General features: G+C 44.5%; 1 protein-coding gene across 2 annotated transcripts; it reads right to left on the bottom strand.

Moving 5' to 3' along the window:
- Nucleotides 1-24,500: 24,500 nt before the first annotated feature.
- On the bottom strand, nucleotides 24,501-131,971 carry WASL (WASP like actin nucleation promoting factor). 2 transcript variants are annotated; one of them, XM_082255655.1, is made up of 12 exons: nucleotides 131,679-131,971; nucleotides 73,636-73,770; nucleotides 72,698-72,784; nucleotides 64,574-64,670; nucleotides 48,097-48,120; nucleotides 45,495-45,657; nucleotides 42,798-42,840; nucleotides 42,274-42,427; nucleotides 40,256-40,273; nucleotides 36,167-36,708; nucleotides 35,753-35,864; nucleotides 24,501-25,694 (listed from the first exon to the last, which is right to left on the bottom strand). In XM_082255655.1, the coding sequence occupies exons 1-12, from the start codon at nucleotides 131,802-131,804 to the stop codon at nucleotides 25,633-25,635; spliced, it is 1,563 nt and encodes a 520-aa protein (XP_082111781.1). In that variant the 5' UTR covers nucleotides 131,805-131,971; the 3' UTR covers nucleotides 24,501-25,632. The 2 variants fall into 2 exon arrangements, with proteins under 2 accessions (XP_082111781.1, XP_082111782.1); XM_082255656.1 differs by lacking the exon at nucleotides 40,256-40,273 and having other exon boundaries at nucleotides 131,679-131,970.
- Between the last annotated feature and the right edge of the window lie 12,208 nt (nucleotides 131,972-144,179).

The raw sequence follows: 144,179 nt of genomic DNA, 5'->3' as shown, positions 1-144,179 counted from the left end.
ACAGACAATACACGTGGCTTTTTTGTCAAGAGATACAATTTAACAATTGTAGGGAATGCTGGAAGAAATTAGCAAATGTTTCCAGTAGTGATAATTCCCATTAGTATTCTCTGGAATTCGTACATTATACCTTTTTAGTGTCCACATTGAACAACTATTTAGTCAGAATATAAAATACTTAGAGAAGATTTGTTTTAGCCCCATGTTTAAAAAAGAAAAACTTATTAGAAGAAAAAGAGAGCCTGAAGATATAGAAGGAAAAAAATCCTGGCTTTTGACAAGGAAACTAAGTTAAGATTTGCTAAAGAATGTTTTTGTGGGAACATTTGTAAAAACTTTTGTGAATAAAAAAATGATCTTGGCCATATTTGCCCTAGATCTCAATGTGTTTCAGAGATGAACCAAGCTTTTGCATTGTGGTTACGTGTACAGTTCTCCAATGCACATTTATGCCTTAAACATGTACTAGTACAGTGTTTCTCAACCTTTTTCCAGTCAAGGCACCCTTTAAACATTATGGACAGTATCAAGGCACCCTTTAAAAAATTCTGACAGTCTCGAGGCACCCCATTCTAAAATTATTCTAGTCATTTTACATAACGCAGCAACAACCACACAAGTAGGACACCAAACATTAGAGGTGATGTATTCTTCCAAAACAAATACACTTTTGAAAACTGGTACTGACTAGTATTCCAATGTTTCTCTTCTCCGTCAGTTTTTATCCATCACTCAGCTGTTGTGACCCCAACGCTGATGGAGAGAGGCAGGGGAGGGTAAAGCAAGAATGCTATTGTCACGGGGTAGCGTGGCAGAGCCTGACGTAAGAAGAGTGGCTTACCGGGTAACTGGCGTGGCACAGGTTCACCAGAGGCGCGGAGTCTAAGTGTTAGCCAGTTTTCACCAGGGGCCCCAGATGGTGGGGATGGATTTGGCTGCTTGCTAACACCAGGTCGCGACCCCCCGGATTCCCTGGGAGAGCCAGGAACAGGTCCAGGACCAATAGCCGGTAGCAGGTAAACAGATCAGGACGAGACAGAATGATAGTCAGGACAAGCCAAGGTCAGGGCGGGCAGCAGGTAATCAGAATCCAAAGACAAGCCGGGTCAGGTAAACAGGAACAGCGGATATAACAGGCACTGGATACAGGAGAGCTGAAGACAACACAGCAATCACCTAGAGTGACAGCTGTGTTTAAATAGGCCGTTTTGGTGCCAATTTGGTAGCCTCGAACTCTACTGAGGTAGCCTCGAACTTCCACCAAGGTAGCCTCGAACTCTACAAAAGGTAGCCTCAGTGCATGCGCATAGGCGTTCGCCGGTTAGCGACGCCAGTGCACCTGCCAGCTATGCAGGTGACTGACATCCTCCCTATTAACGGATGATGCCAGGTCGTTATGTCGCTGGCAGCTAGAAGGTTGTATAGGTGCACAATGAGAACCTGTGTCTGTGTAATTAAAAGGCAGGCTTCATCCTCAGGCTGGCTTGTATACAATTTTTTAGGCAAATTTTAAGGAATTTTGCCAAGGCACCCCTGAAGAAACCTCAAGGCACACCAGTGTGCCTGGGCACCCTGGTTGAAAAAGGCTGTACTAGTACGTTGTAGTGCTCTTCATTTAGAATTGCACCTCAGTGCAGTAAGGCAAGATAGTTACAATGCACAACTACTACAGACAATATTCTATAGGGTTATCTATCTATAGTAAATTAAAACTCAATATATGTATATGTATGACATATCAGATTGTAGATGTGAGAGTCAAGGGCTCATTCCCTTTGGTCCAAGCAGCAGCGACTGAGATAATCTGCCTTCCAGACATTTACGCCCAGATGTAAACAGCAGAGAACACTGGACAGTGTTTCTAAATTCATTAGATGATCAGGCTTTCTTCCTTTTAGGCTGCTTGACCTCTGGTACCCCGTTGTCATTTATATAGGCCACAACTGTGGCATGTTTCCACTCAGTTCAGGTGTTAAAAAAGCTCCGGAAGGTTTACCCCCTTAATGACCAGGCAATCTTTTGCGATTTGGCACTGCGGTAATTTAACAATTGTGCGGTACACTGTACCTAAATACAATTGATGTCCTTTTTTTCCCCCACAAATAAAGCTTTCTTTTGGTGGTGTTTGATCACCTCTGCAGTTTTTAGATTTTGCGTTCTAAACAACAAAAATAGAGACAATTTTGAAAAAACCACCATGTTTTTTACTTTTTGTGCAAAAGTTATAGCGTTTACAAGCTACGGGATAGATTTATGGACTTTTTTTTGTTTTTATTAGTAATGGCGGCAATCTGAAACTTTTAGCGGAATTGCGACGGACAGATCGGACCCCTAACTGACATTTTTGACACTTTTGGGAACCAGTGACATTAATACAGTATTCAGTGCTAAATAATATGCACTGTTACTGTATAAATGGCACTGGCAGGAAAGGGGTTAATACTGGGGGTGATCAAGGGGTTAAATGTATGCCTAAAGTGCTTGCTAACTGCTTAGCTGAAACACACGATCTCTCTCTGCCTGTCTGACAGAAGAGCCGCCTGCTTTGTTTACATAGGCAGGCGGCTCTCCTGTTAGTGTCCTCGAAAATCGCAGGAAGCCGGCGGCGATCGTGCTCACTCCTCCAGCGGTCTGGCTCCTGCTGTGTCTAATCACAGCGGGAGCACGGCTCCGGCGGCGCATGCCACATGCACATAAACACGTAGATCTACGTGATTATGCGCAGCCAAGCCACCCTGCCGCAGTAAATCAGCGTGGGGGGGGGGGGGGGGTCGGCAAGTGGTTAAAGGTGCTATTTTGGTTCCTTACTGGAGGATGCTTACAGAGCGATTAGGCCCATTTCTTACCTTAGTTTCTCTTGGTTCTTGCTGGTTTATATATTTTCAGTGGACCATGTTTAGGGCTAAGAGGCATTGGACATCTATACAGTGCATCTGAAAAGTATTTGCAGCGCTTCACTTTTTCCACATTTTGTTGTTACAGCCTTATTCCAAAATTTACTAAATTCATTATTTTCCTCTAAATTCTACAAACCATACCCTATAATGAAGATGTGAAAGACGTTTGTTTGAAATCTTTGCAAATTTGTTAAAAATAAAAAAACGAAAAAAAAAAAAAAAACACATGTACATAAGTATTCACAGCCTTTGCCATGACACTCAAAATTGAGCTCAGGTGCATCCTGTTTCCACTGATCATCCTTGAGATGTTTCTAAAACTTGACTGGAATCCACCTGTGGTAAATTCAGTTGATTGGACATGATTTGGATAGGCGCACACCTGTCTATATAAGGTCCCACAGTTAACAGAGCATGTCAAAGCACAAACCAAGTCATGAAGTCTAAAGAATTGTCTGTAGCCCTCTGAGACAGGATTGTGTCGAGGCACAGATCTGGGGAAGGGTACAGAAAAGTTTCTGCAGCATTAAAGGTCCCAATGAGCACAGTGGCCTCCAACATCTGTAAATGGAAGAAGTTTGGAACCACCAGGACCCTTCCTAGAGTGGGCCGTCTGGCCAAACTAAGCGATCGGGGGGAAAGGGCTTAGTCAGGGAGGTGACCATGAACCAGATAGTCACTCTGACAGGGCTCCAGCGTTTCTCTGTGGAAAGAGGAGAACCTTCCAAAAGAACAAACAACTCTGCAGCACTCCACCAATCAGGGCTGTATGGTAAGAGTGGCCAGACGGAAGCCACTCCTTAGTAAAAGACACATGACAGCCCGCCTGGAGTTTGCCCAAAGGCACCTGAAAGACTCTCAGACCACGAGAAACTAAATTTTCTGGTCTGATTAAACAAAGATTGAATTCTTTGGCCTGAATGGCAAGCATCGTTGTCCGGAGGAAACCAGGCACCCCTCATTCCCTGCCCAATACCATCCCTACACTAAAGCATGGTGGTGGCAGCATCATGCTGTGGGGATGTTTTTCAGTGGCAGGAACTGGGAGACAAGTCAGGATCGAGGGAAAGATGAATGCAGAAAAGTGCAGAGACATCCTTGGTGCTCTGGACCACAGACTGGGGCAAAGGTTCATCTTTCAACAGGACAACAACCCTAAGCACACAGCCAAGATAACAAAGGAGTGGCTACAGAACAACTCTGTAAATGTCCTTAAATGTCCCAACCAGAGCCCAGACTCAATGCAGAAAAGTGCAGAGACATCCTTGGTGCTCTGGACCACAGACTGGGGCAAAGGTTCATCTTTCAACAGGACAACAACCCTAAGCACACAGCCAAGATAACAAAGGAGTGGCTACAGAACAACTCTGTAAATGTCCTTAAATGTCCCAACCAGAGCCCAGACTCAATGCAGAAAAGTGCAGAGACATCCTTGGTGCTCTGGACCACAGACTGGGGCAAAGGTTCATCTTTCAACAGGACAACAACCCTAAGCACACAGCCAAGATAACAAAGGAGTGGCTACAGAACAACTCTGTAAATGTCCTTAAATGTCCCAACCAGAGCCCAGACTCAATGCAGAAAAGTGCAGAGACATCCTTGGTGCTCTGGACCACAGACTGGGGCAAAGGTTCATCTTTCAACAGGACAACAACCCTAAACACACAGCCAAGATAACAAAGGAGCGGCTACAGAACAACTCTGTAAATGTCCTTAAATGTCCCAACCAGAGCCCAGACTTGAACCCAACTGAACATCTCTGGAGAGATCTGAAAATGGCTGTGCAATGACGTTCCCCATCCAACCTGATGGAGCTTGAGAGGTCCTGCAAAGAATAATGGGAGAAACTGCCCAAAAATAGGTGTGCCAAGCTTGTAGCATTGTACTCAAAAAGACTTGAGGCTGTAATTGGTGCCTCAACAAAAAGGTGCTTCAACAAAGTATTGAGCAAAGGCTGCGAATACTTGTGTAATAAATTTGCAAAGATCTCAAACAAACTTCTTTCACGTTGTCATTATGGGGTATTGTTATACCATTGTTATATTGTTGTATTGCCCACTTTGTGAAAAAATTCAAAACTACAAAACATAAATCATTTCAGGAACGGGAGGCCAAGCTCAAGCACCATCTTGAGCTATATAACAAAAATATCCTTACTAACAAACAAAAGGATCTCAATCGTGACAAAAATGCATTTCAGCAGGGCAAGACCTACAACTGGACACAAAGCAAACAAGGTACCAACCTGTTTGCTAAAAAAGAGTACTCTGCAAATTCTGCACATACCTCTTCCCAAAGTCTGTCTCAATCTAAGACTAAGAAACTCATAAATACAGAGCGTCCTAAAAGACCCTTTTATGACGAATCAACATTAGAACAAACATAAAAAAAATCGAATCTTAAAGCAAACCCTAAGGGGACTCTCTCCCTTTTAAAACCCCCCAATCCCCAACAACAGGTAGATATGACACCACAGTCCCCCCATTCCTCCCACAACGCCAACACAGCCCCCACAGGGCCATCATCCACACTATCCTCCACCATTGATCTACATGATCCCTCTTTTTTAGAGATATTACACCAGCAAGCCCTGAAACTCACTCCCACCCTTTAACCCACACCCCAAACGCCACTAGTCCCGATCCTCCACAGCCACAGGACACCAATTCCACTGACCATTTGATTATAAATTTGTCCAATACTCTCGGAGGAGGAATCTGCCATACTTCAGAAAGGCCTTAGTTTTTGTCTAAGCACCAAACTTGACAAGTTTGAGTTTGTTAAGGACCTCCATTTATTTGCTCGTAAGCTTAATTTCAAAACCTTTTTTCATAAGCACCAATAAACCACAGGAGGTTTCCAAAGATCCCATCTTGGACACATTGATCTCACTTTTGGAGGAGAACGACGACTTAATTGACCAAGTGGATTTACCCTCCTTATTGGCAGGGGTCCACTCGGACCAGCCGTCGTCTTCCACTCAATCCTCCAATTTTGAGAAAGAAATCAAACAAATACCCTCCAATCCAGAACTCCAACATTAATGCGTTCTTAAAATTAGTATCCAAAGAACTTGATAAACTCAAAATTCAGCCATCTCATGATTCCAACATCACGTTGGAACAGTGACAGGCAATTAACACTCTGGCCAACAATCATTCCATCGTGATAAAACCAGCAGACAAGGGGGACAATGTTGTCCTTATGGACAACACTCAATATGTCGACATGTGCTTGAAAATCCTGAAAAATTTCAAATGGTATAGACGAATCACCACAGATATTATTTTAACCACTTTACCACTAGAGCATTTTGCTGTCTTACGTCTGGGCCACTTTTTGCGATTTGGCGCTGTGCGACTTTAACTGACAATTGCGCGGTCGTGCAAAGCCGTACACAAACGAAATTTACGTCCTTTTTTTTCCCACAAACAGAGCTTTCTTTTGGTGGTATTTGATCACCTGTGTGATTTTTACTTTTTGCGCTATAAACAAAAAAAGAGCGTAAATTTTGAAAAAACAACAATATTTTTCACATTTTTTTTATATGAAATTCCTCCCAAAAAAGATGTAAAAATCAAAATTTTTTTAAATTTTTGGCCAATTTGTTTTCTGCTACCTATGTTTGGTAAAAAAATTCACAATAAGCGTATTTTGATTGGTTTGCGCAAAAGTTATTGCGTTTACTAACAAAGGGAAAGATTTCTGTCATTTTTGGTGTTTTTTTTTAACGCGTAATGGTGGCGATCTGCGATTTTTTTTGCGGGACTGCGACATTGCGGCGGACAGATCGGACCCTTGACTGACATTTTTGACACTTTTGGGGGTACCAGTGACATTACTGCAGTAATCAGTGCTATATATATGCACTGTTACTGTAAAAAATGAAACTGGCAGGGAAGGGGTTAATTTTATTGGAGAGGGAGGGGTTAATGTATGCCTGGTGCTTACTGACGTGTGGGGGGGGGGGAGGTGACTGTGTGAGCCAGGGACAGATCGGAGTGTTCAGCTATGCTGAACACTCCGATCTGTCACTTGGGAGATCCGCCCGCTTGTGTTTACACAGGTGGGCGGATCTCCACACTAGATCCCCGACGATCGGGGAAGAGCGGCGGCGATCGCCGCTGCTCCTCCCCTGGCCCGACTCCCGCTGTGACTGAATACAGCGGGAGCGCGCCTCCGGCGGCGCGCGAGCGCCGCCCACAAGGGGGAGTGTCTGACGACGTAGGTCTACGTCGTCAGACGATAACGAGCCACTTTGCCCCAGTAGTACTACGGTACTCAGTGGCAAAGTGGTTAAAATACCACCAAGAATTTTATGAACTTGTGGATCTTGCATATCGTAACAACACTATACTTAAAAATACCTGGGAATACATCCGTACGGCCTTCCCCATCACGCCGACATTTTATGCACTTCCCAAAGTTCATAAAGATCCGTTACATCCACCCGGCAGACCTATCATATCTGGCTGGGGTTCTATTTCTGATAATGCCAGTAAATTAATTGATTCTTTTTTGAAACCGTTTGTCACACGTCTACCCTCCTATAACCGTGATACTATTCATTTTTTGGAGAGAATAAATGATCTGATCATCTTGCAGGAGTCTTTTTTAGTGGCCATTGATGTTGAGGCGTTGTACAGCTCGATCCCCCATGATAGGGGGATTGCGGCTGTGCGTCACATCATCACCTGCCAAGGGGGATTGGATGCCTATGGCGAATTTATCCTGTCCCTACTCAATTACATTTTGACTCACGTTTTCACATTTCTTGGCTCCCACTACCTCCAGGTGCAGGGCGTAGCGATGGGGACATGTTGTGCCCCATCCTATGCCAATCTGTACCTGGGGGAGTGGGAGCAATTTTTCTTGTCAGATGAGTCTATGGCTATGTATACTGACCATATTCTAACATGGGTCCGTTACATAGATATCTTTCTCATTTGGGATGGCCCTCTGGAACTCCTACACAATTTCCTCAACAGGATGAATAAAAATGAATTTAATCTTACATTTACCATGAGTGTGGATCCCAGCAAGATCACATTTCTCGATGTGGAGATATCCAAGGGTGAGGATGGTGTTCTCCGCAGTGGTCTTTTTCGTAAGCCCACTGCGGGCAACACCATCCTCCATGCCTCCAGCTTCCATCCGGAACCTTTGGCATGCTCAATGGATCTACACGTTGAGAGCCACTGAGCCCCCAGGCCTCAACGATGCTATCTCCTTCAAACCCTTCCTGGAGGGTTTTAATTCGGGAGGCATGGGAAAATAGAGATCCCTATGGTTGGATTCTTTCTTTCTCTCTTTTCCTATTACATTTGGTTTTTGGATCTGTTTTTCATCTTATAAATGCTATCTGTATATTTTTCTCTGCAGGTATTGGAATCCTGACTGATGCTTAGCTGGTTTTCTATATAACAATACACTTAGACACTTATCTTTTGATATTATTGTCTTTAATTTTGTCCACATATTCTGTTGGGCATTAACATGAATTTTTTGATCAATGAACATACTGTATGTATCCAAATTTCTTGTATCATGTAGGAATCATCCTTTAATTTAAGCTCCATGTTTCACAGACATGGATCTGTACATGCGTTTCCCCTTTATATTTTTGGTCAGCCCGGCACGGTAAGAGGCGCCTTCTATTGGACGCCTTACATGGAACAAGGGTCTTTTTCCTGCTGACACCTCGTATCCATTGTTAGCTCCACCTGCACTCTTGCGCCGACGGAGCACTTCCCGTGTCGGTGGAACGAAGGAGCCGGTCGCACTTTCATGACGTCACACGCCGCACGTGCGTGTGTCCTCAGTGGGGGCGCGCCCCACCCCTGTGATCCAGGGAGCCCGCGGCAAACACCAGCTGAGAGCCATCCATATAATTTAATCCACCTGAACAGGTAATATTTAACCAAGTCCCCATCGGCAGCCTTCTGTGCAGTCTGCCATTCGGGAGCTTGGTGCCTCATATATCCTCTATTTTGGCTATTACCAGGTAAGCGTTCCTCCGCTCAACCTTTACATATCTTCCATTTTGCTTTTGATAAGATGAAGCGCTTGACTCCTTTCTGGTGGTGCTAACTTACTAGACATTTTGAATTTATCATCATTTTTTTCATTACTTAGAAGCAGTATATCATTGAGGATTATCCTCCCCCCCCCCATTTCAATAAGGAAACGCCCTCTGTCTTTTTCAGTCAAGCTTCCTCACAAGCAACATATATATCCCTTGCACTATGATATGCTAAAGTGACATTTAGAATTATAACCGTTTGGAGTCTTGCAGGGAGTTTAATCCTAACCTGCTTTTTATCAATGCTCATAAGGCTCATTATATGAGCGGCATTAAAATAATAGAACCACTCACATTGTACTTTCTGAAGTCCAGAATTTTTAATTTAAATCTTTGGATATATTTTTTCCAGATAAAAACATGTCTCTATTCCCTTTTTTTCATTTTATTTTCTTTATCCTAGTGTTACATGGGTTCATCTTGACAGGCTGTTCAGCCATTTGGACTCCCAGCTGCTCCAAATCTAGGGAACGCTAAACCAACGAATTAAGCACCTGAGGAACACTTACCTCCATTGAGCTTGTTTTGAGGCCCCACAGCATCGGTCAGACTCCAACCTATCCTGCTTTATTTTTATTGGAGCAAGCATTTAGTTTTCTTGTGCAGTCAACCATGTAAGTTATCTCTTGACTTGTAATGTAATTCATAACAATATTTTGTTATAATCTGCGAATCTGTGACAACTGTATGCAAAATTTCATTGTTGTATTTAATACCAACAGAAAACCACCCAAAGTCCCCCCCTGATGAAGAAGCAGTGTCTTTGAAACACGTCGGGCATCGACTTTGGACTGGGTGGTTGGTTCTGACACTATGTTTACATTATATGCTTGCACATGTTTTTAATGAATATTATGTATTTTTCATAGGTTTAATAAAATTCATAAATTTTTTCAAAACTTTTTTGACAACAGTTTTTTGTACACTTGTGCCTAAAAAATCCCAACCCAAGGGGAAAACCACACATTTTTTGTTTATGGGGTATTGTTTGTAGAATTTTGAGGTAAATAATGAATTTAATCAATTTTGGAATAAGGCTGTAACATAAAATGGGGAAAAGTGAAGCTCTGTGAATACTTTCCGAATGCACTGTATGACCTGTTAACACCCTTATTGCGCTATAAGTGGAGCGCATCTTTTAACTGATGCAGGCTAATATCTGTGAGGTTGCCACACTTAATCGCCTATCATACATATTGAGGTAAATACTTAAAAGCAAGACCCATAAAGCTTTACAGCAGTATAGAGTCCATTTATCATTTCTGTTTTAAATATTGGGATTCTGAGTAACGGGACAATTGGTGCCTCAGGCTCCACATATAGCACTCTTCAATGCCCCGGTGCCTGGGTTACCTAAATGCCTACAATGTTTGATAAAATATTTATTTTGTTGGGGGCTAAAATGACTCTTGCCAAATCCTGGAAACAACCTACAGTGTCCCTGGCACAGGCTAAGAAAAAAGTCACCTGGAAAATGTTGAATGAGAATATTGTTAGCATCTTGCAGGACACTGTCGAAAAATTTGAACAGATCTGGGAACCGTGGGCTACATATATGCATATTTCTCTGGTGCGTGAACTTATTTCTTTTTGGTTTCAGGGAATATTTTACTTCCTTCGACTCTGGCCCAGACCTCTTTTCTTTGCGCTTTGCTTTTTCTTACTTAGTTATTTATTTTTTCTTCCACTTTTCTTTTTAATATATGTTTACCTACTCAGGAGTTTCTATTCTAGTATCTTACTTGTTCAGCATTTTGATTTTGGGGTAGTATTCATTGAGCATGCACTCATCCTTTAGATCAGGGATATGCAAACTGTGGCCCTCCAGCTGTTGCAAAACTACAAGTCCCATCATGCCTCTGGGTGTCATGCTTGTGGCTGTCAAGAGTCTTGTTATGCTTCATGGGACCTGTAGTTCTGCAACATCTGGAGGGCCACAGTTTGCATATCCCTGCTTTAGATGCATCGGGTAACAAGACACTGACCCCTATGTAGACTGCTGATACTTTTACTCTTTTATCCTGTGCATTTGTTCGCTCTATTTGTCCCGCTTATGGCTCTTTTTCTTTGTACTGACCCTTGTTTTACTCTTTGTAAAATTTTCAATAAATATTTTAAAGTAAATATTGGGATTATTTTGCTTATGTTTTTAAGTGTTGAAAATCGTCAGAAATTGGAGTATAGCATTCATAACGGTATAGCAGCATGCAGCGTTGTACTAGCTGCTTCTGCGCTTAGAAAAACCCTATATATGTAAGTGTGTTAGTTTTATGAAGGTGTGATTGTTTTTAAAATCAGTATAAAAACAGTGCTCAGCATAAATGAGTACACCCCTTTTGAAAAGTAAGATTTTTAACCACTTGCTTACTTGGCTCTTAAACCCCATTTCTGGCCAGGCCAATTTTCAGCTTTCAGCACTGTCACACTTTCAATGACAATTGCGCGGTCATACAACTCTGTACCCAAACAAAATGTTTATAATTTTTTTCACACAAATAGAGCTTTCTTTTGGTGGTTTTTAATCAACACTGGATATTTCTTATTTTGTTAACAGGTAATTTTTCTCCTTCACTGATGTGCGCTGAGAAGGCTGCACTGATAGGCATTTATAGGTGGCACTGATTAGTAGCACTGGTGGGCACAGATTGGGACTGATGTCCCTGTAAAGGAAGCCGGTTACCGGCTTTCTTCTTTTCTCCTCACGCTGATCGTGGGATGTGAAAGCTTTTATAAATAACAGTTAAAGTGGTTGTAAACTCTCCAGCAAAACTAGGCTATTAATCGCTGCCTTTTACACTTTACTTACTTTTGTAATCTTCTCCTGAAAAGTTTCAATAAGTCACAGGCGCATGCGCAGTTTGTCATTAAATTCACGGCACACTACGTGTGCCGTTTCCCTAACGTCAACGTGCCGGGTATGTGAAAAACAGCACAGCCAAGGAGGCTCGCGATACTGTTCCTTCCCCCTCAGCTTCATGGTTCTCCCCTTGAGACAGAGAGACATCACACAGGGGGAGTGAACCAGGGCATCTCATAGAAATCCATATGGGCAAGCATTGTAAAGGCGGATTAAGAAAGACACTTAGATAGCGGGCAATCACGCATGTGCGAGATTTCGGCAGGGGAAACAAGGAAGGGCGGAAATTACGTCCACAGGGGAGACATATCAATATTAAAGATGGTGCAGCTGATTCCCGGAAGACAATTTTATTGATAAAATTAAAAAAAGGTAATTGAGAAGCGTTTTTTTACTAACATTACAATGTGCACTGAATGGTAATACTTTTAGAAAAAGAAAGCAGGGTTTACTTCATCTTTAAGAACTTCTCTTCTAGTTTTTTATTATGAATTTCTTCTTCAAGAAATGGCTTTTGTATTATCTGTAAATATATTGTTTTTTTTTCATTTATAAAAGGTTTCACATGCAGAAAGTTTTTATTTAGTAATGAATCTTTCCAACCACAAGATGGCAACATCCCTTTATATCAGCATCAACAAATATTTTTTATACATTTTGATTCTATTATTCAAAGTTTAATATGCAATTTTTATTTAATCCAAATTAGGTTTTCGTAACACATTTCTGGCCTTTGGCGCACAATTAGGATCACACCCATCCTCCATCCCCCTATATAGTGTTGTGCGTAGCAGTGACCGTGTCCCTGATGTCTTGGTATGACAAAACGCGTTCGCTGGAGTCTGGTCACATGACTTCGCCACACACGGAAGTCAGCCATTTTGTTGGTTGAAAACCTGATGCTTACTAATGAATGGTATGCATTTTATGCTGTGCTATTTGTATTTTAAATAAATTGAACCCGTTTTTAATACTGCGCAATGAGGCTTTGTTTTATCCGCTTGAGCTCAATCACTGGTTGAGTATTCTGGTTTTAGGGATTTTAGTATATCAGGAAGCTACTCTGGATGTATTAATTGAGTCTGATGCTTAAATTTAGCAGTGCTAACCATTCTACTTGGGTGGCCCACAACAGAGGGTAAGGGGCTTGGAGTGCTGTGATACTGGTGGACACCTTTAGCTCATTCTGTCTGTTAATAGTACACTTGCGCTGTGTCTATCAATTCTTGGATCTTAACGGGACTTTGTTTTTTGTGTAAAAGTGCTGCATATGTATCCCTTTATATTTGTCACCATCAATAAAATGCAGCCACAGCACTCATTCAGCCCTATGGCAGAACAACACTGCCACCACCATGTTTTACTGTAGGCACCACGCATTTTTCTTTGTACTCCTCACCTTTACGACGCCATACAGTTTTGAAGCCATCAGTTCCAAAAACATTCATCTTGGTCTTTGTGCATGGGCTGTAGAAGAGGCTTCCTTTGTGGACGACACCCACGCATGCCATTCCTCTGTACACCGTATTGTGCCATGGGGAACATAAACCCCACTTTGGCTTTCTACTTCTTTAGCTAACTGCAGTGAACTTGCATGTCGATTTTCGGTTTTCTTCAACCCTTCTCAAGACACTCCTGTCAAGGTGTTAACTTCCTCATACGGCCTGGACCGCTTTGTGAGATGGTCGGAGTTCCACCTTTGTTAAATTTTCGTATCACTTTTGTTCAGTATTCTGACCAATAAGTAACGCTTTGCTGATCTTCTTATAGCCTTCACCTTTCTTGAGTAAAGAAAATATTTTCTTGCTCAGGCCTTGTGACGTTTCTTTTCCATGTAATGCCATTACTGACAGGATGAAATGGGAAGGGGTGTTCTTTGATGAAACCCCTCCAGATGAAGGGACCACTCCCCATGGTCCAAGGCCTGCCAACTGAGGTAATCCGCCTGCCAATTTTACACCGGGGGAATGTGTACAACAGAGAGGGCTGGAACAAACCGTTCTGCCCACCTTAGAATACCGGCTACCTCCAGAGCCACCAGGACACTTCTTGTGCCCCCTTCATGATAGACCTAAGCCACGGGCATGGCATTGTTCGATTGAATGCGCACTGGACAACCCTGAAGACGATCCATTCAATGATCCAGACACAGTCTGATCGCTCGGAGTTCCAAGACGTTGAACGGGAGTCTGGACTCTTCCAGCATCCAGATCCCCTGAGCTGAATACTTGCTGAGGACCCCTCCCCAGCCAGACAGGCTGGGATCCGTGGTGGCCACTGTACAATACAAGGGGAGGAAGGAATTTCCCAACGGAAGCACCAAGGAATGAAGCCACCATATCAGGCACTCCTTCGTGCCCCGACTCTGGATCTGATCGTTCAGAGACTGCAGATTCTTGTTCCATTTGGCCAGAATCTCCCTTGCAGGGACCTCGTATGGAACTGTGCAAACTGAACCACCTCAAAAAAGGTAGACACCATCGGGCCCAGCACCCACATGCAGGTCCAGAGGGATGACCATCTGCTGGACAGCAGGAGACTAATTGCAGCCTGCAGATAGTGGAGTTTGTCTAGAGGAAGGAGCACTCTGGCTAAGGCAGAGTCAGGCCCAGAAAATCCAGCTTTGTGGACGGAACCAGAGCAGACTTCTGAAAATTCAGAATCCAGCCAAACTCCTGCAGGTGATCTCCAGGTACTCAATCAGAGAAGAGGGAGACTCTGCTCGCAGAAGGAGATCATCCAAGTAGCCAGTACCGCAATCCCCTGTTGGCGTAGCAAAGCTAGCACCGGGGCTAACTTTTGTGAAGACCCGAGGAGCAGATGCGAGACCGAAGGGGGGAACGCCACAAACTGATAATGCTCCTCTCCCACAGCAAAGCAGAGAAAATGCTGGTGACTACCACATATCAAGAATGCTTACCTTCACATTCCAATATCGATAGAGAGAGGAAATACCCCTGACGCAGGGATGCCACCACCGTTTGAATATACTCCATTGTGAACTTCTGTACCCGCACAAAGCCGTTAAGCTCCTTGAGGTCCAGGATTGAACGCACTTTGCCTTCCCTTCCTGGGAACTGTGAACAGGTTTGAGTAAAAACCCTGAAAATGTTCCGAGCTGAGAACAGGACAATCACCTCTTGAAGAAACCGGTCTTGTACGGCCCCAAACAGGCCCTGTAAGCGGTCTAGGGACAGGCGCAAGTTGGAAGGAAAAAACCTTGCTGGGGGACAAGAGTGGAACTCGAACTTGTAGCAGGACCGAATGACTTTGTGAACCCACCCGGGAAGTCCACGGGTCCAGAAACCAGCAAAGATGTCCCCCACCCCCGATATGGGTGAGGGCACACATTCATGCAAAGGAGCTTTGTCCACGGGGTCTGAAGAAGCCCGATCTTTGCTTGCCAGACCAGGTTTCTTTTGGATTCTCCAGAAGAGGCCCTGAAAGGCTTGAGCCCTTGTTAGTCAACCCTAAGGGACAAAAAAAAAGGTATGAGCTGAGAAGGAAGGTCCACGTCTATGACGAGGTTCCTTGCCCTTAGTAGCCTGCGGAAGTACTCTTCCCCCCCTGTGAGACCTTTTAAAAGGTTATCCAGGGTAGCTCCAAACAGGCGATCTCCTTGAAAAAGGAAGCTCAGTCAAGGTGTTTTTTTTTTTAAGTCTGATCTGCAGATCAGCACTTGAGCCAAAAAACATGCCACTGACCAGCACTTGAGCCAAAAAAAATGGATTTTTGTAAAATCTTACCGTAAAATCCTTTTCTCTTAGCTCATTGACAGACGTAGTCCTTGGTGATACAGCACCTTCGGGTTATGTTGCCTCCACAGGAGCAGGACTAGACCGGAAATAAAAATGCTCTGGCCACACCCCAGGGGCAGTCCCCGAGGGTATATCCTCTCTCTCTCCGCCACAGCAAATCAGTTATGTCACAAAAGCAGTGCTTAGCGAATTTAACCCAACCCAACTCAAAAACAGAGGGGCGGGGACTACGTCTGTCAATGAGCTAAGAGAAAAGGATTTTACGGTAAGATTTTACAAAAATCCATTTTTCTCTATCGCTCATTGACAGACGTAGTCCTCGGTGATACAGCACCTTCGGGAAGTCCCAGAGCAGTATCACAAATGAGGGGTGGGAAAATGGAAATCAAATCCCAATCTAGAAGGCCCAACCGGTGCCAACTAGAAGTTTACAATGCTCATCCTTAATGATGAGACTCAACAAAAAGAAATTTTTCAAACAGAAAAAAACCCTCGAGGTAGACCACCGGTCTCCTCAAATTGCGGCCTGCAAAACCTTGCGGCCAAATGAGGCATCTGCCGATGCCATCACATCAATTTTATAGAATTTTGTAAAGGTATGTACCGGCGACCAGGTGGCCGCCTTACATACCTGGACCACTGACGCCTGATGGCGAAAGGCCCAGGAAGTACTGAGCGCTCGAGTGGAGTGCGCCCTAACAGGGAACGGAGGACTCTGACCCTTAATAGAATAAGCCTGTACCACCGTCTGTCTAATCCATTTGGCAATGGTCGGGGCAGATGCAGGCAACCCCTTTCTGGGGCCATCCGTGATCACAAAAAGTGAATCCGTCTTACGGAATGATTCCGTAGCTTTCAGGTATACCCTGATTGCCCGAACCACATCCAAGGAATGCAACGCATGTTCCCGATGATGATTGGGCTGAGGACACAAGGAAGGTAGTACAATATCTTCATTCAGATGAAAATCTGAAACCACCTTAGGAAGAAAGGATGGCTTAGGATGAAGAACTACCTTATCCCTATGAATCACTAGGTATGGGGACTGGCATGATAATGCAGCCAGTACTGACACCCTGCGAGCAGAAGTGATAGCCACCAAGAAGGCCACCTTCTGGGATAAAGTAAGCAAGGGAATCTCCCTGATGTTTTCAAAGGGAGGTTTCTGTAGAACCGACAAAACTAAATTAAGATCCCAGGGCGGTAAGGGCGCGCGGACTGGTGGAGCCAGGTGCCGCACCCCCTGGATGAAATTCCGCACCAAGGACTTGGTAGCTAAAGGTTTCTGAAAGAAGATTGCTAATGCTGAAACTTGACCCTTGATGGTGCTCAAGGCTAGTTTCTGCTCAACCCCTTTTTGCAAAAAAGCCAATATTCGAGTCACCGAATAGGTAAGTGGAGGAAATCCTAAAGATTCGCACCACGCAATATAAGTCTTCCATGTGTGATAATAGACCTTGCTGGAAGTCGCTTTCCTTGCTTTAATAAGGGTAGGAATGACTGAAGCCGACAACCCTCTGTCCTTCAGTACTTGGGTCTCAATGGCCAGGCCATTAAAACCAGCGACTGTAAAGCACGATGGTAAATTGGTCCTTGAGACCACAGACATTCCCTGAGATGAAGTTCCCACGGAACGTCTGCGACTAGCATGTCCAAGTCGGCCAGGCCGGCTTGACGAGGCCAGCCTAGAATTTCTAGGACCACTGGCGCTGACTGGATCTGAACCAGGCATCCCTAGAGCTATCTGGCCCCGACCATCCGAGAAAGTCTGGTCGTTTTCTGTTCCCACACATTTATCAGATATCTGATTCCTATCAGGAAGGGTGATCTTTTCTGGTTGAACCTCAGGGACCGAAGTCACCCGGCTAGAGGCTTCTTGGTCTGTCTGGTCAACCAGATCCGATTCCTGTGGGGAATAGAGACTAATCTTAGGAAAAGGAAAAGATCTATTCAGGGAACGGTGACTACCGCTCTCTGTAGTACTTAAATGTTGGAAGGGAAGAATCGCACCGGTAGTAGTCGATGCTCGATCTAATGTCCTGAATACCGGTGAAAACGTCCCCCCACCCTCAACCCGGGTGGGGGCGCACCTTCAGGCTGTGTAATCCTTTGCCTCGGGTTTGGCTGAGTCGGTCCTCTGTTTGTCCGACCAGCCTTTCTTGAACCCTCCTGGAGGAGTCTTGCCTTTCCCGCTTGTTCCAGCCGGGCGTACGAACCCTTTATGGGCGGTAAAGAAAGGTCCTCGCTTGTTGCGAGGTCCCTTAGCTTTAGCAGCCTGTGGCAAGAAAGTGCTCTTGCCCCCAGTGGCATCCTTAATAATTTCATCTAGGGTGGCCCCAAATAGACGATTCCCCTGAAAGGGGAGATTCGTCTAGGTCTTTTTGGAACCTAGGTCAGCTGACCAGCATTTTAACCACAGCACACGTCTGAGGATTACCGCTGACATAGATGCATGCCCTAATAGGGGAGTAGTGTCCAAGGCTGCGTCACAGATAAACTGTAGCCCTTGTATAATCTGTTCCATCAAATCAGATGTTTCCTGGGGAATATCTTTTCCCCTAAGGTCTTGGCGTACCAATCTTGCCCATTCCGTAAGTGTCTGGGAAACTAGACCAATAACAATTACTGGTCTAAATGCTGACCCTATCAGAGAGAAGATAGTGCGGGACTCTGCTTCCATCTTCCGATCCACCGGATCCTTAAAGGACGAAGTGTCCTCCACTGGGATAACCGTGGCTTTATTCAGCCTGAAAATAGGTGGATCCACCACTGGTGGTACCGTCCATTTCTTAATGAAGGATTCCTCAAATGGATAGCGTCTAGCAATACGCTTGGAAATCGTAAAGGTACGCTTAGAATGCTCCCATTCTCCTTTAATTTTATTACCAAAACACTTGGGTACAGGAAAAACCTTCACCGTTTTGATGGGCTTGTTAGTACCAAAGGGAATCTCTGTTTCAGTTGCCTCTGCCGGTAAAACCTCAAGTCTTAAGGTTTCCCGCACTTCCACAACTAGTGCGTCCACCAATGCTTCTTCCTGAATTATAGCGGGAGAAGGAACGTCCTCACTGTCTGAGGGAGCTTTACCTGAGGTAACAGCCCTTGCAGAGGGACCTGCAGCTGCAGTGACCATCTCTGAATCTGAGTCAGAGGTGTCAGATAATATAGGGGTAGGCGGGGGTCGCTTCCTTGACCCCCGTCCCTGACAGGCTGCCTCCACCCGAGCCACCAAAGACTCCAAAACTGCTGTAAATGCATCCATACTCTGTGCACCGGCGGGCCCCGTGGCCCCCTCGAGGAAAACAGGTGGGGGAATTTGTGTGGCAGGGTCCATGATTATTCCAGTAACTTCCCGGATAATACTATTCAATTAAATAAAAAAAAAACTTTTTTTTTTTTTTTTTTTTCAGACCCCCAGCGCCACAAAAGCCCCTTAGTGTTACCTGCTAGGGATCCCTATCGATCGAGAGAGAGAGAGAGAGATAGACCCCCAGGCTCACCACTTGATGCTCAGAGTTTAACTGCAACAGGTTACAGCGCTGTCTTCACAAACAGGAAGTCTTTTGGCTGGCTGCCCAGGAAGAAAGGAGGCGGCTCCGCCCCTCTGCACGCCTTCCGGCGCCTCCCCTAGCTCCACGAGGTGTTTGGATCACCTCAAACATGGCCGCCCCCATGCTGGAGACACGAGGCTACGCCAAAATGGCGGCTCGTGCGATCCAGCAAAAAAAAAAAATGGCGGCGGCCTGTCCCGAATAGCGGTGTGCTGCAGAGCACACAACACCTTCTCTGCATGGGGATTTGGCGTGGTTGGCGGTACCGGCCCTGGCGGACCGCATGGCCGTTCGGAAGGCCTGCTATAGCTGGAGATTTGACTAGGAAGGCAGTCTACATGTCCGTGGCTTCTGACTGGTAGGTACTTTATTGCCACTGATTACAATCTTTTTAACATGTATACAATTAGATTGTTAGCTCCCAAACCAAGCCTCCTGGCTTTTTGCACATAAAATCACACTCAAAGTAGGGGGATCTGTGCAATGTTATAGGATAGAGGGGGACTCTATCTTACCATACAGAGAGGGGCCCGCGTTCACCACAAGACCCGTCAGGGGAAAAGGGGGAACATACTACTCACCATACCGGAACCAGGCGGGCACCAACTCCTGACAGTACCCCTCTCCACCGGGGCGGGAGGGCTGTCGACCAATACGGACGCCGTGACTCATGGTCCTTGGCGTTTCAGCGAGACGTTTAACTCGCGGGGTCAGTCCCCCAGTGGGACTATGTCGCGGCCGACCCAGCGCGGAGCTATGGCCTGCACGCGCTCGTAGGCTGAACTGGGGTGACCACCAGATCTCAACATCCAGCCCGTCGCCCAGTTCAGCTTTCTTGCTTGAAGATCTCACAGGAACACTGGAGAAAAAAAGCTGTCTAAAAAATCTTTTTAAGAAAAAAATCTTGCCAGGACCGAAGATCCCAGCAAGGTATCTAGGTCCTTACTCCTGACTAGACAGAAAAAAACTGATTTGCTGTGGCGGAGAGAGAGAGGATATACCCTTGGAGACTGCCCCTGGGGTGTGGCCAGAGCATTTTTATTTCCTGTCTAGTCCTGCTCCTGTGGAGGCAACATAACCCGAAGGTGCTGTATCACCGAGGACTACGTCTGTCAATGAGCGATAGAGAAAACAGGACCACTGTCAAAAACAGAGAGGCAAGCCATCAGGGGAGCTGCATCCAAAGAGGCATCACAGATAAACTGCAGCCCCTGGACCAGCTGGTCCAACAGCTCAGCAAAGGTATGGGGGAGCTGCTCTCCCTCTAGGTCACGGTGTAGGAGCTTAGACCATTCGGTCCGAGTTTGTGACACTAGGGCAATAGTGAATACTGGCCTTATTGCCTAGCCAGCAAGAGTGTACACCTTTCGGTCAGCCGAATCCTTAAAGGCCGGGGACTCTTCAACCGGAATTATGGTTGCCTTGTTTAATCTGGACACTGGAGGGTCCACCACCGGTGACACAGTCCACTTCTTAAGAAGAGACTCCATATAGGGTTAAAGTGCTTAGGGACCCCATGGGGACGCTTTGGTCGTCCCCACTCATAAGCGACAATTCTGTCAAAATAAGCAGGGAAAGGAAACACTTTTATGCCGCTTTGGATGGCTTGTGAGTGCCAAAGGGCACCTGCGCCTCCGTCGCAGCTTCAGCTGCGTCCATCTTCAGGGTCTCACGCACAGATACAATCAGCGCATGCACCAGCGCCTTCTCGTGTGTGGTCGCAGATGTGGAGGAATCATCCTCACTATCAGAGGATTCCAGACACGTAGTTGCAGACCCAGCAGGGTGACCCACATCCGCGGCATCGGATCTGATGAGACAGATGAGGGCGGTGGGTGCTTTTTGCTAGCCCATTGCCCACAAGCCACCTCAACCTGGGACACAAGGGACTCCAGGACCGCCGCCAGTGCATGGATGGATTGGTTGGGACCCGGAGGGCCAGGCAGCCTCAGAGAGGGGATTAGGTGGGGAAATGTGCTCCAAAGACTCCATGAGTCACCAGGGGGACCCCCAAAAAAAGTGTAAAACACTAAGGGAAACCCCCCCCCCCACCACACTGGCAGCACCACCCGGTCATCAGGCACAAAGCACCAAGTGATTCTCAGCAGAAAGGGAGAGGACCCCACCAGACTCACCACCCACAGAAAGAGGCACCTGCAGCCACCAGGAGAATCTGCACTACAAGTGCGGTGATCAGGAAGTAAAATAATCCAGGAGTCAGCACCAGGGGATGAGGGGCTCCCTCCACTGACAAGGCCACCGCTATTTTCAATGGCAAATCACTACACAAACATGGCCGCTGTGCAATGAGCACACAGGCCACAATAAAATGGCAGCACCGTGTGGCACCACGAGGCTTACAGGGACCCAGGAGGGAGACAAGGCCTCAAGGACAGATCCAGGCAGGAAGGGGGGGCCCCTTCAGGAGCCCCCACCAGGTACAACCCCCTCCTGCGCCCAATCGATCATCCGGTTGCCGGCGACGCACACCCCCCTGGCCCCATTCGCCAGTTAGCGCCCTGCCCCCAACCCAGGAAAGTGGCCAGACTACCCAAATAGCCTCAGCATGGAGGGGGGGGGCAGGATGAGGGACTTAGCAAGAGTTGGGGGGAGTGCTTGCGAGGAGGGGAACCCTGATGTCAGACCGTCCCAAGGAGGGGCCCACATCACATCAAAAACTCCCCAGGGGGAGGGGGGGACAGCTACTCACCATACCAGGAACCAGACTGGCCCTGCTCCAGACAGAGCCACTCTCCATCAAACTGGGGGGGGCTGTCGGCCAGGAGGAATGCTGCGCCTCGGGCCGAGACCTAGTCGTATGCGACCTCACGAGGCGTTTAACTCGCAGGCCAGCCCCCGTCCAGTGGGGCCATGTCCTAGCACAGAGCTAAGGTCTGTGCGCACTTGCTGGCCAGACTGGGGTGACCACTGGATCTAGATTATTCAGCACGTCGCCCGGTCCGGCAGTTGATTGTAGATCTCACAGGAAATAATCAGGAGAAAAAAAATATATATCTTAAAAGAAAAAATTGCCAGGACCAGAAATCCAAGCAAGGAAATAGGTCCTTACTTATGACTAGGCAGAGTGGCTATGGCAGAGAGATGGAGTATACCCCCCTGGGACTGCCCATGGGTGTAGCCAGAATTATTTTCTGCCTGGTGTCCTACTCCTGTAGGGGGCAGTATGACCCAAAGGTTATGAATATCAGAAGCTGTGTGAGTCAATCAACGAAAGAGAAAAAGTGTAGTTACAAAGTTTCTGCTCATGAAAGTGGAACTAAACCCACCGATTTACCCATTACCCAAAACCGTTACATTCAAGGCATACCCTGAATGGTAAAGTTAGTAGCTGCTAGTGCTCTCAACCGAACTGTGAAGTCATCAATTGGCTAGTGTCATAACTGGTCACGTGCAATGGAAAGAGCCGATCAGAGGCTAGGATGACAGCTTCCTTGGCTGTAAAGGATATGAGAATTTAGTTCCGCTTTACAAAAGGGGAACTGCAGGGACAAAAAAAAAAAAAAAAACATTTTACAGTTCTAAACGGCAGAGCCCTTTAGATCCATCATAACCTTAAAAAAAAAAAAAAAGAATTTCTGAAGCTATAAGGGCTTCTAATATACAAATTAGCTTATCACCTAAATAGAAACCCAGAATAATGTGACGAAAACACTCATGCCCCTTTAAAATCACAGTGGAAGGCTTTATTTTTTAATTCTTCAAGATATGTATGACCATTGGTAAATGTGAAATGTATTTATGAAACTGCACTATAGTTATATGGCCAGTTTAGATGCATAAAATGCTAGTGTTTATTGTCAAGGCGTCATCAATTATGTAATTTTACTACTTTTTTTTATTCTTCTACTATACATGCTATTGCTTTTAAAGTGGAAGTCCGGGCTCTTAGCCGAAAACGGCCCTGAAGCCCCCCCCCCCCTCCTTCTAACCCCTATTCTAGCTACCCTGAAGGAAGGGGTGCTTATACTTACCTTTTCCCAGGGTGCTCTGGTCAGGTCACGTTAACTCCCGGCAGCTGGCTTCAGGGGAGGGGAGGGGAGGGGAGAGAGTGCCAGCGCCTGCTAAAATGCCTCTGAAACAGGGAGCCAATCACGTGAACAGACCAGATGCCCTGAGAATAGACAAGTATAAGCATTTTCCTTCTACTGAGTTAGAAGGTGGGTGGGAGCCAGTTAGAGCTTAGTTAGTTAGAGCCTGGACTTGCACTTCAGGGATGCCTGCAGTGCTGTTAAACAGCCACTCTGAACACAGCAACCTACAAATATAAATTTTTCTAGAGTGCCCCAAGTTCAAAAAACCAGGTGCAATATTTTGTAATGTTAGTCTTCATGAAAAATGATAATGATGCTTTAACACCACTTCTCAAAGGCCTCACATTACTGGTAAACTATGATCGATAGTCCCACTGACCAACAGCAACGTGTGGGAAGCAGTTATAAGTGCCAACCTACCAGCTAAAGTGCATTTGCATTATCTTGCACCCTGGGTTTCAAAGCTTCTCTGAAAATCTAGAATAAAGTTGTAACTACATACACCTATCTAAGTGAAAAAGCAGTTAAACTGACATTCTGTCTGGTTTCAACTTACCAAAAGGAGAAAACATGCTCAAGTGGCATGAAGTTTGGTTGTGTCCGAGGCACTGGAAACATTACAGAAATGTTGTTCTTCATGATGATGCAGAAAATATGAACACACTGAAACAGTTTGCACCAGTTCCCCAATATTTTCAATAGCAATAATAAACACACTGCTCAATATGCACCAAGTACACTATAAGGTTTACATGATCACTTTAATTGCATGATTAAGAGTCCATTATTTAGTAGGATTTCAAGAATATAAAATTACACAGGGCCAGCCTGCAAGTATAACCTCATAAGTCATAAACAGCCAGTTAACATTTACAATAAGAGCTAAACTAACAAGCAAAGCAATAGCAATGTTTTCTTTTGTTATAGCTCAGCTAGAGAAGATGTTAGATTCCACACAGGCTTAGATACATAAAAAACTGCTCCTAAATCCCAGAAACCATGCAGTCAATGAGCCTAAAACAGTTACAGTTGGCAGCTAGCTATGAGCCTTTTCTAGTGTCAATAGAAGCCCATGTACGCCGACTAATACAAAGTGCCTGTGGAGTCACAGATTGGAATGATTGGCTCATAAGCCTACACTGTGTCCATCTCTTGCATAATGTGATACACAAAGACCATGTGAAGACTGAGAAGTAAAATATCAGCTATGTATACAATTTGTGTGAACTTTCTTTATTTGTCATTCATTCCATTTTCTTCTCCAGAGCTATACATTAGATAACAGAATATTGCAATAGGCAGGTTCATTACATATTAGTGTTTATTTTACCATATAGACTAATATTCATATGCCATTCAAGATAGATTTTTTTTTCTTGTATGATTTTGTTTTAGTGTTTTGCTATTTGATACAGCAGAATGCAGCACAAGAAAACGGCACTGAATGTATTTTGCAGCTTCTGCAATGCGACTTGCACGCAATTCTGGAACTTAACCCAAAACATTAAAGAAGCAAGCATCAAGCGGTTCTGTCAAAGTGGATACAATAAAAGTGCAAAAACAGGCTACATTACAGCGCCCGGTGTTCTGAGTGTTATCTTGGGCAGTTTACTAACCCAGCAGTAGTGTTTGATTTTTTTTTTTTTTACAATGATGAGTTGTCTTGTACATTAGAGTTATGTAGAATCACTGTGTCAGTCATTTCTTCTCACCCCTTATATCACATTCATAGACGTTATTAGAGTATTGAGCGGATTTTGTGGATACAGAGTAGAAAAAAAATCCAAAGTCAAGTAATATTGCTGAAAAACAGCAGATGCTATTGCTTGCTTCTTCCTGTTCCTATAGCAGATGCATTATCTGTAGTGGCTGCAAGAATACAAACTGATGTTTTTGTAGTGTAAAGAATTGTGCCAAAAAAAAAAAAAAACACAAACATACTCATATTTAACATTCATTTCGCTTGGCATTCGAAATGATGGGGGCCTAATTAGCAAAGATCAGCATCACTTAAAAAAGAATGTAGTGCTATACTAGATTTCCTTAAGAAATTTAGATACAGAAAAATCAGGGTAAGAAAATAGTATTTTTTTTTTTTAATTATAACAATTGCATTAAAGGTTTTCTGTCACTGCCTCACTTATCTCCCCTAGAGCTTGTCAGTTGGATGTTATGTGTTCACTAATGTCAATATCTAAGTCACATGAGTTTGCACACAGAGGGAGGAAGATGTGTGTGCAGTGTTATGACAAACTTTTGCATCTCCAATGAGGTATTGCACAGATTATTAAAAAAGCAAAAAGGCAACAAAAATATACAGCAAATTGGTAGACCATTTACATGATAATTTTACAGAATTCATAGACAGAAAGTAGTGTTTAGTATCCATTCACCTTAAAAAAAATATATATTATATATATTATATAATGTGTAGATCAATCCTCCCATTCATCATCATCCTCAAATTCTTCATCATCGTCCTCATCTTCATCAGAGTCTATCAGGGAACAGAAAAACACAAAAAGCACATTATTACAGATATTGATGCATTAGACTCTTCTTTCCATATTTCAGAGACCATGACAGCCACAAGTGGAGATCACAGTAGTAGCTGTGTCTAATACAACCATTTTCAGTCTTCAAGGGGATCCAACAGGTATGATATATGTATTGTTTCTGCCTAAACTGCACCAAAATAATAACTATGTAAAAATACCCATACCTGGAATTAACCTTTAAACTTTATAAAAAGTAAACGTTTAAAAAAGATCTGAATGTGCAAACAAAATTAGCAACTCTTAGCCATATATAATAAGTAATATTGTAACGAGTTATCGTTGCTCCTTAGGACATTATGGCATGTTTGCACACAGCACAGAAATCCCAACCAATTACACAGCACTTCACTGACTGGGGGGTGGGAGAGAGTCAAAAGGCAGAGGAAAATAAAAAAGAAATGTTCAAAAGTCTGTAAAAACGGAAAAAAAAAAAAAAGGGATATTTGACTTACCGTAAAATCCATTTACTCGGATGTTCACCGACGGACAGGTCCTGATCTTAACCATTGGGCTTTACTGCACCCTACGGGAGTAGGACAATAGGCAGAAAAAAAATATCTGGCTACGCCTACGGGCAGTCCCATGGGGTATACTCCCTCTCTCTGCTATAGGTATTCCGTTTTGTTACAAGCAGTGTCAGAAGAATTACAACTCGACAGAGGGGTGGGTGCTGTGTCCATTAAACATCAGAGAATTGGATTTTACGGTAAGTCAAAAATCCCATTTTCTCTTTCGTTCATTGACAGACACAGCTCCTGATCTTCTTAACCATTGGGACATCCCAAAGCAGTGTTAAACATGTGGGGTGGGAACAGCAAAAAATAAACTCCCAAGGCTGACTATAGCCAACAAGGTAAACAGGAGCTCAACCAAGACAACTGGAGCTCACCTGAAAAAAAAAAAAAAAAATACACCCTCAGAGGACCAGGTCCCTCTAACAGCAGCCTGCAAAAACCTTGTGGCCAAAAGAAGCATCTGTAGAAGCCAACACATCCACTTTATAGAACGTTGTAAAAGTGTGCACCAGCGACCAGGAGGCCTCCTTGCAAAGCTGCATCACCGATGCCTGACGACGGAAGGCCCAGGAGGCACTGAGCGCCTGAGTAGAATGCGCCTTGACAGGGAAAGGAGGAACTTGATCCTGGATGGAATAAATCAACCACCGTCTGTCTAATTCATCTGGAAATGGTCGCAGAGGAGGCAGACAATGCTTTCCGAGGCCCATCCGTGAGCAAAAATAGTGAGTCTGACTTCCTAAAAGACTTCGTAGCTACCAGGTATACCCCAATTGCCCAGACCACATAAGGCGTGTGCAAAGCAATTTAATTCGGATGTTTTGGCCCGAGACACAGGAAAGGCAACACAAATGAAGATCAGACAACCTGAGGAAGGGACGACAGAGGCAAAAAACCACCTAATCTCTGTCAACCACCAAGTAAGGTGAATGACCGGATAACGCCGCCAATTCCAACACCCTGCGCACAGAGGTGATGGCAATCAAAAAAGGGCACATTCCGGGACAGCGTATGCAGGGGAATCTCCTGAAGATTCTCAAAATTAGGCTTCTGGAGGACAGAGCACCAAACTGAGGTCCCAAGGCATCAACAGAGACCGCACTGGAGAGGTCAAGTGCCCAACTCCCTGAAAAAAAAAAAAAAAGTATGCACCAGGGAGTATGTGGCCAAGGGCAGTAGAAAGAAGACTACTAAGGCCGATACCTGACCCTTGATAATACTCAAGGCCAGTTTCTGCTCAACCTCCAGTTGAAGGAAGGTCAAGATATGAGCCACCGAAAGAGCGAGGATGAACCCCCAAGAGACTCACAGCATGCAATGTACATCTTCCATGTATGATGGTAGATCTTCCTAGAAGTAGATTTCCTAGCTTTTAAAAGCGTTGAAATCACCGACTGAAACAAAAACTCTATCCATCCGCACCTGGCGTTCAACAGTCAAGCCGTCAAAGCCAGCGACTAAAGCAGGATGGAAGATTGGCCCTTGGGACAGCAGATCCTCCCCGAGAAGAAGCTTCCAAGTAACGCCAGCGACCAGCCGCACCAGATCAGCGTACAAAGCCCGGCGAGGCCAGTCTGGGGCCACTAAGATGACCAGAATCCCTTCTGCCACCAGCACATCTGTGGCATCCGCTAGAGCAGTGGTTCTCAACTCCTGTCCTCAGGACCCACTAACAGGCCAGATTTGCAAGATAACTTAAAAACATCACATTTGCTGCTCAGTGATTGCAGTATTCTCGTCTGCATCTCCCCAAGGTAATACTTAAAACCTGGCCTGTTAGGGGGTCCTGAGAACCACTGCGCTAGAAGATCCCGTGACCGAGCCACAAACCTCTGAAACTTTCTGTTGAGACGAGACACCAACAGATCCACCTTGGGGGTGCCCTACCGGAAACACAGCTGATGAAACACCCCTGGATGAAGGGACCACTCCCCGTGGTCCAAGGCTTGCCAACTGAGGTAATCTGCCTGCAAATTTTCCACCCAGGGAATGTGTAGGACGGAGAGGGCTGGAACAAACCGTTCTGTCCACCTTAGAATGCCGACTACCTCCAGAGCCGCCAGGACACTTCGTGTGCCCCCCTGTTGATTGACATAAGCCACGGCCGTGGCATTGTCTGATTGAATGTGCACAGGACATCCCTGAAGACGATCCGTCCTAAATTCCAGGCACAGTCTGAATTTTTGCCAAGGACGCCTCCCCAGCCAGACAAGCTAGCAATGGCATCTGTGGTGACCACTGCTCAATACAATGGGAGGAAGGATTTTGCCCACCTAAAGCGCCAGAGAATGAAGCCACCATATCAGGGACTCTCTCGTTCACCAGCTCAGCCGGATCTCATTGTCCAGAGACTGATTCTTGTCCCATTTGGCCAGAATCTTCCTTTGCAGGGACCTTGTATGGAACTGTGCAAACAGAACCAAATCAAAAAGGTAGACACCATCAAGCCCAGCACCCGCATTTAAGTCCGGAGGGAGGACCATCCGCTGGACAGCAGGAGACAAATTGCAGCCTGCAGTTTCTGGAGTTTGTCTAGAGGAAGGAAGGAGCACTCTGGCTAAGGCCAAGTCAAGTGTCAGACCCAGATAGTCCATCTTTGTGGATGAAACCTGAGAAGAATTCTGAAAATTCAGAATCCAGCCAAACTTCCTCAAAGGTCGTATGGTGATTTCCACCAGAGCAGTAGAAGACTCAGTTCGCAAGAGGTTGTCCAAGTAGCCCAGTCCTGCGATCCCACATTGGTGTAACAATGCAAGCACCGGGGGGCCAACACTTTTGTGAAGACCCAAGGAGCGAAGACAAGACCAAAAGGTAACGCCACAAACTGATAATGCTCCCCCACCATGGCAAAGCAGAGGAAGCGGTGACCTACACATATTGGAATGTAAAGGTAAGAGTCCTTGAGTTGAATGAGAAAATCCCTCTGAGACCGGGAAACCACCACCGTGCGAATAGACTCCATTCTGAACTTCTGCACCCAAACAAAGCAGTTCAGCGCCTTGACGCCCAGAATTGGATGCACTTTGCCTTCCTTCCTGGGGACTGTAAACAAGTTTGAGTAAAAACCCCTGAAAATGTTCCAATGTCAGAACCGAGACAATCACCCTTTGAAGTAAAAGGTCTGGCACCGCCTCAAAAAGAGCCTGAAAGCGGACCGGGGACAGTCGCACGTTGTAAGGAAGAACCTTACCGGAGGGTAAAAATGAAACGCGATCTTGTAGCCGGACCATATGACCTCGTGGATCCACCTGTCTTGTACCAGGGAAGTCCATGGGTCCAGGAACCAGCGAAGACATGCCTCTACCCCAGAAACGGGTGAGGGCGCCCGTTCCTGCTGAAGAGGCCTTGTACGCGGGTCTGGAGAAGCCCGCACTCGACTTGCCAGACCAAGCTTGGATCCCCTAGAAGAGGCCGAAGGGCTTCGATCCCTTGTCAGTCGAATCTGAAGGACAAAAAAACGTTTGATCTGAGAAGGAGGGCCCACGTCTACAACGAGGGTCCTTGCCCTTAGTAGCCTGCAGAAGAAAGGTACTCTTCTCCCCTGTGAGACAGTTGGTGCTACCCTGGATGACATCATTAAACAGGCGATCTCCTTGAAAGGGAAGATCAGTCAGGCATTTTTAGAAGTCTGGTCCACAGACCAGTATTTGAGCCAAAAGAAACGCCGGAGAACCACTACCGAAATGGAGAGCCGAGCCACTAGGGGAGCTGCATCCAAAGAGGCATCACAGATAAACTGCAGCCTCTGGCAAAGGCAGGACCCTCCAGGTCACAGCGCAAAAGCTTAGCCCATTCAGTCAGAGTCTGCGACACCAGGGCAATGGTAAATACCGGCCTCAGTGCCGAACCAGTCAGGGTGTACAAATTGCAGGCCACAACCTCTGCCTTCCTGTCAGCCGGGTCCTTAAAGGCCAGGGATTCTTCAACCAGAATCATGGTTGCCCAATTTAATCTGGAAATAGGAGGGTCCACGACGAGTGAAACAGTCCACTTCTTAAGGGACTTCTCATAGGGGTATCGCCTAGCAACTAGCCTAGGGACCCCAAGGGGACATTTTTTCAAAATAGGAGGGGAAAGGGAACACCTTTACCATCCTCGATGGCTTGCGAGTGCCATAGGGAACCTGCTTTTCCATCGCAGACGCGTCCTTCAACTTTAAGATCTCAAGATCAGATACAATCAGTGCGTCCACCAGCGTCTTTTCGTGCACGGTTGCATAAGCGAAGGAATCACTATCTGAGGATTTTGGGTGCATGGTCGCAGACCCAGCAGGGTGACCCACGTCCGTAGCAGCCAAATCAGATTCAGGCTCTGAGGAGACAGGCAGGGGAAGGCGATGGATGGATGGGACCGAGAGGGCCCCGCAGCCCGAGAGAGGGGATCAGGTGGGGAGATGTTCTCCAAAGACCCCATGAGTCACCAGAGGGACCCCACAAAAAAAAGTGTGAAACACTGCTAAAGGGACAACTCCCACCGCACTGGCAGCACCCCCAGGTTGCCAGTCACAGAGCACCAATCGATCCTCAGAGGGAGAGGACCCCACCAGACTCACTACCCCGCAGAAATCAGGAACCGCAGCCACCAGGAAAATCTGCCCCAGAAGGCTCCACTGTCATGGCCACTGCTATTTTCAACGGCAAACCACTGCAAAATGGCACACAGGCTACAAGAAAATGAGTAGGAATCCCTAGGCCTCAAGGACAGGCCAAAGCAGGATGGGGGGCCCTGGCAGGAGCCCCCACCAGGTACAGCCCTCCCTCCCCCGCACATTCGGTTGTCGGGTCGTCGGCGGTGCACGCCCCCATCATCATAGCGCCCTGCCCCACCCCAGGAGGTGGACCAGGCCACCCACATAGCCCCAGCATAAGTGGAGGTAGGATGGGGGCGATAGATGAAAGGGGTTGCCTGACGGGAAAGAGGGGAACCTGGGGGTCCGACTGTCCCATTAAGGGGCCCATGTCCACCCCAAAACCCTCCAGTGGGAGAGGGGGCACAGCTACTCCCCATACCAGGAACCAGGCGGGCACCGCTTCAGACAGAACCCCTCGCCATCGAAATGTGAGCTGTCGGCCAGGAGGAATGTTGCGACTCGGGCTGAGAACTGGTTGTATGCGACCTCGTGAGGCCAGCCCCATCCGGTGGGGCTATGTCACAGCCGACCTAGCGCGGAGCTAAGGTCTGCACACGCGCTTGCTGGCCAGACTGGGCTGACCACTGGATCTAGATTATCCAGCCCGTCGCCCAGTCTGGCAGTTGATTGTAGACCTCAAAGGAAAAAAACAGGAGAAAAAAAAAAAAAAAATCACCAGAAATCCCAGCAAGGAAATCGGTCCTTACTCCTGACTAAGCAGAAAAAAAAAAAAAAAACTGAGTACCTATAGCAGAGAGAGTTCGTATACCCCCTGGGACTGCCCATAGGCGTAGCCAGACTTTTTTTCTGCCTAGTGTCCTACTCCTGCAGGGGGCAGTATAACCCAATGGTTAAGATGATCAGGAGCTGTGTCCATCAATGAACGAAAGAGAAACCACGTTTTTACAATCAAGTGTGCATGAGGTATTACTGCATTTAGGCTTTCACCATTCTGGTAGATACAAACTGGTGCATTGGGAATATAATCAGATTTTACAGTGCTCATTTACAATATGCTCAGTGACAAAGTAAATCAATAAATACATCATGCAAATCATCACTATACCATCATTTTGTTTGCTCGGCTGGGCTGTGATTTTTTATTTTTTTTATAAAGCTATGGCTGGCGTGACTTGGACACTATTTGCCATCTACAAAGAGTCCTTTCATTCACAGTATATCAAAGCATCTCTTTGGTCAAAGGTTTCTGGCAGATGCAATTGCCAAACGTATGGATCTTTAACATTGCAGAAAGATACTGGAACATTTGATGATATACAGCTATCCTCTTCCTTTACTGCAAATTTACACCGATGCTCAGCAAGACTTTAAAGTAGATGATATACGCAACAGTGGCTGGCATACAACTGTTTTCAATATAATGTTCATAAGACAGGGAAGGTTAGGACAAATGTTGACATACAACAGAAAGATACCTGTTTGACTAGTTACATCCTCATGCACACTATTATGCACATAAAAGAGTCTGGCGGATCTTAAAATGGTTTTAAAATTAGGTGATATTCAGTGTCCATTAAGCTTTTTTTTCCTTAGGATTCTTAAACACTTGCCGACCAGATCCCACACATACTGAGGCAGGTGGGCTCTTTTGCGTGAAACGGCGTACCTGTACATCCTTTCGTGCAACAGCCAGTAGGGGCATGTGCCTCTGGCCAATCAGTGGGTCCAGTGGACGTGATGTCCGCCAGCCACCTGCGATCGCTCCCCATAGAGACAGAACGGCAGTCTATGTAAACAAGACAGACCGCCGTTCTGTCATAGCTGAGCACAGGAAACCTGTGTTCTGGCTATTCAGGAGCACAGATCTCTGTGTTCATTTAGTGAGCCTATCTCCCTCATTGTAAGCACTCCCTTGGGACACACTTAACCCTTTGATCGCCCCTGGTGTTAACCCCTTCTCTGCCAGTGTCAGTACAGTAACCATGCATATTTTTAGCACTGATTACTATAGTAATGTCACTGGTCCCCTCAAAAGTGTCAGGTGTCCAATCCGTCTGCCGCAATGTCCTGATTGCCGCCGTCACTAGTAAAAAAATAAATAAAATAAAAATGCCATAAATCTATTACCTAGTTTGTAGACACGATAACGTTTGCGCAAACCAATCAAAATACACTTCTCGGGATTTTTTTTTTTTCTAAAAATATGTGGCAGAATACATATAGGCCTAAAATGATGAAAAAATTTGATTTTTTAACATTTCTTTTTACTGGCTGTGTTTTATAGCAGAAAGTAGAATATATTTTTTTTTTTTTTGCGCTATAAACAAAAAAAGGCAGTCAATTCTGGAAAAAAAAAAAAAAAAAAAAAAAAAAACAACAACAACGCAGAGGTGATCAAATACCACCAAACGAAAGCTCTATTTGTGGGACAAAAAAGACATCAATTTCTTTTTGGGTACAATGTCGCACGACAATTGTCAGTAAGAGTAACACAGTGCTGTATTGCAAAAAATGGCCTGGTCATTAACCACTTCTGGACCAGAAGATTTTCCCCCTTAATGACCAGGCTATTTTTTGTGATTCGGCACTGTTGTTACTTTAACTGACAATTGCGCAGTTGTGCGACACCGTACCCAAATAACATTTATGTGCTTTTTTCCCCACAAATAGAGCTTTCTTTTGGTGGTACTTGATGACCTCTGCGATTTTTATTTTTTGCGCTATAAACAAAAAAAAAAAAAAAAAATGTTTCACTTTCTGCTATACAACATTCCCCCCCCAAAAATGTAAAAAATCTAATTTTTTCACCATTTAAGGCCAATTTATGTTCTGCTACATAGTTTTGGTAAAAAAAAATCCCAATAAGCGTATTTTGATTGGTTTGCGCAAAGGTTATCGCGTCTACAAACTAAGGGAAAGATTTATGTCATTTTTATTTATTTTTTTACTAGCAATGGCGACGATCAGCGATTTATAGCAGGGCTGCAACATTGTGGCGGACAGATCGGATCCCTGACATTTTTGGGGGGACCAGTGACATTACTACAGTAATCAGTGCTAAAAATTTGCACGGCTACTGTAAAAATGAAAATGGCAAGGAAGGGGTTAACCCAGAGGTGCTTAAATGGTTAACTGTGAGCCTAGGGGGTGTTTTCTAACTGTGAGGGGTGGGGGGGGGGGATGGATTTGTAAAATCAACAGAGGCCTGTGTTCCTAAATAGGAGGAACACAGGAGCTCTGCGTTGATAGCTGAGAGAACAACGGTCTGCTGTGTTTAGAACAGCAGACTACCGTTCCCTCTTCACAGGGAGCGATCACGGATGCCCGCTGGCAATCGCAGCTGCCAGCCTCATGGATCGGCTTCCCCGCTGGAGAGAGGGCGCGCACGCCCCCCCCCCAGGAACGCACCCGCGAACCACTGTACACGTACAGCAATTCGTGGGAACCTGCCGCCGTATAACTGTTATACAGCAGCTGGTCGGCAAGTGATTAAGGGGGTAAAACCTTCTGGTCCAGAAGTGGTTAAAGTGTAATCAGTAGACTCAGGGCCCCTATTTATGGTGTAGGACCTTAAAGCAAGAAAGAGTTTTCCATTTTTTTTTTTTTTTTTTTTTCATTACTTTCACCATTCTTGCATTTAGCTGCAGTAGAAAGGCTAAAAGGACAAACCCTTAGGGTCATGCACACTGCATCTCAAAGAAGCTCAAAAAAGCTGCCCCTTTAGGCTTTTGAGCTAATTTTTTACTGCCTGGAAACTCCCCTCAACGTTAGCCAATGTGTCCATGCATGTCCATGGTTTTTCTAGGAGTTTACAGGCAGAAAAAAATCCCAACCTCGCATTTTTGAGAGGAGCCTTAGAGTGAAGACACGCCCAAGCACACACAAAACGTGTGAAAAAGCGCAACACAGATGGAAAATGAGCTGAGTGGAGGATTTGTAAAAAAAAAAAAAAACAGCTTATGCTCACAAAAGCGCAATTAAAACACGTGAAAGAGCACAAAAAAGCACAGGTTTCTTCAAGCTTTTAGGCAGAGAAATAAAAGTTCAAATGCCTATAAAAACAGCTTTTTTTTAGCTGCAGTGTGCATGAGCCCTTAATATTAATGCTTACAGAAAGAACAGTAACCCACGTTGCATTTTTCAACTATAGCAAACTCAAGTACTTTGGAAACACAGGAGAATATTAATAAAGTATATAACATTCCCTGAAAGAAATTCTTCTACGTAAATGTGTTTCAAATAACAGCGATTCATTCACGACCAAAGAATGAATGTTCCATGAAAGTCACCTTCACTTATATGTTCTAAATTGAGGTCTGTTTATAGTAAAGCATTGTGTTATATCAGATTTACAGAATTCTGCAAAATGTATTTATGTGTATATTATCCTTCTATAAAAACACATAGGTGGTTTAAATATCTTTCCTGTGTTATGCAATTTCACAGTGCAACACAGCTCAACCAAAAACCTATAATTTTGGAGACAATAAACCATAAGGGGAGTTTCTATTTAAAGTGAATACGTGTTACATAATAGCAACCCTGGTGCATGAGTCAGAGTTATTTCAAAAAACAATCACAAATTAATAAATAACCCCCATCCATCATGTGTGCAACTTAGGATGCAGATTTCCAGTTTGTAATGCAATCTCATCAGTTGAACACTTCTATGTTGATGATGCATTTAATTTTGTAACCATGTAATTTAGAGGTGTCAAACTGCGCAGAACTACAAGTCCAATCATGTCTCTGTCCATGTGAGCCATGCTTCTAATGGTCAGCCTTGCAATGCATCATGGGACTTGTAGATCTGCAACAGCTGGAGGGCAGCCAGTTTGACACCGGTAGACCACGTGTAATTGAAAAGGGAAAAAAAAAACCCCCTCAGTACCTGAAGAATGAATGGCCTTACTCCTCTTCTGCATCACTTCCATCAGAGCGCCCACTATTCCTGTAGGGGCTGTGGGAGTTGAAGGTGCTGCAGCATCAGCTTCCTCTTGTCTCTGGAAAATGTTCATAGAAAATCAGCAAATAATGCAAAAGATAATCAAGTTAAAATACCGGTTTGATTTGCAGACAAACTGCAATACAAGCAGGTACCGGTTGTAGTACATGTATAGAGAAACATACAACTCTATTTGCTGATTCCAAATAGGAATGAAAAATATTAATATGCATCTCATTCTTTTAAGTCTTAAAAAAAGAAAGACTGCCACTATACGTTCCCTTTAGGAAGGGATTGCTTAAAACATAAGTCTACCTCTACTTTTTGCCATTTACTGAATCATTCACAGTGGATACTTACAGACTTTAACGCAATACCCTGTCGTATTTGGTCTAGAAGAGCGTCTCGTCCAGTGGAAGACACAGGTCGATTTTCTTTATTGTCTACTTTCTTTAGTTGTGCTCCTCCCCTAATTTGCTCTAGTAGAGCTGATTTGCCGCCACTAGGAGTTGCAATCTGTTGGTCACTGTCTGCAGCAGATCCAGGTAGAGGTGGAGGACCAGGAGGAGGTGGAGGACCTGGTGGGGGTGGGGGAGGAGGTGGGGCAGGTGCCCCGAATCCTGGCACTGGAGGAGGAGGAGGGGGTGGAGGACTAGAAGGTGCAGATGAAGAGTGACCTGGGAGTGACGGAGGATGCACTCTGTTAGGTGGAGGAGGTGGCGGTCCTGCTGTCCCAGGTCGAAGAGGTGGAGGAGGTGGGGGTGCAGCTGTAGGAGCTCTGGAAGGAGGTGGTGGTGGTTTACCGATGCCCCCTCTTGCTGGTGGAGGGGGTGGTGGAGGCCCTGAGCTATGTAATGGAGGAGGTGGGGGGCCGCCCCTTGAAGGTGGTGGTGGAGGTGGAGCTAAAAAAAAAAAAAAAATAAAAAGCATTATTTATTAATATAGTAAATATTTTCCTATTACAGATGTAGGAATGTTCTTTATTTCTCAGACACAACAAAAACACACAACACTTTTATTTGACATATCTATACTGAGCAAATTATTTAAACGATCGTTAACCCATTATAAAAATGTATGGAAACCACTGGAACAATTTTATTTGTCAAAGTGTAATCTAATTAGGTAATAACACAGGTTTATTTTCTGCTGGAATTGGTACACTTGCTTTGCTATATTTTTTAAAAAAACCCTCTAAAATTCTGGTTATCTGCTTTTCAAAATGGAATTCCATTTTAGTGAATTATGACCTAAACAAAAGGATTAACCTCCTCCCACCCGGCCACTGCACACATACGGCCGGGTGGGCGCTTCCTCCTGAGTGGACGTTCCTGAACGTCCTTCAGAAGGAGGGAGATCGCACAACTGCACGATCCCGGAGTGCCTGTGTCCCCCAGACACAGCGCAACCCCACTCAGCAGGAGGGCTCTGTGATTGGCCCTCCTGATCACATGACAGAAGTGTGTAAATGTAAACCTAGCCATTGTAGCAGCGAATGGCTCTGCTTCTCCTCACACAGAGCCGGTCAGTAAGCAGAAGGAGAGAGGATCTGTGCTGCCAGCCGGGGATCAGTGAGTTTACCGCACTTTTACTGCTTTTTACTCACTGATCACCCAGCTAGTGTCCCCAAAAAAGTGTCCCCAACAGTGAAAACACCGGTCACATCTGTCCCAGTGATCATCTGTCACACATCTGTCCCAAGAATCATCAGCGCACATCTGTTCACATGGCTAAAAAATTATCCAGGGCCTTCAAAAATGCAGGTACTCGGAAAATGAAATGTGAAATTTATGCTCCTAGAATGCCTGAAGGTGCTACCTGGATGTTGGGCCTCTGTATGTGGCCAGGCTGTGGAAAACTCTCACACGTGGTATCGCCATACTCCAGGCAAGTAGCAGAATGTATTTTGGAGTGTAATTTTTGCTATGTACATGCTATGGGTTAGAAATATCTTATAAATTGACAACTTTGAGTAGAAAAAAAAAAAATAATAATTTAATGTCCGAAAATATCGGCCGATACCAATATCCGATGACTAAAATATCGGTATCGGTGGTAAAAAATTGATACCGGTCAATCAATAATTTCCAGTCCGTTGCCCAGTCCAGCAGTTGATTGTAGTTCTCACAGGAACAGAATTGATTGTAGTTCTCACATAAACAGAAAATAATAAAAATAAATAATTGTTTAAAAAGGAAAAAATGCTAGGAGCAGAGATCCCAGCAAGGAACTAGGTCCTTACTCCTAACTTGACAAAAAAAAAAAAAAATAAGTCCAATAGCAGGAAGTGGGAGTATACCCCCTGGGACTGCCCAATAGGCTTGGTCAAATTTTTTTCCCGCCTAGTGTCCTCCTCCTGTGTAAAGCAGCACAACCCTATCGGTCAAGAAGATATAGAGCTGTGTCCATCAATGAACGAAAGAGGAATATTGCTTTTTTTTTTTTTTCAAAATTCCCGCTATTTCTTCGCTTATATCACAAAAAAAAAAATAAACACAGTGGTGAATAAATGCCACCAAAAAAAAAAAAAAAGCTCCATTTGTGTGAACAAAATGATTAAAAGTTAATTTGCATGACTGGGTAATTGTCCTTCAAAGTGCGAGAGCACTGAAAGCTAAAAATTGGTTTGGGAAGGAAGGGGTGAGAATGCCCAAAAAGACGACCATTTTTAGATCGAAATTCAAAAAACGGAAGTGACTCCTTTGAAGTTCACAACACAGAGTTTGCATTGAGACTAGATTACTGAGGTGGCAAATAATCTGTAGTAAATTTGAACACTGTATATCTGTGACATAAGGGGTGAGCTTGTTTATTATATTGGTTCCTCTTTGTAAGCACAGTATACAATGTCACATATACTACCAATATTATACTGCTCCCTCAGATAGATTTATTCATTTCAGGTTTAATGACCAGCAAAACCTGCAATTTGGTTACAAATCGGCTACAAAAAATTGTTAAGTACCCCAGGTTGCTCCCAAAAATCAAAGAGCTAACAGACACACCAAATCTACAGTCAACACATGCTAGTAACTGAAAATCAACTCCTTATTGTTCAACTTCGCAATGTGTTCATAATTTTGATTTTGCTACTTGAAATGTAAATTCTTTTTTCATGTGGTGTTTTAACCCTGGTAGTGAATAAGTAAAAGAAATGTAACACGTGTTACTCAACACAGGAGTGAAACTCTTACCACAAGGGGGAGCTGTACATTATTTTACATTATTTTAGCAGTGCTTATAAAACCTTTGCCATTATTGTTGGCCGACTTAAGCAGGTTTTACATTTTTGTACAAGGACTTGTGGTTAGAAAGAACATGCAAGAAGTCACAAAGTACATGCTAGAAGTCACAATGATGGACACTAAACATATCTTGGCAACGTAGCTCAATTTGATAGGATGACCTACAGAATACATTTTTAACCACTTGACCTCTGGAAGCTTTACTCCCCCCTTCATGACCAGGCAATTTTTTTATGATACTTTACAGACAATTGCACGGTCATGCAATGCTGTACCCAAATAAAATGTATGCCATTTTTTTCCCCACAAATAGCGCTTTTTTTTTTGTATATATATCTCTATCTATCTATATATATATATATATATATATATATATATTTTGTTTTTACTTTCGGCTATATAAATATATCCAAGTTAAAAAAAAAAATCTAATTCCTTCATAAATTTAGGCCAATATGTGTTCGGTTACAGGTTTTGGGTGAAAAAAAAACCCCCCAGTAAGTGTATATTTATTGCTTTACGCAAACACTAAAGCTTCTACAAACTATGGCACGTATAACAGACATGTTTATTTTATTTATTTACTAGTATTGGCAGCAATCAGCGTCCTATAGTGGGACTGCAATATTACAACTGACAATAGGACACTGACACTTGTGGGAACCAGTGACACTAATACAGTGATCGGTGCAAAAAATATGCACTCTTACTGTACTAATGACACTGGCTGGAGAGGGGTTAAACATCTAGGGCAATCAAAGTGTTAACTGTGTGTCTAGCCAGTGTTTGTGTGTGCTGTTTTTACCAAGGAAAGAGATAGATTTTATTCCCTAATACACAAAATCCATCCCTTCCCCCATCAGCACAGAGATCTGCCTTGTTTACATAGGCAGAGATCTCTGTTGTGTGTGTCTTACTGACGATCGGCGGATGCTGGTGGACATCCAGTGTCCGGCACCTGCAGATTGGCTTCTGCTGTAATAAACCCACAGCAAAAGCCACCCCCCCTCCCCTATAGGCGAATGTACAGAATACCGTATATAAACGCATTACTCTGCACAGGAGGGCCACTCTGTAGCAGTAAATCTGCTACAGGGCGGGCCAGAACTGGTTAAACCTATTTAGACTAAAAAAAAAAAAAAAAAATCACAACACAAACCATGCATTTAACTTTCTCACACTTTATGCAAAGTCCCATACATACCAATCCAGCGTGGAGGACCTATAGAACAAATGTGAGCACTCCATACATTAGTCTATTTATATTAGAACTTGGTTCATGAAAGCAAAGTCAAATAGTTCCAAGTGCAAAAATAGAAAGCATGTGACTTAACCTTCCTAGCGGTATTCCCGAGTGTGACTCGGGGTAAGATTTTAGAAAAAAAAGCGGTAACCCCGAGTCACACTCGGGGTAGCACTAGGAAGATCGCTGGATGCTGGAAAAGGTTTTACTTACCTTTTCTCCGGGATCCAGCGAAGACTGCGAGCGGAATGCGGCGGCGGAGCTTCCTCCCAATCGTCTGCGAGCCCCGGCTTCCGTCTCCGGCGACGTGACGTCCGCCAGGGGGTGGAACCGGCGGCAAATTCGAATGTAAAACACACCAAACACACTGATACCGTTCAAAATAAAATCACATTACATTGCCCCCCAGTGCCCTTTCCTGCAGTTTTACTGTACTTTTTATGTAAATATATATATATATATATATATATATATATTTCTTGTGAACGCGCAGACCAACTGTATACACATATATATATATATGTATACATACACACACACACACATATACATATATATATATATATATATATATATATATATGTGTGTGTATGTATGTATACACACATATATATATATATATATATAATAAATGTATACAGTTGGTTTGGGCTGCTCATTCACAAGAATTACATGCAAAATAATGGTACTGCTTTCAGCACCTAAAATCCAAAAGAATCATACCGCCAGGGAGGTTAAAAAAAAAAAGAAAAAAAGAAAGAAATCCTAAAAAAATTAGGCCAAAAGTAATGAATTTTGCTCAGTTCCAATACCTGCAAAAGCCACTAGAATGAAAGAAATCCGAGTGCTTTTGCTATGGAAGTTCTTGGTATGAAAGAATTCAAAATATGTATAATATAACATATATACACAGTATTGCCAAACGAATTGTGACGCCTGCCTTTACACGCACATGAACTTTAATGACATCCCAGTCTTAGTCTGTAGAGTTCAATATTAAGTTGGCCCACCCTTTGCAGCCGTAACAGCATCAACTCTTCTGGGAAGGCTGTCCACAAGGTTTAGGAGTGTGTCTATGGGAATGTTTGACCATTCTTCCAGAAGCGCGTTTGTGAGGTCAGGCACTGATGTGGACAAAAAGGTCTAGCTTGCAATCTGCACTCCAGTTTATCCCAAAGGTGTTCTATTAGGCTGAGGTCAGGACTCTGTGCAGACTAGACAAGTTCTTCCACCCCAAACATGCTTATCTATGTCTTTATGGACCTTGCTTTGTGCACTGGTACACAGTTATGTTGTAGCAGGAAGGACCAACCCCAAACTGTTCCCACAAAGTTGGGAGCATGAAATCGTCCAAAATATCTTGGTATGCTGACGCCTTAAGAGTTCCCTTCCCTGGAACTAAGGGGCCAAGCCCAACCCCTGAAAAACAACCCCACACCATATCCCCCTTCAACAAATGATTTGGACCCGTGCACAAAGCAAGGTCCATAAAGACATGGATGAGCGAGTTTGGGGTGGAGGAACTTGACTGGCCTGCACAGAGTCCTGACCTCAATCCGAATGAACACCTTTGGGATGAATTAGAGCGCAGATTGTGAGCCAGGCATTCTCTCCAACATCAGAGCCTGACCTCACAAATGCGGATGGGGAAGAATGGTCAAACATTCCCACAGACGCACTCCCAAACCTTGTGGACAGCCTTGCCAGCAGAGTTGAAGCGGTTAATGCTAAGAAAGATGGGCCAACTAAATATTGAACCCTGCGGACTAAGACTGGGATACACACACAATATATATATATATATATACACACACATACATAAATACATACACATACATACACACAAACACCCAATGTGAAAAAGTATAAGCTGAAGTAAATTTGTATTTCAATCTTTCAGGTGACTTAATGCTCACAACCCGTTTAGAAGTAGCAATTCATTCAATTATAAGATGAGGGCAATTCCAGATGAAACTTACCCTGTCTGCGCAGCTCATTTTTTACAGCTTCAACGCCTCCTGTTTTTTCAATGAAGTCATAAATGACCTTTGAAGTTTCCTTATCCTTAAGTTGAGCTTCAGAGATACCACACAAGTCAAACAGTTTTTTCAATTCTGGATCCAAATTGTTTACCTTTAAATAAAAAAAAAAAATATTAAATGTTGAAATACAATATAGATGTTCAATAAACTTGTCAAATACACAAATCTGAATAAAGGCCATAGTGCCTAAACATTGTACTGAATTTAATTTGCCACAAGGAAAACGATGCTTCTGCTTTTTAAAGTGCAAAGGAACAGACAGAAAACGATTTCCATGTCCATGTGGCTTCATTGAAATGTTTTACTCTTGACCACAAGGTGGCACTTAAATACAGCAATATAGAACATAAAGATAGAAAATTAAATAGTTTAATAGTTCAATCACGTATTTTACACAACAAAACAGTTCAGCATATGTATTACTGAAAAACATTTGAATTCAGATTCCCATTGAAACTTACATCAAACCCAGTGTTTGGATCCCAGCCCACATGTCCAATGTGCCTAAAGAGATAAAAAATAACCATATGAAGTAAAATCTAAAAACATAACAAGCATGCAGTATACACTACTATTTAAATGTCGGGGAGGGGTAGATTTAGGCTTCATTCACACGTTAGTTTGGGGAGCACAATTTCACGCTGCCAGCGGAAATCCTCATTCAAAGCAAGAACAGGAATGGCATTGTCGGCAGCCATTCGTGGTCATTTATATGTAATCATAAATGCAGCAATTACCTGTAGATGATCGGCCCTGGACGCAGACTCTGTCTAAAGGCCCGTACACACGTAGCGATTGTCGGCCGTAAATATTCGGCCACTGACCGATCGGCTGATTTTCGGCTTGTTAGTACGATGCTTCCGACAACCGACTGCGACTTTTTGGCCAAACAGAATCTGGTGTGCATGCTATAAAATTTTTGTTGGCCAACACCAGAACAGCCGATTGTTCCTCAGTCAGTACAGAATTCGGCCGACAAACAGCAGATGAGCAAGACTGGGCATGCTCAGAGAAGAAAAAACACACGGAAAGTTAACCATCACATGACATCACTTCTGCAGTCGGCTGTTGTTGGCCGACAAAATTCGTGTGCAGTCTTTAGCTCTTTTCAACCGACAGGACAGCACCGGACAAAAGACGGCCGATCGTTCGGCCGACAATCGGTACGTGTGTACGGGGCTTAAGACAGATCATACACAAGTAATCACTGCATGTCTGATTACATGCCAACAGCTGCTGGCACTGTCAGCTGCTCACTGCTTTGAATGGGACAGGGAAATTTTGTCAGCCCCAAATGCACATGTAAATGAGGCCTACTAAAAAGATGCACGGCTTTTTTTCTTTAGCGATAATGGATTACAATCTCAATAATACACCTCTTTCTAGCTGAATTTAAACAACTGCATGACCATTTTTAATCCATGCATAATGAATCAAAATTGGGTATATTTTGTGAATTGCCCGCTGTAAGAACCATGTTACACAAGGAACTTTTTATCATATTTGCAGCAGCTACAATTGTCTGTGATGGGATGATCAGCATCTGCTATGAAAAACATGAATTGCTGCTGAATTCTGTGCCTCCAGAATCTGATCAAACTCAAAAAGGGTCTAAACACATGTAAACTGGTCTAAACCTGCTCTAACCGCTTGCTGACCATATAAACACATCTATATGGTTTGCAAGGCGCTTCGGCTGCACCAGATCACATACCTAGTACGGGATCTGACACTTCCAGGTAGGGGGAGCCATGCTGTGATTAAACACAGCAAAATTTGATTACCGCGTTCCGCTGATTGTCATGAATTTACACAGGACAGAGGTCTACTTATGTAAACAAGAAAGAGCACTGTCCTGTCATCGGGGAAGTAATAGATTTTCTATCCCCACAAAGCAGGGAATAAAATCCATTGCTTCCTCTAGTAAAAGCATCTAACAATACAGCCGTGGCCAAAAATTGAGAATGACACAAATATAAATTTTCACAAAATCTGCTGCTTCAGTGTTTTTAGATCTTTTTGTCAGATGCTACTATAGTATACTAAAATACAAGCATCTCATAAGTGTCAAAGGCTTTTATTGACAATTACATTAAGTTTATGCAAAGAGCCAATATTTGCAGTTGATATTCCATGGGACACAGCTGGTGACAGATCGCGCGAGCAGTGCTTTCTGAGTGGATGCCATGACGTCCACTCAGACTGGTAAAGCCACCGCCCGGCTGTCATTCTGCTAAAGGCCAGGTGGGAAGGTGTTCTGTTGAAAAATAACAGACTTGCTTGGTTGGATCACCAGATGAAAATAAAGGAAAGAAAACCAAAAGAGAAAAAAAATGCAGCCGCCACATCTAAAAATTGGTAAGCTGCAATAGAATAAAAGGTTTGCTTTGGGGTTTAATTCCACTTAAATTGTCTGGTACATTAGTTATTTTGATTTAATTTCACATTTCTGATCAATATTAGCAGCACCTGCTGAACCATTAGTGGCTTTTCTGTGCAAATCAGGTGACACTTACCTTGTACACACAGTAAACTTAGTGTTTCAGTTTTTAAGGAGAGAAAGCAACAGCCTAGATTTGTTTATTAAGGTTCAGCATGAATGTTTCTGGTTAGCGGATTCCCATACCAATATGTTAGAGCGGGGGAATTTTCCCTTAATTACCAGAGCTAATTTCAGAAAATAAACTTTAAAGTGGTGTTAACCCCAAAGGCAAATATTTATTATATTGCAGCTTACCAATTCTTAGATGGAATGGTTGCATTAGCTTTTTTTTTTTACTATGCGATCTGACCAGTAAGTATTTTTTAAAAAGAATAAGCTGCCTTGCAGATGCAGCAGTTGCAAGGTTACTATAGCCATTTACTACCGTATGGGTGCTTACAAAGATCACTTTTTATGTAATACTTTTATTATGGAAAAAAAACCCTATTTGTCGTAACTGCTTAGAAAGGGTTACCTGGAGTTCAACGTCAATTTGTTAGTACATCTAAATCCCCTAGTATATCTAACATTCCCCCCTTCTGAGATTGACAATGTTGTCCTTGTTCTAGAGTGGGGGCACTAATACAGATGGTGTTACTGGCCAGATCACCAGGTGACAAAGGAGGAAAAAAAAAAATCCAATGCAGCCACTACATCTATATTTGCATTTACTTACTGGAAATTGCTGGGTGTTCCAATGTCTGCTTTAGTGAGCCTCTTCTTCTTAGGTTTCCCTTTTTTCTTCTCCTTAGTATAGGGAATGTTATTCATTTGTACGCTGTATCTGTTCGTAATTTCAGGGTTTTTGATATCAACAGTTGCCATAGGCAGACTTGGCCCTAAAAATGTAAAATTGCCAAAATATAAAATACTTTGCAAAGCAACACAATTACAATAAAATCATTTAAAAGGAGAAGTGTGGTCTTTGAAAAAGGACTAACTTACCTCCATCTGCAGCATCAGTGTCCATGTGCAGCTGTCCCATGCCAGCTCTAGGACCAAGGACTGAGTGATCACATCTGCTGATTCCTGAAGCTGGCCATACATTATACAATTTTCCTATTCAATTTCCCTTCAGATTTACCAAAACAATATAATATGAGGTCAGACCTAAACACTTTCAATTTGTATGCAATCAGGGAGGCCCTTGTACTACATAGTTAAAATTAAAGTGATTGTAGAATGCATTAAGATAAAAAAAAATAAATAACCTTCTGACTTTAAAACCATTTTAAATATTAAGGAAATTAAACAAGAGAATCGTATAATGTATGGCCAGGTTTAGTTGGTTCTCTCACTGGAGCACTGGGCTGGAGAGGGTAGGCATGACTGGCTCTGTCCCTCAACTACATCCTGAAAGGCAGAGCCAGCTGTCAGCCAGGTAGTGGGGTGTGTTCCGACAATATTGACGGGATTCTTTCAGAGTGTGGCATGGCTCTTCCCCTTCAGCTTATAGCAGGCAACTACTATCGGCTAACACACTGGGGGAGATTTACTAAAACTGGAGAACCCAGAAACTGGTGCAGTTGTCCATTGTCGCCAATCAGCTTCTAACTTTTGCTTGTTCAATTAAACTTTGGCAATAAATCCTATAAGCTGAGTGTTTTTGTGTCTTTTAGCCCTCGTCCACACTGGTGAGATTTGTCATGCAATTTTTTTCCAAATGCAACAGTTCCAAATCGCATGACAAGTCGCACCCCGTTGCCAGTAATGGAACAGTTTTACATTGCCGCGATTCATGTCGCAGTAACTTTGGAAAAGGTCCCTGCACTACTTTTTCCCTGATTTCATTGGGACTTGCAAGATCTTCTGTTAAACCAAGTGTCAAGCCACAATGAAATCGGAGGTGCAAATCACACTGATCTGTGGCTTTGAAATCGCTGTGAAGTAGTGCAATTTCAAAGCCGCACTTGTGTGAACCAGGGCTCATAGTTAGGTTTAAACACTTTTTTAATTTTGTTCAATTACTGTTTTGTGCAAAGGGAGAAACATTCAGAAAAAACAAACGTTCTAACAGTTTCAGATCTCTGCAGAGAGATTGCTGCTTTCACACAGAGGTAAGGTCCTTCCCTGCAGCATGCCGGCTAGGGACTTTCTGTATAGTCAGGCTGGGACTGATTTTTAGGCCTTGTTCACACTGGCATTAAGCAGGGGATTGAGGTGAATTTTTAAGTATGCAATTAATATGGACAGCACACAGCAGTTTACATTATCAAAACATGAAGCGTTTGTGTCGCTGCGCTTAACAAAATGAAGCTACATGTTGAGCTTGCAAGGAGTTCAAGCATCTCGGCTCCTTCCATTCAAATCTATGGTAACACGCCATCAACCTGCTAGTACACATTTGCAAGGTGTTAACTCTTGCGAACAGAAAGAAAACCAGGCCTGTAGGATGAGTTTTTAACATGCTTTTAGTGCACGCCAAACGCATATAGGGTGTTTGAGGCATGTTTTTTAAACGCGTTAAAATGCTTGTCAAAAGGAGAGGCGTGCACTGGGTGGTAAGGGAAGCCTGGCGATTTGCTTTGCTGACTTTTCTTCTGAACAAGTACTTACTGTAGTAAACATACTTTCACCATAATATCCACCCGCTCGTTTCTGGGAGTGTGGAGGCCTAAGTCTGTATATTATGTACGACTGCTTGGTTTCCTCTGTTTGTACTTTTTGAGTGTAATTGTTTCATCCTGCTGTACCCCTCTCTGTGCATCAATAAAGTTATATTTGAAAAAAAAAAAAATGGTTGTCAAATGTGCTGAACAACGTGCATTAAGGTTATATGCATGTCTTTTCAGCGTCAGAATTTTGAACAAGTGTGAACAAGGCCTTAAGCAGGCCATACACGGTTCAAATTTCTTTGAAGAAGTTTGCACGATTCACCCATCAACACAGAGTGCTGACAGGTGAATTCCTCCTTCCAGGCAATTATTTGCTCCCGACAGGGGGGAGCCGTCCCCACTAGGAGAGGGCTGATTATTTCTAGCAGATATAGTAGCTGCTAGCAATAAGCGTAAGAAAATCCAGCGGGCTGATTGTTACCCAAGTTGCTCGATTAACTTGGTACATTCAGCCTGCCGCAGCATTACCAGTACGAATCTCTGTCCATTCCTGTCAAACCAGCCGAGACTCGAACGGTGTATGGCTGGTCTTAGACTCAGCATACTCCAGGTTTATATGCATCTAGAATGTATTTATAGTTGATTAAATCTGAAAATTTCATTGGGCTTTAAAGCACATACTGGTTTAAAAAAAAAAAAAAAGTGTACATTATTGTAGCTTACCATTTGGAGGATCTCGCTTTTTATCTGCAAAAATAAAAAAAATATAAAAAAAAAAAAATTCATCTTTACTGTGATTATTAAGAAACTACATTAAAGTAAAACACAAACTATTTTAATTAAAAATCAATTTTTTTTTTTTTTTTTTACACAATTTACTTTATGATGGGACAAAGTACACCCTTGGCGCACAGCCGACTGACACTGCAGCTAGTAAGGAGAGGGCTACCTTGATAGCAAGCGCCTGTCTCCAGCTCCAAAAAGGTAAAAACCTTCTGGATGCAGCTCCCCCACAGCCCTCTTATACTTACCTGAACCCCATCTCGATCCAGCAATATGCAAGAGAGCAGCGGCTCTCCCAGATCTTTTGCTTCATGGGCTCACACAGCAGCGGGAGGCACTGGCTCCTGCCATTGTCATTTACAGCCAGTGAGCCGATGAGGAAGGAGAGAGAGAGAGAGAGAGAGAGAGAGAGAGAGAGAGGGGGAGAGAGGGGAGCTGCAGGGCCAAGCCACGCTCTGTGTGGAAAAGGACAAAGAGCGCAGCTTGGGAACAAGCCTGCTTGACATCACAGTGTAGGCTTATACTTCCATCTTGCTAGGCATCATCTGGAGTCAACATCCACTTGCTGGACTAAAATGCTGGATCAGAGATAATACAACAAATATCTGCGCCTGTGCAGTCAAACAAATGCCTGACACAGATCAGCCACAAGATTAAGGCCCCTTTCACACAGGCGGACCGTTCAGATCCACCTGTCCGTTTTTTTGGCGGATCTGAACGGTCCCCCCATGCATTCCTATGGGGCATCGGATGGCCAGCGGTCAAATCTGGACGGATGGAAACCCTATTTTCCATCCGTCCAGCGGATTGGATGGAATCAGATTTCCCCCATGCGATTTCCCCCAAAGAGATGCACACAGTCGCACACAGCTGTCATCCTCCTGCTCAGCGGGGGATCGGCGGCTCGATCCCCCGCTGAAAAAAACGGAATCCGTCCGACGGACGGAGTGTGTGAAATGGGCCTAATAGATTGCAGTCTGATCACTGTGGAAATGACCGCATCTTCCTAGGCAAAGACATCGGACAAAAAAAAAATTGAAATCCTTGTTCATCAAAAATAATTTATATGCATGCACTACTTAATGGCCCTGTAATCAATTTTTCATGAAACTGTTTACTACCGTTTTTCTGCCTCCCTGTTATGTTCTTCGCGATCTCCCGAACCTCTCCTTCACTTAAAGGTAAACTCCAGTAAAAAATTACATTTTTCTTATTTATAGTATGTAAAATATCTTTATCTTTGATAGAATTCATTTTCTGGCTAGCTGCTTGTGTAGCTTAGAAAGTCTTCTCTAAACTAGACAAACAGCTTCTTTCTGTTCTTCGCCGACAACGCTATCTCCCTTTATCTGAATTTGCTAAGCTGTCTTACACTTCCTGAAAAGGTTGTTCTTTCTTAGGGCTCTTTCACACGGTCCGCCTCCGTAGGCGGATCCGTGCTGCTCAGCGGGGATAGATCCGCCGATCCCCACTGAGCCGGCGGATGACATTTCCGTCTCCGCTTGCAGTGCGGAGAGGGAGGTGTCACAGCTCCGGCTGCTTGCTATGGGGAATCGGATGAGAGCGGACCGCTTGTCCGATCCCATCCAATCCCCTGGACGGATGGAAAAACGGAATTTTTGTAAAATTCCTTTCTCTGAGTCCTCCGACAGTCGCCGCCTCTTCATATTCGTCACATATGGGGTATTAGACTTTTCTCCGAAGGAGTAGCTAGGCAACAGAATATGTTAACAATAAAGCTTTAACATATCCCACCCTCAAGGGGTGGTCCCCTCAGTCAATACCCTCCTACTTCCTGCAACCATATCTCAGTTTTAGTGGAATAGCAGTAGAGTATACAATCAAACCCCAAAAGAGGGGCGGGGGCAGCGACTGTCGGAGGACTCAGAGAAAGGAATTTTACAGGTAAGATTTTACAAAAATTCCGTTTTCTCTTACGTCCTCCGACAGTCGCCGCCTCTTCATATTCGTCACATATGGGGACGTCCCAAAGCAGTGCAAACATGAGGGGTGGGAAACGCATCCGCGCCGAAAGGCAACGCAGTCTCCGCATCAAAGAAGGAACCTTACCAAAGGAAGGAAACCAGCTGGGCAACAGCAAAAAACAAGTGCTCAACAGGAGCAACAACCCAGGAAAAGAAAAAAAACCAGGGGATACAAAACTTATCCCAACAGCCAGGAGTCCCCAACAAGGGACCCTAGGGAACAGCCGCACTAAGAACCTTGCGGCCAAAGGAAGCATCCGCCGATGCCTGAACATCTACTTTGTAGAATTTTGTGAAAGTGTGCACGGTCGACCAAGTCGCCGCCTTACACACCTGGGCTACAGAAGCCCCATGACGACAGGCCCAAGACGTACTCAGAGATCTAGTAGAGTGCGCCTTCACAGGCACAGGGGGAACCTTCCCCTGCAAAGCATAGGCCTGTTCAATGGTCTGCCTGATCCATTTGGCGATGGTAGAGGCCGAAGCCGCCATGCCCTTCCGAGGACCCTCTGGAAGAACAAACAAGGAGTCCGTCTTTCAAAAAGACTCAGTCAATTTAAGGTAAACCCTTATCGCCCGAACAACATCCAGAGAGTGCAATCTCACCTCCTTTGGATGTTTAGGCTTCGTGCACAACGAAGGCAAGACAATATCCTCATTAAGATGGAATTCCGAAACTCGTTTCGGCAGAAAAGAAGGATTAGGTCGCAAGACCACCTTATCCAAATGAATAACCAGGTACGGAGACTTGCAGGACAAAGCCGCCAGCTCCGACACTCTGCGAGCCGAAGTGATCGCCACCAAAAAGGCGACCTTTTTGGACAACATAGACAACGAGATCTCCCTGATCTGTTCAAAAGGAGCACGTTGTAACACAGATAGAACGAGATTCAAGTCCCAAGGGGGCAGAGGATCCCGCCTCGGGGGAACCAGATGCCGCACACCCTGAACAAAGGTGCCAACCAATGGGTTGGAAGCCACGGGACGTTGAAACAGAACGGCCAGAGCAGACACCTGACCCTTTATCGTAGCCAGCGCCAAACGCTGATCAACACCCGTTTGAAGGAAAGACAGCACACGGGACACCGAGTACGTGCGGGGTGAAAACCCCCTGGACTCACACCAGGCAAAATAGGCCTTCCAAGTACGGTAATAAACCTTCCCCGAGGAAGACTTCCTCGCGTTGATTAAAGTATGAACGACCTCCGGAGAGAGACCCCTCTCCTTCAGGACCTCGGTCTCAACAGCCAGGCCGTCAAAGCCAGCGACTGTAAAGCAGGATGGTATAATCGGTCCTTGAGACAGTAGATCGTCTCGAAGAGGCAGACGCCACGGGGCGTCGACCGCCAGATTCACGAGGTCTGCGTACCAGGACCGGCGAGGCCAGTCCGGTGCCACAAGAATCACCGTGTTGCGTTCCGAGTGTAACCTGCGAAGGAACCTGGACAGCAACTGAATCGGTGGAAACGCGTACATCAGCCTGTACTGATGCCACGGGGCCACTAACGCGTCCGACGCGTCTGCCCGAGGGTCGCGCGTCCTTGCCACGAACCTCTTCACCTTGTTGTTGAGGCGAGACGCGAACAGGTCCACATCTGGAAGACCCCACTTCGCGCACAACGTCTGGAAGACAGCCGGATGGAGAGACCATTCCCCCTGATCCAGGGTCTGGCGACTCAGATAGTCCGCCTGCCAGTTCTCCACTCCCGGAATGTGAACCGCCGTTATCGCCGGGACATGAGTCTCGGCCCAAGACAGAATGTCGGCCACTTCTCGAGCCGCTCGGGCACTCCTGGTGCCCCCTTGGTGGTTGATGTAGGCCACCGCCGTGGCATTGTCCGTCTGCACCCGAACCGGGCAACCCTGCAGCCGGTCCGTCCAGCGATTACGACAGAGACTTATCGCACGCAATTCCAGAATGTTGATCGGAAGGGAAGACTCCCCCTCCGACCAAGTCCCCTGAGCGGACAGAACGCCCAGAACTCCACCCCAGCCCGACAGGCTGGCATCCGTGGTGATTACCGTCCACGAGATCGGACGAAACGACTTGCCCCCGGACACCAACGGGGACTGGAGCCACCACAGAAGGTTTTCCCTGGTGCGAAGACTCAACGAGATTTGAAGATCCAGAGATTGAGGTCGCCCGTCCCACCTGGACAGGATCTCCGCTTGGAGACCCCGCGTGTGAAACTGTGCGAAAGGAATCGCCTCGAAGGCCGAGACCATCAATCCCAGACATCTCATACACGTCCGCAGAGACGAGTTCAGAACGTCCCTGAGGGACCTGACTTCCTCCCGGAGAGTCCTGAGTTTGTCTTCCGGCAGGAAGACCTTCGCCTGCACCGAGTCCAGTATCATTCCCAGATAGGGGAGACGAACCGACGGACTCAGTGTCGACTTTGGAAAATTTATCGTCCAACCAAACTCCTGCAGAGTTTGCATTGTGACAGACAGGTCCTCCTCCAGACCCTGGCTGGTCGCAGACCGAACCAGAATGTCGTCCAGATACCCCAGGACAGAAACGCCCTGGGCCCTCAATAATGCCAGAACCGGTGCAAGCACCTTGGTGAAGACCCGCGGAGCCGAGGCGAGACCAAAGGGCAACGCCACGAACTGGTAGTGATCCTCCGCAATGGCAAATCGAAGGTACCTCTGATGACCCTCGAATATGGGGATGTGAAGGTACGCATCCTTCAAATCGATGGAGGCCATGAATTCCCCCGGAACCAGGGCAGCCACCACCGACCGCAGGGATTCCATGCGGAACTTGCGAACCCGCACAGAGCGGTTCAGAGCCTTCAAGTCCAGAATCGGACGAACCTTGCCCTCCTTTCTGGGCACGGTGAACAGGTTGGAATAAAACCCCCGAAACCTGTCCCGATGAGGCACCGGAACCACCACTCCCTGAGCCCTCAGGTCCCGCACCGCCAGGTGCAGGTCCCGCAAGCGCTCTGGAGACAGTTGAAGATTTGAGGGAAAAAATCTGCTCTCCGGCCGAGAGAGAAACTCGATCTTGTAACCAGATCGAACGATTTCCAGAACCCATCTGTCCCGCACACGGGCCAACCAGGGCTGAAGAAAACCGAGCAAGCGTCCCCCCACCCCAAAACTGGGTGAGGGCGCCCCTTCAGGCCGAACTGTTATGGGCTGTAGGTCCGGATTGGCCGGACTTCTGTTTCCCAGACCAGGGCTTCTTCTGAGAGCCTTGACCTTTGAACGGTTTGCCCTTGTAGTGCGGCCGAAAGGCACGAAAGGACCCCTGAGGGGGCCGAAAATTAGCATGCTTCTTCCCAGAAGCCCCCTTAGCCTTGGGGAAATGGGGCAAGAGAGTGCTCTTACCCCCGGTGATCCCCTTAATCAACACATCCAGGGACTCCCCAAAAAGGCGAGACCCATCATAAGGCAGATTGGCTAAGGTCTTACGTGAAGATTGGTCCACCGACCAACATTTTAACCAAACCAGGCGGCGAGACAACACCGCCACGCTGTGCACACGTGCAGCCAACGGAATCAGGTCCAGGTCCGCATCACACAGATACATGACACCCTGGTGGATCTGATCCACCATATCCAGGGTCGCCGGCGAGGCCGAGTCGGCCACTAGGACGCGCCTAAGCATCTGCGTCCAACTTGCGATCGCCTGGGCCGCCATGAGAGAAGCAAACAGAGCCTTAAGCATAGAACCCGTAACAGAATAAGTATGACGGGCAAGAGACTCCAGTCTCCTATCCGTGGCATCACGGAAAACAGGGGAACCCTCTGCAGGAATCGCAGTGGCTTTGTTCAAACCGCAATTGCATGATCCACTGGTGGAGGCACACACCACCTTTCATCAGTGGCAGGCGAAAAAGGATAACGCAGCTTGAATTTACTTGGTACCGCAAAAGGTTTGCGCAGATCGCGCCATTGATCCTTAACAGCGCGCTGAAAATCAGCATTGCAGGGAAAAACCTGCGGCGTCCTGCGTTTTCTCTGCGTCCCATAAGCCGCCAAGGCAGCGGGGGGACACACTTCGTCCTGCAAACGCAGCGTTTGCTTAATGGAAGCAATCAACTCATCCATGATTGCAAGCTCTTCAGGCGAGCCAGGGGGAGAATTATCAACCCCCTCAACTTCAGCCTCCACCTCAGACCCCACTAGATCAAGAGAGGAGCGGGACCCCGATAAGGAGGCCCCTGCCAGGACAGCCCCATCACCTTCACCCTCAGAATCAGAGGAAAGAGCAACTCTGGGCCTTTTAGTAGATTGAGCAGCCACCAGCATTTGCACCTGAGCAGCAAGGCCAGCCACAATAGTGGCTAAATCCCCCCCTGGGGGGGAAACAGCGGTCCCCTGGCTTTCCACCAATACTGTAGGAAATTTGCCCTCCTGAGAATCCATTGCCCCTGCAATGCCAGACAACCAAGGGTTAACTGCCCCTTTTAAGCAAGCGCGGCAAGCGCAGCCCACCGCACCACACTCAAGCACAATGAGACCCCCACAGGGAATATGCAAACTGAACACAGGCAATGGATAGCAAGAACAGAAGGATAAAACCTGAGGAGACCCTCGCCGCTGCTGCTGCCTCGATCGGTGTTCCTGGAAAGAGGAAGTGATGCTGCCAGGGCGCTCTATGTAAGCCTATGGAGGCTACAAGAAAATGGCCGCCATGCATGTAAACCATGCGGCCGGAGCGGGTGTAGGCAAAATGGCGTCGTTTGGCACCGAAACCGCCGCTCCACAGTGCATTAAAACACACATTACATTCCAATATAAGAATACATGTCAGATCGCCGCAGCGATCGCTGTATATGCCCAAACATGCCAAAAAAAACATGCCCCACAGCACACAGCTTCTCACACTGACCAGTCTGACACACACAGTGTCATACAGCTCCCCCCCCCCCCCCCCCTTGCAGCCCACAGCATGCAGCCGAGAGATAGGGAGACAAGCAGTGTGAATAGAGGCAGGTTACACAGTCCCAGACTGACACCCCCCCAGACAGACAGGTCCCCACATAAATACACTTACCTCACATGGCGTGGGGGACCCGCACAGGCGAACAAGCCGCTGCACATGAGGCAGGGAGAGTCGCAATTCAAGACGCACAAAATGGGGGTTAAGAAACCGCACAGCGTCCAGTGAGGTAGCCACCTCACCAATCATCCCTGCACCGAACAGGGATGGGTCGTTCACTATGCCAGGAGCGTTACCTGGCTGAACGCTCGATGGCAGACTGGGAAGCCACTGACCCACGACCTGCGACCAGGGGGATCAGCCCGAGACCCAGTCCGCATGATCCTCTTTGTCCGAAGAACTAACTAACGCTGACAAAATAACAGCTAATTAAAGGTAGAGAGAAAAACTCAAACAAAATATTAAAAAGAAGAAAGAGTCTGGGACAGAAAGTCCCAGCACAGAGAGAGCCAGCCACTCCTGACAAGCTAGACATTAAAACTGAGATATGGTTGCAGGAAGTAGGAGGGTATTGACTGAGGGGACCACCCCTTGAGGGTGGGATATGTTAAAGCTTTATTGTTAACATATTCTGTTGCCTAGCTACTCCTTCGGAGCAAAGTCTAATACCCCATATGTGACGAATATGAAGAGGCGGCGACTGTCGGAGGACGTAAGAGAAATAGGGTTTCCATCGGTCCGGATTTCACGGACAGGATCGGATGCGGATGGCATCGGGTGTCAGCGGACATGACTCCGCTGACATCCGCTGCTCCATAGGCCTGAATGGGGCATTCGATCAGATCCGCTTAAAAAACTGACAGGCGGATCTGATCGGAACGCCCGTGTGAAAGAGCCCTTAGACAGGCATGCCTAGACCTGCCCAGCCCCACCCCTTCCTATCCTTCACCATAATCTCCTCCTGTCTTCATTGCCATTCATTGAGAGAGAGAGAAAGAGCAAGAGAGAGAGTACGACTGTGGACACAAAGTCGCATGAGAAGTCACAGCCCATTGATTTCAATGGCACCCGTTACCATCTATGCCACTTTGAAAATCAGCGGCTTTGAAAAGGTGCCTGCACTACTTTGATTCACCTTTGATCCAGAGAGTGTAAAGTTGGATCAAAGCTGCACTCAAATTTATACTCTAAATTGCATAACTTAAGAGTCGCACTAGTGGAAACGTGTCCACTAGAGTGTCACTTTGGAGTGCAGCTTTGATCCAACTTTACACTCTCTGGATCAAAGTTGCATCAAAGTAGTGGAGGTAACTTTTCAAAGTCGCTGATTTTCAAAGTTGCATATATGGGAACGGGTGCCACTGAAATCAACGGGCTGTGACTTGTCATACGACTTTGTGTGTCCAAAGTCACATAAGTCACTACCTTTAGGGGTGTCCAAACTATGGCCCTCCAGCTGTTCAGGAACTACAATTCCCATGAGGCATTGTAAATGTTTGACATTCACAGACAACTAGGCATGATGGGAATTGTAGTTCCTGAACAGCTGGAGGGCCATAGTTTGGACACCCCTGCATGGAACCAGAGCTTTAGTCTACTTTTCCACTATTGTGATTTAGGGTGCGACTTTGATCCAACTTTACTCTCTGGAACAAAGTTGCATCAAAGCAGTGCAGGTACCTTTTCAAGGTCGCTGATTTTCAAAGCCGCATAAATGGGAACAGGTGCCATTGATTAGTCGCACTAGTTGAAACGTAGACTTCGTGTGGTTGCCTGTACTATGATCATTGTAGGACTGTGAGCTGAGACCCCAGAGCACTTCTAGCTACACTGACTATACCCCCCGTGTCCAGCTTCCTTCTATGGTAGTCTTCACTCAAAGCCCAGCACAGCTATACTGTATATGTGCCCCCCCACCCCCGTGTGGATGTATCTTTTTTTATTTCTTAATTTTCCCATGAATTAGGATGTGCAATGACCCTTACCGACGATAGAACACTGGGCGGGAACCTATGATCAGCTCCTCCTGTATATGCCCACTGGCTACACCGGAACAGTGACCCTGCCTGAAGTGATGTCACTGGCTTTCAGTAACCACACCCACTTGCTGCTCTTGACACACAAGGCTGAACTCAGCTTACATTATTGCAGGGGAAAATTTAAGGTATTAGGCTGTACTTCCGCTTTAACTTCTGTACATTTGGAGTCAGCAGTGCCCATTAGTTCTCATCATGTGCCCTGCTATATGCACACTACAAGTCCCATAGTTTATCTTGGGAGCTATATTCCTACACACAGCAGGACCATGGGGAATTAATGTAGCCACCCTCTACTGCCTGCAAGCTTATTCCAAACATGCATACTCTTGACAATTGTTATGGACAAAGCATTTTTAGGGGATCATTTTTATATAAAAATAAAAGTAATAGGAAGCTGGAAGCGAATGACATCAGGTCATGAATCTTTGTCAGGGACCATAGCTTTTGGTTACAGCATGTGAGTACTGGTACACTATATGTAATGCATACAATATACTTATGCATGTTTAAATTTTATGATAAAAAGCAGAAATTATAAGGTGCACATAGTTAATGAGAAAATCTACTCGCAGTCCTGAAAGGGCTAAAGGTTTCTAACTGAGTGGGTGTAGAAAAGAATCACTACCCTTTAAAATAGTGAAATTTCATTGCTTTGCAGCCTGAAATGAAGAGACGCAGTTTTTGTTTTATCCAGCTGTGCAGCTTATAACATCCAAGTGAAAGATATAACACCATGTCACAAAAAAATATAAAAAAGTATCAAAAACAGAATTACTGAGTTGGAAAAAAGGATCCCCCCCTTGTGTTAGTATTTTGTTGAACAACCTTTTGCTTTAATTACAGCCTTTAGTCTGTTGGAATATGTCTCTACTATACACATCAATATTTGCCCACTTTTCTTTGCAGAACTGCTCAAGTTCAGTTAAATTTGATGGTAAATCGCTGGTGGACTGCAGTCTTCAAGTCATTCCACACATTTTCAATTGAGTCTGGGCACTGACTAGGCCATGCAAGGACATTCACCTTTTTCGCCATCAACCATTGTGCGGTAATTTTTGCTGTGCTTTGGCTCATTGTTATGTTGGAAAGTAAAGTTTCTTCCCATTGAAAAATTTCTGGCAGAGGGCAGTAGATTGCCCTCAAAAATTTGATGGTATTTTGTCCTATCCATTTTCCCTTCTATCCTGACAAGTGCTCCAGTCCCCGCAACAGAGAAACAAACCCATAACAGGATATAACCACCGCCATGCTTTACTGTAGGAATGGTGTTATTTGGATGGTGAGCTGTATTGATTCAAGCCAGACATAATTTAATGTTGATGTCAAATAATTCAATTTTAGTCTCATCTGACCATAACACCTTTTTCTATGTGGTCTTAAGAGTCTTCAAGGTGCATTTTGGCAAAGCTCAGTCGTGATTGCATGTAGCCTTTCTTGAGGAGTGGCTTTTTTTCTTGCAACCCTCCCATACAAGCCACATTTGCAGAGAACATGTGGTATTGTTGTCACATGCACACAATGACCACTGTCATAAATTCCTGCAACTGCTTCAGAGTAGCTGTGGGCCTCTTAGTAGCCTCTCTGACCAGTTTCCTCCTGGCTCTTTTATCCAGTTTAGAGCGACCTCCTTATCAAGGCAGGATCTGTGTTGTACCAAATACCTTCCACTTATTAATTATAGATTTCACTGTTCTTCTAGGCATTGATAAAGCCTAGGAAAAAAAAAAAAAAACTTACCAGGGAAAGGTTAAAGGACCTTAACATGTATAGCTTGGAAGAAAGAAGAGACGGAGGGGATATGATAGAAACTTTTAAATACAAAAAGGGAATCAACTCCGTAAAGGAGGAGAGCATATTTAAAAGAAGAAAAACGACCACAAGAGGACACAGTTTTAAATTAGAGGGGCAAAGGTTTAAAAGTAATATGAGGAAGTATTACTTTACTGAGAGAGTAGTGGATGCATGGAATAACCTTCCTGCAGAAGTGGTAGCTGCAAATACAGTGAAGGAGTTTAAGCATGCATGGGATAGGCATAAGGCTATCCTTCATATAAGATAGGGCCAGGGACTATTCATAGGATTCAGATATATTGGGCAGACTAAATGGGCCAAATGGTTCTTATCTGCTGACACATTCTATGTTTCTATGCCTTTGAAATTTTTTTGTATCCATCGCCTGACTTGTGCCTGCCCACAAATTTATCCCAGAGATCTTTTTACAGTGCCTTGCCACCTATAGTTTATTGTTTCCTTCAGTTGCACTATCAGGGACTGAAATACTCCAGGAAAGCACTCTTCATGCTGTGCTAATCAAAATGATCACAGCTGAAAGTCAAATGACTGTGTGCCATTGAGAAGGTGATTAGCTACACCTGATTGAGTTCACAAGGAGGGGGGTGATCCTTTTTCCAACTCATGGATTCGGTTTTTGAATTGTATTTTCTTCTGACATGATGGTGTTCTATCTTTCACTTGGATTTTATAAATTGCAAGTAAATACAGCTGGATAAAAGAAAAACTGTGTGTCATAATTTTGGGCTGCAAGGCAACAAAACTGATCTTAAAAGGGGGGTGATTTTCAATTCCCACTGTACAGGACCCCAATAAAGTTGATGAAAATCTTTCCGGATACAAGTCCCTCGTGTTGGTGGGGGTGCTCAAAAGAGTAATCTTTTATGCATCTCTGGTGGTCTTGCACTAAGATGCATCAATTCTGCAGAGCAATATCACTGCGGAATTAAAAAAAAAAAAAAAAAAAACTACCCTCAGATATATACAATTTACACCCCAGCACTGTCCATTTCATATCCCCCTCAGTGCTACAAAAATAGCGTTACCCCACACCTTCTAAATGCTGAAAATAGCCTGATACCCCAGTTCTGGAGGCAGGACAGCTACCCTACCACCCAAAGCTAGAAGAGGGAAGAAGACAGAATACTGTAATAGAATCAGAGAGATGGGCGTATAAGATTAGAGATAATTGAGATAAATTCCAAGACATCTGGTCTGCTTGGATCTATTGAAAAGTATAGGTAAACCAGCGCTTTAATATTAACTCAATAATACAGTCCCTTTTCATCAGCCCCAAGTTCTTTTAAATTTAAAATCAAGTCTTGTAACCTTTAGGGCCAGTTTATATAACATGCATTACAGTGCATTTTTAAGCTGTATCAAAAAGTACGGACAGCAGTTTACATTCCAATGGCATAGTTCACGCTAGCATAGTGCATTCCAGTGCAAAAGTAGAACATGCTGCATTTTTTCTAGGGATCGACCGATTATCGGCAAGGCCGATATATTGAAGGCCGATACTGACTTTTGTCGATATTTCTGTATCGGCCCCGGAACTGGCCGATATTCCAAATATTGCTCTTTTGAGGGTAAAATGATGTCACATAGCATAATTCTGTTTACAAATGTTATTGAATATCCCACTCACATTTGTACAAATTAAAGATATAAGCAATGAAGTGATGTCATGACATCGCTTCCGGGTACTGGCGCCAGATAAAAAAAAAAAAAAAAAAAAGACAGCATTCAAAACAGCCAAACTTGGGGTTTTGAATGCTTTTACGTGCAGAAGAGGGGTCTAGGGTCTTTCCACAAGAGTACCTGTCAAGTGATAAAATAAAAAATGTTTAAATGTACGAAAACATCGGCTAATACCGATATGCAATGGCCAAAATATCGATATCGGTCGATCACTAATTTTTTCTGCATGGAACACATTTGACCACCGCAAAACATACCGGAATGCAACAAAAATGCACCAGAACACTTTAAAGCAAGGGTAAAAAAAAACAAAACAAAAAAAACCAACACTCACTTGAAAGCATTGAAAACACATCAAAAATACACATGTAGAAACGCATCCAGATCGCAACATTGTGGTGTGAACCGGCCCTTAATGTATGTGTGGGTTAAATAAAGTTAAATAATCCAGGTTTTTTTTTCCCTTTCACAGTGCTCTTCTCCTATATCAGAAAAATGGGGGAAAAAAATACATATAGTGTAAAACGTTCTACAGCAAGCCACATTGTACTGATACTTGATCCCTTTCATCCAATTCCCTACCAACTCAATATGGTTTACAGCATCCCCATATGCAAAAGATATAGCAAAGCAGAAAACATAATGCAGCATCAGTCTACTGCATTAAAAAAATAAAAATAAATAAAAAGGTGCTTACATGTTAAAAGCCATGTACAATAGCTAAAACCTGAATCCAAGATGGCTGTCTGAGATCACGTTGAGGAGTTTCGTCATGTGACTTTATTGGATAAAGTCACAAGAATGAAATGCATCAGCAGCGTCGTCAGACCGGAAGTAACGTCAGCCAGGAACTGGAAGTGTCCATTCCGCCTTCCTGGATATATGTTTCAGCTTTTTTACATCGCTTTATACAGGTTAGCAAGTTTTTCTTTAAAAAAAAAAAAATTATTTGTTTTTGAATCTGCTGAACTATAGTCTTTGGCTTTGATATATACTTTGCATATGGGGATGCTGTAAACCATACCGTGGACACTGTTTTTTGTAGGAAAGATAGGATTAGTTTTAAAAAAGCTTTTTAGCCCTGGCAAGCGAGGGTAAATATTGGTAACAGTATATTGACATGTGGGAAACAGTACATGGTGAGAAAAACACATGATGTTTGTTGCACTTGAAGATCACAAGTGTGAGCACACTTGTTTATTTATATAGTTTTCATTTAGTGTACTAAATGTAATATTTTTGTTGGGGTAATAACTGTGGAAAAAAATGGAAGTGATGAATACCAGAGTCCAAGGAGGAGATCTGAGAGAGAACTGGAAAGGTGTGATTTTTGCCCAGGACTTTAGGGGCAACCAAATTTGATAAGAGTATATTGGCTTGTGGGATAAGGCACTTAGTGGAGAAACCACATGGTGAAGAATAATTGTTGCACTGTATTGGCACAATAAATGTGAGCACAGTCATGTATCAGTACATTGTGGTTTGCTTTAAAACATTTCGTTTTTTCTCTGGTGTTCGAATATAACCTCTGGAGATGAAGAGCGCATTGTGAAATGAAGGAAAACACACCTGGATTATGGCAAAAAGCTTTATTTGACCCTCGCATGCATTAAGGGTAACAAGATTAATGGAAAATTTAAGAGAACTTTCTAAAGAAAAAATAGGACTGTGGAATTAGGACTGCATTTTCGAATATTAAAACGCTGGTTCACCTATAATTACAATACATCCAACCAGAACAGATGTCTTGGAATTTCTGAAATTGTCTGCCCTGTTTGCTCATACTGTGAAACGGATTTGTACAACACTGGAATAATTGACAAATCTTCTTACTCTGTAAAACTCCCTTTATTCTATATGTATGTCAAATATACATTGTATATAATAAAAACGGGGAAAAAAAAAAAAAAAAAAAGTACTGCTCGTGATACTTTATTTGCACTAGCATTATGTTTTCAGAAAAATTTTTTGTGGTTGTTTACTTCTTCTCAGTCTAAGCACTGATTATTGGAGGCAGGCATTACAGCTATTTTACAGAGATACTAAATCTAAAAATGTTTTTTTACCTTAATGCATTCCTTTCGTTAAAGGTAAAAAACATGATATTTCTCTGTCCTCCCCCTTCCATGTGTGAAAGGGAAAAGAGATCTTCTTCCCACAGGAACTCAATCAAATGCAGTGAGGGAGCAGGTGTTAGGGCCAAGCCTTGCAGTGTGTGTCTATGGAGCGCGACTCCATAGACACACAAGTCAGAAGCGAGCAGGCACCGTGTGCTCCCATAGCAAACGGCATGATATGGGGGGAGGGACACAAAGAAGAGGAGGAGCCAAGATCGCCAGTGGGGGAGCCGAGGATCAGGACCGCTCTGCTCTGTGTAATACTATTGCACAGTGCAAGTTAGTGGAACACATTTGCTAATTTTAAAAAATGAAACACTTAGTAACACTTTTAAGGAGCTTGACAGACACAAAATTAATAAACCAAAATGACCTCTCAGGACCAAAACAAATGGTGTTTGCACATACCTTTATTGCTTTAAAGAATTTCCTTCAGTTCACTTAGTATATCTGTAAAATAGGGTCATACTCTGCACTGTAAACAGAGCTCTGGCACCACCCTCGACACCCCATCATTTAATTTGAGAGCTTCTCCATTAGCCCCTGGGTTGACTGCTTGGACTGTTGAATTCGGGGTGAATGGTTGTCAGAGCTCCAACTGTGCCCCTTGGTTCAGGAGCTGGAGAAATAGAATGATCTTTGCACACTGACTTTTGATGCCTGTTGCTACCAAGTTTAATACATTAGTTTGTTAGTTTTGTGTCAATGCCAGGTTTACGTTAATGGCTAAACCAGTCCTTTTATCAGCAGAATACAATTGACATAGAAAATACATTTTACCAGTGAAGAGGAGAGTTCAGATGCACAGGTAGCTTGCTTGTCTTGAAAAACAAGTTGCCAGGGATAATAACTTCTGTCCTGACCAATCATCCAATTCAAAGCAGACACTGCATATTAACTTTATGAGTTTTGGAGAGCCACACCTAAACACCAGGCAGCAGCACCAGGATGGAGGTGGGTCAATCGCCCTAGTGACACCAGATTTTTTTGCATATATTCAAAGAATGTTGACCTCAAACCACTACTTTGTAATCGATAACAGGATACTTTTTCTGATTTAAAGTTTATGTATTGACAACATTTTTATTTTTTCAAGTAGGGGAGGTTTAAATCAACTAAGTTAAATTCAATGCTGTATAGAGAAATTTACCTTTACTTACCGAGCCAGAGGCACAACAGGACAAGAGGGAAATCTCACAAAGTGAGAGGAATTACCCGCATAAGGCCGCTTTCACAAGGGGCGGATCTGTTTGGACAGACTCCACGTGCACAGCAGGGATTGCTCTGTTGATCCCCGCTGAGCAGGCAGATGACAGGTCCAGCTCCACGAACTGTGCAGAGACAAGCCTGTCAGAGTTTCCCTCTCCTCTATGGGAGAATGAGGTGAAAAGCTGTCAGTTTTCATCCAATAAGACCTGCTGGATGGGTGGCAAACGTATTGCCATCCTCCTGTTTTCAGTCTTGTTCTTCAGCCATCCTTCAGTTTTGTCTTAGTCGGATCGGATGCCAGGCAGGTATCAGCGGACACGTCCGCTCACATCTGCCTTCCCATAGAGGTCAATGGTTGGTCCGATTGGGTCTGCCTGAAAAACAGACAGGCAGACCCAATCAGGCAAATTGCGTGAAAGGGGCCTAAGACAGGTGTTCCTATAGGAAGATTTCCCCTTGACTTTTGTCCTGAGAAAAACTATAACATTTTCAATTTCCCATTATTTTTTGATTCATTGACAGATCTCAGGACAAACCGTGTTGAATCTCCCCAAAGAGGATACAGACAGCAACAAAAAAAACCTTGAAAGAGGGTCTCATTCTTGCCCCTTCTATCCAAAGTTGAGAGAAAAAAAAAAAAAGATCTTGCAAAGAGACACTTAAAACTTTCACACTTACCAGGCTTCTTAGGTCTTCTCCCAAGTAATTCAGTTACTGCTTTTCTGAATTTTCTTGCTTCTTCTTCACTTGCAAAATTAAGACCGACTTGACATGTCTGTAATATAAAAAAAAAAAAAAAAAACACACAATTTTGCTTATATTGATTATACAAGAAAAACAAATACCTAGATCTCTCCCTTATTTACAATGCATTCATAAAGTTTTCAGACTTCCTTCACTTTTTTCAATTTTGTTATGTTGCAACCAGTTGTTTAAATTAATTCATTTTTTTTCTCATTAATCTACTCCTTCCCCCATAACAACAAATTGAAAACAGAATTTTAGAAAGGTTTGCAAATGTATTAACGCAAAAACTGAAATCTCACATAGGCATAAGTATTCAGACCCTTAGCAACAGCAGTTAAAATTTAGCTCAGGTGCCTCCCATTTCTCTTGATTGTTGCGGAGATGTTTGTACATCTTGACTGGAGTCCACCTGTGTTACCTTAAATAAATGAATTGGACAGGATTTCGAAAGGCACACACCTCTCTATCCACTTGCTGACCGCCCCATGCAGATATACTGCGGCAGGGCGGCTGATCTGGATTACATATCCGATAAGTGATCCAGCACTTCCGTGTCACAGCAAAAGCTGATCAGCGTGTGCGGGCCAACGAATGATTGCGGGCACCCACTAATCGACTGTCACTTCAGGGAAGGGAGCTCTGTGATGTACACACAGAGCTACGAACACTGACAGGCGATTTTGTCAGGGAAAAAAACAGCAAGATTGCTTAGTAAAAGCGCCACTTAACACACACACACACACACATTACAGATAGCTAGGCACACACTTAACACCTTGATTGCTCCTATTCATGTCAGTGTCGGTTAGCGTACCCCCCCCAGCCAGGGTCAGTTACTGTCAGACTGCCCGCCATACTAGCACAGTCCCACTATAAGCCACTGAGCACTGCCATTACTAGTATAAGGAAAACAAACAAAAAATACAGTATCTATACCAGATGCTATATCTTTCACACAAACCAAATACTATACACTTATTGGGATTTATTTATTTTTTTTATACCAAAGACGTAGCGAAATCCCTTTTGGTCTGACCTCCTGAAGAAATTTGATTTTTTTTTTTTTAATTTTTATTAGATATACGTTTTATAGCAGAAAATGTTTATTTTTTTTTTCTTTCAAAATTGTCCGTCCAATACCATCCCAACAGTGAAGCATGGTGGCAGCAGCATCATGCTGTAGGGATGTTTTTTTAGCAGCAGGGACTGGGAGACTGGTCAGGTTTGAGAGAAACCTGAATGGAGCAAGTACAGAGATATAAAAACCTGTTCCACAGCCCTCAGACTAGGCCGAAGGTTCACCTTCTAACATGCAGCCAAGACAACACAGGAGTGGCTTAGGAACAACTCTGTGAAAGTTCTAGAGTGGCCCAGCCAGAGCCCGGACTTGAACCCTATTGAACATATCTGGAAAAACCTGAAAATGGCCACCCACCGATGGTCCACGTCCAACCTGACTGAGCTTATGATTTGCCAAAATGTAATGGCAAAAAATCCCCCAAGCCAGGCATACAAAGCTTGTTGCGTCATACCCAAAGAGACGAGGCTGAAATTGCTGCCAAAAGGTGCTTCAACAAATTAATGAGTAAAAGGTGTGAATACTTAAAGCGGGGGGGTAGTCGGGTAAATAGATTTGACAGGTACATGCTCCGACTTCCGCTTGGGCAGCCTAGGCAGCTCAAGCGGAAGTTCTTCTCTCCCCCTCCCTCCAATCTTCTGGGACACGTCACAGGTCCCAGAAAATTGCCCATTCACAACGCGCAGCGCGACTCAGGCATGTGCAGTGCGCACCAGGCTGTGGAGCCGCAAGCTGTCACAGCCAGGTGCCCACATTAGAGATGCTGGCGCTGCCAAGAGGAAAGGGAGAGGATAGAGGCTTCAGGCAGCCGTATCACTGGATCGTGGGACAGGGAGAGTGAGTTTATTAAAAGTCAGCAGCTACATTTTTTGTAGCTGCTGCCTTTAAATAAACACAAAAATGAGTGGAACCCTGGTTTAAGTACATGTGAAATTTCATTTTTCTCTTTTTAATAAATTCACAGACATTTCTAAAATTCTGTTTTCGCTTTATGGGGTACTGAGTGAATTTAGACAACTGTAGTATCAGGCTGCAACATAACAAAATTGAAAAAAATTGAAGGGGTTCTGAACATTTTATGAATGCAATGTATGTAGCAGAGATCAGCATTCTAATAACGAAAAAACTTTGTCCAAAAATCTTCTATTATGAAGTAGCTTTGCTCACTACCTAAATGGTTTTCCCCCAGAACAGCACAGAACACTTAAAGCGGACCTTCATTCATTTTTTTATATTTCCATTTATTAAATCCTCTGCCCTTGTTGCTTAACTTTGGATAGTAAAACTTTTTTGCTGCCAGTTAATACCTTGCACTGCCCACTTCCTCTTTGTCTGGTAATTAGCCTAGGCTAATGACATCATGCACAGCTCCCTCTCTCTTGCCAGTTTGCCAGCAAGGGAGGAGGGATGAGTCAAGGAGAGCTGGGAGGGGGCTGGATGAGGGCGGAGATAACAGGAGACTGAAGAGATCCATGAATATTCATCAAGAGAGAATAAAATGTGCAGACAAGCAGCGGTGTGAGTATGTCTGGTGTCTGTGTGTATTATATCTATATATCTATCTATATCCACACACACCCACACAAAATTATATATATATATATATATATATATATATATATATATATATATATACACACACACACACACACACACACACACACACACACACACATATACATACATACACACATACATACACACATACATACGCCCATAAATATTGGGACAGCGACACAATTCTAATCTTTTTGGCTCTATACACCACCACAATGGATTTGAAATGAAACATATAAGATGTGCTTTAACTGCAGACTTTCAGCTTTAATTTGAGGGTATTTACATCCAAATCAGGTGACGGTGAAGGAATTGCAACAGTTTGTATATGTGCCTCCCACTTTTTAAAAGGACCAAAAGTAATGGGACAGATTAACATTAATAAATCAAGCTTTCACTTTTTAATACTTGGTTGCATATCCTTTGCAGTCAATTACAGCCTGAAGTCTGGAACGCATAGACATCACCAGACGCTGGGTTTCATCCCTGGTGATGCTCTGCCAGGCCTCTACTGCAACTGTCTTCAGTTCCTGCTTGTTCTTGGGGAATTTTCTCTTCAGTTTTGTCTTCAGCAAGTGAAATGCATGCTCAATCGGATTCAGGTCAGGTGATTGACTTGGCCATTGCATAACATTCCACTTCTTTCCCTTTAAAAAAACTCTTTGGTTGCTTTTGCATTATGCTTCGGGTCATTGTCCATCTGCACTGTGAAGCACCATCCAATGAGTTCTGAAGCATTTGGCTGAATATGAGCAGATAATATTGCCTGAAACACTTCAGAATTCATCCTGCTGCTTTTGTCAGCAGTCACATCATCAATAAATACAAGAGAACCAGTTCCATTGGCAGCCACACATGCCCATGCCATGACACTACCACCACCATGCTTCACTGATGAGGTGGTATGCTTTGGATCATGAGCAGTTCCTTTCCTTCTCCATACTCTTCTCTTCCCATCACTCTGGTACAAGTTGATCTTGGTCTCATCTGTCCATAGGATGATGTTCCAGAACTGTGAAGGCTTTTTTAGATGTTGTTTGGCAAATTCTAATCTGGCCTTCCTGTTTTTGAGGCTCACCAATGGTTTACATCTTGTGGTGAACCCTCTGTATTCACTCTGGTGAAGTCTTCTCCTGATTGTTGACTTTGACACACATACACCTACCTCCTGGAGAGTGTTCTTGATTTGCCAACTGTTGTGAAGTGTGTTTTCTTCCGAGTCTTTTGTGTTGCTGAGCTCACCGGTGCGTTCTTTCTTTTTAAGGATGTTCCAAAACAGATTATTTGGCCACACCTAATGTTTTTGCCATCTCTCTGATGGGTTTGTTATGTTTTTTCAGCCCAACGATGGCTTGCTTCACTGATAGTGACAGCTCTTTGGATCTCATATTGAGAGTTGACAGCAACAGATTCCAAATGCAAATAGCACACTTGAAATGAACTCTGGACCTTTTTATCTGCTCCTTGTAAATGGGATAATGAGGGAATAACACACACCTGGCCATGGAACAGCTAAGCAGCCAATTGTCCCATTACTTTTGGTCCCTTAAAAAGTGGGAGGCACATATACAAACTGTTGTAATTCCTACACCTTTCACCTGATTTAGATGTAAATACCTTCAAAATAAAGCGGAAAGTCTGCAGTTAAAGCACATCTTGTTTGTTTCATTTCAAATCCATGGTGGTGTATAGAGCCAAAAAATTTGAATTGTGTCGATGTCCCAATATTTATGGACCTGACTATGTATGTGTGTATGTATATCTGTACCTCTGTGTTACTGTGTAAATCCAGGAAGCGAACAGGCAGCAGCTTCAGCTGCCCATAGTTACAATGGCTGCTCATTAGTAAAATAGAATGCAAATACATACAAAATATCACCTATTTCAGATATTCCAATACTATGTCATTATCAATCTGTGCTGTATAGATCTCAACGCGTTTTGCAAATTTAATAGTTCGCTTTATCAGGAGAAACACAGATATGAGTCGTTTTTTTTTTTTGTCATATATCATTGTGAAGTCTCACTGCCAGACTACTTCAGTTCAAGGCAATTGAGTCCTAGGATTCCAATCTTCTGGCCTTTATACCCGGAGGCTTCGCCTATATTTTTTGGCTTGATGTACCTACTCTCCCCAACTCCTGGTGGGAAGAGTTGCACTTTTAACAGGAGGAAGGATCTTTTTATTATGCTATGTTATGCATTGGAACAGTCGCATGGATGTAGAGTAACATTAGTGGTTATATGAGAGGATTCTGATTATGGCATTAACTACTCATATCTGTGTTTCTCCTGATGAAGTGAACTATTGAATTTGCGAAATGCGTTGAGATCTATACAGCACAGATTGATAATGACATAGTATTGGAATGTCAGAAATAGATGAAGTGATTTTTTGTACGTATTTGCATTCTCTTTTACTGATTATCACCATTAATATTGTTGATTTTTTCTCAATGTATTTTTGTATTTATTTTTTCACGTAATAAATTTATGTATTTTTAACATCCGTTGTGTGTCTCTTCAAACTCCCATGGGCCTTTCGTTTCTGTCTTTGCGTACATATTTGGGGACTGAGACACACTTGGACTCCACATATATCAGCTTGATTTCTTTGTATTAAAATTTTTTCGTACATCCGATTTTCATTATTTCTCAAAAAGACTCAATTTAAAATGTACAAAGATTTGTTATTTATTAACTCAATACAGGTTTAGCTATATATTTAGAAGGAACTTGGCAGGAATTTTGCATAAATATCGTGGGGCTTTAAAAACCAAAAGCACCTTTTTTTTTCTATTGGTGCTATGAAATTGGAAAATATATGGTTTGGGGGGTCATTAAACTCTGAAAGCTGTAAGGGAACAATGAAAACCTTCAGATTTTTAGAGAAATGTGGGTATTTACATTTTTGCGCATGTTCAATTTTTCACTATTTTGCAAAAAGGCACAATCTAAAATTTACAAATAGTGGTTATTTAAAAAAACTCCATAGCTTTTTTAAATTTAGTAGGGATTTTGTAAAATGTGCTGTGTTTTTATCTGCTAAGATTGGTTTTTAGTGTATTTTTTAGAGAAAATATTGGTTTGATAAACATTTGCGCAAATATCAAATGTTGCGCAAATGTCCTAAAGATCAGTAGCACCTTATTTGTATTCTATTGGTCATGTGCTTTTAGAAAATACATGGCTTGGGGGGGGGGGGGGGTCTTTAACAAACTGAAAGCTGAAAGGGAAAAATAAAAAAGCAATGTAAAAATTGCAAAAATGGCCTGGCCAGCTACATTTAAAAGTGGAGCACACGCCTGGCAGTGAAAGGATTAAACTTTATAATTTTATATAAGGAAAAAAAAAGTAACATATTTTAGCAGCTACATGTCTCAAAAAAGTTTGGTCAGGGCAACAAAAAGCTGGCAAAGTAAATCGTAATAACAAGAAAGAGGTGGAAGAACATTTTAGATTAGGTTAATAAGCAACAAGTCAGTAACATGATTGGGTATAAAAAGGGCATCTTAGAGAAAAATGTTCCTCAACATTAACCACATCCTACTCGCCCGCCGTCAAATGACGGCGGAGCGGTGCACCTATTGTTCTGGGAGGTCGTCATATGACGGCGCATCAGAACAGCCTCTCTCGCCCACGGGGGCGCGCAGAGCGGCGATTGTGGCTGCGCCGTGTTGCTAGAACACGGTGTGACCTCGATCTAGGTAAAGAGTCAATGACATGACTCTTTGCCCATGTGATCGGCTGTGTCCAATGTAAATAAGGAAGTGCCGTTATTTGGCTCTCCTTGCCTCACACTGACAGTGCGGAGAGCCGATCAGCAGCTCCTCCTCACAGGCAAGACAAGGACATGTAATCAGGACACCGATCATCAGTGCCCTGATTATGGAAAATTGCAACAGAGTGCCCATCAGTGCCCACCATCAGTGCCCACCATCAGTGCCCATAGTGCTGCCAGTCAGTGCCCATCAGTGCATGCTCACCTGAGCACTGATGGGCACTGACTGGCAGCACTATGGGCACTGATGGTGCGGCCCGTCAGTGCCTACCAGTGCAGCCTCTCAGTGCCCATCAGTGCAGCATATTAGTACCTTCTCCTTATTAGTGCCACCTCATCAGTGCTCATAAGTGCCACCTCATTAGTTCCCATCAGTGCAGCCTATCAGTGGCGCCTCATCAGCGCACATCAGTGAAGGAGAAAAGTTATTTATTTTCAAAATGTAAGAATCTTTTTTCTGTCTTTTTTTTTTGTAAGAAATAAAAAACCCAGCGGTGATTAAATACCATAAAAAGAAAGCTCTATTTGTGTGAAAAAAAATTATACAAATTTCATATCACAGTGTAGCATGATCTCGCAATTGTCATTCAAAATGTGAGAGCGCTGAAAGCTGAAAATTGGCCTGGGCAGGAAGGGGGTGAAAGTGCACTGTATTGAAGTGCTTAAACTGCAAAGACTTTATATGGCATTGTCTACAGTAAAGAAATTTTAAAATCTGGAGAAATCTCTGTATGCAAGGGAAATGCACTATTGGATGCCCGTGATCTTTGGGACCTCAGATGGCACGGTGTTAAAAACAAGCATGGTTCTGTGATGGATATCATTGCATGGGCTCAGGAATACTTTCAAAGATCACGGTCTGTGAACACAGTTTGCCATGTTTTTCTTTTTTTTTTTTGGGACAAAGCCGATTTAAAATCAGTCTGTTGCAAAGTGGAAATCTGTACTGTGGGAAGACGATTCGAAATTTGACATTCTTTTTGCCACCCATGGGCATTGTGTCCTTCAGACTTGAGAAGAGGGACCTTCTGGCTTGTTAGCAGTACTTCAAAACTTCAGTAGTTCAAAAACCTGCATCTCTGATTGTATAGGGTGGAGGAGTGTGTATGGAATGGACAGCTTGCACACCTGGAAAGGCAGCATCATGGCTGAAAGATGTATCCAGGTTTTAGAGCAGCATATGCTACCATCCTAAACCACATACTGCATCTGTGAAAACAGCATGGCTTCGTAGTAGAAGGGTCCGAGTACTTAACAGGCCTGCCTGCAGTCCAGACCTTTCACCAATTGAAAGTATATGCCGCAACTTGAAATTAAAAATAGGACAAGGACTGTTGGGCAGTTAGAATCCTATATCGGCCAAGAATGGGAAAACATTGCTCTCCAAAAACTCCAGCAACTGATCTCCTCATTTCTCGGATCTCCCAAAACTCCAGCAACTGGTCTCCTCATTTCTCGGATATTTAGAGCGTTAAAAGAGGGGATGATACACCATGGTTAACATTGCCCCGTCCCAAATGTTTTGAGATATTTTACCGCCATCAGTTTATTTGCTGAAATTACTTTTACAAAAAAAAAAAAAAAAGTCTAAAAAATTACTTCGGACCCAACTGTAGCGCTTCTTAACTGCTATACTTACGTCACCAGAAAATGTGTGGAAATAGGATCTTGGGCTATTATATACAAAATTATAATAAAGCTCTTGTTCATAGAGTTGCCGACCATCCTAGAAAGACACAGACATGCATTGGTTAAAAAAATCAAAAAAAAATCAAGCTTCTAGCAATTTCTACAGGTCTAATGCGACAAAAAACTATTTTGATGATTACAGTAAGTAGTGAATTCCTCCTAATGGTTAAATTCCTACTAAAATGAAAGTCGGATACCCATGAACACCATATGGAATTATGTATGACAGTCGGCTTATCATGAAATCAGATAATATCCATGATCCAAACACTAATCTTTTTATCTCTGATAATCACTGCCCTATTTCACAGGTGTCCTAACTGTGGTTTATGTGTCACCATAGCGCTCACAGAGCACACTGCAATAATGAAACATAACATTAACCGATTTGCATGTAACTATATGACTATTGGCTGTTTAATTCCAGCTTAATGTAAAACAGAGACACACATTTTCTAGTTTTGCAAAAATAAATAAGAAAAATGCTTATATCAGACAAATAGTTATAAGACAGCTTATAAAAGAACGATAATATGTGAAGTAACCCATAGCAATCACAACTTACCTTTCATAGGTTTGACTCCAGTAAATTGCTACATTAGTTACTATGGGTTAATAAACTTCACCAAGCCATGCAGCTCCTTTATTTTTTTCCTTTAAGAAAAGCGAACTAAAAAGGGTACACATGGAAATAAACTCTGTCTTTCTGTACTGCCAACATATTTTTTAAAGGCTACACTGTGGGCAGACAATCCTCTGACTAAGCTGAAGAATTCAGCTGAAATGCTTAAGTTGGCCTATTTCTGGCACATGTAAATCAAAATCTAGTGAGTTAACCATAGCAAGCACAATGGATTGCTGGTTACAGAACATTGAGAAGCATCTTACCTTTATGTCATATATCCTAATGAAGTAGGATCTCTGTGGATTGTCCTTTACCAGGCACACTACTCCACAACATTTCTTCAACCACATGGAATTGCGATCCGAGACAAAAAGTTGTACAACAGCTGAATTAATAGTCTACAAAAAGGAAAAAAAAATACAAATTAAATCAATATAAAAAAGTACAACTAATGGCAAATCAGTAATGCAAATGAATTTCGCCCTAAATGCTACAGAGTATTGTAGGAGTATGGTGCTGAAGGGGAATATATTGATGGGAGTCACTAAAGCTGGCCATAGACAGTTCAAATCTAAGCTGGTTAAGAAGCATGAACCAGCCAAGATTCGAACAATGTATAGGCAGGCTGAATTTACCTGCATCCATAAGGAAAAAAAATAGCAAGACAACCTGGAGATATTGGAATTCAGAATGTATCCTGGTTTTTGAATTGAGGAAGAGCAGTTTAAATGACAGGATCTCTAATTCCTACTCCAGAACACAACGCATTGTGGGAGAATCGTCATAAACTCAATAAGAATGAACGGTGAATAGGACAAAAAGGAGGTAGGGAAGCGGTACAACTTTTCTCAGGGCATTATTTGACAGTTATGAAGGAGGCACTAGGTAATGGGATACACACCACTACAATAATAAATGTGTTTGGTGGTGCTTTAGCCCATTACAAAAAAAAAAGCACACACACCAAACTACAGCTTTAAACATACCAGACCTTTGGGAACAAAGCAAAACGCCCAATTTAGGCATGCACACATGAAAATAACTTTTAACAAATAATGGTGTTATGTTGTGAAGCATTTGATCCAGTAGAAGTACAAGAGTGTTACAGGCTATGGTTAATATTCAGGCATGCAGAGACCATATAAATGGAAGACAGTCAAGTGTAGGAAGACTTTACATAATCTCCAGGCTCTTCCCACTTCAGCAACTGAATATTATACAAAACCCACATACAAAATACCATGGCACTGTTTTGATATTGTAGAAGCGCACATCAAATGAATAGTTCATTCATTATTCCTTTTACAATGTACGTACCACAAATTTACAAGTAAATGCCAAAAGAAAAAAGTTCACAACTCCAAGTAATTAAAGTGGAAGCTGAGCCCAAAACTAAAATCTCTGAATCGATTCACAGCCACAATCTAAGACTAACCTATCGAGCCCTGTAAGAAAAAAAAAAAAATCGCTATACATACCTTTTCTGAAGCGGCGGAAGCTCTGTGCAGGAGACAGCGACAACAGCTGGGAAATGCCTGGGAAGTGACGGTCACCCACAGAATTACTATGGGGCTTTCGGTTGTCGGCTGCCTCTTCTGCACACGCCTGTCTAGGGAAGCCGCCGCTGGCAGCTTAGCGTGGGACCGGACAGACTTCAGAAAATGTTTGCATAGCGATTTTTTCTTTTTTAGGGCTAGATAGGTTAGTCTAAGATCGTGGCTGCAAGTAGATGTAGAGATTTTAGTTTTAGGCTGCACTTCCACTTTAAGATTAACGGATACGTTAATTTTTTCAAAAAATAAAAATGCACACTTTTTTTGCAGGTAAATAAAAAAAAAATTGGATTTTTGACTTACTGTAAAATCCATTTCTCTGATTTTCATTAATGGACACAGCTCCTGATCCTCTAAACCAGGCATGTCCAACCTGCCGCCCTGGAGCCGCATGCGGCCCGGGAACCGCAGGCAAATTTCCCCCCTGACAAATTTTTTTTTTTTGCTGGGGAGGAAGAAGTTGAGTCGGGGGCACGGCCACAGAGGCAGCCTCGGAGGGGATCATCCACTAGTTGTGTTAAATTAGTGCTGGGGGGGGGGGCTTCAGCACGGGAAGGGCGCGGCTGCGTTTTATTACTTCTATACCTTACCTAATAGTCTATATTTTATATGCAGCCCCAGAAAATTTCTGTACACTCAATGTGGCCCAGGAGAAGCCAAGAGGTTGGACACCCATGCGCTAAACCATTGGGTTATACTGCCCCCTACAAGAGTAGGACACTAGGCAGGAAAAAAAAAAAAAAAAGTCTGGCTATGCCTATGGGCAGTCCCAGGGGGGGTGTACTTCCTCTCTCTGCTATAGGTACTAAGTTTTGTTACAAGCAGTGTCAGAATTACAACTCCACAGAGGGGTGGGTGCTGTGTCCATCAATGATCAGAGAAATGGATTTTACGGTAAGTCATAAATCCCATTTTCTCTTTCGTTCATTGACGGACACAGCTCCTGCTCTTCTTAACCATTGCGACGTCCCAAAGCAGTGTTAAACATGAGGGGTGGGAACAGCAAAAAAGAAACCCAAGGCTAACTATAGCCAATCAGGTAAACAGGAGCTCAACCAAAACAACTGGAGCTCACCTGAAAAAAACAATACACCCTCAGAGGACCAGGTCCTCTTAAAGCGGTTGTATCCTTCGGGGGGGGGGGGGGGGACGTGCAGGACAAAGGCATAATGAGCTAGTATGCATCGCATACTAGCTCATTGTGAAATACTTACCTTAGAACGAAGCCCCCGACACGGTCGCCCGGACAGTGCTGAGGCAGCCGACATCTTCCCTCTGCGTCTCTTCCGGGTTCAGCGGCTCCGGCGCTGCGAGTGGCCAGAGCCGTGATGACATCAAGGAGCCGGCAAGAAGCTCTGAAGGTCCAACGGACCTTCAGAGCGCATGCGCCGCTGGTGTCAGAGGCTGCATGCAGGGCGAATATCTCCTAAACCGTGCAGGTTTAAGAGATAATCATTTTCCTACAGGTAAGCCTTTAAAAAGCAGCCTGCAAAAACCTTGTGGCCAAAGGAATCATCCGCAGGTACCAACACATCCCCTTCATAGAACTTTGTGAAAGTGTGCACTGACAACCAGGAAGCCACAATGCAAACCTGCATCACGGATGCCAGATGACGAAAGGCCCAGGAGTCACTGAGCGAACGAGTAGAATGTACTATGACAGGGAATGGAGGAACCTGACCCTTGATGGAATAGACCTGATCCACCGTCCCGCTGAGACCATTTCCAGATGGATCAGACAAAGCAGACAATCCTTTGCGAGGCCCTTCCCTGAGCACAAACAGCTAGTCTTACTTCCTAAAAGACTCCGTAAGTGCCAGGTACCCTTCAATTGCCCGAACCACATACAAGGCATGCAAAGCAATTTCCTTCGGATGTTTTGGCCTGGGACACAGGGAAGGCAACACAATGTCTTCATTCAAACGAAAATCAGAGACAACCTGAGGAAGGAACGACAGACAGAGGTGAACCACCAAGTAAGGTCAACGACAGGATAACGCTGCCAATTCCAACACCCTGCGCACAGAGGTGATAGCCACCAAAAAGGCCACCTTCTGGGACAGTATAAGCAGGGGAATCTCCCAAAGATACTCAAAATGAAGCTTCTGAAAGACCGAGCACCAAATTGAGGTCTCAAGGCGGCAACAGAGACCGCACTGGAGGGGCCTAAATCTCGGAAGAAAAGTACGTACTAGGGAGTATGTGGCCAAGGGCTATTGAAAGAAGACCGCTAAGGCCGACACCTGACCCTTGATAGTACTCAGAGTGATCTGAGCCACCGAAAAAGAGCGAAGATGAACCTCAATAGACTTACACCATGCAATGTACGTCTTCGACGTACAATGTACAAAAAAGGGCAATGATCTGATTCCCCCCAAGCACGCCTCCATCCCAAAATATATAGAAACAACAAGAGATTGGCCCGCGGGACTTTAAATGAGGTGGGTGCTAGTGGCTGGAGATAGAATAAATGGCACAATAGATATGTAAAACAATGTATATTTTTATTGCATTGTATAAACAAGTAATACGAATAATAGTAACATGTACATAACATAGCATAGCTCAATGGCCGTAATGACAATGTATACAACATGAACCATATTGAAACGTATATAGGCAAATATCCTGGTGTCGCCACTGAGTTTCAAAGGTAACCTGAATAGAATATTGAAGTTCCATGATACTAGAGTCTGATACATAATGATCTGACGCGTTTCGGGAGCTACATCTCCCTTCTTCAGAGATCAATGTATTTGAGTATGACTACAAAAGAACAAAAAGAGAGAAAAATTGAAGTAAACGTTGGAGAATATAAAAATATTCAAGTAAAGAAAAATTCACAACAGGGATAAAAATGATTGAGAGAGTATGAAATACTCACAGGCTAATGAACCTTAATGGAAAAATGGATTCCCGTGTGAAAACAGCAGACCGTGGTCTGACCCGGGAGCTGAAGGGTCCCTTGGGGAGCAGCCAGAGAAGGGGGGTCCATGGCAGGTGGGTGGCGAAAGAATAGTGGAGAGATGAACGAAAATCAGAGACAACCTGAGGAAGGAACGACAGAGGTGAACCACCAAGTAAGGTCAACGACAGGATAACGCCGCCAATTCCAACACCCTGCGCACAGAGGTGATAGCCACCAAAAAGGCCACCTTCTGGGACAGTATAAGCAGGGGAATCTCCCAAAGATACTCAAAATGAAGCTTCTGAAAGACCGAGCACCAAATTGAGGTCTCAAGGCAGCAACAGAGACCGCACTGGAGGGGCCTAAATCCCGGAAGAAAAGTACGTACTAGGGAGTATGTGGCCAAGGGCCATTGAAAGAAGACCGCTAAGGCCGACACCTGACCCTTGATAGTACTCAGAGTGATCTGAGCCACCGAAAAAGAGCGAAGATGAACCTCAATAGACTTACACCATGCAATGTACGTCTTCGACGTACAATGGTAGATCTTCCTAGAAGTAGATTTCCTAGCTTTTAACAGCGTTGGAGTCCCCGACTTACACAAAACCTCTATCCAGCACCTGTCATTCAACAGCCAAGCCATCAAAGCCAGCGACTAAAGAGGATGGAAGATTGGTCCTTGGGACAGCAGATCCTTCCCTGGGAGGAAGCTCCCACGGAATATCAGCGACCAACCACCCCAGATCGGCGTACCAAGCCCGGGGCCACTAAGATGACCAGAATCCCTTCTGCCTCGATTCTGTGTAGAAATCATGGCAGAAGCTTGAGAGGAGGGATGGCGTACTTCAGACAACACTGACCCCAGGGGGCCATCAGCACATCTGTGGCGTCCGCCAGAGGATCCCGTGACCGGGCCACAGACCTCTGATCCTTTCTGTTAAGCCGACACGCCAGCAGATCCACCTCAGGGATGCCCCACCTGAGACACAACTGAAGGATGAAGGGACCACTCCAACTCCTTCCGACTGAAGTAATCCGCCTGCCAGTTTTCCACCCCTGGAATGTGTACGGCAGAGAGGACTGGAACGAACCGTTCTGCCCACCTTAGAATGGCAGCTACCTCCAGAGCCGCCAGGACACTTCTTGTACCCTCCTGGTGATTGACATAAGCCACAGCCTTAGTATTGTCCGATTTAATGCGCACTGAACATCCCTGAAGACCAATGTTCCAGGCACAGTCTGATCGCTCGGAATTCCAAAACATTGGTCGGTAGTTTAGACTCTTTCAGTGTCCAGATCCCCTAAGCATAATTTTTTGCTGAGGGAGCCTCCCCAGCCGGACGGGCTGGCATCCGTCGTGACCACTTTCCAATACAATTGGAGGAAGGCATTTTGCCCAGCCGAAGCGCCAGAGAATTAATCCCCCATATCAAGGACTCTTTTGTTCCCCGGCTCAGCCGAATCTTATTGTCCAGAGATTGCGGATTCTTATCCCATTTGCCCAGAATCTCCCTTGCAGGAACCTCGTATGGAACTGTGCAAATGGAACTGCCCCGAAGGTAGACACCATCAGGCCCAGCACCCACATGCAAGTCCGGAGGGATGACTATATGCTAGATAGCAGGAGACGAATTACAGCCTGCAGTTTCATGAGTGTGTCAAGAGAAGGAGCACTCTGGCTGAAGCCGAGTCCAGAGTCAGACCCAGATAGTCCAGCTTTGTGGACGGACCAAGAGTAGACTTCTGACAAATTCAGAATCCAGCCAAACTCCGTCAAAGGTTGTAGGGAGTAGGAGACTTTGCTCGCAGAAGGGGGTCGTCCAAGTAGCCCAGTACCGCAATCCCCCAATGGCTTAACAATGCTAGCACCGGGCCAACACTTTCATGAAGATCCGCGGAGCGTAGACGAGATCAAAGGGTAACGCCACAAACTAATAATGCTCCTCTCCCATGGCAATGTGGAGGAAGCGCTGGTGACCGACACATATTGATATGTAAAAAGGTAAGTGCCCTTGATGTCAATGGAGGTAAGAAAATCCCCCTGATGCAGGGAAGCCATCACCATGAAACTGGACTCCATTCTAAACTTCTGCACCCGCACAAAGCAGTTGAGCAGCACCTTGAGGTCCAGAATTGGATGCACCTTGCCTTCCTTCCTGGGGACTAAACAGGTTTGGGTAAAAACCCCTAAAAACATTCCGAAGTCGGAACTGGGACAATCACCCTTTGAAGTAAAAGAGAGCCTGTAAGCGGACCAGGGACAGTCGCACGTTGGAAGGAAGAACCTTACCGGAAGGCAAGAATGAGACTCCATCTTTTAGCCAGACCTTATGACCTCGTGGACCCACTTGTCTTGTACCATGGAAGTCCACAGATACGGGAACCAGTGAAGACGCCCCCCCCCACCCCAGATACGGGTGAGGGCACACCTTACTGCTGAAGGGGTCTTATCTGTGGGTATGGAGAAGCCCGCTTTTGACTTGCCAGACCGCTTGGATCCTCCAAAGGAGGCCCCGAAGGGCTTTGATCCCTTGTCAGTCGACCCTGAGGGACGAGAAAAAAAAAAAAAACTTATGAGCCGAGGGCCCACATCTACAAGGAGGGTCCTTGCCCTTAGTTTAGTAGCCTGCGGAAGTAAAGTACTCTTCCCCTGTGAGACCTTTAATGATGTCATCCAGGGAAGTACCAAACAAGCGATCTCCTTGAAAGGGAAGATTAGTCAGGCCTTTTTAGAAGTCTGGTCCGCAGACCAGCATTTGAGCCAAAAGACACACCGAAGGACCACTTCCGAAACAGAGAGCCGAGCCACTAGGGTAGCCGCATCCAAAGAGGCATCACAGATAAACTGCAGCCCCTGGACCAGCTGGTCCACCAGCTCAGCAAAGGCAGGAGGGAGCTACTCCCCCTCCAGGTCAAAGCGCAAAAGCTTAGCCCAGCGTCTGCAACACAAGGGCAATAGTGAATATCTGCCTCAGTGTCGAACCAGCCAGGGTGTACAAAAGGCGAGCCACAGCCTCCGCCTTCCTGTCAGCTGGGTCCTTTAAGGCCAGGGACTTTTCAACCTGAATCATGGTTGCCTTGTTTCATCTGGAAACTGGAGGGTCCACCACCGGTGGAACAGTCCACTTCTTAAGAAGGGACTCCTCATAGGGGTATCGCCTTGCAACTCGCTTAGGGACCCAAAGGGGACACTTTGGTCGTCCCCACTCTTTAGTGACAATTCTGTCAACATAGGAGGGGAAGGGAACACCTTTGCCGCTCTGAAGGGCTTGTGAGTGCCAAAAGGGAACTGCGCCCGTTTCGCAGCCACATCCTTCGACTAAAGCCCTGTACACACGATCAGATTATGCAACGAACGGTCGTCCGTTTTTTGTTGCATGCTAGTCTCATGTCGAAAGTGAAGAGGTTACTTTCATACGAAAATTCCCGTACCACAGAATTCTACTTCAGAAGTTATGTCATGTGTTGAATTGTTTTGTATGTGTTCTTTCGTTTCTGAGTATGCCTAGTCTTGCTCTTACGATTTTTTTTGGACAAAAACTGTACTAATTAAATGAAAATCGGATGTTGTGTTGACATACGGTAAAAATTTTATAGCCTGCACATCCAGTTTTTGTCGTCCGAAAATTCGTAATCGGCTGCCGAAAAACACCATACTAACAATCCGAAAATCGGCAGATCGCTCATCGGACAAAATTTCCCTTCAGATTTTTCGTATCCTGTACAGGCCTTAAATCTCAAGCACAGATACAATCAGTGCGTCCACCAGTGCCTTTACGGACGCGGTTGCAGTGAAGGAATCCTCCTCACTATCTGAGGATTCAGGGCGTGTTTTGTCTCATACCCAGAAGGAAGACCCACGTCCGCGGCGGCCAAATCAGATTCAGGATCTGATGAAACAGAGGAGGCAGGGCAAGGCGGGGGGTACTTTATGCCAGGACACAAAGGACTCCAGGACCGCTGTAAGTGCATCGATAAATGGATGGGACCTGGAGAGCCCCGCAGCCCCAGAGAGGGGATCAGTTCGGGAGATGTGCTCCAAAGACTCCATGAGTCACCAGGAGGACCCCACAAAAAAAAGTTTAACTCACTGCTAAGGGACAACCCCGACAACTCTGGCAGCACCACCCGGTTGCAAGTCACAGAGCAGCAATCTATCCTCAGCAGAGAGGGAGTGTACCCCACCAGACTCACCACCCCGAAGAAACCAGGCACTGCAGCCACCAGGAGAATCTGCACTGCAGGAGCGGCGATCAGGAAACCAAAGGATCCAGGAGTCAGCACCAGGGAATGAGGAGGGGATCCCACCACCGAAAACACCACCCAGAAGGCTCCACAGACATGGCCTCTGCTGTTTTCTATAGCAGACCTCAAAATGGCTGCTGAACTACACAAACCTGGCCGCCGTGCATTGCAGCACAAGGAGTACCACAAAAAGGCGGCTCCGTGCGGCACTGCAAGGCTCCCAGGGACCCAGAAGGGATACTAGGCATTAACCACTTCCATACCGCGTCATATAAAATGACGTCGGCAAAGTGGTTGTGAGGATCCGGGCCGCCGTCATATGACGTCGCCCGGATCTCCCCTCTACTGCGCGCCGATCGAGGGTGAGGCTCGTCCCTCGGACATAGCCCATCCCTGATCAAGGTAAACAGCCAATAGAAATTGGCTGTTTACCACGTGATCGGCTGTGTCAATCACAGCCGATCACATGAGCAGCTCCAGCACGAGCCGCTCGTTCTCTCTGCAATGCGCGCCCCCGGGGGCGCGCAGAGCAGCGATCGGGGACGAGGCTCGTCCCTCGGACAGAGTCGTTCCCCGATCTAGGTAAAGAGCCAATGAAATTGGCTCTTTACCACGTGACCGGCTGTGTCCAATCACAGCCGGTCACAAATGTCAACAGAGAACACGGTAACTAGCTGTCACCGTGTTCTCCTCCTCACACACTGATCCTGTGTGAGGAAGAGATTGTGGTAACAGCTAGTTACCAATCATAGTGCACCCCAAACACACTGATTGCCCCCCCCCAATAAAGAGCACCTGTCACTAGCCCATCAAAGTACCCGAGTACCTGTCACCAGCCCATCAGGTACTCAGATGACAGGTACTCGGGTACTCTGACGGGCTGGTGACAGGTACTCGGGTACTCTGACGGGCTGGTGACAGGTACTCGGGTACTCTGACGACAGGTACTCTGACGACAGGTACTCTGACGACAGGTACTCTGACGACAGGTACTCTGACGACAGGTACTCTGACGACAGGTACTCTGACGACAGGTACTCGGGTACTTTGAGTACCTGTCAACGGAGTACCCGTCATCAGAGTACCTGAGTACCTGTCACCTACCCATCAGAGTACCCGTGTACCTTCCACCTGCTCATCAGAGTACCTGACACCTGAAGTACCCGAGTACTTGCCGCCTGCTCATCAGTACCCATCACATATGAGTACTGATCATCAGTACCCATCAGTACAGTATCACCTATCAGTACTACTCATCAGCACTTATCACCTGCCTGTCACCTGCCCATCAGAGTATCCGAGTACCTGTCACCTGCCTATCGGAGTACTCGAGTACCTGCCACTTGCTCATCAGTACCAGAGTACCTGTCACCTGCCCAACAAAGTACCCGAGTACCTATCACCCTTCATACAGCCACCATGTCCAAGTCCAAAAAGGTTTATATACGTCCTCTGTTTAAACCTAAATACCGGTGTTATGGCAGCGGATAGCTGCCATAACCCTGGTATTTTTTTAAACGGTGGACGGTTGGCTTTCCGATAAGGGTGGTCCCAGTAGCGGATTCGCCGTGGGATCACCCTTCCGGGATGGCGGAAGAGGCGCCCCCCCCTCCCGCCACGTTCCGGTCCTTTTCCCCGCTTACCGGACCCGCCGGCAGCGGGGAAACGATCCGGTCCCAGATCCTCACAGACAGGATGTCGAGTGAGGGCAAGCTTGCCCTCACTTGACTATGGTCTTGGAGGACCGGAGCTACGGAAAATGTTGTTGCCTAGCAACCGGTTTAAAGGTCCTTTTTTTTTTTCATTTTATATTATAATTTTTTTTTTCTTCTATCTTTTAGTGTACTTGTGAGATCTGAGGACTTTTTGACCCCAGATCTCACAAAAAAGAGGTCCTGTCGTGCCTATTTCTATTACGAGGAATGTTTACATTCCTTTTAATAGAAATAAAAATGATCAATTTTTTTTTTTTAAACGGTGTAAAAATAAAAAATAATAAATAAAATAAATAGTAAAAAAAAAATTTAAGCGCCCTGTCCCCGTGAGCTCGCGCGCAGAAGCGAACGCATACAGAAACCCCGCCCACATATGTAAACGGTGTTCAAACCACACATGTGAGGTATCGCCGCGATCGTTAGAGCAAGGGGAATAATTTGAGCCCTAGACCTCCTCTGTAACTCAAAGATGGCAACCTGTAGAAATTTTTAAATTGTCGCCTATGGGGATTTTTAAGTACCAAAGTTTGTCGCCATTCCGTGAGCGTGCGCAATTTTGGACCATGACATGTTGGGTATCTATTTACTCGGCGTAAATTTATCTTTCACATTATGGAAAAAAATTGGGCTAACTTTACTGGTTTCTTATTTTTTAATTAAAAAAAGTGAATTTTTTCCAAAAAAATTGTGTTTGGAAGACCGCTGCGCAAATACGGTGTGATAAATATTGTAATAATCTCCATTTTATTCTCTAGGGTCTCTGCTAAAAAAAAATATATAATGTTTGGGGGTTCTAAGCAGTTTTCTAGCAAAACAACTGATTTTAGCTTGTAAACACCAAATGTCAAAAATAGGCCTAGGCAAGTGGCTAGGATGCATGATGGTGCGCCTTGGATGTTGGGCCCCTCTATATGGCTAGGCTGTGAAAAAGTCTCACACATGTGGTATTGCCATACTCAGGAGGAGTGGCAGAATGTATTTTGGGGTGTCATTTTTGCTGTGTACATGCTATGTGTTAGGAATATCCTATAAATTGACAACTTTGTGTAAAAAAAAAAAAGTTTTCATTTTTTCCCCACATTTTCCAAAAACCTGTGGAAAAAAATGATATGTTCAAACGACCCATAATGCCTCATAGAATATACGTTGGAGTGTTTGCTTTCCAAAATGGGGTCATTTTGTGGACTTTTCCATTGTATTGGTGCTCTAGGGCCTTGAAAAGTGTGATAGGTAGTAATAAGGTTTTATGTGTATTTATGCTCCTAGAACGCCTGAAGGTGCTTCTTGGACGTGGAGTCTCTTTTTGTGGCCAGGCTGTGTAAAAGTCGCACACATGTGGTATCGCCATACTCGGAAGGAGTAGCAGAATGTATTTTTGGGTGTAATTTTTGCTGTGTACATGCTATGTGTTAGAAATAGCTTATAAATTGACAACTTTGTGGGAAAAAAAAAAGAAAAAAAAAATTTTCTTCTTCATTTTCCCAAGAATTGTGGGAAAAAATTACAACTTCAAAAAACCCACCATGCCTCTTACTAAATACCTTGGACTGTCTACTTTACAAAAAGGGGTCATTTGGGCGGTATTTGTACTGTCCTGACATTTCAGGGCCTCAAGAAAGGAGATAGGCCGTCAGTACATCTGGTGTGATCAATTTTCAGTAATTGGTACCATAGCTTCTAGACTCAATAACTTTCACACAGACTAAATAATATACACTAATTTGGGTTAATTTTACCAGAGACATGTAGCAGTATACATTTTGGCCCAAATGTATGAAGAAAAATTAATTTTTTGCAAAATGTTATAATTGAAACTAAAAAAAAAGTGTTTTTTTTTCAAAATTTTTGCTCTTTTTTTGCATATATCAAGAAAAAAAAAAACCCCAGTTGTGATCAAATACCACCAAAAGAAAGCTCTATTTGTGTGAAAAAAATGATAAAAATTTTGTTTGGTTACAGTGTAGCATGACTGAGCAATTGTCATTCAAAGTGTGAGAGTGCTGAAAGCTGAAAATTGGTCTGGGCAGGAAGGGTGTCTAACTGCTCTGTATGGAAGTGGTTAAGGACAGGTCCAGGCAGGACGGGGGGCCCTGGCAGGAGCCCCCACCAGGTACATCCACCTCTAAAGCAGATCGTCCGGTCCCCCCTACAGCCCCCATTGCCAGCATAGCGCCCTGCCCCCACCCCAGGAGGTAGGGGAACCTGGGGGTCTGACCGACCCATGGCCCATTTCCACCCCAAAACCCTCCAGGGGGAGAGGGGGGCAGCTACTCACCATCCCAGGAACTTAGCGGGCACTGCTCCAGACAGAACCACTCTCCATTGAATTGGGGGGCTGTCGGCCAGGAAGAACGCTGTAACTTGGGCCAAGACCTGGTCGTATACGACCTCCCGAGCTGTTTAACTCGCAGGCCAGCCCTCGTCCGGTGGGGCTATGTCGCGGCCGGTGTGAGTCCTGCATGTGCTCTCTGCCAAGACTGGGCCGACCACTAAATCTAGATTATTCAGCCCGTCGCCAAGTCGGGAAGTTGATTGTAGATTTCACAGGAAAAAAAATGAAAAAGATAAAATCTATCTAAAAAGAAAAAATTTGCCAGGACCAGAGATCATCTGATTTACGCCTTCCCTCCTTGCAAGCTTCTGCCAAGACTTCTACGCATAATCGATACAGAAGGGATTCTGGTCATCTTCGTGGCTCCGGACTGGCCTCGCCGGGCTTGGTATGCCAATCTGGTGTGGCTGGTAGCTGATGAATGAGTGGTGATTTTGGCTCTGAGGAAGAGGGTTCTCCCTCGAAACGCGTAAGCAAAACCAGGTCTTTGTGGACGCCATCACGCTATCCAGCAGTAGAGAAGTGTTCTGGAGGCGAGTGGTTCCCATTTCCTACATGCATGCACACAGCCTATGTTTGAGTATAATGTACGCTACCCATTTCGATTTGAATAAACTTTTTAGTGGTAACACACAAGGTCGGTGCGCCCTTCTCTTGTTGTCTTGCTGATAGAGGTTTTGTGCGAGTCAGTGTTAAAAGCTAGGAAATTTACTTTTAGGAAGATCTACCATCATACGTGGAAGACGTACATTGCGTGGTGTGAGTCTCTTGGGGTTCATCCTCGCTCTTGCGGTGGCTCGGATCTTAACCTTCCTTCAATTTGGGGTGGAGCAGAAACCGGCCTTGAGTACTATCAAGGGGCAGGTGTCAGCCTTAGTGGTCTTCTTTCAATGGCCCTTGGCCACATACTGCCTGGTATGTACTTTTCTTCCGGTAGCTAGGCACTTGACCCCTCCAGTGCGGTCTCAGCTTCTGCTTTGGGACCTCAATTTGGTGCTCGGTCTTCCAGAAGCCTCCTTTTGAGAATCTTCGGGAGATTCCCCTGCTTACACTGTCTCAGAACATGGCCTTCTTGGTAGCAATCACCTCTGCGTGCAGGGAATTGGCGGTGTTATCCTGTCGTTTACTTTACTTAGTGGTTCACAGAGATAAGATGGTTCTTCACCTCTGTCCGTCATTCCCTCTCCAGGTTGTATCTGATTTTCTTTTGAAGACATTGTGTTGCCTTCCCTGTGTCCCAGGCCTAAACATCCAAAGGAAATTGCTTTGCATGCCTTGGATGTGGTCTGGGCAATTAGGGTGTACCTGGCAGCTACAGTACCTTTTAGGAAGTCAGACTCACTATTTTGGCTCACGGATGGGCCTAAGAAAGGGTTGTCCGATTACTCTGCGACCATTTCCAGATGGATCAGACGGTGGTTCAGGTCTATTCCATCAAGGGTCATGTTCCTCCTTTCCCTGTCAAGGCGCATTCTACTCAGACGCTCAGTGTATCTTTGGCCTTTCATCATCAGGCGTCCGTGACGCAGGTTTGCAAGGCGGCCTTCTGGTCATCGGTGCACACTTTCACAAAGTTCTATGAAGTGTATGTGTTGGCATCTGCGGATGCTTCCTTTGGGCGCAAGGTTTTTGCTGGCTGCTGTTTACTGGTCCTCTTTGAGGGTGTATTGTTTTTTTTTCAGGTGAGCTTCAGTTGTTTTGGTTGAGATCCTGTTTACCTCGTTGGCATATAGTTAGCCTAGGGTTTCTTTTTCACAGTTTTTGGCTGTTCCCACCTCTCATGTTTAACGCTGCTTTGGGATGACCCAATGGTTAAGAAGATCAAGAGCTGTGTCTGTCGATGAATGAAACCCAATTACGGTGGAAGGGAGAAATCACCTTAAGCCAAAAACGATCAGAATCCTGAATCCTAATGTATCTATTGCATATTGATAGCCAGCAAGGCTTGAACAGCATCTGCATCTGATTGGATACGACTGCTTTTTGGCCAACAATTGAGGGATGTCAGTGTGACGAGACCCTTGCTCACTCTGTCCGCTCTCCCGACACTCCTCTGTTTCTAGTCAGTCAGCTTGCAGATCGCAACGTCTGAAGGTTCGGTCAACCAAGGATCCGGGATCCGAACTACAGCTATGTGCCGTCCGGAATCCATTAGAACAAACCCCAGGCAAGGCTGTATGAAAGTTCAAACAGGAAGACAATTTATTGGAAGAACACAGCACACTTTTATACAGAATTTGGAACATCCTGCCCCCAACAACCGCCCTCCCATTGGTCAATTGCAAAGTACCTGCAGTTCCCATTCAGGTCCTCTTTAGCCATGCAAATGAGGAATTGAAAATGAGTCAGCAGTGATTGGTCAGATAGCTTGACCAGAAGGACTGCCATGTGCAAGGAGACAACAGGGGAGGTCATTAGCACACCTGATAATAGGTGAATGGAAAGCCACCTCAGACAAAAAGCAACATTGTTAGCCAGCCCGTCTCCCCATTGAACTTCCTGGGAATGACCATATTAGGAGTTGGACTTCCTGCTCAGAGACCTCATGGCAAAGGGAACAAATGACCTTGCTGACAAATATGAAGCAATTCAACCCATCACCCATCTGTCCTTAAATTCCAGTGATGGTGAACACCCATCACATATCTTCCCCTGGGGAAACAGTCCAACAGCCACAATGGGACCCCGAACGGGTCAACTCGAGGATGTTGGAAAAGTAGTCTTAAGGTTCTAGGTCTGTCTGTCGAGATAACCCCTCCCCATTCCCATGTATATTCCTGGTGTAGGGGGGTGGGGCCTTTGTGTAATTGAGAAATCTACACGTATGTGTCTTCCATCAAGTTCCATTCCATTTGCACGTTCTTTTGCCTCCTTTGCGTCTTCAACATTTTCAAAGCAGACAAACGCGAAACCCCTGGAACGTCGAGACTGCCGATCATACACAATGGATACATCAGCCATTGGACCATATTTTGAAAATACTTCTCTTAAATCTCACTCCGTTGTGTAAAGACTTAGGCCAAACACGCCCAAACAGCAGTTAGGATCAGCATTTGCCGGACTTAGTCTACTTCCTATATGCCGCCTTCGATTTGACATGGGAGAGCGACTGTGGCTGTGAGGTCTGGTGGTCCCGGCCATGGCGGCCTCTGGTGCATAAGAGGAAGTTAAATGGCCCAAATCGTTCCCCAAAAGTACTTCTGCGGGTAACTCGCGTAGTAATCCCACTCGCACATATCGCTCCCCTGAGCCCCAATCCAAGAGGACTTGGGCGGTGGATAAACGTAGCACCTTGCCCCCTGCTACCCTGACTGCAACAGTCTGGCCGGTCCGGGCTGACTGGGGAATCATGTGAGGCTGGATGAGGGTAATCGTAGCCCCGGAATCACGGAGTCCCTGGGCCGGCTGCCCATTAACCCATACTGCCTGGCGATGGTGCTGCCGATTATCTCCGGCAGCAGCTTGGACAGGATCCGCTTGAAAAGTTCGCCGCACTCTTCCTGAACATCTCGATGGTTGGGCTCATTCTGGTAGCAATGAGCCGCTGGTCTGGATGGATGATTAGTCTCTCGATACCTTGTGGTTTGGCTAGGGCAATATTGTTGCAGATGACCAGTTCGATTACAGGTATAGCACTTAGGTCCGGTAGGAGGGTTGGGTCGGACTGGGGGTCTAGAGGCAGACCACGGAGGTACTGAAGTCGGCTTAGAGGCTGGTAAACTGGGCCGAGATAGTGGATAGCGCTCGTTTTCGCCTGACCTTCGAGAGTCCAGATATTCATCGGCCAGAGTAGCCGCTTGCTGTACCGTCTGTGGTTGTTTATCTCGCACCCAATCCCTTACTACCTGAGGGGTGTGGTTAAAGAACTGTTCTAATAGTACTAGCTGGGTGATGTCCTCTATGGTATGCGCGTGGCTTCCCTGGAACCAGCTCTTAAGGTTCACTGATCAGGGTGGCCTTGTTCTTTGTCCCACTGGTCCCTCCGCGGCTCTCAAGTCTTTCAGCGTGGCTCTCCTGCATAGCTGGTCATTGACTCTGGTGGTTTGGAGTGTCCCGGTAACTGGAGAGCAAATCCCACCACTGCCACCAATGTGACGAGACCCTTGCTCACTCTGTCCGCTCTCCCGACACTCCTCTGTTTCTAGTCAGTCAGCTTGCAGATCGCAACGTCTGAAGGTTCGGTCAACCAAGGATCCGGGATCTGAACTACAGCTATGAGCCGTCAGGAATCCATTAGAACAAACACCAGGCAAGGCTGTATGCAAGTTCAAACAGGAAGACAATTTATTGGAAGAACACAGCACACTTTTATACAGAATTTGGAACATCCTGCCCCCCAACAACCGCCCTCCCATTGGTCAATTGCAAAGTACCTGCAGTTCCCATTCAGGTCCTCTTTAGCCATGCAAATGAGGAATTGAAAATGAGTCAGCAGTGATTGGTCAGATAGCTTGACCAGAAGGACTGCCATGTGCAAGGAGACAGAAGCCCCAGGGGGCAATCAATGTACACAATAGTCAGACACAGAACAATGGTTCCCTAACGAGCCCTCAATACACATTACTCTGAGTGTCAATACATCCCTTAGCAGACAACAGGGGAGGTCATTAGCACACCTGACAATAGGTGAATGGAAAGCCACCTCAGACAAAAAGCAACATTGTTAGCCAGCCCGTCTCCCCATTGAACTTCCTGGGAATGACCATATTAGGAGTTGGACTTCCTGCTCAGAGACCTCATGGCAAAGGGAACAAATGACCTTGCTGACAAATATGAAGCAATTCAACCCATCACCCATCTGTCCTTAAATTCCAGTGATGGTGAACACCATCACAGTCAGGCAGCCAACAGATCACCTACTGAGCAAATTTTATACAGTGTATGGCCAACGTTAGGAAAACATGAGGCTTGGAGCCTAAAACAAAACCACCTTATCTTTTTGAGGAACAAGGAAGCAAGTGTTCTTTACAGGTAGGCTTGTGACGGTATCAGATTTTCATGCTGCGATTAATTGATTAAGGTTTTGCCACGGTATACGGTATTATCACGGTATTCTATTATTAAATTTAAATTATTAAATTTCCACCTCACTTCAATTTCATTGCTGAATTTAGGGGCTTTGGTTCACTTATGCACATTATTATATAGTCAGTCAGTACAGACTCTGTGAACCAGGCCTAAAATAGGTCATCAAGCAGTGTCTGGCCTAACTGGTGATAACTGGTCCTGGCGCTCGGCTCCGATCCGATGGCCTGGTCATTAAGAGGGCAAATCCTTGTGGTCAAGAAGTGGTTAAACCTGAAGGAGGTGTTGTTTATAAATTACTTTACTATTGCTTTAGGCCTGGTTCACATGTATGCGGGTTGGTGGTTCACATGTATGCGGGTTGGCGGCCCACATTTGCACAGGCATAGCAGCCCATTGATTTGAACGGGCTGCTATGCCCTCATTTTCCGCAGAAAAAAGGTGCATGCAGCATTTTTTTAAAATTCAGTGGCCTTGAAATCCATCCTGCTTTTGCACCATGCGACTAACCTGCAGTTCCTGCTCTGGCAAGCTTTCTGCATTTTTTGTATACGTGGGCACGGCATTTAAAAACAGTTTGCGTGTGCAGCAACGGCAGGTAAGTCGCATGGTGCAAAAGGATGGATTTCATGGCCACTGCATTTTTTTAAATTCTGCATGCACCTTTTTTCAGCTGAAAACGCAGGCATAGCAGCTCAAGCCCATTCACATCAATGGGCTGCTATGCCTGTGCAAATGTGGGCCCCCAACCCGCATACATGTGAACCAGGCCTAAAGCAATAGTAAAGTCATTAATAGATAAAAACACCGGTCCTCCTGCAGGTTTAACCAATTAATGACTTTACTATTGCTTTAGGCCTGGTTCACATGTATGCGGGTTGGGGGCCCACATTTGCACAGGCATAGCAGCCCATTGATGTGAATGGGCTTGAGCTGCTATGCCTGCGTTTTCAGCTGAAAAAAGGTGCATGCAGAATTTAAAAAAATGCAGTGGCCATGAAATCCATCCTTTTGCACCATGCGACTTACCTGCCGTTGCTGCACACGCAAACTGTTTTTAAATGCCGTGCCCACGTATACAAAAAATGCAGAAAGCTTGCCAGAGCAGGAACTGCAGTTTAGTCACATGGTGCAAAAGCAGGATGGATTTCAAGGCCACTGAATTTTAAAAAAATGCTGCATGCACCTTTTTTCTGCGGAAAATGAGGGCATAGCAGCCCGTTCAAATGGGCTGCTATGCCTGTGCAAATGTGGGCCGCCAACCCGCATACATGTGAACCACCAACCCACATACATGTGAACCACCAACCCGCATACATGTGAACCAGGCCTAAAGCAATAGTAAAGTCATTAACCACTTTACCACCGGAGGATTTTGCTGTCTTCCGTCCAGGCCACTTTTTGCGATTCGGCGCTGTGCGACTTCAACTGACAATTGCGCGGTCGTGCGACGCCGTACCCAAATGAAATTTACGTCCTTTTTTTCCCACAAACAGAGCTTTCTTTTGGTGGTATTTGATCACCTGTGCGATTTTTACTTTTTGCGCTATAAACAAAAAAATAGCGTTTATTTTGAAAAAATAATATTTTTAACATTTTTTTATATGAAATTCCCCCCAAAAAAGATGTAAAAACCAATTTTTTTAAAAATTTTTTGCCAATTTGTTTTATGCTACATATGTTTGGTAAAAAAAAAAAAAAAAAAAATCGCAATAAGCGTATTTTGATTGGTTTGCGCAAAAGTTATTGCGTTTACTAACAAAGGGAAAGATTTCTGTCATTTTTGGTGTTTTTTTTTAACGCGTAATGGCGGCGATCTGAGATTTTTTTTGCGGGACTGCGACATTGCGGCGGACAGATCGGACCCTTGACTGACATTTTTGACACTTTTGGGGGTACCAGTGACATTACTGCAGTAATCAGTGCTATAAATATGCACTGTTACTGTAAAAATGACACTGGCAGGGAAGGGGTTAATTTTATTGGAGAGGGAGGGGTTAATGTATGCCTGGTGCTTACTGACGTGTAGGGGGGGAGGTGACTGTGTGAGTCATGGACAGATCGGATGTCCAGCTATGCTGAACAGTCCGATCTGTCACTCCCTGTCACTATGGAGATCCGCCCGCTGTGTTTACACACAGCAGGCGGATCTCCAGACTCGATCCCCGACGATCGGGTAAGAGCAGCGGCGATCGCCGCTGCTCCTCCCCTGGCCAGACTCCCGCTGTGAATGAAAACAGCGGGAGCGAGCCTCCGGCGGCGCGCAAGCGCCGCCCAGAAGGGGGAGTGTCTAACGACGTTAATACTACGTCGCTGGACGATAACGAACCACTCTGCCGCAGTAGTATTACTGTGAGCGGTTCTAAAGTGGTTAGTAGATAAAAACACCGGTCCTCCTGCAGGTTTAACCACTTCTGGATCGCAAGGATTTGCCCCTTTAAAGACCAGGCCATCGGATCAGAGCGCCAGGACCAGTCATCACCAGGTAGGCCAGACACTGCTTGATGGCTATATAATAATGTAATGTGGGCTGCTATGCGTGTGTGTGTATTATATATATTAGAGCTGCACGATTCTGGCCAAAATGAGAATCACGATTTTTTAGCTTGGAATAAAGATCACGATTCTCTCACGATTCTCTGTGTAACAAAAAAAAAATTGGGATAACTTTACTGTTACGTTTTTTTTTTTTTTTTATTCATTAACCACTTAAGCCCCGGAGGATTTGGCTGCTAAAGGACCAGGGTTTTTTTTGCGATTTTTTACTGCGTGACTTTAACGGACAATTGCGCGGTCGTGCGACGCTATACCTAAACGAATTTGACGTCCTTTTTTTCCCACAAACAGAGCTTTCTTTTGGTGGTATTTGATCACCTGTGCGATTTTTTGATCACGCGCTATAAACAAAAAAAGAGCGTAAATTTTGCAAAAATAACATTTTTCACATTTTTTTATATGAAATTCCCCAAAAAAAAAAGTAAAAATCAAAATTTTTTAACATTTTTCGGCCAATTTGTTTTATGCTACCTATGTTTGGTAAAAAAAAAAAAAAAATCGCAAAAAGCGTATTTTGATTGGTTTGCGCAAAAGTTATCGCGTTTACTAACAAAGGGAAAGATTTTTGTCATTTTTGGTGTTTTTTTTTTTAACGCGTAATGGCGGCGATCTGCGATTTTTTTTTCGGTACTGCGACATTGCTGCGGACAGATCGGACCCTTGACTGACATTTTTGACACTTTTGGGGGTACCAGTGACATTACTGCAGTAATCAGTGCTATACATATGCACTGTTACTGCAAAAATGACACTGGCAGGGAAGGGGTTAACTTTATTGGACAGGGAGGGGTTAAGTGTGTCCTAGGGGCGTGATTCTAACTGTGTAGGGACATTCCTATTGGTGTAAAAGCAAAGATCAACCGTTCTACATAGTAGAACGGACAGATCTTCACTTTTACACAGGGAGAACTGACAGGCAGCTTGTTTACACAAGCTGCTCTGTCTTTCTCCCTTCACAGGAGCGATCGCAGTGTGACTGGCGGACATAGAGTCCGCCGGTCACACGCACTGACTTGTCTGTGAACGAGCCGCGGCGGGCGCGCGCCTCGGCGGGCGCGCGCCCGCCCGCGATAGGCTCGCAAGTCAGTGACAGGCGAGTGACGTACCGATACGTCACTCTGCCTGGCCGGGGCTGACCGCCGCAGTATATAGTCGTGCGGCGGTCGGCAACCGGTTAAAGTCTATTAATTGCGTTTGAAAGACTGCTGCGCAAATACAGTGTGACATAAAATATTACAACAATCGCCATTTTTTTCTGTAGGGTCTCTGCTAAAAAAATATATAAAATGTTTGGGGGTTCTAAGTACTTTTCTAGCAAAAAAAAAAAAAAACTGATTTTAACTTGCAAGCAACAAGTGTCAGAAAAAGGTCCAGTCTTTAAGAGGTTAAACTTCCTTTCTCCCTGGCAGAGGGAAGGAAAAGATACAATGTAATCATTTTTGTTTATAGTTACTGGGAGACTTAATGCTGAAAGGCGTTAGCTGTGTGAGTGAATGAGTCATCCAGCTCACTGAAATGTATCAATTCACAAGTCAGACCCAGGAGCAGAGAAACTCGGTATTTTAAAAATGCCACAATAACAATACCGTGGCTATGCAATACCGCGATATATCGAATTACCGAAAACCGGCATATGTCTATTTACAGGATAAGGCCGCCAGTTCTGAGTTTTGTCTCACTAACTTGAGAAAAATTACAATATTGTCTCAGGTTTATTAGAGCAATATTCTGAAAATGACAGAGTTGTACTTTCTATAAAAGGGCTGGACTATGCACACATAACAGGCAATTCAACACCAACATGTGTCTCAGGAATGAAAAGTGGCACGCTATATGCTTAGGACTGTGACAGACCATTTTAAAGTGGTACATGCTAGGCCAGGGGTCTCCAAATTTTCTACATACAGGGCCAGTTTACTGTCCTTCAGACTGTAGAGGGACAGGATTGTGGCAATTTGGAGTAGAAAAGTTGCAATATCACTGGGAAGAAACAAACAATGCCCCATCTTTGGTGTCAGTGGGAGGAATTGTGTCCCTTTATTGGTGTGAGTAGGAGGCAGTGTGTTCATCCACTGATGTTATTGGGCCCCATTGTTGGTGTCATTGGGAGAAATTGTGCTCCATCATTGGTATTTGAAGACATTATGCCCCATTATTGGTGTCACTGGGCCTCATTGTTGGTGTCATTGGGAAGAATTGTGCCCCTTCACTGGTGTCAATGAAGGAAGTTACACCCAATTGTTAGTATCAGTGGATGAAATAGTAACCCAAGGGCCGGATATAAGCTAGAAAAGGGCCGCATCTGGCCTCCCAGGCCGCAGTTTGGAGACCACTGTGCTAGGCCATGGCTGCCAGAAACAATAAATGCAAAACTTAGTCAGTCATACCCCTCCTAGCCCAAGATACTCTTGCCCTCCACCCCTTCTGCCCAAGGCCAGGGCCCAGTGGTCAGGAACTAACTGGGGCCAACTGAGGCCAACTGAGTATGAGAGGGGAAAGGGCAAAGCCTAGGACTCACTAGGCGAAGGGCCACTAGGTAGAAAGACACTAGCAAAAAAAGAAAAAACTGAGGATTACTGGCAGGAGTAGGCCTTATATGGGCAACTTTGCTTTCCAGTGTCCTCGCCTAGTGGCAGCATACATCCCACGTTCAAGACTTACGCCATACACTTGAATGGGTTGCGTATGGCAGGCAGCAACACCCGAGTGCTAAAAGTAATGCTCCATCAGGCTTACATTTCTGGACCTTGCAATCACAGTTACCAGTTTTTTGGAGTGATTCTGATTGTTTGAATATCACGATCTTGCAATTTTTGGCCCATGCTTTTAAGAAAAACTGTCAAATTAGATGAGCATTGTAGGTAAATCGTAATATTAGGAATAGGAAACTGAACTGCATGCAAACAAGATCTTTATGCTAGGTCAGTAAATGTGTTTGTGGTTTGTGTGTGTGTGGGAGTATGTGTGTGTGAACTCTGTAAATGTCACAGAAGCATCTAAATTCCATCCTCCACTCTCTCCCTAAGGAAGAAAAATATATATTTCCTGTTCTAAATGCTGACTAGCAAGTACATTCCTTCTTTGCCTTGACTGAAGTACAATGATCAACATGATTACACTGACAGCATTCCTTTGCGTTTTGCTGCAGAATGTTTTTCCCCAAAAACAAAAAAGCAGTTATTGTCAATAAATTTTCATGATCAAAAATCAAATCTTTAAATGCAGGCCTCAACAGCAAAGAGTGACCAGAGCAAGCAGTGGACGGCTGATGGAGCTGGTGGTACCAGGCTACATAGCACCAATGGGGAGCGATAACGATATGCCAGCACACAAAGGGACCATCAATGTATAAACATTTAAAATGTATCCCTTGCTTTTGGGAAATACTGTTTTTTGGGCTGTTAGAACCAGGTAATATGTAATTCATGAGTCAATGGTCATTTTAAATGACACAGCAAACAACCTACCAGAGACAACAGAAAACAAGGGGAAAAAAAAAAAGTTAGCTTTTTTTGATTCATCGGCTACAATGGATATTCTTTCCATTAAATGACAAAAGATAGACCAAATTCATTTTACAGTTAAATAGAGATAATTTCTAAGGGATTTTTTTTTTTAAACTACATAATAGTAAAAAATTACTACAGTAATTATGTATCTTGTTACAAATATTGTACAGGATCATCATTTGTTTCTAGACAGAGATGTCAGGAAACAATTAGCAATGCAAGTACAATCCAACAGTCTTACCGAGTTTCCCCAAAAATAAGACCTACCCTGAAAATAAGACCTACTGTTATTTTCGGGGAGGGCTGCAATATATGCCCTACCATGAAAATAAGCCCTAGTTTAGTGTTTGTAAAACCCTAGCATCCACTCTATTACTGTTTTATATAATGTCCAGTGTGTTTCTGTAATCCAATTGTGTGAAATACCTTCGGTACACTAATACACTAACTTAAATGCTGCTTCTACGTGAGTTTTGCTTGTAGAAGCAGCTCAATGTTATCCTATGCGTCCATGCACATTAGGATGATTATAGGCTTCTTTTAAGCTAAGCGTTTAGAGGCAGAAAAAAAAAAAAAATCACCACAACTGGTTTGCATTTAAGAGGAGTTTTCTGCCAGAAGAAAAAAAAAAAAAAAAAAAAAACACAATAAACGCTCCTAAACAGCTGTATTAAAACACTCTATATGAGTGCATACACCCGAATGGCCTGTACACACGATCAGAAAACCGTCTAAAAAATACTCCTTTCGAAGTGATAATGCGATAATCTAATTGGTAGTACTTTCGAGAGCCAATCATGGCATCTCATCACATAATATCTGGAACAAGCACGAAAATCCTTGTATGATACCAGACTGCATGATTTTCATTTAATCAGTACAGTTGTCGTTCAAAAAAGACAACACAAATACACTACAACACATTACATAATTTCTAAATATTCACATGCAAAAAAAAAAAAAAAAAAGAAAAGGCGGACCATCAGCTCATAAGCTCATTTGTGTACCAAGGCATTAGAATAGCTGATGAGCAGAAAAAGTTGGGTAGAACACAAGTTAAAGATCACAGATATAGATTAATGTACCTGAGCAATAAAGCTTACCGTATATACTCGAGTATAAGCCGACCCGAGTATAAGCCGAGACCCCTACTTTTACCACAAAAAGATGGGAAAAATCATTGACTCGAGTATAAGCCTAGGGTGAGAATGCAGGGCGGCGGGCATGGTACAGGAGAATGCAGGGTACTGGCATGGTACAGGAGAATGCAGGGTGACTGGCATGGGTCAGGAGAATGCAGGGTGACTGGCATGGGTCAGGAGAATGCAGGGTGACTGGCATGGTGCAGGAGAATGCAGGGTGACTGGCATGGTGCAGGAGAATGCAGGGTGACTGGCATGGTGCAGGAGAATGCAGGGTGACTAGCATGGTGCAGGAGAATGCAGGGTGACTGGCATGGTGCAGGAGAATGCAGGGTGACTGGCATGGTGCAGGAGAATGCAGGGTGACTGGCATGGTGCAGGAGAATGCAGGGTGACTGGCATGGTGCAGGAGAATGCAGGGTGACTGGCATGGTGCAGGAGAATGCAGGGTGACTGGCATGGTGCAGGAGAATGCAGGGTACTGGCATGGTGCAGGAGAATGCAGGGTACTGGCATGGTGCAGGAGAATGCAGGGTACTGGCATGGTGCAGGAGAATGCAGGGTACTGGCATGGTGCAGGAGAATGCAGGGTACTGGCATGGTGCAGGAGAATGCAGGGTACTGGCATGGTGCAGGAGAATGCAGGGTACTGGCATGGTGCAGGAGAATGCAGGGTACTGGCATGGTGCAGGAGGGTACTGGCATGGTGCAGGAGGGTACTGGCATGGTGCAGGAGGGTACTGGCATGGTGCAGGAGGGTACTGGCATGGTGCAGGAGAATACAGGGTACTGGCATGGTGCAGGAGAATACAGGGTACTGGCATGGTGCAGGAGAATGCAGGGTACTGGCATGGTGCAGGAGAATGCAGGGTACTGGCATGGTGCAGGAGAATGCAGGGTACTGGCATGGTACAAGAGGATCCGGGGTTGTGGGCATACTACAGGAGATGCAGTGCTGTGGGCATGGTACATGTGGACCATGCCCGCAGCACTGCATCCCTTGTAGTGTGCCCGCAGCCCTGCATAATGGCAGGTAGTGAAGCTGTTTCACTTACCTGTTCCAGAGGCACCGTCATTTTAAAAATGGCGCCGACACGTCACTGGACACGCGCCGCCGCTCGTATACTTTCGGCTATTCCCGGCCTCTCCCGAGCGGCGCCGGGAATAGCCGAAATTACACGAGCGGCGGCGGCGCGTGCGCGGTGACATGTATGCAACGGGCGGCGCCATTTTTAAACCTTAAACCCGTCGGAGCGGACAGGGAATTTTTTTTTTTTTCCTTGACTCGAGTATAAGCCGAGGGGGACGTTTTCAGCACAAAAAAATGTGCTGAAAAACTCGGCTTATACTCGAGTATATACGGTAATTTTTTTTGTAATATTTTTGATTAAAAAAGGTAAAAGTGGGTAACATTTGCAATATTTGACACCGCATTTGATAAAATGCATCAATATGTGGTTCAATGGATGTAGTAGTAATTATCAAAGAATTCTCAAGGTGCTCATCAGATATTTTAGTTCTTATTTTGCCCTTTGTGTGCTTCATCCTTGAAATATCATTTAACGAACCCCCAAAAAAATTCTTAAGCACAAATGGAGTGCAATCTTATTTGACTGTATTATAAATGTGGACATTTTACAATATGTACAGCATATTGATATTTTCTATAAGTACAGCTCTTTAGTATAAAAGACTTAATTAACCTGTTGATTAACCTGTTGATGTGGAAGAAGAAAGATTTGACACGAGCATATTGTAAAAAAGGAAAAAAACAAAAAACAGTAAAAAGTGCCATGGTGTCACAATAGCAATAAAAGGAATCCAGATGTATTTCTGTGCTATTCTAGTAGCCTGACGCATTCCTTGGCAAAGAATCGGAGTTTGCAAGTAGCAGAAAGAACAGGCTTCAAAACTCACTCCAATTTCAAAGAAAGGGCCAGTATCCTCCTTTCAAAAGGAGCAGGCATTATGTCAGATGCACTTAAAAATGGATTTTTGTAAAATCTTACCGTAAAATCCTTTTCTCTTAGCTCATTGACAGACGTAGTCCTCGGTGATACAGCACCTTCGGGTTATGTTGCCTCCACAAGAGTAGGACTAGACAGGAAATAAAATGCTCTGGCCACACCCTAGGGGCAGTCCCAGAGGGTATATCCTCTCTCTCTCTGCCTCAGCAAATCAGTTATGTCATAAAAGCAGTCTTTAGAGAATTTAACCCAACCCAACTCAAAAAAACAGAGGGGCGGGTACTACGTCTGTCAATGAGCTAAGAGAAAAGGATTTTACGGTAAGATTTTACAAAAATCCATTTTTCTCTATCGCTCATTGACAGACGTAGTCCTCGGTGATACAGCACCTTCGGGAAGTCCCAGAGCAGTATCACAAATGAGGGGTGGGAAAATGGAAATCAAATCCAAATCTAGAAGGCCCAACCGGTGCCAACTAGAAGTTTACAATGCTCATCCTCAATGATGAGACAACAAAAAAATTTTCAAACAGAAAAAAACCCTCGAGGTAGACCACCGGTCTCCTCAAATTGCGGACTGCAAAACCTTGCGGCCAAATGAGGCATCCGCCGATGCCATCACATCAATTTTATAAAATTTTGTAAAGGTATGTACCGACGACCAGGTGGCCGCTTTACATACCTGGACCACTGACGCCTGATGGCGAAAGGCCCAGGAAGTACTGAGCGCTCGAGTGAAGTGCGCCCTAACAGGGAACGGAGGATTCCGACCCTTAATAGAATAAGCCTGTACCACCGTCTGACTGATCCATGTAGATATGGTCGCGGTAGACACAGGCAACCCCCTTCAAGGGCTATCCGTGATCACAAAAAGTGAGTCCGTCTCTTACGAAAACCACTTTAGGAAGGAAGGATGGATTCGGAAGAAGAACCACCTTAACCCTATGAACCACCAGATCTGGGGAACGACAGGATAATGCGGCCAGTTCTGACACCCTGCGTAGAGAAGTAATGGCCACCAAGAAGGCCACCTTCTGGGAATGTAAGCAAGGGAATCTCCCCAATATCTTCAAAGAGAAGTTTCTGAAGAACCGACCACACTAAATTAAGATACCAGGCAGTAAGGGTGCGCGCACTGGCGGAGCCAGATGTCGCACCCCCTGGATGAAATTCCGCACCAAGGAATGATTAGCCAAAGGTTTCTTGAAAGAAGATTGCCAACGCCGAAAACCTGACCCTTGATCGTGCTCAAGGATAGTTTCTGCTCAACCCCTTGTTGCAGACAGACCAAAATTCGGGTCACCGAATAGGTCTGTGGGGGAAATCCAATAGATTCACACCATGCAATATAAGACTTCCATGTGCTGGAAGTCGCTTTCCTTGCTTTAACTGGAGGTAGGAATAACTGAAGCTGACACTCCCTTGTCCTTCAGTACCTGGGTCTCAATGGCCAGGCCATTAAGCCAGCGACTGTAAAGCAAGATGGAAGATCGGTCCCTGAGACCGCAAATCCTCCCTGAGAGGAAGTCTCCAAGGAGCGTCCGCGACTAGCCTCGCCAAGTCGGCGTACCAGGCTTGACGAGGTCAATCCAGAATTTCCAGAATAACTGGAATTCCCTCCACCTCTATCCTGCGAAGAAGTTCCCGCAGCAACTTGAGAGGATGGAAGGCATGCCGTAGCTGATACTGCCCCCACGGGGCGATCAGCGTTTCTGCTGCGTCCGCTAGAGGATCGTGGCGCGAGCTACAAACCTCCGCACCTTCCTGTTAGGCCAAGGTGCCAACAGATCCACATCCGGGATGTCCCAATGAAGGGACAGCTAGGGACAAAACCTCTGGATGAAGAGGCCATATGCGATTGGATCCGAATCGGGCTGCTCTAGAGCTGCTCGATCCAGTAAATCAGACAAAATCTGATCGCTCTCAGTTCCGATACCCTTATTGGTAATCTGGATACTATCGGAAGAAATGACTTCCCCTGGTTGAGCATCGGAGACTTCCTGGTCCGCTCGCTCAACCGGATCCGATTGTCCAGGGAATCGGAATTCTGATTCCATTAAAAAAGAATCTCCTTCAGGAGAATTCGGGTATGAGACTGGGGATACGGTACTGCCTCTAAGAAGGCCACCATCAGTCCCAGCCAAATTGACGGACAGCAACATCCGAATCGTTGACTGAACCTTCTGGAGTTTCCCAGCAAGGAGAAACTCTCTTGCCCAGGATGTATCCAACCTTAGGCCCAGATAGTTCAGTCTCCTGGTGGGAACCAGGGATGATCTTTGGGAAAGCGAAAAAACGCTGATGTCCTGCGATGATGGGGATATAAAGATAGGCATCCTATATGTCTATGGACGCCAGGAAATCTCTTTTATGCAGGGAGGCCACCACTGTACGGATGGACTCTATTTCTTCCCAAGTCCAGATTTGGACGCACCTTGCCCTCTTTCCTGGGCATTGTGAATAGGTTCGAATAGAACCCCTGAAACCGTTCAATGTTAGAAGGGCAGAATCGCATCGGTGGAAGTGATCGAAACTCGATCCTGTGTCCTCCAGAAACCGGTGAAGACATCCCCCCCCCACCCCAGAGATGGGTAGGGGCGCATCAGGCTATATTCTTCAGGCTTGGCTGAGCCGGACTCTATGTTTACCCGACCAGCGCCCTTTGAAACCCCTCTAAAGGGGCTTTGGAGGGTTTCGCCTTATCGCCCGCCCTCGCGGAACGAACAACTCTATATGAGCAGAAAAGGAAGGTCCTCGTTAGTTACGAGGTCTTTTTATCCTAACAGTCTGTGGCAAGACAGCAGGTGGTACCGTCTATCCTATAAAGAGGAATTCCTCAAACGCATAGCACCTAGCCATGCGTTTGGAAATAACAGGGGTTCGTTTCAAAACGACCCCATTTGGGTAAAGGAAAATCCTTCGCCCTTTTGGTAGGCTAACAAGTACCAAAAAGGAATCTCAGTCTCAGCTACCTCTGCCGGTGTAACCTCAAGACTAAAGGTTTCCCGGATGGACACAACTAGTGCATCCACCACTCTTGTGCTATGGCGGAGGCAGAAACGTGCTCCTCACTGCTGAGGAGATATTACCTGAGACAACAGCCCCCTAAGAGGGACCTGCAACTGCATTGACCAATTCCGAATCCGTATCTGAAGTATCTGAAGTATCTGATAAACAATAGGGGTAGGCGGGGGTCGCTACTTGACCCCCGTCCCTGACAGGCCACCTCCACCCGGGATACCAAAGACTCCAAAATTGCCGATAATGCATTAAAAACAAGTGGGGTACTGGAGGGTCCTGCGGCCACCTTGAGGGGGATCAGGTGGGGATACCTATGCGGCAGGGTCAATGATTATACAAGACACTTGCCAGCGACAAAAAATGACAAAGTAAAAAAAAAACTTTTTTTTTTTTTTTTTTTGTGTCCCCCAGTCGCAACAGCGCCCCTCAGTGTTACCTGCCTTTTTGGACCCCACAGAGAGAGAGACAGACCCCAAGGCTCATCCCTGATGCACAGAAGTTTTCATCAGCTTGCTCAGTGCTTGTCTTGTTACAGACAGGAAGTCTTTGGCCCTATTTCCTGGGTAAAAGAGGCGGCTCCGCCCCTTAACACGCCTGCCGGCTCCTCCCCCTGGCTCCATGAGGTGTTTGAGTCACCTCAAACATGGCCGCCCCCATGCTGGAGACACAAGGCTACACCAAAATGGCGGCCTCGTGCGATCTACCAGACAATGGCGGCGGCCTGCACAGAATAGCGGCATGTCTGCAGAAGGATCTCGGCCTCACAACCCTTCACCCTCATGGTGGTCAGCGTGGTCGGAGGTACCGGACCCTAGCGGGCCGTATGCGGTCCGCTGCTTAGCTGGAGGAATGATCTGGAATGCAGTATACATGTATAGACATCGCCCTGTGGCTACTGACAGGTAGGATACCTTATACTATCACAGTAAAGTTCTAGTACTGCCACTGACTACAATCATTTACACATCTTTACAATTAGATTGTCAGCTCCCAAACCAAGCCTCCTGGCTTCTTGTACACAAAAATCACACTCAATTAGGGGGATCTGTGACATGTTGTAGGATAGAGGGGAACCCATCCTTACCATTACAGAGAGGGGCCCGCGTTCACCACAAGACCCGTCAGGGGGAAACGGGGAACATACTACTCACCATACCGGAACCAGGCGGGCGCCAACTCCTGACAGTACCCCTCTCCACCGAGGTAGGAGGGCTGTCGACCAATACGGGCGCCGTGACTCATGGTCTTTGGCGTTTCAGCGAGACGTTTAACTCGCAGGGTCAGTCCCCGTCCAGTGGGACTATGTCGCGGCCGACCCAGCGCGGAGCTATGGCCTGCACGCGCTCGTAGGCTGAACTGGGGTGACCACTGGATCTCAACATCCAGCCCGTCGCCCAGTTCAGCTTTCTTGCTTGAAGATCTCACAGGAACACTGGAGAAAAAAAGCGGTCTTAAAAAATTCTTTTCTAAGAAAAAAATCCTGCCAGGACCGAAGATCCCAGCAAGGTATCTAGGTCCTTACTCCTGACTAGACAGAAAAAAACTGATTTGCTGAGGCAGAGAGAGAGAGGATATACCCTCTGGGACTGCCCCTAGGGTGTGGCCAGAGCATTTTATTTCCTGTCTAGTCCTACTCTTGTGGAGGCAACATAACCCGAAGGTGCTGTATCACCGAGGACTACGTCTGTCAATGAGCGATAGAGAAAGTTCATTTTAATTTGTTTGTACAATCAATGCAATAAAGAGGTTGTATTATTGTACCAAAGTGGATTAATATACATTGAACAGATGACCAACAAATAAGTGAACAAAAAAATATAACTGCAAGTTAAAGCAACTTGTTCACACCGGACGCTGCATCAGCCCAAGACCGCAAATACATCCCCTCAGCCATATGCTGGTATGCAGAAAAACTGGTTTCTCAATATTTCCCCGAGCACAACTTTAATGGAGGTGAAGTTCAAACATTTGAACAGCAGGAACAGGCTTTTCAACATAATTTATTCAGGAAAAGTAAGTACTGATAACTAAATGCCAAGTGGATGAATAGGGCTTGTTTCCGAACGCTGATAAGAGGAAATCATCAAATCTATACGATATCTACAATAATATCTGTATTAATATCTAGTAGAGTTTTTTGTTTCGTCTGTAAATATAAAGCAACACTCATAATAAAAAAACAAAAAATCCTGTAAAAGTGGAAGAGGAGGCAATACTGGTCATGCCCGTTCTGTTGTTTTGAATCTTCAGCATCTGACATACTTCTGTCAGATGCCTGTCCCCTCACTGTGTGCAGTGGTTTCACCTACCAGATGCTATGTCATTACAAGAAATGATAAAGCTGTTGGGCTAAACAAAAGCACACAGTGAGGGACCAAGCATCCGACCCTGCGGAGTGTCAGATGCTAAGATAGACCCAAAAGAGGAAAAAAAATGATTAGGTGTCAAACAGGCAAATAAAATGTTTTCTTTTTTTTTTGACAATACGAGTCGCTAACTATTAATAAATTCTAGTTCTGAATAGTAAACTGCATTTTCCTAGATAATATTGAAAATGGATACATCCGGCAAAAAAATGACAAATAAAGCAAGCTTGTTTATGAGAAAATTATCAAGTTTGCTCATCACTGAAATCCACAATAATTAAAAAAAATTGTTGGTGGTTGTTAGGTTGTCCCTTTGACTTCAATGACTGAGTCATTAACTTTAGTTCAGCTTTGATTTCAATATCTGTACGGAGATAGGTAGCCTTTTACGACAGGAAATACTTTTTTGTAGAAGAAAGTTTATCATCTCGGGCTGAGCAATTGAATCAGCAAAAGAGTCTGAACCCAGAAGATGACCAATCATCTTAATCGATTTCACACATTTTAAAAGGTTCTCTTTCGCTTATCAAGATTTAAAAAAAAAAAAAAACTGGGATAGAGGGGGAAAAAAAACCCACTTTGAAGGCCCTTTTTCGCTTTATTTATGCTACTGTAGAAGAACTACTGCCAGAGAAATGCACATAAATTGTATAAAAACTGGTAAAAACATGAAAGAGCAGGGAAGTTAAAGCTAAAAAGGAATTTCCAAAATCAATTCCAGATTGTTTAACCAGTTCTGGACCAGAATGATTTTCCCTCTTAAAGACCAGGCCATTTTTTGCGATTTAGCACTGCGTCACTTTAACTGGAAATTGCGCATCAGGCGACCTTGTACCGAAATAAAATTGATGTCTTTTTCCCCACAAATAGAGCTTTCTTTTTGTGGTATTGGATCACCTCTGCATTTTTTATTTTTTGAGCCATAAACAAAAATAAAAAAAGCACAATTCTGAAAAAAAAAAAAAAAAACACAACACACAATATTTTCCCATTTTGCTATATAACATTCCCCCACCCCAAAAAAATAAAAAAAAGTCAAAAATTTTCATCCTTTTAGGCCAATTTGTATTCTGCTACTTATTTTTGGTAAAAAAAAAAAAAAAAAAAAAAAAAAAAAAAAAAAAACACAATAGGCGTATTTTGATTGGTTTGCACAGAAGTCTACCATCTAGGGGAGAGATTTATGTCATTTTTATATTTTACTAGTAATGGCGGCGATCTGCGATTTTTAGCGGGACTGCGACATTGCGGCGGACAGATCGGATCCCTGACATTTTTGACACTTTTGGGGGGACCAGTGACATTACTACAGTAATCAGTGCTAAAAATATGCACAGTTACTGTAATACACAGTGGTGATCAAAGGGTTAAGTGTGAGCCTGGGGGACTGTTTTCTAACTGTATGGGGGATGGGCTTGTGTAATGACCATAGAGACCTGTGATCCTACATAGAAGGATCACAGGCGCTCTGTGATTGTTTCAGAGAGAAGAACGGTCAGCTGTGTTTACAACAGCTGACAGTCTTCTCAGTGGGGAGCGATCGTGGCTGTGATTGCCGCTGGCCCCGTGGATCGGCATCCCTGCTGAGCAACAGACGTAGGGCAGGAGAGCCAGCCTGTCGTGGCGGGCGGTCAGGAACCTGTTAATTTAAATCGACTTATCAGCTCAGTGTAATTGGAACCCATAAAATATAAAACAGCTAATGAAAATATGAAGTCAGACTTGTGATGAAAGTTATGACATGATAACACCTATTTTAAGCGGGCTCTACCCTGCCTGCTTTGATTAGAAAGAACATTGGCTTTCCTAAGTAATCAATACTTCCTTCCTGTTTCTGAATTCTAATTGTGGTGTGCTGCATAGCTTAGATTATAAAAAAAAAAAAAAAATACTTTTATGCTCTGTTGCTGAATTATATAAATGAGAATATGGACACTGGCACATTTATTCAGTTGAAGTGCTTCAGAAAAAGTAGGCAGAAGGTGTTTCACAGCCTGTCTCCTGGCTACACAGACAAAACATAAAAACGGAATTTCCAGGCTTTGATCAGCAATGAACTGGGGTTAGCAGTTGTATGGGGAAGGCTGGACAGGCTGGGTGAGTGAAGGCCTAATATTGCAGAAAAACGTACAGGTTTTCCTATTGCAACTAGGAACATATAAAATAAAATATTACAAAAATTCCAGTCTCAGGCAATCTTAAAAATAAATATCTATTGAAAAACAGGGAGAAAGGTTAAAGTAAACCTTTCTTTTTCCATTTTGGATAGAGCAAGGGAGGGTTTTTTTTTTTTTTTTTTACCATCTGTGTCCCATTGCAGAGACTTTCCTTTACTTCCTGTCCCATTCACAAACAGGAAGTGAGGGGAAATCCCTGTAAATTAAAGGGAATTCCTTGGGGACCCCTAGGCCACCAGAACTAGTGTCGATTTCTCCACTATTACCTTTCTGGGGACAACCCAAAATTTAAGGCTTTTCTTTTACTTTCACTTTCAATGATAATGGTAAACAAGGCAAATAGAATAGGTGTTCTAATCCATCTCCATTCTAAAGGCACCTTTTTTTGTTTTTGATAGTTCTACTTTAATCTGCATTTAGTAACTGTAGTGATTCTTGTGATCCTAAAATCTCTTTAAAGAGGAACTGCAGTCTGCTCACATAATTTGTAATAAAAACATTATTGCCATTCTGAAGCTTCCCTCCAACCACTTTGCATATTATTTTATATATACACTGTGATTCTGTACTTGCCAAATATACTGCAGAAATCTCCCTCCACCAAGTCTGGCTGCAGCCATTTTTAACCGTGGGCAACTGAAGCCGACTGTTCACTTCCGGGATTTACAAACTCACACATATTATATATATATACACACACACACATACATAACATACATATACACAGACAGACAGACACACACACACACAGAACTGCTTGCCTGCATATTTCTCCTCTCTGGATGAATACTCCTGGATCTCTGCAGTCTCCTGTTATTTCCCCCCCTCATCCAGCCCTAGAGCTCTTATTGGCTCTCACATACATATATTTATATACACACCTAGACATATATAGGTGTGATAGTAGCAGAAATATATTACTGTAAATGATTTCATTAGCGCAAGCATATATTTCTGCTACTATCACACCTATATATGTCTAGGTGTGTATATAAATATATAGAGGTGTGTATATACACCACTATACACAAGTTCAGATGTTTTGCCTGCCTCAAAAGAACCCCAAAAAATGCCAAAAAAACGCTAGTGTCAAAAAAAGATGCCCAGGTGTGTTTTTGCTGGCATTTTTAGGGGGTTTTTGGAGGCAGGCAAAACATCAGAACTTGTTGCACAGTACCACTATACACAAGTTCAGATGTTTTTCCTGACTGCAAAGAACCCAAAAAAATGCCTTCTATTAAACCGGCAAGGTGTTACAGCAGCGAAGCCATACTCCTATGCTGAAAGTTTTCTAATACAAACAATCTTTTTTTTATGGTTCTGGACATGCTACAGAGCTGAAACTTCACATGTACACCTTTTAGACCCCCCCAGATACTAAATCCAAAGTAAAAATCAAAAAAATCTCTTTTTTTTTAATTTTTCAATAATTGGCTTTTTTTATCAAAAATAAAAAATTTTAAGAACTATTTTTGTGTGATTTAGTGTCTGGGGGGTCTAAAAGGTGTACCTGTGAAGTTTCAGCTCTGTAGCATGTCCAGAACCAGAAAAAAAGATCATATAGGTGTAAAAGGAGGGTCCCACATCCCTGTTCTACTGAAAAATTATCTTTTTTTTTTTCATGGTTCTGGACATGCTACAGAGCTGAAATTTCACATGTACACTTTTTAGACCCCCCAGATACTAAATCCAAAATCCCTCTTTTTTTTTTTCAATAATTGGCTTTATCAAAAATGACAATTTTTAAGAACTTTTTTTTGTGTGATTAATAGTTAATGGAGCATGACCCAGAACCCTAGGCACTTTTTAGGGGCATTTATTGGGTTTTAGGGCTTAAAAATTGTGTTTTTTGATTACCGAAGTTCGGGTCCCATTGATTTCAATGGGGTTCTGAAATCCGGGCCGAACTTTCGGGAAGTTCGGATGTTCTGGCCGAACCGAACTTTTCAAAAGTTCGATCATCCCTAGTGGTGAGATGATTTGAGCTTTGTGATATGGTGCATTATCCTGCTGGAAGGAGCCATCAGAAGATGGGTACACTGTAGTCATAAAGGGATGGACATCAGCAACAATATTCAGGTAGGCTGTGGCATTTTAAACGATGTTCAATTGGTACAAAGGGGCCCAAATTGTACCAAGAAAATAGCCCCCACCAGCCTGAACTGTTGATACAAGGCAGGATGGATCCATGCTTTCATGTGTACGCCAACCTCGGACCCTACTATCTGAATGTTGAAGCGGACTCGTCAGACCAAGCTACCTTTTTCCAATCTTCTATTGCCCAATTTTGGTGAGCTTGTGCGAATTGAAGCCTCAGTTTCCTGTTCTTCACTGACAGGATTGGCATCCGGAGTGGTCTACTGCTGCTGTAGTCCATCTGCAAAAAGCGCTTAGGAACCACTACGTTTTGGACAACCCCACTGTTTCGTGATAATGTTATCAAAGTAAGCATAAAAGGGAACACACCCGCTGGTTTGGAAAGCCAAAAAGAACCGAAGCCTCCGACGCAGCAAAAGCCGCAACCTACTTTTTTAAAGTGTCACACACTGATACAAACAGGGCATCCACCAGCGCCTTTTCATGCACGGCTAGAGGACCAGAGGAAACATCCTCATTATCTGAGCACTCAGGGTGCGTGGACACAGACCCAGTAGGCTCGCTATATACTAAGCTCCCCCGGAAAATATAATCAGGGGAGGTCGCCCAACTGCAATCCCGCAAAGGGGACGCTGACCAAAGGCCCACAAATAGACCACCTACTGGACCCTGCAAAATACAACTGCCGCTCCCTCCATAGAGAGCATAATAGGAAAATTGCCCCCTTAAACGGGGCTGCCCGCCGTGATGTGGACACGCAGGCAGGATACCCCGATGGTCCTGCAGCTCTAAGGACCATCATGGTAGGTGCCCCACACAATGAAAGGGGTGGGTGTAGGGGTAGGTGCCCCACACAATGGCGGCAAGCCATCCCCAGTCTTCACAGATATCGCTGGAGCCAGTAGATGACATCGGCATTCACCTCTCAGATACTAGATCAGAGCCTTTTTTATCATCACACTTGTGAGTTTTCTACGATTTTATCCTTCCAAAGTGCCAATAAATATTACACTTAGAGGCGCTCTTCATTAAAAATGAAGTGCCCCTAAAGCGCCACCCCTTTCCAAGGGAGGCCACAAGCTGACCACGTGGCCTAGCAGGCCGCGGCCTAAATATTTGTGGAGGCCGGGCCACAAGTGCACAGCCCAGCAGATGTCCAAAGGAAGATTGGGGGCTTCAGGCAAACACACTGGGGCTGCCCCCCAATGGAGGCACCCTATTCGGCCGCCCAGAGGACAACCCAGCCCTAGTCACAAACCCCAAGGGTGGCAGGGAGCCCTACTCAACCCCCCGTTGCACACAAGGAAAACCGGTCAGCAGCAACTCCGTCTAGCCCCCCCTTAAGAACATGTGGCAACAGCCAGCTCATAACCTGGGCCGACAGACCCACAGTTATCACTGAAATTTTTGAGGGGCTGGGGGGGGGGGGGGGGATACGACCTGGGGGGGGTGCTTCGGCCCAGTAAAAACTGTGGGAATCCATAGCGGAGAAGGATCTGGGTGTTCTGGTAGATCATAAGCTTAATAAAAGCATGCAATCCCAAGCTGCGGTTTCCAAAACAAGCAAAGTCCTTTCTTGTATTAACAGAGGCATGGACTCCAGAGAGAGATATCATATTGCCCCTGTACAGATCATTAGTAAGACCTCATCTGGAATATGCAGTTCAGTTTTGGGCACCAGTTCTTAAAAAGGATAATCGGGGAACTGGAAAAAGTGCAGAAAAGGGCAACCAAACTGATAAGAGGCATGGAGGAGCTCAGCTATGAGGAAAGATTAGAGGAACTGAATTTATTCTCTCTTGAGAAGAGGAGATTACGGGGGATATGATCAACATGTACAAATACATAAGGGGTCCATATAGTGAACTTGGTGTTGAGTTGTTCACTTTAAGGTCAACACAGAGGACAAGGGGGCACTTTTTACGTCTAGAGGAAAACAGATTTCGTCTCCAAATACGGAAAGGTTTCTTCACCGTAAGAGCTGTGAAAATGTGGAATAGACTCCCTCCAGAGATGGTCCTGGCTAGCTCACTAGATTGCTTTAAAAAAGGCCTGGATTCTTTCCTAGGTGTAAATAATATAAATGGGTACTAAAATTGTTTTAGGTAAAGTTGATCCAGGGAATATCCGATTGCCTCTCGGGGAGAACAGGGAGGAATTTTTTTCCCCTGCTGTAGCAAATTGGATCATGCTTTGCTGGGTGGGTTTTTTTCGCCTTCCTCTGGATCAACTGCAGGTATAGGATTGGATCTCATCAACTGACACCAACAATGGGTCACAATCCCCCAAATAAAGCCAAGGATAGGGCACAATTCCTACCAATGAAACAGTGGGGCACGTTCCTCCCAATGACACCAACGTTGGGGCCTAATCCGTCCCAATGGCACCAACGATGGGGCACAGTTCCTCGCCCTGACATAAGCGACGGGGCATTGTTTACTCCCACTGATGCCGGGACATTTTCTACTCCTTATGGCCACGGTCTAGCCCCCCAAGGTATGACGGACAGTAAATTGGCCCCTTTTGTTTCATTGCACAAGTGATAAATATTTCATATTTGGGATTATACTTTATTTAACCACTTTCATAAAGGCCAATTCTGGCACTCTGCTTCTACATGTAAAAACCATGATTTTTTTTAAAGTTGGATAGGGTGGTTAGGACTCCTGTCAGAATTTGAATACTGTCTGTCTGTGTCCCCTCAGGTGAGATTCACCCTCTGTTTTTCCAAACTGGGACTATGGGAGAAATCTGACTGACCATACCAGGGCATAAGATATGTGCAATAAGAAATATACTTTGCAAGGGATGAGCAATTTCACTTACATCTGTAAAATCTCTTCTGAATTATTTTATATAAAAAGGACTTGTACTTCTAGCTTTGTGGTTGCTCAATGCAATTTCCTAAGAGCCTATTACAGGCACTTTGTGCTGAACTTCCATTACATGCTTTCTATGATGTGGATGAGAGAGCACTAATAATAATAGAACTACATGCATTTTAAGGCTTGGAAGGGGGCCAGCAATGCTGAAGCATGATCACAGCATCCAATAAGGAGACCAGGAAAAGTTCATGGGAATGATAGCACGCGTCATTTCACACAGCGGAAAGCATAGTAGTGACTATTTAAAGAAGAACCCCACTAAGCTCTAACCTTACGATTTAATAAAACCCCAATGCAGATTTAAAAGCAACAACCCTTTCTGCAAAAGATTACTTAGCTCGGTTACACACTATAAGAAAATCGGGTGAACGATCGTCTGATTTTCCTTTCACAGCAAATCAAAACTGATGAACGAAAAAGGCTTTTTTTTTGTTGTTTATTGTTTCTGATCATGCGCAGTCTCTTTTCTGATTTTTCTTGTATGAAAACCGTATGAAAATGGTACATATTAACCACTTGCTGACCGCTCCATGCAGATTTACTGCGGCAGGGCGTCTCAGCTGCGCATAATGACGTAGAGCTACGTGATTATGTGCATGCGGTCTCGGCAGCGATCGTGTACGGATGGAGCCGCGCTCCCACTGTGATTAGACACAGCGGGAGCCAGACCGGGGGAGGAGTGGGCAAGATCGCCGCTGGCCTCCCGCAATCTTCAGGGAAACTGACAGAAGGAGAGCCGCCTGCCTATGTAAACAAGCTAAGCTGAAACACCGATCTCTGTGCCTTTCACAGAGCCCCCCAGTCAGTAAGCATATTTTAGGCATACATTTAACCCTTTGATCACCCCCAGTATTAACTCCTTCCCTGACAGTGTCATTTATACAGTAACAGTGCATATTATTTAGCACTGATTACTGGATTAAAGTTACTCGTCCCCAAAAAGTGTAACGCAATGTCGCAGTCCGGCAAAAAAAAAAAAAAAAGATCGCTGATCGCCGCCATTACTAATAAAAACAAAAAAAAATAAAAAATAAAAAGTCCAAAAATCTACCTCGCAGTTTGTAAAACGCGATAACTTTTGCCCAAACCAATTAATATACGCTTTTTGGGATTTTTTTTACCAAAAATAAGAATACAAATTAGCCTAAACTGATCAAAAAAATTGATTTTTAAAATTTTATTGGGAATGTTTTATAGCAGAATGTAAAAAAAAAGGTGTTTTTTTTTCAAAATTTACCGCTCTTATTTGGTTTATTGCACAAAATCTAAAAACCGTAGAGGTATTCAAATACCATCAAAAAAAAAAAAAAAAAAAAGCTCTTTTTCTCTTCGGGAATTTTCGTTCGACTGATGAAAGTTGTGTACACACAAAAATCGTATAAAAGCTCTTTGGACGAAAATTCTCGCCCGATTTTCTTATAGTGTGTACGAGTCTTAACTTACTGTGTAAGGGGACTGTCAGTTAAAGAGGAAGTAAACCCTCCTCAGGAAGTTGTACCTATAGGTAAGCCTATGATAAGGCTTACCTATAGGTACTGTAAATATCTCCTAAACATGTACGGTTTAGGAGATATTTACCTTTAATGCAGCCAGTGACGTCACTGGCGCATGCGCTCTGAAGGAACGGCTGATCATGCCGTTCCTTCAGAGCCCCATGCCGTGACCGTCGGCTCCCGCGCGCGTGCGCGGGAGTGACGTCACCGCGGCTCCGGCCAATCAGATGGCCGGATGCCGCGATCCCAGAAGACGGGCGACTAAACATGTCGCCCGTCATACAGGTGAGTGAGCGGCACAGCGGGGGCTCGTTCTAAGGTAAGCATTTCATAATGAGCTAGTATGCGATGCATACTAGCTCATTATGTCTTTCTTTTGTTGTAGGTTGCAGGTTGTAAAAGAAAAAAAAAAAACTTTTTTAAACGAGTTTACAACCTCTTTAAAACTCAAGAATGTGATCTGTAAAGAACAGACAGAACACAGAATGTGACCTGTAACAAACAGAACACTAAAGTATAACTAAAGACAAAACTTTTCCTTTAATTTTAGACACATTTGAGAGGGACTAGAATGCTTGTCAGTTTTTATTGCCGTCTTGTACCTCTGTTAGGGTCCATGTACACGGGACAAGCAGTTGGCCGTTTTTTTCAGAAGCCCCTGAACCCACCTCCATGTTATCTTATGTGTCCATGTACACAGGGTCATTTACAGTCATTTGCAGGCATTTGAGTTCAGGGACGTTTTTTGGAACGCAATTATTTGCCTTCGAACGCAAAAACGCGACCGAACGCAATAACCCGCTTTTAGAGTTCGCGTTTTTCCATTTTAAAGGGGAATTATTTTTTTTACCTCTAGGAACGGTTCTAAATGCAAACGCTCGCTAAACGCGGGTGCAAACGCGTTTTAAACGTCCTAAAAATTCCAGCATTCAAAGGGACTTTTAACAACGTCCCGTCTACATGGAGCCAGAGAGATTAATCCTCTCTATTTGTCCTTTTTACCATTCTCATTGAAAGTGAAATTAGAAGGAAAATTCCAGATTTGGGTTTTCCTCAGAAAAGTAACAGAGGGAAAATTTTCCAACAGGGACACTAGTTCGGGGGGGGGCCTGGGAGTCCCCAAGGGATTTCCTCTCACTACCTGTTTTGGCTATGGGACAAGAAGTGAAGGTAAAACTTCCCAATGTGGCACAGATGGCAAAAAATTAACCAACAGGGGTTATAACCCTCCATTACGGTCTTCAAAAAGAAAAAAAAAAAAAAAAAAATAGTTTTGCCTATAGGTTTACTTTAACTCACCTGCTGCCTCCACTATTGAAAGTTGCCTCAAGACAGAGAAATCACCCCCTAAAAATATTTTGCCTTATGCAGTGCGAGCGAGCCCACCAAACGGATTGCTATGGGAGCACTTGGAAGGGGGGGGGGGGGAGCAGAGATCGTTAGGAGACCCCAGAATAGGTTCAGGGACGCTCTGTGTAAAACTATTGCTCGGAGCAGGTATGTCTAACATTTATTATTTTAAATTAAAAAAATAAAAGCTTTACAATCACTTTAAAACAAAATTTAGGCTGGGTCCATACTATAGCGAGTGGGATGTGGGTTTCCCGCATCCAATTTGCATGTCAGGAGATTGTGACTGGCTCTCCATTGAGCTGGTTCACTTATCTGCAGAGCAAATTGCACAGGAGTCCTGTGCGACTTGTGGTTTGTTTCAGGTCTGAAATCTGACCTGAAACGGTGAACAGGGACGCACCGGACCCCTACTGTGAGCCACTCCGTGCGGCAGTGTGAACCCAGCCTCAAGCAGAACTAAACTCTCAATCAACACTATTTTTAATCCCTATGCTACTAACATTAGTAAACAGAAAATATATATCATATTTACTTATTTTAAAAACTTTTTTTTTTCACATTTCTTCAGTAACTTCCTGGTTTACAATCCTAGGCAAAATTATGTCATACATCCCAGAAGTCTTCAACAGGGGTTTCTCAGCTAAGCCCCCCCCTCCTGAATGCAGGTGTTCTATCAGATTTCCCTACCTACGTCATTTCCAGTTGAGATCAGCTGTGAATTCGTCATGCAGCAGCGTCACATGTCCTATTGGGCATGCGCAGAATAGGAAGGGAATTTTGATAACATCGTAAGGGGTCAGGCAAAAGTCCTACTGCGCATGCGCACCAACAGGATCTCTTATAACAAACATCCATCCGATCTCCATGGCCCACACTGCGCTGACCCTACAATGAGACAGAGGGCGTACGCGTGTGGGTAGGGAATAGGATTGTCCTATTGTCGCCTCGGCGCTGTGTGTGCCATGGAGATCGGATGTACGTTTGTTATAAGAGATGCCGCTGCCCGACCCATTGGTGCGCATGCGCAGTAGGACTTTTGCCTCACCCCTTACGATGTTATCATAATTCCCTAACTATTCCGCGCATGCGCAGTAGGACGTGTGACGCGGCTACAGCTGGTGCATGACGAAACCGCACCGGAAATTACGTAGGTAGGGATTTTCTGACAGATCACAGGCCTAGAATAGGGGCAGATGGAATCCAGGAAGTAAATGCTACATGAATCATCTGCCCTTACTCTAGGTGGCTGTAGGCAGAAATGCTAGAGGGATGTTTTTCAAAGTGCTTTCTCAAAAAAATAGAGCACGGAGACAAGAATGGATGGGGGAGTTTTCTTTGCATAATTTTTTTTTTTAAATCTTTTTATTTGGTTTTCAGATAATAAAATAAAACACAGGAATAACATACATGTACGATAAAACGAAGCAATGTACATAACACAACTTTGCGTTCAATAGAGAAAACAAAAAAAAAAAAAAAAAGAAGAAAGAATTGCAATGTCATCAAACAAACAAGTAATATATAATGCCATCTAGAAAACACACATATGAGGCCTACCGCCCCTTACTGGAAACATTTGTGGGGATAATTGTAGTAAACAAACTCGTTAGCCAACATCTGAATGTATGCTACTACAATACCTGATCAGGAGGAGAGAGGAGAGGGCGGAGGGACATGCGACCCATTTCTACAATTTATCCTTAAGTAGTAATTTTTGTAAGGCTCGATAGGGGTGCCCCGTCCCGGGAACTTGCTGCCACCCCCCGTGTTGAGTCCAGCTTCCCTCCGCCCTGCCCACCCCGCAACCGCCGCCCACTTATAGTTGGGCTCAGCTCATGCTATGTTTGGGAAATAATCGTTCCAGATCGACCAATTGGCCTGAAATTGTCTCACTTTAAGTTCAGTATATGCTAGGGTTTTTTCATAAATAAAAGATTCTCCCACAAGTTGAATGACCTCCCTCTACGAGGGAACATCTGCACATTTCCACTTACGAGCTATGGATAGTCTCGCAGCGAAAAGGATATTTTGAACAACAGTCCTAAACCGGGGGGGTACCTGTCTACATTAATACCCAGGATGGCCTGCTCAACCGTAACTTTGTTTAGAATTCCTGTGATGGAAGCAATAAGTTTAGATACAGAGGCCCAGAAACTTCTCAGAGACACACAGGACCACACCACATGTAGCAAGATGCCCACTTGACCGCATTCCCTCCAGCATAGGTTAGATGCCTCAGGAGAGTATTTGGCAATAGTGTATGGTGTTTTATACCACCTGAGATGCAATTTTTGAAGCCCTTCCCTGAAGTTGGAGCACCTAGTGTGTGCTCTGGTAAGCTTATATGAGTTTAGCCATTGTTTAGTGGTGAATTCTTGATCGAGTTCGCCCTCCCATTTGAGATGATGGGTGTTTTTGATAAATGACCCTTTATCTTGGAGAGCTGTATAGAATGTGCCTATACCCTTGAGCCTTGCGCCAGGCCCAAAACACAGAGAGTGAACCTGTGCAGACATAGAGATGCTGGTTTTGTCTAGAGTAGAGATCAATCGTGCTACCCTCTGAAACGTGAGAAACTCCCTGGCAAAGGAGGGGAACCTCGCACACCTGGTGGCAAAGGAAGATTCACCCTGATGTTGCTTAAAGTCTTGGATAGTACGTAAGCCAAAAGTCGGCCAGTGGCTCACCTTCAGATCCGGGGAGAGGAAGGAGAGGGACGTCAGTGGGACAGGAACATCTACTCTGCCACCTACCGTGGCACTGTGGGTAAAAAAGTACTGCCAGGCCTGTATTGTAGCACTTATAGTTGGGTGCGGTGTGGATAATGTGCGTCTAGCTAGAGGGGTGCTCAGTATCAAGTCAGTTAGGGACCCTTGTGGTACCTCTGACCATTCCAGCTGGGTCCAGTTGGGAGCCTGTTCCGGTTTCAACCAATGAATGGATTGTGTGAGGATAGCTGCTATATGGTAATCCCTTACATCTGGAACCCCCATGCCCCCCACTAGGGGATGTCTAACCAGATTCCTATGGGAACATCGGGGTTTCATCCCGGCCCACAAGAACCTGGAGACCATGGAGTGTATTTTACGATAAAACGCCTGGGGAATACCGATGGGAAGCGCCCTGAATAGGTACAGGAGCTTCGGGAATGTTATTTTAAATGCGGCATTCCTGCCCGACCATGAGAGGAAATGTTTACCGTATCTTTCAAAGTCACCTGTCAAGGTGTCCATAAATGGGGTGAAGTTAACTTTAAACAGATCCCTCATATTGCTCGTCAGTTTAATTCCCAAATAATCGATGGGGCCCCGGCTCCACTGGAAGGGTACCAGGCGTGTAATCTCTGTTTGCATTTTATCATTGAGTCCCACCCCTAGCATGTGTGACTTGGTGTCATTGATCTTGTAGTATGAAATGGAGTGAAATTCCTGAAGAACCTCCTGAGCCGCAACAAGGGATGTATCTGGGGCTGTCATGGATAAGATAACATCGTCCGCGAACAATGATATCTTATTTGGGATACCGTGGATGTCCAGACCTCTGATGTCCGGGTGATTTCTAATCCTTTCTGCCAGAGGCTCCATCAGGAGAACGAAGACCAGTGGAGAAAGTGGGCATCCCTGCCTGGTCCCATTTGTGATATCAAATTTCGTAGAAAACATACCTTCTGTGTAGACGTAGGCCGAAGGCTTAGTGTAGAGGGCCATAATTGCATCCAAAATCTCACCCCCCATGCCGAAACGTTGCAGAACTTTGTGGAGGTATCCCCAGTGAATCCTGTCAAAAGCCTTTTCGGCATCAAGGGACAGGAACACTGCGGGCGTACGTGTGGACTCAGCATGGTGGATGAGATTCAGGAGGCGCCTTGTAGCGTCAGTAGCCTGACGGCCTAGCACAAAACCTACCTGGTCCTGTTTAATGATGTCAGGCAGGAACCTAGCCAACCTGTTGGCCAAAATTTTTGCATAGACCTTCAGATCCACATTCAGTAGCGATATGGGTCTGAAATTCTTCGCACAGTCCGGGGGTTTCCCCGGCTTAGGAAGAGTGATCACAGTAGCCTCCAACATTTCTGGAGGAAAGGAGGCAGACGAGGCAGCTCTGCGGAACACATCTTGAAGTCTTGGTGCCAAAATTTGCACATATTGTTTATAATATTCCGATGAGAACCCATCAGGGCCCGGAGCTTTTTTCAAGGGTAGGGAATGGATTGCAGTGGAGATTTCCGTCGCTGAAATAGGGAGATTCAAGTCCGATAGTGCTGATGGAGTCAGTTTGGGTAGGGAGACTGAGGCTAGAAAATTGTCTATGTCCTCCGGGGACGGCTGGGGGGTGGACACGTCGTCTTTCAAATTATATAGGGAGCCATAGTAATGGCTGAAGGCATCTGCGATGTCTTTGGGGTTGGTCAAAGTCTGGCCAGTCGAGTGGTGAGTCAGCTTAGATATACGCTGTCGGATGCGTTCGTCTTTTAGGTGGTTGGCCAAAAGTTTGCCAGCCTTGTTTCCGTGAGCAAAAAAATTAGCTTTCAGTTTACAAATTTGAGTTTGATGCTGTCCAAGTAGCAGCAAGCACAACTCGTTTTGGGCCTGCGTCAATTTGTCAGTGATATGCGGAAGTTGATTTTGTTTGTTAAGAGATTCTAACTTGTATTTTTTGTAATATGTCTTCCAACTGCTGCCTCCTCTGCCTCCGTTTAGCTGCACTTTTAGACATGAGGAAACCTCGCATAAATGCCTTATGGGCGTTCCACATTGTAAATGGGCAAGTTTCCCCATTGTCATTGGTGCGGAAGAATTCCTCCAGGGCCACTTGGACCTCGGAGGAAGTCTTCGGGTCACAAAAGATATTGATATCGTTTTTCCATCTGTTGGCTCTCGCGGAGCAGACCCGAGGGCCTATAGTCACTGAGACTGGAGCATGGTCCGACCAGGTAATTTGGCCTATAGTAGATTCCACTACCTGTTGTAGCAAAAATTTATCAGAGAGGATTACATCAATCCTGGAGTATGAGGAGTGAACTTTGGAAAAAAAGGAAAAGTCCTTCTCCGAGGAGTGATGGCATCTCCAGATGTCCTGCAGGTCTGAGGAAATCAAAAATTTGGATAAATCCGCTCTGCGGGGATGTTTTGGATGATCTCTTGAAGTGTCCTGGTGACATTTAGGTACTAAGTTCAGATCCCCTCCCAGCAACACAAATCCTGAGAGATCCGGTTTAATGCTTTTCCATAGCTTCTTTAAAAAATAATTTTGGTTAGTATTGGGGGCATAGACGTTGATGATGGAATATGCGACTGAGTTTAACGTGCACTTCAACAGGATGAAACGTCCGTCAGGGTCAGAGTGGTGTGAAATGTAATTATAATCCACAGAGTCTTTAATGAGGATGGCCACTCCCCCTCTTTTCTTAGGGCCATTGGCATAGTAGACATGTGGGAATTGCTTGAACTTGAGCATGGGGTGAGTAGCTGCACAGAAGTGGGTTTCTTGAACGAGCATGACATCACACTTTTGTGCTTTAAGTTCTCTGTATAGCATATGACGTTTAAACGGACTATTAAGACCCCGAACGTTCAATGATGTCAGTTTGAAAGACATGGTGTTTTGAAACTGTGTGGGCACAGCAAGGTGCGGACGTCAAAAATAGTCAAAAGAAAGAACAGAAACAAAATATGAAGAGTGATAAAAGGGGTAAACACATACAACACAAGGCGCTAGGAACAGTTGGCGCCTGTAGGTAAAAAATAGACGATATCCGGGTGGAAATCTGAGCAGAATAGAATCTGCTAACTTGGGGCAATTAGTACAAAAATACTATAAGCAGCCGAACAGAACTGCCGGATATTCATAACTTGACGGTTTAATAAATGGAGGGTCAACTCCCATATGAAGCACATGTATATTTGCTGGTAGGAGTCCTCAATCAGGTGGATGGAGAACAATTAGGGCCCCTAGAATGGCATTGCACGTCTGGATCATCAGAGTCCAGTATACCCCACTGACGGAGCAGGTTAATGCTGTATTCCAGGGTCGTTATTTTGAATTCCTTGTCCCCTTTAGTGACTAGAAGTGTTGCCAGATAGTTCCAGCGATACTGGATATGGTGGTTTCTCAAGGGTTTTGTTACGGTTAACAAATTTCTTCTCCTGTTCATGGTGTGAGCAGATAAGTCTGCATATAGTGACAGGCCTTGCACGCTGGCCGGGAGGTCCACTGCCTTCCTCATCCGTGCCATGACCCTCTCCTTCACAGTGTAAAAATGTATTCTGGCGATAGCATCTCTGGGGTATTTGTCTGGAATGTGTTTAGGTTTTGGTTACCTGTGGATCCTGTCAATTGCTAGGTCAGTGGGTGCAACATTCGGTAACAAGTCCTGCATAATGGAAGTGAAGTATTCAGACAGATCTTGAGGTTTAACAGATTCGGGTATGCCCCTGATTTTGATATTGTTCCGTCTGGAACGATCCTCAAGGTCTGCCACTTTAGATTTAAGCCATATTATTTCGTCATCGTGGTCGTTATGGGCATCTACCATGTCGTTAAATGTGTTGGCAAACTCCCCCATCTTGTCTTCAATTTTTGTCACTCTGTCAGTCACAGCAACCACTGCAGTATTGCATTGAGACATTAATTGCAGCATGTCAGAGTGTATAGCAGAGCGCAGTGAGAGCATCATGTCCCTTAACATAGAGGCCATCACAGGCTGATCACCTGCAGAGAGAGCTGCCATAGTTTCCTGGAATTCCAGGGTGTCATTAATGGTGATGCCCTGTGAAGGGACTGTGGCGGCATGGTCCGTTTTTTGTTTGGACTTCACCGGGCTATTAGACTGAGACGTCGGGAGGACTGTGGCAGGTGGTCCCCCTCGCTGTTTTGCGTGCCCGAGGGATTCCCACTGTCTCTGGAGCCTGGGGATGGTAAGCGTTGGGGCTGTGATGAGCGTGGCGGGCCGGCGCCATCTTGGCTGCGCGGCCTGGTGTTCGGGGTGAAGAAGTTCAACATCTTACCCGGCTTTCCACGATCTTTCCGCTTGTGGGACATGTCCGGTCGAGGTTCGCAGGTGTCCGGAGTGTAGCTGTGGTAGCGTGGAGTGACCCTCTCCGTTGTAATATGCTCCGGTCTGTCTGCGTGGCGAGGAGCTGCAGGCTCAAGCTGCCATTCACCTCGCTAGCCGGCTCCGCCCCTTTCTTTGCATAATTAAAATTAATAAAAATAGTGTTTTCAGTTGGCAAAGCTTAGATATAAAAACTGAAAGAAAAAACAGAATACGTCAACAATGACAACGCATGTATTTTGTCGGATAGGTTTCCTTAAAACTGGATTGGTTACTAGAGGATACTAAATTTTTCACCTAACGCAAGTACATAGGTCATTGGTTAGAGCTTTTTATTATTTGTTTTTTTTTTTTTTTTTTTGGTACAGTGGTCAAAGTAAATATTTGAACACACCCTGAAAAGCGTAAAGTGATACATTTGTTTAAAAAAATAAAAATAAAAAAAGAAGATGTCACACTCACCTGCTCTGTGCAAGGCCCCTTTCACACGGGCTTTCCGATCAGGTCCGCCTGTTAGTTTTTTCAGGCGGACCTGATCGGATGCTCCATGCACCTCTATGGGGCAGCGGATGTCAGCAGTGACATGTCTGCTGACACCCGCTGCTATCCGATCCGATCCTGTCCGTGAAATCCAGACGGATGGAAACCCTATTTTCTGTCTGATCAGATGAAAATGGACAGGTGGTCCGTTGTTATCTGATCTCCCCATAGAGGAGAGCAGGGATCTGACCGGTCTGTCTCTGAAATGTGGGGACGGAGCTGTCATCTGCCTGCTCAACGAGGATCGTTCCCTGCTGAGCTGCATGTGAAGGACCCTAATGGTTTTAAACAGAACAGCTCTGATCCTCCTCTTCTCAGGTCCCTCCCTCCTGCAGAGTGCCCCCACAGCAAGCAGCTTGCAATGGGGGTGTTTTAAAATTTTGTCGGACCCATAAAAATTCCGGACCTCGTCACTTCCGGCATGCGCACAAGACATTTTCAAGGTCCGAGAAAATTCTAAGACTTAGCGAACAGCTGATTGAGAGGAGGAGGGGCTGAGGTGGGACGCACACACCATTGCGGGAAAATTGCTGTCACGGGCAAACCAAAGCTGCTAAGTCTTTGAATCTTCTCGGACCTTGTGCGCATGCGCACCGGGGCTCGCACCAGCCGGAAGTGACGAGGTCCGGAATTTTCATGGGTCCGACCAAATTTTAGAACAGGGGCACACAAGTATGCTCGTTTTTAAGCTGCAGCTTTGCGTGTCAATCTCACACAGAGCCACGGCTCTGCCCCGTCCCCTCTCTCTGCTCATAGTCTGGCTGTGATTGACAGCAGCAGGAGCCAACGCACATCGCCTGATCAAGATGGGGCTCAGGTAAGTATTAGGGGGGAGCTACTGCACAGAGAAGGTTAAAAACCCTTGAGTCTTTACCACCACTTTAAAGGTCCATAATGGCTGACAAGGTTAAAAAAAAACTCAATTTTCCCTGATTACTCTCCCAATTCCAGATAAAATATTTACAATAATATTTAACCACTTGTCTACCAGTACTGGTAGAATATTTTAACACTCCAGGGCTGCTATAGCTGATGGAAGTGAGATACCCACCCAAAGGCAACACAAAAGCTTTACAGGTCATCAGTTTTGCGATGACCATATTTTATGTCCCTAGATTTATTGTTCTCACGCTGACTTTTGCGACGATAAACTGTACAAAATGTGCGTTATGTTCACATACACCTCTTAGCCATATGCTGTGCACTTGAATTGGGATGTGTACAGGAATGCTTTAAAAAGTTTTCTATTTTTATTTCATACATATTTTCCTATTTAACTTTATTGCTATCACAAGGAGGCTAACAAGCTTCCTATGTGATAGCATGGGCAGGGGACAGGTCCTCTTTATGAAGACATTGGGGGTCTAGCTGAATCCCAATGCCCTCGTGCCCTCCAATGCAACTAAATGTGCTTGACTGTCTGCATCATGATCTGCAGTAGCTGAGAAATAACAGCTGTAAACCTGGAAGTGATGTATTACATTGGTGGGGGATGGGAAAGCCAACATGGGGGGGGGTGCATTTTAAGTGCCCCATAAAAGTACCCGCTTCACTTATCTGAAGGAACTTTGCCAGGAGCAATGAGATTGCTTCAACCCCTTGTTTACCATGATGTTTACAAATGTACCTTTGTAGACAAGGGATTCAAGTGGATCTTTCATTACAATTTAAAAAACACAAAAATCAATATGGTAAAATGTCAGCACTCCCAAGTGGACCCTCACATCTCCATAAAGAGCACCTGTCATCATCGGTATATATCACCACTAGGAGGTTGCAAATTTAAAGGATAAGTTCACCTTTAGTAAAATGTTACACCCATATTCAAGGAATAAACTCCACCATATCCCATAGCACTAGTTAGGCACACATGTAACCCTTTCATTGCCCTAGATCAGCCTTTTTCAACCAGGGTGCCGAGGCACCCTGGTGTGCCTTGAGGTTTCTTCAGGGGTGCCTCAGCAAAATGCCCCAAACATTTCCCAAAAATTGTATACAAGGCAGCGGGTGGATGAAGCCTGCCTTTTACGTTACACAAAGTCACAGGTTTTCATTGTGCACCGTTTCGGCCTTCTAGCTGCCGACCTGCTAATGACCAATGACATCATCAGTTGATAAGGAGGATGTTAGTCGCCTGAGTAGCATGCTTGTTTGACCCTCCCCTGCTTCTCTCCATAAGTTTTGGGGTCATATTAGCTGAGTGATGAAGAAAAACTGAGGAACATTGGAAGTACTAGTCAGTACCAACTTGTACCTCTAACGTTGGGCATCCTACGTGTGTGTATGTTGCTGCATTATGTAAAACTTTTAGGATGGGGTGCCTCAAGACTGTCCATAATTTCTGGGGTGTATCTCGACTGAAAAAAGGTTGAAAAACACTGGCCTAGATGTTAAACCCCTTCCCAGCTAGTGCCATTCGTACAGTGACAGTGCATAATTTTAGCACTGATCACAGTAAGTGTCATTGGTTCCTGCAAAGGGTCACAAGTGTCAGTGTCAAATTGTCCTCTGCAATATCACAGTCCCCCTATAAGTCGCCGATAGCTGCCATTACCAGTATAAAAAAATAAATAAAAATTACAGTATATATACCAAAGTTTGCAGGCACAAAATAATCAATATACACTTTTGATTTTTTTTTTCAACCAAAAATATGTAGCAGAATGCATTTTGGCCTAAATTTATGAATAAATTAGATTTTCACATTTTTTTTTTTACTGGATAAGTTTTATAGCAGAAAGTAAAAAAAATAATCTATGTTTTTCTAAATTGTCTGTCTTTATTTTTGTTCATAGAGCAAAAAAAAAAAAAAAAAAAAAAAAGAAGAGGTGATCAATACCACCAAAAGAAATTTATATTTGTGGGTAAAAAAAAGGACAAATGTAATTTGGGTACAGCGTTGCATGACTAGTGACGAATAAAGTAATGTAATGTCACAACATAAAGGGCACTGCTCCCAAGCGATATTCTAAATAGCAACACATCTACCACAAATGATCATCTCTTACAGAGAGGAATATGCAGGTAAACCCGGTTATGTAAGTATCAATGATTCACAGCAATAAGTGGTGCATCATACATCCATTCTATATATTAAACCTCTTGCGCAATCCTGTACATGCAGGTAGGAAATCTTGCCTACCTCACCCTTCAATAGTCATAGTTTTGGTTGGGGAAAAAAAATAAAATCTAGAAAGGAATGCTAATAGGACAATAATAGTTTACAATGAACTTTGGGAACTGGCTAAATGCTTGGTACGCATTATGTAATTATTTCATTGAATAAGGGAAACAGCACTGCCCACAGAAAACCAAATCTTCAGCTAATTATTTTCATATTACAAATAACAGGATGAGGGATCATCAGATATTTTATAATGTTAAATGCATGAATTAAGTGTAACACTTAGGGTAATAAAGAAGAAGTCTCAGCAGAAATAAACATACTTGCTAGTCCAGCGATTTGCCTAAAAAATATAATGTGCACTTAGAAAATATCTGCAGAACCATTTGATATGAAAGCACATTATTATTATTATTATATCTTGTATTTCTGACTGTGAGCTCCACCCCTGTATGAAGCCCAATTTGCAGATGTTCATATGGGGGGGGGGGGGGGGCAGTTGCAGCAAAGCCCAATTGCTACTGCTGCCTCTGCTATGCCTTGCTGGGTTATTCCTCTTCCTCTAAACCCTGCTGGCAATCTCGTTCTTTTACTCCCACCTGTATTCCTCCTACTTCATCTCCCACTAGATATCTCCTCTCTCAGAACATGTATTCAGTCCCCTGGCCTCCCACAGTCATTCCTCTTCTGCCAACTTCTGCTGGCAATCTTCTACTCCTTTCACTGCCCTGTCATTCCCCCTGCGCGAGTAGTGATGGCGTTCATCTTCGATGCATACCTGCTGTCTGAGACAAACACTGTCATTCAGAACTAATTGAATATTTGCCTCCTTGTGAGCAGTGTGGACAAACAGCAGTGGGGGAGGGAAGGCATGATTGTCAACACTAGCTTGGGATATAAAGTCAGGACAACCACCTACATGCACTTTGTCTCCTGAGGGACAGGTAACTAAAGCCTTGTACACACTACTACACATACACACAGCAGTCAGAGGCACCGTATTAACAATCCTATGTTAGTACACCGATCTCCCCTGCTGTGCTATTGTGATCTGATGGGGGGTGGGGGGGCAGCTACCCCACCCAGAACACTCCGTTCAGCGCACTCAGCCAATGGCTGAGAGCGCTGACCGGGAGACAGTTGGCAGACCATTTTCAGTCACGACCCGCCTGCCATACACACAGGCTGAATGTACACACAGCAGCATAGTGCCTCTCCTGGGCAGCATCATGTACCTGTACAAGATCCTACACTAACGGGTCTGGGACGTGCTTGCGCGCCACCGGCGACCTGCTGTGATTAGACACAGCGGGAGCCAATCAGCGGGTGCGGCAGATACGATGTCCGCCGGGACATAGGCAGAGCGGTAACAATGTAAACAAGGCAGATCGCCGTTTTGTGGGAAGGGAAGGCTGTGATCCTGTGTTCCTACAAAGCAGGAGCAGGGATCTTTGCCTACCCACAGTAAAAGCACTCCCTAGGCACACATTTAACCCACTGATCACCCGTTAAGCCCTTTCCTGCCATTGTCATTAGTACAGTGACAGTGCATATTTTTAGCACTGATCACTGTATTAGTGTCACTGGTCCCCAAAAAGTGTCACTTAGCATCCGATTTGTCTGCTGCAGTCCCGTTGTAAGTCGCTGATCGCCGCCATCAATAATAAAAAAATAAAATTAATAAAAATTCCATAAATCTATACCATCGTTTGTAGACACTATAACCTTTGTGCAAATCAATATACGCTTATTGGGATTTTTTTTTTATCCAAAAACATGTAGAAGGATATATATTGGCCTAAATTGATAAAGAAATTTGATTTTTTTTTTGGATGCGTTTTATAGCAGAAACAAAGAAATATTGTTTTTTTTTTTTTTCAAAATTGTCGGTCTTTTTTTGTGTTTAAAATAAAAATAGAGGTGATTTAGAGCCGGTTCACATTAGCGCGACTTGTCAGCCTGACAAGTCGCGCTCCCTCGCGGCCCATTGACCGCTACAGGACCCGTTCTAATAGGAGCAACACAAGTCGCTCCGACTTAGAAAAAAGGATCCTGTACTATTTCGGGGCGACTCGGAGCGACTTGCATAGACTTCCATTATGTGAAGTCCCTGCAAGTCGCTCCGAAGTCGTGGTGCATGGTAATGCACAAGTCGCCCTCGAAGTAGTAAGGAGTTGTGAACCGGCTCTAAATACCACCAAAAGAAAGCTCTATTTGTGGGGAAAAAAAGGACATAAAGTTTATGTCTTGCATGAAGTTTTGCATGACCGCGCAATTTTAAGTTAAAATAAAGCAGTGTCTATCACAAAAAATGGCCTGGTCATGGAGAGGGATAAATCATCCGGAGGGCAAGTGGTTAATGAGGTCTCCAGGATCACCTTACTTCCTCTGGTAATGCTTGCTGTCATTCACCCTTCTCTCCAGGATGGAGCCATGTTTGTTCAGGTATTATGCAGTGTTAGCATGCACTCCCCAGCCTGGATCAGAAATGACAGAACCATGCAAATGATGGTGCCTGCAGAAAATGGATAATTCAAAAAGAGACTGAGGGAAAGATTCCTTCCTGCCTGCAGAAGACCGATCACTGGTGGGAAAGAAAAAAAATAGGAAAAAGCTTCCTCTGGCCTCAGCAGACTGATTATTGGGGAGCAGTGACTGATAAAATGCTTCCTCCTGCCTGCAGCAGTCTTATCCCTGGGGGAAGAGAGACTAAGGAAATGCTTCTTACTGCCTGCAGTAGATGAATCACTGGGGAGAAGAGACTAAGGAAATGCTTCTTACTGCCTGCAGTAGATGAATCACTGGGGAGAAGAGACTAAGGAAATGCTTCTTACTAACTTCAGTAGACGAATCACTGGGGACAAGAGACTAGGGAAATGCTTCTTACTGCCTGCAGTAGATGAATCACTGGGGAGAAGAGACTAGGGAAATGCTTCTTACTGCCTTCAGTAGAGGATCACTAGGGCAGAGGAGACTAAACAAATGCATCCTACTACTTGCAGAAGACAAATCACTGGGGGGGGGGGGGGGGTGTAACAAATTACTGGGGAAGTAAGACTAGGGAAATGCCTGGTATAGCAGGCAGATCCTTGGGAGAGAAGCGAATGAGGAAATACCTCCTCCTAACTGCAGCAGACTAATCACTGGGAAGAGGTGACAGAGGAAATGCTTCCTCCTACATAATCAGAAGTATGATCCTGGGGGGGGGGGAAGAGGAGAATAAGAAACAGCAGACTAATAACTGGGAGAGTGGTGACTGAGGAAATGCCTTCTGCTGCTTGCAGCAGCCTAATAACTGGAAGAGGGGGGACTGAGGAAATGCCTCCTGATGTCTGCAGCAGCCTAATAACTGGAAGAGGGGGGACTGAGGAAAAGCTTTCTTCTACCTGCCAGCAGTATGATCATTGGGGAAGAGGAGAATAAGAAAATGCCTCCTGCTACCTGCAGCGGACTAATCACTGGGAGAGAGGTGAAAAATGAAATGCTTTCTACTGCCTGCAGAAGACTAATTGCTGGGAGAGTGATACTGGTGAAATGACTGCTGTAGCAGCCTGACTCTTGGGGGGGGGGGGGGGGAAGGTGACTGCGAAAATGCTTCCTTCTGCCTGCAGCAGGCTAATCACTGGGGAGATGAGACTTAAGAAATGCTTCCTCCAGTCTGAAGCAGAATGATTGCTGGGGAAGCAAGACTGGGGAAATGCCTGCTACAGCAGCCTGATCCTCGACATAGAGGTGACTGCGACTAAGCCTCCTCCTGCCTGCAGCAGACTAATCACTGGGGGACTGGGACAATGCCTTCTCCTCCTCCTGCAGCCAACTAATCACTGGAACAATGCCTCCCACTGCCTGCAGCAGACTAATAACTGCGGGAACTAGAACAATGCCTCCTCCTCCTGCAACAGACTAATCACTGGGGGAAATGGAACAATGCCTCCTCCTCCTGCCTGCAGCAGACTAATCACTGGAACAATGCCTCCCGCTGCCTGCAGCAGACTAATCACTGGGGGAACTGGGAAAATGTCTCCTCCTGCCTGCAGCAGACTAATCACTGAGGGAACTGGGAAAATGTCTCCTCCTGCCTGCAGCAGACTAATCACTGAAGGAACTGGAACAATGCCTCCTCCTGCCTGCAGCAGACTAATCACTGAGGGAACTGGAACAATGCCTCCTCCTGCCTGCAGCAGACTAATCACTGAGGGAACTGGAACAATGCCTCCTCCTGCCTGCAGCAGACTAATCACTGAGGGAACTGGGAAAATGTCTCCTCCTGCCTGCAGCAGACTAATCACTGAGGGAACTGGAACAATGCCTCCTCCTGCCTGCAGCAGACTAATCACTGAGGGAACTGGAACAATGCCTCCTCCTGCCTGCAGCAGACTAATCACTGGGGGAACTGGAACAATGCCTCCCCCTGCCTGCAGCAGACTAATCACTGGGGGAACTGGGACAATGCCTCCCCCTGCCTGCAGCAGACTAATCACTGGGGGAACAGGGACAATGCCTCCCGCTGCCTGCAGCAGACTAATCACTGGGGGAACTGGGACAATGCCTCCCGCTGCCTGCAGCACACTAATCACTGGGCAAACTGGGACAATGCCTCCCGCTGCCTGCAGCAGACTAATCACTGGGGGAACTGGGAAAATGTCTCCTCCTGCCTTCAGCAGACTAATCACTGAGGGAACTGGAACAATGCCTCCCCCTGCCTGCAGCAGACTAATCACTTGGGAAAGGTGACTGGAGAAATACCTCCTCCTGCCCGCAGCAGACTAATCACTGGGGGAACTGGGACAAAGCCTCCTCCTGCCTGTAGCAGACTAATCACTTGGGAAAGGTGACTGGAGAAATGCCTCCTCCTGCCTGCAGCAGACTGATGACATCACCCAAGCCTAGGCAGTCAGAGAGAAGCTGAATGACAGCAGAGATCTGATAAAAGATGACATGGTTGCTGCACGAAGTGACAGATCAGACTTGTGAAGTTCCTGACAGGTTACGCAGCACAGACAGTTTTCCTTTCAGAGGTAGGTAAAGCATACATTTTGCACACAGCTGGCAGACTTAGCATTCCATAGATAACCTGCCTGGGACTCCTCCTTAGAAAAGCAAACCTTCCCAGCTGGGAGCAGGTGACCCTGCAGAGACACACAGCTATAGGCTGCCACCATTCTACCAGGAGCAGGGGGTGAGTGAGGTGCGCAGTCAGTATCCCCCCTGTCATCCCCCCTCTAGCTAGGCCCGCTGCACTCACCACACACTTCTTGCCCAGGTAACTGTAGAGCGCCTCATTCTCCTGTACGGTGAGCAGCATGGAGCCGCAGTTGCTGGAGGCCCTCTTGGTCTGCCTGTTGTTCACGGTGTTGTTGTTGTTACTCATGTTGCTGTGCCGGCGGCCTCCCTACTAGGGGCAGCTGGGTGTCCGTACTGGAAGCGGTGAATCAGGGCCGCTCCATGTCCCGGGCGCTTGTCGTCGTGTTGTGGGCGGGTCTGGGGCCACCGCTTCCTCTCTGGATGGACTGGCAGGACGGCGCTGGGGCTGCGGAGGAGGACGTAAGAGGACGCGCTCGCTCCCAGCCGCAGAGAATGCGCGCGCACGTGCAGCTCAGCCCTCAACTAGTTCCTGCCTGCTAGAGGAGAGAAAACCTGTCCGCGGCTTCAATGTAAGAGGGAGAAAGGGACATCCGATCATACTAGGGCCAAGATCACTGTGCGTGCTTCAGGCTTCAACAAAATGGCGCCACTAATAGAGACAAATACGGAAGAGCTTAGTTAAAGTGATTGTAAAGGTTCGTTTTTTTTTTTTTAAATAACAAACATGGTATACTTACCTGCTCTGTGCAAGGGTTTTGCACAGAGCAGCCCCAATCCTCCTCTTCTAGGGGGACCCCAGCGCCACTTCTGGTTCCTCCTCTTCATCGGGTGCCCCCACAGAGACCTGCTTTCCATGGGGGCACCCGTGCGAGCAGGCTCCCGAGTCCATTGACAGCGGGACTCGACCCCGCCCGTCCGCTTTCGTGTCACTGGATTTGATTGACAGTAGTGGAAGCCAATGACTCCTGCTGCTATCACTCAGATCAATGTTTTTATTGCATTTTACAAGATTGACACATACTGTAAGTAAGCAAAGACAAACGTACAATGCTATAAGAAGCTCATACAACATAGTTAGTATCACAAAAATGATTCAAATCTTACATTTCAGAGCATACAAAGTAGTGATCGACCGATATCAGTTTTTCGTTGCCGATACTGATATTTTGGTCAATGCATATCGATATTGGCCGACATTTTTGTACATTTAAAAACATATATATATTTTTTTTACTTTACTGGTACTCTTGTGGAGGGATCTGGGGGTATAAAAGACCCCAAACCCCTCCTATACACTTAAAAGCATTAAAAAGGCCAAGTTTAGCTGTTTTTAATGCTGTCATTTTTTTTAATCTGGCGCCAGACAGTACCTGGAAGTGATATCACTCATGACCTCACTTTCGGGTTTTCACATGGAGACCCGATCAGAGCAGTGCAGGCTGGTTGCCCGGGTCTTCCGGTGGGAGGGGAGACCGGGGCGAGCCGCAGAAGACCCCCTCCTTGTAAAAGCAGCCGAGCGGCTTCTCAGTCGCATCGGTTGTCATTACAAGACAGCCGACCGCTGGCTATGGACGCCGGTACCGGGGTGATGCCTTTAGCTGCAGGCATCACTCCATTACAACCACTTTCCTAAAATATCGGCAATATCGGTCACCTTGGTGGCCAATTCCAATATATCGGGGAAAGTGCATATCGATCTCTAATACAAAGGGTACAATAAAACAATCAGAAGACATTGGAAAAGTATTTGCTGTCTATCCATGGTTTACATAGATCATCAAACAAAGCCTGTGGTGGAGTGATTTTAATACATTTTTTTCATAGAAAAATTGTAGGTTGACTAGATTTATGGTTTCAGAAGGGTTGGGTGCCATATTTTTTGTCCAACGCCTGGCTATCACTGTTTTTGCTGGCATTAAAATGTGCAAGACAGTCGTTCTGAGGTTATGGGGAAATTTCTCTATACCTAGGTGAAGGATAGCTAGGGAGGGATCAGGTTAAGATAGAATCCCTGTAATCTCCGAAATTCTAGAGAAGATTTATCTCCAGTCACTGGTTGCCTGTTTGGCCGCATCCCCTCCAGCGGAGTGGGGACTGGGATTTGGAAAATTTTGAGAATTCATAGGGTGTCAGATACCATCAAGTAAGAATGTTTTGCGAGTAGCTACATCGGATGGCCTTTCTCCATTGGGTATCCGAGAAGGATACACAAAGGTTCTCCTCCCATTTTAACATAGAGGGTGTCCTAGCAAAGCTAATTTTGTTCTGTAAAATATCATAGACTAATGATATACCTTTGTGGGAGGGAGTCAAGGAGGAAAGAAAGATTCAGAATGTACAGTGTTTTGTATGTCTTGATTATTTCCACAAATTAAACATTTAAAACATTGTGTGTTTATTTTTTTGTCAACCAAATATAAATGAATATTTCAAATGTACCATGTGCAGCAAGTAAGGGGCACTTTAGACTTTAGTGATTGCAAGCGCTCCACAATTCAAGATGTGGTGACCCACTACCGTTAGTGGTGGTGTACAATTTTGCAAATTGCAAAGCATTCTCTGAGTGATGCCCATGTCAAGCACCTGACCACCTATGTTTACAGTGTAGCAGGGCAGACATTCGGCACTGGACCCGAAATAGGTGGGGATCTCTGGAGTAGCAGTGTCTACTTCAGTGAGTTCCAGCTTCTAAAGCAGGTGCGGTCAACTTTCTTAATATGGGGGGCCTCAAGTGTGGCCCCCCACATCACCAAAGGGACACATAATATTCAATGAATATTTAATATTAGAGACAGCAGACACACAGCAGGGTATACTCAAAGACCAAGAGCATTATATAAGAGATGGTCAGAGTCTGCAACCATTGTACAAAAAATAGTCAGAGATTGTGGACACAATACAAGAGATGGTCATAGACTGTGGACATACTGAAATACAAGAATGGTCAGAGACTGTGGACATGATACAAGTAATGGTCAGAGACTGTGGACATGATAAAAGAAATGTTCAGAGACTGCGAACATGGTAAAAGAAAGGGTCAGAGACTGCGGACATGGTACAAGAAATGGTCAGAAACTGTGGACATGATACAAGAAATGTTCAGAGACTGCAAACATGGTGCAAGAAATGGTCAGGGACTGCGGACATGGTACAAGAAATGGTCAGGCACTGCGGACATGGTGCAAGAAATGGTCAGAGACTGTGGACATGGTTTAGAAATGGTGAGAGACTGCGGACATGGTACAAGAAATGGTCAGAGACTGGGGACATGGTACAAGAAATGGTCAGAGACTGGGGACATGGTACAAGAAATGGTCAGAGACTGCGGACATGGTACAAGAAATGGTCAGAGACTGCGGACATGGTACAAGAAATGGTCAGAGACTGCGGACATGGTACAATAAATGGTCAGAGAGTGCGGACATGGTACAAGAAATGGTCAGAGAGTGCGGACATGGTACAAGAAATGGTCAGAGAGTACGGACATGGTACAAGAAATGGTCAGAGACTGCGGACATGGTACAAGAAATGATCAGAGACTGTGAACATGGTACAATAAATGGTCAGAGACTGCGGACATGGTACAAGAATGGTCAGAGAATGCGGACTGCAGAAAATGTATCACGCATGCAGGGTACCATCTTTGGGATAAGCCAAAATGGCACTCATGCTGGTCTTATGCATAGTAGCAAATCAATGTTCCCTAATTGCTGCTACTGCATATGCTCCAGTTGTCACTGCCATTTTGCCTTGTTCTAAATATGCTACTGATCCATAGCATCACCATGATGACCACAGAGGAGGAGGCCACAGGTAGCTTCCTACCAGTTAGACACTATTTGCCAGGTAACAGCTACAACTTGGATTATCCCAAAAAACATTACAGCATATTTCAGATCACAAGTTTCAGAAAGTGTTTTGCTTTCTTATCGGAACCATTATCTCGCACATAAGTAGTAGTGAGATCATCTACCATCTTACAGGAGACTGGATTCTGCCACACCAGCAAAAGACTCCCACTGTGACGTCACAAGGCAGCCAAATCCTGGTTTAATATTAAATCACATTTACTAAGGAAAACTTCATTAGTGCATAACCTGACTTCAACACCTTATTTATTAGTCCAAGTTCAATTTATTTCACTTCCAATGAATATTTATTTTATTCACATGTACCACCACCAAATCTCTCTGCCCACCTAACCTGTTAACCCTTCATACCTTTTTGCACAGGAATAGAAGGGAACTTCCTGTTGTGTCTTGAAGGAGGAAAAAAAATAAATATTTTCTATAGGATGGTGATGGCAACAAAAAGGTTGATAGGGGTTTTAACCCTTTTCTATCTAAAATAAAATCAGACCTTTATTTAAAAGTGAAAGTACTGCTAATCTGCCTGCCCCCTCCTTCTCTAACATATTCAAGTGTTTTGGCAGCAGGTACCTTTTTCCAACAAGTACCTGCTCTACAAAAATAACCCTCTCTGTTACCGGGACTATGCATGGCAATTGTTATGATTGTAACACTCTACTGAATCTTCAAGATAAATATATTACAAAATACCTATATTTATTACAACATTCAATAACAATTATTATTTTAAATAAAATAGTACAAACCTTTAACACTTCCCTCTAGGGGAAAAAATACAACCATATTGCAAATATTTCAAACTTTGAGCAGGTGGTAGGTTTCCAGCGGGATCCTAGACATTCTACTTGCACACAGGGTACAGAAGTTGCTGCTCCAGACTGGAACATCCAACGCGTTTTGAAAGCATAAAATTATCTTTCTTTATCAGGGATAATTTACCACTCTGAAAAGTATAACCAACAACAAACTACAATTCCTTTATTTCAGTATACAATATATAATGCACTAGTGAGTACTTGTGTTTATACGGCAAATCAATTAATTGCACCCCTGACATACTGGCAGCCCGCCAACAGTAGTTCTGTCCTTCCACTCTATAGTGGTCTGTACAAGAGCCTAATCCAGTCCCTAGGGCCTCCCAATCTTTTCACCTTTCGGCTAGATTGTTCTTTGTTGAAAGAAGTAAGTATATATATATATATATATATATATATATATATATATATATATATAAATATATATATATACAGTTCCTCCATATTAATCCCAACTGAGGAAGAAAAAAGGAGGGAGTATGTATAATTTTGTAAATCAAACAATGCTAGCTAGAGAATCTACTTATAAAGGAAATGACACCACTTGCTTTCATGTTTTGCTAATAGTACTTACTGAAACAATGTTTTTTGGGGGATGTAGCTGACCCAAAAGCAAGAAGATATTGCAGCTGCCTCTTCGTTAAAATGGCCCTAAAATAGGGAGAAGACATCTTCTATCATATTTAGCTTTAATCTCCTCTTTGGTAATTATTGGGAAGATTGGATGGGAATCCCAACCATCTTCTATTTATTTAATAAATTATGTAACAATCCTCTAGGTAGCTGATCTCACTTCTGAAATTCTAACTTAGGTAATAATTATTTAAGCTTGGACCGAGAACTGGCCCTGGTGAAAGCAGCATTGGAATCCTGGGATGGTGACTGTCTGTTACTTAAAGTGGGAGTAAACTCCCATCTCTGACTTCTACCTATAGGTAAGCCCATAATCAGGCTTACTTATAGGCAGGGCTTTTTTTCTGCTGGAACGGAGTTCCGGAACCTGTGGCAACTCTGTCCTCTCCAGGCTCCAGGGCTGCCGCAGATGGGGGGCGCCAAAGCTGTGTTACTCACATTTACTGTAAATCAGGAGCAGCTGCACTGTCCGCTGGGCCTCTCTGCTGCCCCCAGCACTGGTTGCTAGAATCGCCTGCCGCTTGGCGTTTAGCAACCAGTGACATCATGTTATGAGGCCGTGGAGAGGACCCAGCATTCAGAGCGTCCTCCGTGCTTAGTCAGTTTTGGCTCCACCCACCTTCTCCAGCATGGCTGAGAGCCTGAAGGGAGCATGTCTGACAAGTTCATAAAGAGGTAAGTGTGAGCTGCACTGACCTGCACCAGCACTTGCCTGACTTCTGAGGGTCTCTGAGGATCAGCCTTGTCATCCTTGTATGTTTACTTTGGGAAGTTGAAGCTGGACAGGTCAGCAGGTCGGCCCTCCATGTCAGGAATGTCAGCAGACTGTCACTGTGGGTGATTTACAGCTTTCTGAAAATGAGAATCCCCATCAAGTGGAGAAAGCACCCTGCCAGAATCAGCTTTAACCCTTGCTGGGCTAAGAAATAATCAGTGAAGGGGATTGGGCATTGTAAAGGACAATGGGGGGCAGAATTTTATGAAGAAGTGGCATAATGTGAAGGGGGTGGGGGCCAATGTGTTTAGGGGTAATGCATGAAGGAGGGGGAAGTATTTACAGGGAGGCAGTAATGTGCAAAAGAGGGGTAATGATGTACAACAAATATGGAGGGGAGTAATGTGTACAGGGAGGGGGATAATGTGTGCAAGAGGTGACTGGGTTTACAGGGAGGGGGGTAATGTGTACAGGGAGGGGGCTGTATGTAATGGGAGGGGAGTAATGTGTACAAGGAGGGGGCTGTAAGTAGAGAGAAGGGGGTAATGTGTACAGGGAGGGGGCTGTATGAACAGGGAGGGGGTAATGTGTACAGGGAGGGGACTGTATGTAATGGGAGGGGGGTAAAGTTTACAGGGAGGGGCTGTATGTACACAGAAGGGGGTAATGTGGACAGGGAGGGGCTGTATGCACAGAGAAGGGGGTAATTTGTACAGGGAGGGGCTGTATGTACAGAGAAGGGGGTAATATGTATAGGGAGGGGGGTAATGTGTACAGGGACGGGCTGTATGTATAGAGAAGGGGGTCATTTGTACAGGGAGGGGCTGTATGTACAGAGAAGGGGGTACTGTGTACAGGGAGGGGGGCTGTATGTACAGAGAAGGGGGTAATGTGTACAGGGAGGGGGCTGTATGTACAGGTAGGGGGTAATGTGTTTAGGGAGGGGCTGTATGTATAGAGAAGGGGGTAACGTGTACAGGGAGGGGCTGTATGTACAGAGAAGGGGGTAATGTATACAGGGAGGGGCTGTGTGTACAGAGAAGGGGGTAATGTATACAGGGAGGGGCTGTATGTATAGAGAAGGGGGTAATGTGTACAGGGAGGGGCTGTATGTACAGAGAACAGGGTAATGCGTACAGGGCGGGGGCTGTATGTACAGGTAGGGGGGTAATGTGTACAGGGAGGGGGCTGTATGTACATTTTGATTCTAGAAAACGCTTATAAGGTGTTTTACAGATAGTATTATACCCCAGCCAGGCTGGCTAAATTTATACCTGCGTACTCTCCCTTGTGTTTTCGTGGATGCACTCAGGAGGGGACCATGGCACATATTTGGTGGACATGCCCCAAGGTGCGCAGACTATGGATCAGGATCTATGCTTTGCTCCGTAATATTTTTCAGGTCACCCTGAAGAGAGACCCGTTTGAGGCGCTTCTATGTAAACCTATACCTGACTTGACCCGTAACCAACGTCAGTTGGCCCAGCATTTGTTTACAGCTACGAAATTGACAATTGCCCGTTCATGGAAGACCTCGTTGCTTAGTTTTGAGGCAGTCAAAAATCGTATGAATGATATTTTAATTAATGAAAAATTGACAGCCATAGTCTCTGATACCATGCTAAATTTCTTAAGGTGTGGGACCCCTGGATCTCGACTGTTGCCCCTTCCAGATTTCAGACCACTCTTCTTTCCCTTTGATACACCCTGGACGCTCGCCCCGCAGGCCCCGTTCTCTCTTCTTTTTCCCCATCCTCTCCCTAGTCTTCCTCTATTGTCGCTTCTTTCTGTGTTTGTCTTCTTTTCTCACTCCTTCTTTTCCCTCTTTTTCTTTTGTCTCTTTGTGCTGCTTTCTTCTCCGGCTCGGTACTTTAAGTCCATGCCTACGTTTGCTTAATGGAACGTTCTGGGACTTATTCTCCTGTTGTTTTTATTTGCACTATATGTCACTAGGGGGGACTTTTGGTCCCTCTCTGATGATTTTTTGCTGATATACTTTACGTGGTCTACAATGTTTTCAGTTTGGCTTACGCTCTGTGTCTGCATCCTGTTTTGCTGAGACCTGTTTTATGCGTTCCATTTTTTTTTCCATATTGTACACATATGCCTTGTTTTGATGTCTGTTTATGCCTTTTCTTAAAATAAAAACAAAGAAAGAAAGTCTCTTTGAAAACGATGGAGGTAGTTGAATAGACAGACATGCACTACACAAATGGCAATACCCAGAAAGACACCTGTTGACAAAAAGGCATTTAAAAGAAGACTGTTTGATACTGACATAGAGAATTTGATGGAGTGACAATAACAGACTCATTTCCATTAATTTGCAGACTAGCCTGAATAAATGACAAACTGATTTCCATTGCTAGATAGTTGGTCTTGGACAAATAAACAGATATAGATGGAGAGATAAAGATAAACATTAAAAGACAGATTGAATGCAATTGACAAATCCAAACAGATAGACAGACAGACACAAAAGGATAAATATAGACACACAGACTGATTGGCATTAATGGATACACTCATCATTGGCACTGATAGATTCGCATTGATGTACACATTGAATATGGACAAAGAAAAACAGACAATGACAAAATATTTTGCATTGGCAAACAGATCAAAGCCAGATACATATATTGTAATCAGTTTCTACGCTTCTAACTGAGAGAGATGGACACTCAGGGTTGGATGTATATAAAGTGATGAACTGATTGGTAATGATTGGGAAGATGCCAGGCACTGACATAGGTGGACTTTTAGAAAGATCTTAACTGACATCGATGGGCAAGCTTGTTTTAATGGACTGAGTGGACCTGATAAAAGAAACATACATGTGTAGATTGACTTGCATCCACACAGACAGAAGAGCAAGGTAGACAGACATTGATGGCAAACTAATTTGCCACTGACAGTAGACTGATTTGTAGTAATGGACAAATTGGCCCAAACAAAATACAACACATAAAAACAGATACATGTGAACAGATATTGATGGTCAGACTGATTTTAACATCAATAGACAAGCTAAATGGCATTGTAGAACACTCTGAAAATGGATAAATCAACAAACAATCACTAGTGATTCAATGGCATCAGTTAAGATCAAGCCTAGTAAAAGGCTGCCTGATCAGAACAGGTTTTGATCTACTAAGAATATTGTTTTTATGCATTGAGTTGTTCTGGAAAAAAAGAGAAAGAATTTCAAAATTGCTTATAGAGTACAAAATAAAGAAACATATTCAATAATAAGGAAATTCCTAACAGAAGCTCAAAATATGCACCTTTTTCTGGGAAAACCCTTAAACAATGAACCAGCTTGCTCTATAAAGGAAAAATATAATTAAAATTAGTTTGGGGAAAAATGCCGCTCATCTTGTATATCCCACTCCTAACCTAATTTCATCAGGCAATCTACTCCACTGGCCATGGCCTATACTGGTTCAAGGTAGACAGCATCTTCATTACTGTATAGTATATGGAGAAAAAGCTGTGCATTTTCAGTGTGCCTTGGCAACCTTCTGGGTGAAGAAGAGTGAAGAGCTGGCCAAGCCGAGTCCATGGTTGGTGGACTAGATTGCTAGGTCATGCTATATTTGAGATAGCTAGGACGAGGAGGGGGGCAGTGGCCCCAAGTTTATTTAAAGTATACTTATCCTTTAAACTTGCCACTGATGCCTGCATGTACTGCATATATTCATGTAGAGCACTACAGGAGCATTAAATCCCTCTAATATATAAGTAGTGGCTTTAAGATGTAAAGTTATTTACTTTCCTTCACCTTCTACCTTTAATGGCTTACTATTGGTCTATCACTTTGATGCACAGCCACTTTGTCCAATGGTGAGGTATAGGAGTGAATGTGACCCAGCGCCACTTCAGTTCCTACTTTCATTTCAAACCCCCCCAACCTACTGCCTGCTTGACATTCCTGTTAGTAAGAACAAAGCTTAACTTAAAAATAATGCCTAACATTCATTAAAAAAACATGGATGAATGGATCTGCATCTTACAACTAGATGTGGTCAAAGCTGCCAGATAACTGTTGAATGGGCAGGATGACCCTACAGAGAAGTCTGTTTGTAGGCAGGTGGCCTACTGTCAGTTTAGCCAGCATGGCTGCCAAGGTAGGGGGAATGAAAGGAGAAGAACAGGCGCCGCTGAGTGTAGCATAAACATTTATTACATAACAATATATGATTTTCTTTTTGTTATTTCCCCTTATTTTCATATCTATACTTGTTGTGCATATTAATATTAGGGACATCCCGCACATGCTCAGTATATGTGTGTTGGTTCTAAGTTATTTTACATCGCTTATATAGATTAGCTATAATTCCATGCTATATATTTTTTTACATATATATATATATATATATATTTTTTTTTTTATATATACATTTTTTTTTTATTTCATTATGTATTTAAGATGTAATCATATGTTTTTATTTATTTCTGTATTCTCCATGGCACTGGGACAATTCGTGTTGTTGCCTGTATTGACCTCTGACATTTGCTATAGTCATTTCCGGGGCGGGTCCTTTTATGGCCGCCGCTGCAGAGAGTTCACATACGTCTGATGAAGGAGCTTAGTGCACATGCTCTGAAACGCGTTACGTCACTTCCCGGAAGGCTTGCGGTTCACCGCTGCCTTCACTTGATCCAGCTCCTCCATGGTCCTTCCTGTATCGTCATCACCCGGCTGCGGGCCAGTCGGAATGTGGAGAGACTGTACACAGGAAGCGATCTAGGAATATGGAACACGGACTTAAGGCTATTCCCATGTGAGTTGCTATATACTGTTATGTAATAAATGTTTATGCTACACTCAGCGGCGCCTGTTCTTCTCCTTTTGTTGTCAGTGGGATTTCCGTCTTTTCTTGCCAGAGCTGCCCTGAGTTACAGCATCATCTGTAGAGCCTAGTCTCCAGCAGTCCCTGATCATCTGTTGTTACACTGGGGTCCTCTCCTCTTGGCACAAGCGCCCAACACCCCCTTGTCCAGGCGGGGGGAATGAGTTAATGTTTTACCGCCTTCTCTGTGTTATTGCAGGCTTTTTGCTGGGGGTCCAACCTCCCTCCCGTGTTGTATAAAAGGGAAGAGGTCCAGATCCCAGGATAGCTGGGACCAAAGAAAACACAGGACATTTGCAAGAGTCCACTGGGACTTGTGGCCCAGCATCAGACGCCAACCCATTGGAATATCCCAACGATATGGACTTCTCTGTACACATCTTTCCAAGAATGGACTATCCCGTTATTACCTCACCTGTTCAGGAAACCCGGGACAGTCTCAGTTAGGTGTAGCTGTCAAGGTCTTACCTTGCCCTCCTGTTGGCAGTCATCTTGGACATGTGCAGACTGCTGCCTCTTATAAAATATGATTGGATCCTCACTTGCCTGCTGCCTGGGTGTCGCACACTGATGATGCTGCACACCTGACTTATCTATCACTTAATGGGTTGCAGTCCTTGCCCTTGCATTTGTACTCCAAGGTACATCTCTGCTAGCAGTCTTCTGTTCTCTGTGTTCCTCCGTGTATGACCTGGCTTGGGATAAGAAACAAAGAGTTATTTAGTAAAAATCAGAACAATCAGCTAAATTCACCATTCAAAGATTTGTATATTGCGATTATATTTCCTCCTAAGCTCCTCTTCTTAGAGAATAGGTTTATCAAGTAACCAAGACATAAAAAAAAAAAAAAAACAGTGCACACATTTCCAATAGTTTTTATTAAAGAGGTTGTACACCGAGAAATTTTTTTTTTCTCTTCTTTACATCCTGAAAGAGAAACCCATAATGAGCTAGTATGCATTGCATACTAGCTCATTATGAAATACTTACCTTAGAATGAGCCCCCGCCGTGCCGTCCGCTTACCTGTATGACGGGCGACATGTATAGTCGCCCGTCTTCCGGGATCGCGGCATCCGGCCATCTGATTGGCCGGAGCCGCGGTGACGTCACTCCCGCGCACGCGCGCGGGAGCCGACGGTCACGGCACGGGGCTCTGAATGAACGGCACGATCTGCCGTTCCTTCAGAGCGCATGCGCCAGTGACGTCACTGGCTGCATTAAAGGTAAATATCTCCTAAACGGTGCATGTTTAGGAGATATTTACAGTACCTATAGGTAAGCCTTAATATAGGCTTACCTATAGGTACAACTTCCTGAGGAGGGTTTACTTCCTCTTTAAGTCTTACAAAGTAAACATTTGCAGTACAGGATCAAACATATATATCAAGTATGACCAATAGCACAACAAACACAAAGAACCGTAAACAAGGTAACAGAACAGGGTGAGTACAATACCATGCTAGAGTAGAGTCTAAAGGCATCAATAATGAACTATATAAAAAAAACAATATAAAAAGAATAACCATAAGACTTAATCCAGGGCAACCATCATTGCCAAATCTTCTAAAATTGAATAGATTTACCAGAATGTATTGATGATGTTTTTTCATACTGACAAGTAATATTAACAGAGACAACCATGTCAGATAAGTTAGGTTCTGCATCCGATCTCCAATGTTTAGTAATGTTTTGTCTAGCTGCCAGTAGGATATGGGCACCTACTAATCTAGGGAGATTTTCAATCTCAAGATTCAGTAAAGCCAAGGCTGGGTTGA

The sequence above is a fragment of the Pelophylax lessonae genome, assembly GCF_965119305.1.
Source record: "Pelophylax lessonae genome assembly, chromosome: 4".
In the NCBI taxonomy this organism is placed as follows: domain Eukaryota; kingdom Metazoa; phylum Chordata; class Amphibia; order Anura; family Ranidae; genus Pelophylax; species Pelophylax lessonae.
The sequence above is the reverse complement of the archived record's forward strand: the minus strand, read 5'-3'. Positions and strand labels throughout refer to the sequence as shown.

Bases quoted from the DNA above. Each gene is read 5' to 3' on its own strand.
- WASL (XM_082255655.1), bottom strand. From the start codon at position 131,804: ATGAGTAACAACAACAACACCGTGAACAACAGGCAGACCAAGAGGGCC. The intron at 64,671-72,697 runs GTAAGTATAGCA...TTTATATTACAG, and splicing joins TCCACACATTTTCTGGTGAC to ACATGTCAAGTCGGTCTTAA. The intron at 42,841-45,494 runs GTAAGTAAATGC...TTATCTCTTTAG, and splicing joins GGAACACCCAGCAATTTCCA to GCACATTGGACATGTGGGCT.